Here is a 113719-nt window from a genome sequence, read left to right as displayed (position 1 = left end):
CTTTCTTGCCCCTTCTGCCTATAAAAAGGCATGACTAGTGACCTTAGGGAACAAGTTTGGAAGACCAGAAAATTCCCCAAAAGTGGAAACCTCCAAAAGTTACCCCCCCCCCCCAAAAATAGTCTATAGTTTCCATCAGCTGAATTTGAAATTCAAATTCAAAAACTCTTTTAGATCTTCAAAAAAAAAGTACAAACACAACAGAAAATCAAAAAACAAACTGTTACATTACTTTTTCCTTAGGTTGATTTCAAATTCCAGCATTGAATTCAACTTTCTAGCTTAGTTAGGATCAAAAACCACTTTAATTTTCCTAATTCTGTTCAAAATCTGAAGTTTGAAGGCAGTTCGAATCATCTGTGCATTGGATCTGATTAGTTCAAGTTGACTGTGGGTTATCTGTTGAGTGTATTGATGTGCTAGGCTCACTTCTGGTTTATTTGGTGCTATTTTGGGTAAATCTATTGGTTATGTTTGGTGATTTAAAACATTTCTGGCTGCTGAACTTCTCTGGGCTGCATTTGATCTCTGCTCGTTATTGCTGCTGACTTCTTATTCTTCGTCTTACATTTCGAACATCCAGGTTCATGTTCTGTAGCCCTCAAGCTTATGGAAATGAAGTAAAGTGCTGTTTGAAGTTGATCTCTGAATTCATTTCGTTTCTGTTTGGTTTTAATGTGTAAAACAGTCATGTTTACTTGAAATTTTGTGTCGTTTGTATAACTAGACTGATTCTGGACTGTATAATGGATTTTAGTGTTAGATTATGTAATAAAACTGGGCTGCATTGGACATGTATTAGATAGATGAGCTTCAGGCTTGTGTTTGCTCATTTGAACTATTAGTATTGTGTTTGTGTTTAGTATAATAATTTCGGGTGTTAGTTAACTCATAAGGTTAAAAAAATGACACGAACTAGGACTAGTTTTTGGAAATGTTGTTTGGATAATCGTTGTTATTTGTAGGTTTGTTTGATTTAATTTTGGAGGTGACATTACTTAGAGATTTCAGCTAGAACACTATCGACTATAATTGAAGTTCAAATCAGTATGTACAATCATAAAGGCATAAAGTCAAATTGATTCTTTGGTTTAGTTCACTTATGTTTGATTCACACTGCAATTTACAGAATTTCACTTAAGAGGAATGAATTGAAAATGGCATGATAGGTTGCAAAAACAGTTCGAAGTAGCAGCTTGTTTATTTCCAAATTTCAGAGCATCCTTGAGTTTGTTTAAGATAGATTATTTGAAATTGGTATGCCTCTATGTTGAATTAGTCGTGTACTTGGCCTAGTAGAGCATTAACAGGCTCTAAAGAAAGTGGCCTTGGATCCTTGGGCCTGTCACACGCCCAGGCAACCCAGTTTGTTTTTCAACAAAAATGTTATCTCCTCAGCCTGCTTTGCGCGTTCAGTCACCGGGCTTAATTGATTTGAAATTGAATCATAGGAGTTTGGGCCTCTCAAATATGCCGAATAATCAGGGCCCGAGACAATCCATAATAGGCAAATCGTAGTCCTTTAGGTTGGCTTTAAAATAAATGAGGTGCGTCGTGCCAAACAAAAATAGTACATTGTGTGGCCCTCTTAAGTATATTAAAAATATTTTAGACTTCGGGACGTGCCATTTAGCGAACTTCATGGCATCCCGCAAAGTTAATAATACGCTAGTTGCTTTAGGCCCGTCATTTAAATAATATTACCTTCCTAAACTCGGGTGCACATTTATGTGACCCAAATCCAAATCTCAACGTTAGATAAAATGTGTTATGGGCTACGGGTGCATTTATGTGACGTGGCCCGAAATATATTTCAAATAGCGTTGTAATCTTTCTTAAAAAATAATAATAAAGCGGTTCAAAGTTAAAAAGCACATAGATTAAAACATGTATTAAAATCAGATATTTAGCCATTTATAACAGTTTAAGCAACCGTGCTAGAACCACGGAATTCCGGAATGCCTAACACCTTCTCCCGGGTTAATAGAATTCCTTACTCGGACTTCTGGTTCGCAGACTGTTAAACAGAGTCAAGCCTTCCTCGATTCGGGATTCAACCGGTGACTTGGGACACCATAAATCTCCCAAGTGGCGACTCCGAATTTTTAATAAATAAATTCCGTTTGGATTGTCCTTTAATTGGAAAAACTCCTTTATACCCTTGCGGGTGCAGGAAAAAGGAGGTGTGACAACTGTGAGGGAATTAATTTCCTTAAGGATACACAAAAAACTTGTGGGCTCAGAATTTTTCTGTTTTGTTTTCTTAAACTAACGTTTTCTAATTTTCTGGTTTTGAATACAGTGAGATAACAAGCTTAAGGAATTTAACATTTGTTTCTGTGTTCATCTTACTCACTATTTTGGGAGACTCAAATCGTAGTGATTTTCTACTCCCGTTTTGGAGATTAAAATATTCGGATTTTCTACTCCAATTTGAGATTAAAGTCTTTGTGATTTCTACTCAATCTGAGATTAAAATCCTTGTGATTTTCTACTCAGTTGTTTGTATTCGGTTTGAAGATATAAAAACTTCACCGAGATACTAATTCTGTTTGTGTCAATTTTTTTTTGCAGAAAAATGACAACAAGTACGGAACAATAAAACGGTTCTATTGGAACAACTAATGCTGCAATGGCTACGGCGTTTTCAAGTCGCACAACGCCTGTACCGGCGATGGCACCGACAGAAAAGTCCGGAAAATTTTTCGGCGTGGACTTCAAACGCTGGCAGCAGAAAATGTTCTTTTACCTGACCACACTCAATGTGCAGCGCTTTATCAGCGAGGACATTCCGGTCTTGGGAGAAGAGACTCCGGCTAATGAACGATTTGTGGTTACGGAGGCATGGAAGCATTCTGACTTCTTGTGCAAAAATTATATATTGAGTTGTTTGGAAGATGGCTTGTACAACGTTTATAGTGTCATGGAAACTTCGAAAGAGTTGTGGAACACTCTTAAAAAGAAGTACAAGACAGAAGATGCTGGACTTAAGAAGTTTGTTGCCGCAAAATTCTTGGACTTTAAAATGGTTGACTGTAAGTCTATCATAACTCAAGTTCAAGAACTGCATGTCATCGTTCATGACCTTGTCGCCGAAGGTATAAATCGAATCAATATTTTTATTAAAGATATTGATTATATTATTAATTCTAAATTTATGATTGTAGTTATGGTCATAAATGAAGCGTTTCAAGTTGCGGCATTTATTAAAAAGTTGCTTCCAACATGGAAGGACTTTAAAAACTACTTAAAACATAAGCGCAAGGAGATGACGTTGGAAGACCTTATTGTTCGCTTAAGGAATAAAGAGGACAACAAGGCTGCAAAAAAGAAGTCTCGTGGAAATTCAACAATAATGGGTGCAAATATTGTTGAGAAAGTTTCGACGAGCAAAAAGAGAAGAAGCTGTCTGGACCAAAGAATTACCCAAGAAAAAAGAAGTTCAAAGGTAATTGCCACAACTATGAAAAGGTTGGACACAAGGCTGCTGAATGTCGTGCACCAAAGAAGGACAAGAAGAAAAGCCAAGCCTACATGATTGAGAAGAATGATGAAATAGACGATTTATGTGACATACTTTCGGAATGCAACCTAGTCATAAATCCTAGATAATGGTGGATTGATTCGGGGGCAACTCGTCATATTTGTGCTAACAAGGAGTTGTTTACTACTTATGCTCCCGCTGGACCCGATGAGACAATTTTTATGGCAAATTTCGCTACTGCAAAATTAAAGGAATGTGCAAGATAAATTTGAAGATGACTTCTGGAAAGATTGTGACTCTAAATGAGGTCCTTCATATTCCTGAAATGCGGAAGAATTTGGTCTCGACATCACTTCTAGTCAAGAACGGATTTAAGTGTATTTTTGTTTCCGACAAGGTTGTAGTTTGTAAGAATGAAATGTATGTAGGAAAAGGTTATCTTACTGAGGGCCTTTTCAAACTCAATGTAATTGCCATTGATATGAATAACATTTCAGCTTCTTCTTACTTGCTTGAGTCAAATAATTTATAGCGTGATTGTTTAGGCCACGTCAACTTTAAAACTTTGCGAAAAATGATTAATTTGGAAGTATTGCCTAAGTTTGAATGCAGTAGCTCGAAATATCAATATGTGTGGAATCAAAGTATGTTAAGCATCCTTATAAGTCAGTTGAAAGGAATTCAAATTCTTTAGACTTAATTCACACAGATATTTGCGACATGAAGCCAATACCATCTCGCGGTAGAAAAAAGTATTTCATAACTTTTATTGACGACAGTACTAGATATTGCTATATTTACTTACTTAATAGTAAAGATGAAATAATTGATGCATTCAAGCAATACAAAAATGAAGTTGAAACGCAACTAGACAAAAAGATCAAAATGATAAGAATTGATAGGGGTGGCGAATATGAATCTCCTTTTGAAAAAATATGTTTGGAATATGGCATTATTCACCAAACAACTGCCCCTCACTCATCAAAATCTAATAGAATTGCGAAAAGAATGAATAGAACGTTAAAGGAGATAATGAATGCCTTGTTAATAAGTTCTGGTTTACCTCAGAACTTGTGGGGGGGAAGCTATTCTTACAGCTAACTAAATACTCAATCAAGTTCCCCATAGCAAAATGCAATCCATTCCATATGAAAAATGGAAAGGAAGAAAACCCAACTTAAAATATTTTAAAGAGTGGGGGTGTTCGGCTAAAGTGCGAGTCCCTAAACCCAAAAGGGTAAAGATTGGACCAAAAACCGTTGATTGCATTTTGATAGGATATGCAACAAATAGTAAGGCATATCTTTTTCTGGTTCATAAATCAGAAAATTCTGAAATTCATATTAATATGGTAATTGAATCGGATAATGTTGAATTCTTTGAGAATATTCATCCGTATAAAATGGAATGTGAGTTGATTAGTGAAAAATCTAAGTGACCTTGGGAAAAAGCAAACGCAAGTACTGTTGATGAGGAAAATCCAAGACGTAGTAAACGTCAAATGAAAACTACTTCTTTTGGACCAGATGTTTTGGCATTCTTATTGGAAAATGAGCTTCAAACGTTCAAAGAAGCAATGTCTTTCTCGGAAGCAATATATTGGAAAAGGCAGTCAATAGTGAGATAGAATCCGTATTAAGTAATCATACTTGGGAATTGGTTGATCTTCCTCCAAGAAATAAACCTTTAGGTTCTAAGTGGACTTTCAAAAGGAAAATGAAAGTTGATGGTACTATTGACAAATATAAGGCAAGATTAGTTGTTAAAGGGTTTAGACAACGAGAAGGTCTTGATTACTTTGACACAAACTCATCTGCAACAAGGATTACATCTATCAGGGTGTTAATAGCATTAGCCGCCGTGTATGGCCTTCAAATCCATCATATGGATGTGAAGACAGTCTTCTTAAATAGAGATTTGAAGAAGAATTTTATATGGAACAACCTGAAGGGTTTGTAGTTCCCGGAAAAGAACAAAAGGTGTGCCGACTTGTTAAGTCACTATACGAACTAAAACAAGCACCAAAACAATGGCATACGAAATTTGACCAAACAAGTTTTCAAATGGTTTCAAGATTAATGAGTGTGACAAATGTGTTTACATTAAGAAATACTCCAAACAAAGTAGTCATTGTTTATTTATATGTAGATGATATGTTGATAAAGAGTAACGACATTGCTAACATAAATGCTACTAAGCGCATGCTTACTAGTAAGTTTGATATAAAAGACTTAGGAGTTGCCAATTTAATTTTGGGAATTAAGATCCTTCTGACTCCTCAAGGTCTAGCTTTGTCTCAATCTCATTATATTAAAATGGTACTTGAAAAGTTCAAATATTTGACTTTAAAGTTGCAAAAATGCCAATTGAATTAAACCATACTCTTGTAAAGAATAGAGGTCAAAGCAAGTCTCAATTGGAATATGCTCGAGTGTTCGGAAGTTTGGTGTACATTATGAATTGTACACGACATGATATAGCTTGTGCGATAAGTAAGTTTAGTCGATACACAAGTAATCCCGACCAATCTCATTGGATAGCAATGAAACGAGTTTTGGGATATTTAAAATATACCCAAGACTATGCATTGCATTACAATAATTATCCCGCTGTTATTGAGGGATATAGTGATGCAAATTGGATCACCGAATCAACAGAATCAAAATCCACAAGTTGATACGTTTTTACCATTGGTGGAGGAGCAGTGTCTTGAAAGTTGTCCAAACAGACATGCATCACCGGCTCTACAATGGAGTCTGATTTTATAGCTTTAGACAAGGCCAGTGAAGAAGTTGAATGGCTCCGGAATTTCTTAGAAGATATTCCATTTTGACCCAAATCTTTGGCACCTATATGCATACATCGCGACAGTCAAACGGCAATAAGAAGGGCTGGGAAATCTCGTCACATACAAGGAAGGCATAATACCGTTAGAAAACTACTCTCTAGTGGAATTATCACAATTGATTATGTAAAGTCAAAAGATAATGTATCATATCCACTTACAAAAGGCCTACCTAGAGAGGCGGTAGAGAAGTCATCAAAGGGAATAGGACTATAGCCGAGGACAAGTCACTGTGGCGGTAATTCTAGCTAGAAGATTGGAGATCTCAAGATCTAGGTTCAAGGAGATCAAAAAAAGTCATTAATGACGGTTCAACATTGTCAAATAAAATTTTGGTTCATTCTCATGATGAAGACAATGTTCAGTACCAAGGATAAAATGTTAAGACTTTTTAATGGTTTCTAAGTTTGATACAGGGTATATCAAATAGTGTATCTACGGGATAACATGTTTAGGAATCACATATGTAAGTGTGAAGTGTAAGCCGCTTCAAGGAGATTATTGTAAGGCCAATTCTCTACGCACTTATGAAATTAGGCGGTGTTCATGGCTGAAACGAACACAACAATGAGAATCAAAGGCAGTTAAGGGTTGATTGTGTGATGTATGGCTATCTAGGTATACATCAAAGTTCGACGGTTCAAAGATATCAAATCTACCGATTGATCGATTATATCCGACATATGTTCACTACGGATAGTTCAAAGGGAAACCTACTTATCCAGATGAGATTAATCCTTACTTGCGAATCACACAATTTTTTCATGCATATTTGTTTCCGATAGCCATTCCACATTCATGTGGGGGGTTGTTTGGTTTTGTTAATAAAAACAAAATAGGTGTGAATGGAAAATGGTGGGAAAAGAAATGGAGGAAAATAAAATTTTGAAATAGTTCATTTTACAAAGGAACTTTGTCCCTCATTGGATAGGAAGAGGAAAATTCTTGTGCCTATATATGGAAGCACTTTTTCTAGCTCTTAAAGAGTTGAGAAGAGACCGAGCATCGCGCCGTCGTCGCTCGCTCGGCTCGGCTTCGGCTTCGGCTTGGGTCAATAGATATGATTAATTGATATTTTGTTGGACCAAATTTATTTTCCTTTTTCATCATTTAATATTTTTTTTCTAATATTTTTTCGCAAAAAAAATATGAATTTGGAAAATTGCGGAATTATTTTCCAACGGTCGAGTTCGCGACCACACGTTCCATTCAATAGAAATTTAAATAATTTTTGTGGAATCGACACCTTATCAACGAACAACACCTTTGCACCTGTTGGGACTCAACTTCGTTGGCTATAAATAGAGAAGCTTAACCTCATTTTCCACCACCGAAATCTGAATATCTCTCCCCTCTATCTTGTGCATTCTGCATTGTTTTTCAAAGGCAAAAATATAAGCATTTTGTGTGATTTGATTCGCCATTTGAGTTCGCCGAAGTTCTGTGATTTGAAGTGCCGCTATCACAAAGTAGTTCTTCCGTTCTATCCTGGGAGGAATTAATCCAAAACCTTGGGCAATACTGAGGGGATTAAATTCCTTAAGGACACACAAAAAACTTGTGGGCTCGGAATTTTTCTGTTTTGTTTTCTTAAAATAATATTTTCTGATTTTCTGATTTTGGATACAGTGAGATAACAGTAAATAAAGCCACTTGCACTATATTTTACTATTATAGAAGGTAATTTCCATCTTTGTAATAATAATTTTAATTCACAAACGGGTCGAAATTAGATACTCCACTAGGATTATTTTCACAGAGAGTAATAGCTTGTTTTGTCGAGCTTCTTCCAAGGCCAAACATAATTTTTTTTATTTCAAAAAGTATTTTTTTCCCCTTAACTTGAGGTATTTGGCCAAGTTTCTTTGGGGAAAAAAGTGCTTTTAGGAGGAAGAAGCAAAAGTAGTTTTGGAGTTGCAGAAAAAAGTAGATTCTCCCCAGAAGCGGAAGTTGAAGTAGCTTTGACTTTTTTTTCTAACCAAAAATACCCTTAACAAAATATAGTATATACCAAAATAACCTTACTTATTTTAAATCATCTTAAAGAATTAAAATTCTTTTCAATTATATTTTCATATTTTACTAAAACAAAATGAATAAACTTAATTATTGTTTTTTTAATAATAAATATTTGAGATATTTATTTACTTATGTTAACTATTAAGTAAATCTCTTCATGTCTTTATTCATATTTGATACTTAAAATCATTTTTGAAAAGCTTAGCCGAACACAAATTATTATTCTTTCAGATTGATTAGTCAAACATAAACTGTTTTTTCTCGTAAGTACTTTTTCAAAAGTACTTATACTTGTAGAAAAAGTATTTCTCAAAATAAATTAATATTTTCATCTCGGACAAACAAGCTATAGGGCCTAAAGAAAGAAACAGAGTGAATATGCGTGAGGACTTCTTCAGCTTCACGTATTGTGAGACTGAAATAATGCAAAATTTGACGTAAGAAACAAAGTAGAGGAGGCATATTCTGTGGTTAGCTGGTTTTGCTTCGATATCTGGAAAATTAATTTATTTTTAGAGACTCAGGAAATTTGGCATCACCAAAGGATGTGGTGCAGTGGATGGGGCTGCTCCTCTCTTAACCAGAGGTCTCGAGTTCGAGTCAATCCTTGGTAGGGAGAGCTACCCCCGAATGGGACCTACCCGACGCGAATCCGAAATAGTCGGGCTCCAATGCGGGTACCGAAGGTGAGAAATCCAAAAAAACTTTCTCAACTTCAACTTGACATCACTATCTTGAATTTGTCTTTTAATTATTTTTGACCTTATTTGGATGACGGCTTTTGTTCTTCACAAAAAGTAATGTCTCTAGTCCTAAAGTATTAATTGGCATATGAGACTTATCATAAAAGCAAAATCTTATTGAAAATATTAGTACATGTTGCAACTTTGATGTTGTTTCCATTATTGTCCCTTCCAATAAAGAACAATTATTTGACTATTTTAAGAAAGTTTTGCAGCGATAATTTAGGTAAATAGGCATTTTTATTTGGTGCTTAGTTCCTACTTTGGATCCCGATTAATTTGGACTTGCACAAGGAAATCCGAATTAATAAGTAATCCCTATTATCAAAGACAATTCAATTTTCAGGATGAGAATCCGAAACTCCGGTTAAAGACAGAAGAGTAGTTATCGTTCTACCGCAACCTTTTGGTGGTAGATAAATAGAATGGGTTTTCTACTTCCGTCCTCTCTAATGCTATACTTTTTCTTGAGGATGTTTTCAAATGTTGAGCATCCACAGCCCTTTGGTTCATGGATAGTCAGCAGAAGAATCATATTCTCTTCCTATATTTATTTTATCTTATTTCATTGTCAAATTAAAATACTGCACTAGATTAATTTGGAATAATTTAATATATGTACATGAACGAATTCTTAACATATGATATGGTTTTAAATTTAATATCTCCAACGAGAAGTTCCCCTTTTGCTTTTGGTCTATTCTTCTGCCTCAAAATAATGGTCACTGTTTGGAAAATAAACTAAGAGAATAGTTTAATTTATGTTGGAATCTCGTTGCCAAAATTCAAGAGGCTTGACTTTGGAAAGCGTTTAACAAGGGACTTAAACAGCTACAAAGAGTAGAACTCAAGGACCAAAAGTTAATACAGTAAGATTTGCAGCTCATACCTTAATCTTGTGATTATACAAACATAGACTTAGGGGTGTACATAGGTCGGGTTGGTTCGGATTTTTCAATTACCAAATCAAATCAATTGTGGCGGATTATTAAATCTAAAAACCAAACCAAATCAATAAAAGTTAAATTTTTAATCTCGGATTTTCGAGTTTTTTTTTTTCATAAAGTCTTCATAACACAAAATATAGAATTTGTGCTCCAGATATATTTCTTAAAAATCCAAGTAAGACAAAATTATATAAGGTGTTTTTCAAGAAAATAACATAAAATATGAGATGAGTCAAGACATTGTACTAAATATTTAATACGTAATAAAGATAATAAAATCGCATAAAATTATTATTAATAAGCCATGTAAACATGAACATAATCTAAAATTACTAAATTGCTAAAATAAGTACGACTAACAAGTACTATTATTTACATGACTAAACACTAAAAAAAGTTATGTATTTTATCTAAACCATGGGGGAAAAAAATAGATATCCAACACTATGGTCATTTCTAGTACAATTGAATTGAATGTCTTTTGTTAGCGTTATATTGATTTGATTTTGGTTTGGACTTTATTTGAGTTATTACCATTTATAGCATATAAAATTTATTATAGCATTCAAAACTATAAGTCCGAACTTAAAATAATACATTAAAAGATAAAACTATGAAAATTTAAGAAATATTTGTAAAGTACACTGAAATAAGTACTTTTATGTATTAAATATATTTAAAACTTCTATACATATAATGTCGGGTTGGTTTGGTTTCGGTTTTACTTTTTTCAGTTAAAATCAAACCAAACCAATTATGATCGGACTTTTTTTTTTCAACACCAAACCAAATCAAACCGAATCATAGTCGGATTTTTTTTGCGACTTAACTCAAATTATCGATTTGATATGGTTTGCCTGTTTTATTTGTACACCCCTACGTAGACTCTTCCAATATTTGCTAGGTACTTCAATAATTAAGTAAAGAATGCCATTTCTTTTGGCAGAACAACATTTCGTAATAAAAGTTCCATTCAAAAAGAATAAATAATTCATTCTACATGGAATTAAGACCACCGCAAGGTTCAACCAAAAAAAAAAAAAAAAAAAAAAAAAAAAAAAAAAAGAACCACCGCAAGGGACGGGATCTTTTGTTTTTCCTCTTATTTTCCACTATCAAATGTACAGATATTTCTAAAATAGAAGGTTCTTCTTAGGGCGATTTATTCTTCTACATCTACACAATATAGGCGTCTTTTCAATGTGACAAGTCTTTAAAGAGTGGGAATATTTTCATTTAAGTTCCCAAAGAAAAAGCTTTGCCTACGCCAAACCACCAGTTTCAGGTACACCTTAGCACATGTTGTTACCTTTTTCGTGGAAGAATATTCATGGCTTGTAACCCGAGGCTGATCCAGTATTTTAAGTTTATGAATTCTTATAATGCTTTTAGATAAATATACAATAAGCAATTGAGTTCACAATCAAATATTTATAAACATTTAATAAAAATTTTAATACATATATAGAATATGTGTAAAAGTTACTACTGGGTTCACGGGAACCTACACCTACTAAGTTGGATCCGCCCCTCTGCTTGTCACCCTTTGGTTTAAGATGTAGTACTGCTAGGATGATATTAAAAGGATTGTTTATGCAATGAATTATCATACAAGGATTATATATAGATTGCCTAATCTAAAGGCATTTTTATCTCAAATATTTTTTATCACATATTTCTATTATATGTGTATTCTGATCACATATTTATCCCTGGTATAATAATAGGAGTACATGTAAGATCATATAAATTACTGCACCAAAATTAGTAATGGAACATTTGATTTTCAGTATAAAACTCCGTATAACTTATGCGGAATTCAAGGGCACAAGCTGATCACGCCCAATTATACCCTCGAAAAAAGGATTCTGCGGACGTTGCAAATATAACCCGAGTATTACGCCCAGGGCCGAATCCACAGAGAGTTAACCTATCAATCACTATCTTTAGACCCACTAAACTCTTCAGAACCAGTTTTCCAGATGTTTGAATCACAGTTGAAGGTTGCTTTACTACTACGATTGCAAGTAAATCAAACAGCTGTAAATTAAAATGCTAAGGTTGTAAACAATGATGAGAAGAAGCAAAGGCAATGATTTCCCCTATTGAAAGAATCCCTTCTGTTTATGCTCATACAAATTTACCAATACATCTCTATTAATCATGAACGCTCATCTTACCGTAAATCTCTCCCGAGTAATCACAGTAATATACTAATTACACTCTCCCGAGATACACTAGCTTACTTTATTTAGCACAATTCACTTTAGATTACACCCAAGGCTTCGTTATCCCTAATCCCGCCTTTAAACCCGCAATTATAGATTCCTCTTATACTTTGGGAGTGGTGTTGTTCAACAATAACCTAAATATGCACTCTTTTCCAAGTTATGCACACTAAATATGCACAGCTAATTGAGGATCCTGTCAATTAACTACAACAAGCACAAAGTGAACAAATAGAGATTGAAACTAGCAATTTGTATTTACATAAACAAGATGTTCATCCCCCAATAGGTTCCATCAAAGCCTTAGACAAAGGATTTAGCTACTCATGGCTATGGGAAAACAAACTAAGATAGAATTCATCATAACTAGCAATAAAAATCAAAGAAAAGAAGAAAGATGTTTTGGGTTATCTCTCACAATTATTTTCCTTGCCAAGATACTCTAAAATTCAATACATGCCTCTCTTGGGCGAAGGCTTGTATTTAAAATAGGGTTTAGGTCTAAAAATCCCGTGTTTTACACTTTAGTCCCTGAAGTTTTCTGCTTCCGCCGCGGTTCTGCCGCGGTCGCGGTCAAACCGCGGCCAAATGTCTTCTCTGAATCTGAAGTTATCCGCAGCTATCTTCCACCGCGGTTCTACCGCGGTCGCGGTGGAACCGCGGTCAACCCAGTCCTCTGAATCTTCAAGCCTGTTTTGCGTGGTTTCCTTGGGGAATTTCACAGTTGGCCTCTTTTTCTTCATTTTTGACTCCAAAAATACTCCCTAGCCTTCCCTGATCATATATCACCTGCAAATCATGAAAAGCACTAATAGGAACATTTTGTTATCACTTTTACCATCAAAACTATACAAGAAGGTGATTATTTAAGGCGTGATTATAGTTAAATTCACCTATTATCAGAAGCCAAACGTTGTACTAGTTATATATGGAGAATACATAAGTTATGTGAAATTTTACATTGGAAACCAAACATTAAGCTATAAGTAAAACGAAATCAGATAAGGAGATTACTTCAGACCAAGTGACTCTCCTAGCAATTATATATGACTCCAGCTCTTGTCACTGGCAGCACATTTTCTCGTAAGTAGAATATAATATAAGGCTTACAATTTACATGTCAATCAAAACTTATTTCACGCTATTAGTTGTAGATGGAAGTAATACAATAAGCTAGTATGATACCAAACCAAACTAACATCTTCAATATACGAGAGTATACAAGATAAACCCGAGTTTGTACTAGATGAACTGTTAAAAAGTATTGCATGTATTATTATTAGCTCTTTTTCCTAACCCGGGCGGGCACAGAAATGTAATACATTCCAAGACAGTTGTAGCGACAAATAAAACATAACATGGCTGATCACATTTCTATTTACTAATAAAATGTGGAATGAACTGCTCCACGATCTGGTGGAGATGCTCCAACTCCCCTTGAAGAAGACGCAAGACCTGCATTCGTGTTTGCAACCAGCCACTTCATCACTTAAGAGTAAAATCACAAAACAATATATTCCATCCATATTTAGCAAGCAAGATTTGTGTCGTATACATTAGGTTACTGCATTACCAAAGTTAAGTTATTATGGTTACGGGAGAGTAGAGTTCATGTATAATCAATTAGTTCTTTCTCTTCTATATATGAAACATAAAACAAAATGAATAATATCTTTGACATGGATTGATAGGCTGATGATATGTTCAGTGTTCTATTACTAAGCAGTTCATCAACAAATTAACATCATAAATTAACAAAATTTACCTCTCCCATTGATGGGCGCAGTTCAGGGTCATTCTGCACACACATGAATGCTGTTCTAGCCATGTGGTACACTTCATATGTGTCGTAAGAGTCACCTATGCGAGGATCGATGAGCTCGTGCAATGCAAGCCTTTTAATGAGTGGAATTGCCTGAAAATGCGAAAGATCAACTTCCCGTTAAATTCCACTCAAATTTAGAAATGAAAGTTCCCTAATCTAGCTAGATCTTTGAAGGAATCGAATCTGACTGTGGTCCCAAGAAACGAAAGCCCAGAGAACATACCCATTGTCTAAGGGAGTGATGGCCCTCTCTCATTGAATCTACGGCTTTGCGTCCTGAAATTAGTTGTATAAGAACAATGCCAAATGAATAGACATCAGTTCTTACAGACACAATGCCGTTTTCAGCATATTCAGGAGCCAAATATCTGCATGAAGCAAGAAAAGATTTTGGTGGATATCTGACTCAAAGTTGTCATCTATGTATGCAATGAAGTATAGGAATTGTTCACACCCCAATGAGCCAAGTATCCTCGTGTAAATCTTATCCTCGTCTGTCTTCCACTTAGCCAGGCCAAAGTCACCTATCTATGACAAATGAAAACAAATGGAATTATCCATATTAAGAATGGAATTAGTATTAGCTTCTCAAGTGTTTTTATTCAGGTCTCAGTCCAGCTTGGAGGAACAGAAGCAGAGGGGCGAGGGGGGGACGGGTGTGGTAACTACAAATTATCTGTTCATTCTGTTAGTCTAACAATACTAATAGTGTTTCTGTGTGAGAATCAAAATGTTTAGATTTACCATGGGAACAAAGTCATGAGTGAGCAGTATATTGCTAGGCCTCAGGTCACGATGAATAATTGGACCTCCACGACATTCTTCATGCAGAAAACGCAAGCCCTTTGCAGTGCCGATGGCAATAGCATATCTGCGATGCCACTCAAGGACATTTTCTGTATTCTCTGCCAAGATATTACCCCAAATAACTATTTATCTTGCGCTTTATCTTGCTGGACTAATATTTGACTATCATAATTATACGTACCAAATAAGTGCCACTCAAGAGAATTATTGCAGATGTATTCATAGACCAAGATGTTAACATTTTCCTTGCAGCAATAACCCAAAAGCATAACAATGTTTCTGTGACGTGCAAAGCTCAAAACATAAACTTCAGAATGGAACTCGGAAAACCCTTGTGTACTTGCTTCCTTCCGCACCTTTGCAGCAATGACCTGACCGTCTTTTAACCGACCTTTATATACACGACCATATCCACCTTCTCCAAGCAAATTATCCTTCGAAAAATCATCTGTTGCCAGCTGTATCTCTGAGAAACTGAATCTCATTGAATCCTTGATATATAGTTCTGTCTTTGCTCCACAAGCAATACAAAGAAATGGTGTATTAGAGGATTTCGTTGATGTAGGTGGTTTTCGTTCTTTCTGAATAACAGGAGGAATTGAATGCTTCATGTCCTCTCTGGCAGACCTACCTGTCAAAAATTTTAAACAATTAAAGCACGAAGGACAGGAGACGACTCCCTACTCTGTGTCAAATGCCTTACAGTGTTACACTAGAGATTGTTACATCTTTCATCAACATCAAGGAGGCCAATACTATAACAGATTTATATAATTCAACTAGTTTAAAAAACACCGAAAACAGAAAAAGCCTGTTTTAAACTCATGAGAACTGGAAGGAAAGATATTTCTTAGTATTCCTCTTCTTACCTCTTCCCTACAATGTTGAGTAGGAATCCAAACTACAATAGGACTACAAACATTTCAGGAAACAGAAGGTCTTTTAAAACCATGAAAACTGAAAGGGAAGATATCGTTGAGAATTCCTCTTATGATGTCACTGCACATCCGCAACTTAAAGTTATCAGCACAAGAACCACTACCAAAAGCCGATGATTTACCAAATTCTTAATGAGTAGTTCATATGCAAGAACAATAATCCATTTTCCCAAAAAATGAAGAACCGGCTAATTTTACAACCAGAATTAGTATCCATGAACAATAATATAGAATCAAACAAGGCTTGGAGATACCTTTCAACCCACACAACAAGGAATAACTTCACTATGGTAATATTTGTTTCATGTGAGCATGAGTGTCATAATGAAGTTTTGTAACAACAGCAGCAAGATTTTATGCTAGAAATTTAAAAATATCAGGCTTTTTTTTTGTTCATTCAGGGGTACGGCGTATAGGCCTACATGTTAACATTAGAATAAATGAGTTGTTTTACATGTCCCTTAAAGGATATTGAAGAAAAGGAAGGAAAAATCTAACTAAACAAGGTTAATGATATACACATGCCACTGATATCAAAAGTCATGGGTAATAGTACCCAAATGGCTGCATTTCTTTTAAAATTATTGTTAGAATAGCTATATGAATATATATGTAATTAGCCCTAGTCGTATATGTGATAGTTAGTTTATATATTATGTTTACTTATAAATAGGGTTCATTGTATTACAATTAACATCACTAATAGATTTTTCTTCTGTGCATTCTCACCTGGTATCAGAGCATTAGTAAGAAAAGATCGTTGTATGTCATTCCAGCGACATCCGGGAAAAAAGAACTCAGTCAAAGCAATTTTCCGGTGACCTAAGTGACTGTTTGCGTCAAATTCACTATTTATCAGTGTTGTGCACAAACCAACACCACCACAAGGTCCGCCGTAGTCCCGCGACCAAACCCTAGGAAACCCCACCGGAAAATTCTTACCCACGCGCCGGCCAGATTGAAAATTTTCCGGCGAGATCTATGCACGTGCCGGGCGCGTGAGACCCCTCCCAGCCAGATTCCGACAAACTTCCTTCACGACAGCTTACTCGCACGGCAATTCCGAGTCCACCAGTACTATTTCCGACAGATTCCGACAACTTTGGAATTTTCAGCCGAGCTACAGTGTTTTTCGGTGTAAAATAGTGTCCTTTTTCTGTGCTGTGAACAAAGTTTTCCCCAGATATTTCTTCAGTTTTTCCCCAGAAGTTACTGATTTCCACTATTTCAAGTTAACCCTACAATGTTTAGTCAAGAATTTGAGAAATTAATTGTAGCGAAATGGGATCCAATACTATGAATAGTTGGATGGTTTCTCTACCAGATTATATTGAGTTACTTCAATACAAAGCATGTAAACAGACATCTTCAGAGACAACTTCAGTTGCTCAAACATGTAATAGCGTGACTTGTGTCTCCCAATCTCCATCCTCCGATTCTTGGGTCATTGATTCAAGTGTGTCTGATCATATTTCTGGTAATAAATCTCTTTTCACTACTATTTTATATTTTCAATCTCTTCCAACAGTCACAATGGCGAACGGGTCTCAAACCATTGCAACTAAAATAGGTTAAGCAAGTCGAGTTCCTTACCTTTAGATTAAGTTCTTTATGTTCCCGATAGTCCTTTTAATCACATAGCCGTTAGTCGTTTAACCAAATCACTTAAATGTTTTGTTTTATTTCTTGATGACATTGTTTTTATACAGGAACGCAATACGGGGTGAATCATTGGTACCAGGCATGAATCAAATGGACTTTATTACGTTATTCTTGTTAAATCACACGAACCCACATCAACAGCTTGTTCTGTTACTGATTCACCAGATTTATTACATAAACGGCTGGGACATCCCAGTTTGTCAAAACTTCAGAAAATGGTACCTGGTTTGTTGCATTTGTCTATTCTAGAGTGTGAGTATACTCGGTAAGCATACTCGCTCCCATTTCCCTCGACGTCCTGATATAATCGAGCAGGGTCACCTTTCACTTTAGTCCATTCAGTTGTTTGGGGTCCTAGTTAGGTCAGTTCTACCTTGGGATTCTGCTACTTTATTAGTTTCATTGACGATTATTCCAGATGCACTTGGATATTCTTGATGAAAAATCGATCTGAGTTGTTTTCTATTTTTCATACTTTCCATACTAAAATCAAAAATCAATTTGGGGTTTCTATCCTCACATTTTGTAGTGATAATGTCCTAGAGTATTTATCTTCTCAATTTCAGTAGTTTATGAACTCTCATGGGATCATTTATCAAATATCTTGTCCATACACATCTCAACAAAATGGGGTAACGGAAAGAAAAAATAGGTATCTCATTGAGACTGCTCGTACCCTACTCATACAATCTCATGTTCTGTTGCGTTTTTGGGGGATGCAGTTCTCACATCTTGTTATCTTATTAATCGTATGTCATCCTCAGCTATCCAAAATCAAGTTCCATTCTCTGTGTTGTTTCCTCACTCACCCTTCCACCTCGTGTCTTTGGGAACGCATGGTTTGTTCATAACCTTACTCCAGGAAAAGATAAGTTAGCTTATCGTGCTCTTAAGTGGGTATTTCTAGGTTACTCGAGAACGTAAAAGGGATATCGATGCTACTTACCTGACCTCCAGCGGTGCCTTATGTCTGCTGATGTTACTTTCTTTGAAACTCAGCCATACTTTACAGGCCTAGCAGATCACTTAGACATTTCTGAGGTGCTACCAGTTTCATCTTTTGGAGATTCAGTCACTATTTCCCCTTCACCTTCCTCCACGGCTCCATCACCTACAGCCCCAACTCTAGCTCCAGCCCCACCACCTATAACTCCTATATTCTAAACCATAGAAGTCTTACAGTTACCAACCGTTGAGGAATCTAGTGTTACTCCTCCTAGATCCCCAGCCACAGGAACACCACTCTTGACTTATCATCGTAGTCCGCGCCCAGCATCAGGCCCAGCTAATTCACATCATGCACCTGACCCTGCTCCTACTGCAGACTTGTTTCTTCCTAGTCAGTTGATTGTACTTCACAAAAGTATATGAACCATACTTAATCCTAATCCCCATTATGTCGGTTTAAGTTATCATCGTCTGTCATCAGCCCATAATGTTTTTGTATCTTTTTTTTTCTCTGTTTCCATCCCCAAGTCTATAGGTGAAGCATTGTCTCATGCAGGATGGCGACAGGCTATGGTTGACGAGATGTCTGCTTTACATACAAGTGGTACGTGAGAGCTTGTTCCTCTGCCTTCGGGTAAATCTACTATTGGTTGTCGTTGGGTGTATGCAGTCAAAGTTGGTCCAGATGGCCAAGTTGATCGAGTTTAGGCTCGTCTTGTTGCCAAAGGGTATACTCAGATATTTGGGCTCGATTACCGTGATACTTTCTCTCCTATGGCTAAAATAGCATCAGTCCGCCTTTTTCTATCCATGGTTGTTGTTCGCCATTGGCCTCTCTATCGGTTGGACAATAAGAATGCTTTTCTTCATGGTGACCTTGAGGATGAAGTTTATATAGAGTAACCACCTGGTTCTGTTGCTCACATGGAGTCTAGTGGCTTTGTATGCCGGTTGCGCCGGTCACTCTATTCTCTAAAGAAGTCTCCTCAATCCTGGTTTGATAAGTTCAGCACAGTTATTCAGGAGTTTGGCATGATGCGTAGTAAAGCTAATCACTCTGTATTTTATCGGCACTCTGCTTCAAATCTCTGTATTTATCTAGTGGTTTATATTGACGATAATGTTATTACCGGCAATGATCAAGATGGTATTACTAAGTTGAAGCAATATCTCTTTCAGCACTTTCAGACTAAGGATCTGGGCAGATTAAAGTATTTTCTAGGTATTGAGGTCGCTTAGTCTAGCTCAGGTATTATGATCACACAACAGAGGTATGCCTCAGACATTCTTGAGGAGACAGGAATGATAGGCTGTAGACCTGTTGACACTCCTATGGATCCAAATTCTAAACTTCTACCAGGATAGAGGGAGCCACTTAGCGATTTTGCAAGATATAGGCAGCTGGTTGGTATATTGAATTATCTTCCAGTGACTAGACCTCACATTTCCTTTCCTATGAGTGTTGTGAGCCAGTTTATGGATTCTCCATGTGAGTGTTGTGAGCCAGTTTATGGATTCTCCCTGTAATAGTCACTGGAATACAGTTGTCCGCATTCTTCGGTATATAAATCAGCTCCAGGCAAATGACTATTGTTTGAGGATCGAGGCCATGAGCAGATTGTTGGATACTCAAATGCTGATTGGGCAGGATCACCTTCTGATAGACGTTCTACATCTGGATATTGTGTTTTAGTAAGAGGTAACTTGGTGTCTTGGAAGAGCAAGAAATAGAATATCGTTACTCGGTCTAGTGCAGAAGCAGAATATCGAGCAATGGCTATGGCAACATGTGAGCTAGTTTGGATCAAACAGTTGCTCAAGGAGTTTGAAATTCGATGAAATCAGCCAAATGGAACTTGTGTGTGATAATCAAGCTGCCCTTCATATTGCATCGAATCCGGTGTTCCATGAGAGAACTAAACACATTGAGATTGACTGTCACTTCGTCAAAGAAAAGATACTCTCAGGAGATATTACTACAAAATTTGTCAAGTCGAATGATCAGCTTGTGGATATTTTCACCAAGTCCCTCACTGGTCCTCATATTAGTTATATATGTACCAAATATGTCAGAATAGCTATGTGAATATATATGTAATTAGTCCTAGTCTTGTATGTAATCGGAGTAGGTTATATATTATGTGTACTTATAAATAGGGTTCATTGTATTACAATTAACATCAATAATAGATTTTTCTCATGTGTATTCTCACAATAATCATCATGCTAGCTCACCTGATCTTTCTTGCATAGGATTGGCACTAAAATCTTCGAGTGAAGTGCTATTCTCCGGTTGTTTGTATGTCACCATTTCATTGTTTGCAATTTCGGAGCTTTCCACGGAACCAGAGTAGTTCATTGAAATAACAGACTGCTCTGTGTTCTCTTCAGACGGAGGAGGTGCCAAGGGTACTTGCTTGGACAAAGAAAAGTATAACTTATTCTCAATGCTGTCCGCATCAATTATGGAATAAGGTCTCATAACCTTCACAAACAAGTTATCACTGATTAATGCAACTTTGCAAGGTATGTGTTTAAGGTAATACGTCAAATCCCGCCTGAGGTACCTGTAAGGGTTTAACCTTGTCATAATTAGAGAATAGAAAACAATGTCATAGAGTAAAACAAACATGAGATCCTATCAGCAATATAGAGGCAATAAACATATAAACCATAGGTCCAACATAGGAAGCATATGATGACATAAAAATTAATCCAAGAGGCTTACTTTTGAAAGATAAGTACTGACTTCCTAGTAACAACTACAAAAATGCGGACATGGTTTTTCAAAGATCCAAAGTTGGAAGCACATCAGTACAGATTTAACCAGGGAGGCTGAATTCTCAAGGATTAGTGCTGACTTTCTGGTAACAAATAGAAAATACATGGTTTTTCTCAAGTCAAATAAGAGAAGAAGTTTGCAAGACATTGTTCCACCTTTGATAAAATCATAGAGCTTTAGATTTATGCGCTTCTGTTTGTATCAGACAGTAGTTACGAAGCTCAGAAATCAACATCAGAAGCACCAGATATGGAACAAACAAAGACCTATCTTGGACTGAGGGAACGTGCATCGACCCAGCTCTACTTAATAGCGGCAGGACCTTTTCGTACATGCATGCATATTGTGGATGTCACGTAGTTTTTTAATTCAATAACTTAAATTTGCTGTTATCTTCATGAAACCAAATATTCATGATCCCATCAGCGTGTCGAGGGACTAGTTTCATGGACTTAAGTTACATTTCCTCTTCATGTTCTTTTAGCGAGTACCACTAAGCATCATGCTTAGTGGCTAATTTTATCTCTTCATGTTGAGAAAGTCTGTTGTGTTCCTTTCCTTTCAATAAAACCAAGCTTTAAGAAAGTTTTTGAATTATCAACTTCCCTTTTCTCTTCTTCTAACTAAGGAGCAAAATCATTGCAAACAGAAGCCTGATTTTCCAACCACAATAAGCAACAAAATATATTGCAATCACACGATATTAATAATCCATCCGCAAACATTAAACATAATAATCTATACAGAGTAAAATCCCAATTCTACAAATCAGCCTTATGACTAACAGGGATAGACTTATTTGTGCATTTTTAATCAGAAAAAAAGTAGAGAGACAGGGTAAACAAAGATGGAACATCTTGTGACAAAAGCAATGCAGAAGAATAGAAAAACTCCAAACAAGGGTCCATGCCAATTCCCTGAAGATCCATTTGTATCCCTTAAATACTGGTGGACCAAAATCAAAGCTACTCAACGAACAATAGAACAAAATGCCATTCAAATAGTTCCTTAAATGAAAATTATCAATAAGTCCTTAAAGGAAGAGTTAAAAACCTAATCTGAGCAAAGATGCTCAGTTTTGCGATACTTAAGGTTCCAACTGATCATAATGGTTTGGAGGATGGGAAGAGATATATTTATTTACTCATTCAGATTACGAAACGGTCTCATGATGCCGGGATGGATTCCTTTTCTATGGAACAACCACATTGCAATGTTGTCATAACAGATGATCCATGTTAATTTCTCCATCTTATTAAAAAGATATTTTAGCTCCCAATGAAAGAGACGGCATGCAAACTGCAGGAACTGGAATTACCATGGTAACATCAGAGAACATACCTATCTAGTACAACACATGCCGCATCGATAGTTATAACCTCTTGTACAACCACCTTCCTTACTGGAGTCCCAGCAGTAATTTTGACTTCAATGTCAACCTAAGCAAAATTTATCGTAATTAGTAGTAAGAACAAAACTAAAAGGGATATAAATATATATAAAAAATAAAATGCATTGCAGTGGACAGAAATATAATGAGATGAGATAGCTAGAAAGACAAGTATAAGAATAGATTGGGCGTTCAATTAAAATTCTACTCCATCCAGCTGCTTACAGCTGCATGCTAATAAGAAGACCATTCCAAGAAGATCATGGAATTCAAAGATATTCCGCCTGGCTGGATAAAGGAAGAACCCATGGATATCCTAAGAATATTTTTTTGGAGAAACCTCAAAATATATAGAATGCGGGCAGCTCATATCATCTACCTTGTAAGATAATAGCTCTCAAATTATAAACGATTAAGCAGGGGATGATACAAACTATATAAACTGCTTTTTAATATTGTCTTATCAAATCAGGATGGGACGATCATCTTTCTATTTCTGCTACTATGCCACTCTTTATTTCAGTTACTTTACTTCAAGATTCATAAATCCTACAGGCTGAATCAGTGTTAGAGTGTGATTTTTATTAAGATGGACTCCAGTTTATATGTTGATGAACCGGTGATTAACATTCTTTTGCACTTTCATTTAATCGCCGTTTCCTTATGTAACTGGGCTCTATGTGGGCGTTGTTCCCCCTATATAATTGAGGTTAAGACAATATAAAAAAGGCAGTTTCTAAACCAAGTTCAAATACTTTGGAAGCTGTAATATCTACTCCTACTGTGAATATCTGAAATAATATCTCAAAAGCTAATCTGTCCTGCATCAGATTACTTTTGAGATTTTATTGATATGCTAACATATTGATATGAACAAACTCCAAAATACTGTAATGTAGTAGATCAGACTCAACCACATGCCTCCAGAGTGAAGCAAACTTGCTAGGCCAGTGGGAAGTAAAAGTTTCCAGGATTTTCAAAAAGGGTGGCTTCTATGGATACTTCTAGCCACATTCTAAGATATATCAATTAGCAGTTGCTTGCAGTACAGAGCTATTATTAGGATTAAGTTGTATATATTACCCCTTCACCTTCACAGTCTTGGGCACTTTGCATGAGCATGTTCACATATGTATCAACCTTCTTTGTTACCTCTTTTTCAATTTCACGTTTGTGAGTTCCAAAAATGGACAGTGGCTCTGCTTCCATTTGATAACCCACTGCGCACAAAAATGAGTGAGCAACCCATACTGTAAGGATGTATAACATACAAGATAAGAAGTCAGCTAAAGACATGAGCAATGATATAGTTGTCAATCGCACAGAGGGGCGTGTGTATTGTACTAATACCGGGTTCAATTGAACCCATGCGCAGAGTAAAAATTTATATATAAAAATTCATTAAAATTTCAAAAATAGTAGATATAAACCCATAACTTTAAAAATATAATGTCTTGAATGCTAATTATTCAGCTAATACTGGTCTACCACAGTTCCCCCTTGACCATAAAAATGGCATAATATGTAGAAACTATGTATTCCTTATATGCACTTCAACAGTCACAGGAAAGAGGAATCATGCATAGTACTACTGGAGTTCTAAGCTTTCGTGAACCAAAAAATATGGCTCCCCACTAAAGTGACTGGTCATAACTTAGCAGCGATAAACAAGAACCAATTCTTGATGACAAAAACCATTCTAGTTGAACCCATTAGCTATCAAAACGGAGAGTTCATTTTGGTGAACGGGAAATGGTGAAAATTGAAAGCTTCTATAAGGCATTAGCAAGCAATAAAAAGAGGAAAATGCTAGAAGATATATCCTTGCTTACTTGTCATGGAACTAATGGACAAGTGAAGAAAGTAGAAATTTGTTGTTCATTCTTAAGAAACTAGTTTATAAGGTGTACAACACAGAAAATGCAAGATTAAACATAATAATACACCAACATCATACTCCATCAAGTTCATGAACAATTTCTACATGTACAACTGCAGAATTTTATGTTCACGTACCATCTTTTAAGGCCCTACAGATCTTTTCTCCAGACACTTTTAGAGGAGAGAAATTTTAAGAACCACACTACAAAGTGTTAGACATATTCTAAAGGGAGAAAATAGCATCTCATAGGTCAAATTGCAACTTCACAGAAATCAGAATGCATCTCCGTATAAAACTTTAGGCCGATATAATGACTTCAAAAGTTTGAGTTGAGTCTGAAATTAGATCATATTGCTCAGAGGACTCATCATCGTCTGTAGAGTTATGAAAATCCATGGGAATAGAAAACTACTAATGACCTTATTATTTGAGTAAAATTTGTCAAGCACAACCCTCAAAATGTGGATGCCATGTTGATTCAAAGGTAGCTACAATTTGTAATATTTTTCTCTTCTCATTCATGCCCTCTTCCAAATGATACAAATGGCAATTAATGATGTCAATATTAGAAATTTTACTGTCGCAAAATCTAGTCAAAGATGTGCGATCACCCTTCAAGTCAAGCACCAAAAAGTAGTAGCAATCTTCAAATAGAAACTGCGATAGTAATTGCAAAAGGTGAGGCAGGCACTCACTAGGATGTAGATATTTATGCAAAATCCCAAGCACAATAATGGTATCGCCCGCGTGAAGAATGTTACCCTGTGCTCTGATCTCATTGATAGTTTGCTTGATTTCCTGCTCAAAGTGATCCTTTGTCGCATCTAAAGCTATAACAATACGACCTGTTATTAGACTCTCACCGTCTGTATGGCTATTATTGTTACTCATAGATGATGCCATTTCTTGCAATTCAAGTTTCCAACACACACAAAAATATATGGAGTAGCAGTTTTATTCTCTCTTTTGTTATTCAAAACAACTGAAAGTTATAATTAATAGAGTTAGTGAGAAATATCAAGCACATATAAAGGTGTAAAAAAGAAAAAGTGAATGAAACAATCAAACAAACGTGAGAATGAGAGATGGACAAATCAAATTTGGGGCCAAGAAAAATTGTGTCTCAAAAATTTTTCTGGGGGGCATTGAGAAAGAGTAGAGGGGAATATTTACAGTATAATTGGGATATTCTGAATGGATATTCTGAATAATTTTATGGCGGGAACTGGGAGCCGGCCATGAAGGAGCAAAGAAGAAATGGTGCCAAAGTGCAAAAAGACAACAATATTCAATTTCGCTGGGCAATTTTTCTTGTGAGAGACAGTTCACCAACATTTCTCCTCTGAAACTCCGACAAAATTTTCTGGAATTCTGACAAGTTTAGAAAGGAATATGTCTAAAATTTCAAATTTGATGAGTAAAAGGGTAATACAGCTTAATTAAAGTAGTAGTTTATATTTATTGGTAGAATTGCTACATTGAATCCTTGCTATAGCTGCAACCTTTCTCTGTTGAGGAAAGAGGAGTGACTTAAAGCTTGAAGGGTATTTTAGTCTATTTACACTTAGCTAGATTAGTTAAGTAGGTAGGTGATAAACTCACGTGTAAATATATACACATATCATTGTACATCATTTTTAGAATTAATGAGAAGCAGTTACTATTTTTCATTCCTTCTCTGCTTTTTCTCTCTACTCTCATTTCTTCTCTTCTTCTCTTCATTAACCTAAGCTCAGGCACGGCTCCTCTCCCATAAAGTTTAGCATGGTATTAGAGCCTTGAGCTCAGAATCGAAGCTCAAATCGATCCAAAAATTTCTCTTCCTCATTCATTTAAGTTTCTGTCAATTTGAATCAATTGCAATCACAATTGTTTCAAGATCTGAGAAAATAAAACCCTAGAATAAGTTGACAATGGCGATTGATGATGAGAATGCTACTGTCACAGCTGAGACTACTTTGCATGCATCATCGGACGATGAGTTCGAGGAAGGAGTTACAGTTGCAGTAACTCATCCTCTGTATTTGGCACCTGGTGATACCAGCGGAATCTCCTTGATCTCATTTCAGTTAACTGGAACTGATAACTACTCTCTATGGTATAGATCGATGCGAATTGCCTTGTTAGGTCGTAATAAGCTGGGAATTGTTGATGGTCAATGGCCAAAGGAGAGGTTTCGCGAGAAATACTGGTACCAATGGGAAAGGTGTAATGTATCGTACTATCGTGGCTGATGAACTCAGTTGCTCCATCACTAATCAGTGGCATAGCCTATGCTACTAATGCACAAAAGGTGTGGCTAGATCTGCAGGAGAGATTTGACAAGGTAAATGACACTCGATGTTACAATTTACACAAGGAAACTGCCACTTTGTGTCAAGGTACATCCTCTATCTCTGGTTATTACTCAAAACTTAAAGATCTCTGGGATGAATCTGAATCTATAATACCTACACCTGGTTGTGATTGTGTGAAGACAAGGGAGTTTATTGTGCATCTACGAAAACAAAAGGTGTATCAATTTTTAATGGGCTTGAATGACTCCTACTCACAAGCTCGGAGCCAAATTCTCATGATGAAGCCTTTGCCTACAGTAAATCAGGCTTATGCTATGCTTATGAGTGATGAAAGTCAACGAACTGTAGCTGCATCTGCTAGTATATTAGGTCCCCCTCCTATTATGAACCCTAATAGCTATGATTCCACAGCACTTTATAGTGCTAAGTCTAATTCTAGTTCAAGACCTAAAAGGAACTACAATGTTCAGTGTGACTTCTGCAAAATGAAAGGTCATAGTAAGGAGAATTGCTACAAAATCATAGGCTATCCAACTGATTTTAAGTCTAAGAGGAAAGGGGGAGCTAGTGCACACAATGTCATGGTAGAACCTGGTTACTCTATGCCTTTTTATGCTGAAAATACTTCTCAGGGTACTCCTTTGCAATCATTGCCTACAAATTACAGTCATTATCAGCCTATGAGTCAAGGTGGTGGAAACTATCGGGGACAAGGAAGTGCTAGTGCTCAAGTTCAGAGTAGTTCTTCTATTCCACAAGCCAGCAATGTTACAAACTCCCAATCCACAGCTCAGGGAGGTGCTTTTCCATTCACCAAGGAACAATATGAGCAAATTATGCAGATCCTCAACAACAATCACAATCACACTTCTGCTTCCACTTCTCAGGCAAATGTAGCAGGTACTCACATTGCTCTCTTGGCTTCATCACCTAGTCTGCAGGAATGGATCATTGATACTGGTGCCACAAACCATATGGTTTCAGACATTAACATGCTCACTAAAACATCCTTAACTGCTCCTAGTGAGCCAAGACAGGTGCTACTACCTAATGGAGATTTTACTCAAGTCACACATATTGGAGACAGTAATATTTCTGACAACAATGTTATTAAAGAAGTTTTCTATGTGCCTCAGTTCAAATTCAACCTGTTGTCTGTTTCAAAGGTGACAAGAGACCTAAAATGCTTTGCCTCCTTTTATCCTGATTTCTGTGTATTCCAGGATCTCTTCAGTGGCAGGGTGAGGGAGATTGGTAGAGAGAGAGATGGCCTATATTTTCTGCAGAAACATGGTGCAAAGAGACTCACTGCCATCTCACTGGCTGCAGCTGGAGTTAAAACACACAGGAGGAACTCTACTATAGATGTTAGCTTGTGGCACAAAAGATTAGGTCATGTGTCTAGTTCAGTCCTTAATAAATTGTTCCCTGCAAAATTAGCAACTATTACTGATATCCTCAATAAATGCACTGTGTGTCCATGTGCTAAGCAGACCAGACTGCCCTTTCCTAATAGTTGCATTAAAAGTACTGCTGCTTTTGATCTTATTCATGTTGATGTGTGGGGTCCTTACAAACAGGCAACAGTTGATGGTCATAGGTATTTTCTAACTGTAGTGGATGATTTCACTAGAATGACCTGGTTATTTCTGCTAAGGCTAAAGTCTGATGTGTGTGTGGTATTGACTCAGTTTATTGTGTTTATTCAAACTCAATTCAACAAAGTTCTCAAGACAGTCAGATCTGATAATGGTTCTGAGTTTGTAAACTCTACCTGTCTTGCTCTATTTCAAAAATATGGCATTGTTCATCAGAAGACTTGTGCATACACTCCTCAGCAAAATGGAGTTGCTGAAAGGAAGCACAGACATATCCTGGAGGTAACTAGAGCCTTGAGATTTCAAGCACAGATTCCTATCAAGTATTGGGGTCACTGTGTTATTGCAGCTACCTATATTATCAACAGAATGCCAAGTTCTGTCCTAAATGGCTTATCCCCTTTTGAGTTGCTATATGGACAGGAACCTAACTTGGAGCATTTGAGAGTCCTTGGTTGTTTGTGTTATGCCAAACAAGTGCAAGAGACAGACAAGCTGCTTCCCAGGGCCAACCCTTCAGTCCTCATGGGTTTCTCTGACACTCAAAAGGGCTATCTGCTGCTGGATCTTTCTACCAATTGCTTCTTCATCAACAGGGATGTTTCCTTTAGAGAGGATACTTTTCCTTTTAAGGAGCTTCATCCTTCTCCACCTGTATTTCTGCCTTCTGAATCTCCTACTTATGATGCAGACTACTTCTCCACATCACATGAACCCCATAGCTTACACGAGGGTCCTTCTTCTTCACTCAATCAGAGTCCTGCAAGTGATACCTCAAGCCAGGAGACATCTGAAGGAGTATCATCTTTGCCACCTTCAGTTGATCACCACTCTACTGGGCTGAGAAGATCTTTGAGGACTAAGCAGGCTCCACTCTGGCTGAAAGATTTTGTGACATGTCCTAGTCACAAGACTGTCCCTTATTCTATTGCTAACAACATTTCATATGATGGTTTGTCGCCCAAGTACCAGTGCTACCTCACTGCTTTTTCTTCCATAGTAGAGCCTACCACATTTGAGGATGCTGTCAAGGACCCTAGGTGGGTTGAAGCAATGCAAGCTGAGATCACTGCATTGGAGTCCAACCACACTTGGGATGTGGTTCCCTTACCTCCTGACAAAGTCCCCATTGGTTGCAAATGGATATATAAGGTGAAGTATAAAGCCACAGGAGAGGTGGAAAGATTCAAGGCTAGGCTTGTAGCAAAGGGGTATAGCCAACTAGAGGGTATTGACTACCAGGAAACCTTCAGTCCTGTGGTCAAAATGGTTACTGTTAGGACAGTCTTAGCTGTGGCTGCCTCTGAGCATTGGCATATCCATCAAATGGATGTGTACAATGCATTTCTTCAAGGAGATCTACATGATGAAATTTATATGACTCTTCCTCAAGGCTTTCAGAGTCAGGGGGAGAACAGACCAGCATGCAGACTTCTGAAATCCTTGTATGGGCTTAAACAGGCACCAAGACAGTGGAATGCCAAACTCTCAGAAGCACTACTAAAGTTTGGATTCTCACAGAGTCAACATGACCACTCCTTGTTCACCAAAGGAACAGGTGAACACACTATAGTCATTTTGGTGTATGTAGATGATATGCTACTTGCTGGACCTAATCTGATGAAACTAGAAGAAGTCAAGACCAGTCTGCAGCAAGCTTTTAAAATGAAAGACCTAGGTGAACTGAAGTATTTCCTTGGCATTGAGTTTGCTAGGTCACAACAAGGCATTCTAATGCACCAAAGGAAATATAGCTTGGAACTAATCTCTGAGCTTGGGCTGGGGGCTGCCAAACCAGTTGCTACTCCTATTGAAATCAACACTAGGTTGACAACCAAAGACTATGATGATCATACAGACTTGCACAGCACAACAACTGATGATTTGTTATCTGATCCCACCAGGTATCAAAGATTATTAGGAAAGCTTCTTTATTTGACTGTCACAAGACCAGACATAGCCTTCAGTGTTCAGACACTGAGCCAGTTCATGCAGAAGCCCAAAAGATCTTATATGGAGGCAGCACAGAGAGTAGTCAGATATGTGAAGAATCAGCCTGGACAAGGCATATTATTGTCTACCAAGAAGAAGAATGTAGTTACAGCCTATTGTGATGCTGACTGGGCAGCATGTCCTCTCACTAGAAAGTCTGTAACTAGTTTTTTCATTGTGTATGGTGACTCACTAATATCCTGGAAGTCTAAGAAGCAGAGCACTATCTCTAGGAGCTCTGCAGAATCAGAATACAGGAGTATTGCATCAACTGTGGCAGAGATAGTTTGGATACTAGGGCTATTCAAAGATGTTGGAATTCCTGTGGCTCTCCCTGTAACCATTCACACTGATAGCAAAGCTGCAATTCAGATAGCTGCAAATCCAGTGTTCTATGAACGTACCAAACATATCGAGATTGATTGCCATTTTATAAGAGAGAAAATACAAAGTGGGCTGGTGAAGACTGAGTATGTGGCCACAAAGGAGCAACTTGCAGATGTTTTAACAAAAGGGCTGACTAGAGTGCAACATGAATACTTAATGTCCAAGCTAGGTGTTCTTGACATTTTTGTATCACCTAGCTTGAGGGGGAGTGTTGAGGAAAGAGGAGTGACTTAAAGCTTGAAGGGTATTTTAGTCTATTTACACTTAGCTAGATTAGTTAAGTAGGTAGGTGATAAACTCACGTGTAAATATATACACATATCATTGTACATCATTTTTAGAATTAATGAGAAGCAGTTACTATTTTTCATTCCTTCTCTGCTTTTTCTCTCTACTCTCATTTCTTCTCTTCATTAACCTAAGCTTAGGCATGGCTGCTCTCCCATAAAGTTTAGCATTCTCTATTGTTAGAAACCCCTACCCACTCGTTATTGGATCATATAGGTAATTAACCATTTTTTACCATTGCTATTAGCATTTAGCCATGATTAAAAACAACTATTAGACTTTAGCCACTCCATTTAAATGCAGGTATATTTTGGAAAAAAGTACCCTAACACACTAACAACTCCAGCAATCGCTATTGGATTTCAAATATTTTACAAGTGAAACTCGCATAATATAATGGTGTTTAAAAGACTCTACAGGTGAACACGATACTGGACTTCAAAGCTCTTTAAGATAAAATTTCAGCACGCTATACTGGAATTCAAATATTTATAGGTTTAAACCTTAGCAATGGTACCTTATTTTAAACTCCACGACACAATCATAGAGTTTTAACTTCTACAAGTTGAAACTCCACATATTATCCTTGAGTTCAAAAGAAGTACCATGGGTAAAATATTTCTTTTAGGTTGGCTATCAAACCTCTATAAGTTCAACCTTCAACAACGATTACTAGGGTTTGTTCAACCTTTATATGTTCTAATACTAATAATGATTACTGGGGTTCAATCCTTTTTAGGTCCAAACCCCACTAATTATCAGTAGGATTTGAATCCTTTCACATTATTTCAAAAAATTTATTTTAAACTCCAAGAATCGTTCATGAATTTTACACTAGCAAAAGCTTAAAAATAGGAATCGTTCCCGGGGATTCGAACTGCACTATCGGTTGCTGGAGTTATGGTCCATGATAAATGTCAAGTTAGTTGGACCAGTGGTTATTTTATCAATGCACTTGAAAAGCGATCAAACTTTAATAGCAGGGTCGAAAAGTGGCTACACCAACTAATTTTTACCTCGTTTTTATAACATAGACTCCTGACTAACTTGTCACACCTCGGTTATTATATCATGTATATTATCTCCTATTAATGTAAGAATTGGATAACTTTACCTATTAAAGTTTAGACAAATAAGAAAAAATTGCATAATCTATCTGTTGTAATTTGTGTGAATTTTACTATTTTGTGAGCCAAACAAGGTTTTCTTTGATCATATTTTTTGCAAATACGTTTTAAATATTTTGAATTGTTAGCTACTGTAATTTAAAGTACTTTTTATTTAGTTTCTAAACATCTATAAACGTTATTTCAACAAATCTAAAAATTCTATGTACGAATTCATACCGAAAATTAACCAGTTTGATATTCGTACTTCAAAAAAGGTTCACATAGACTGAAAAAGAGGGAGTAACTTTGTCGTTAAAGTTTCAAAAAAATTTCCCTTGTCATAACTTATTTATTTTAAAAGGTTTAAAATGTTATACAAAGTCTTAAATTGCGACCACTGTCACATCTCTCCATAAAATCATCTCTATATAACAGTCATTCACTACAAAAACTAAGTTCTTCGGATCTGTTTTTTAAATTATATTTTACCTCTATAACAACTTTTTATCTATAACAGCAACAACTATATTTATAGAAGAACGTTCTTTGTTAAATTACCTCTCCATAACAGCTATATAGAATCCTTAAAATTATTAATAATAATTCTAATAATCTGCACGCAAACTTTTCTATTGAACAAAGTTTTCATCTTGCATGATACACATGATTTGAAGATTTGCATATGATATCTTATCCATTCAACAAAATGCGAAAAAAAATATTTAGATAGAAAATTCAACTTATAAACTCTTAGATTACGTTCAAGAGAACGCTATCGGATTGTTGAAGGTTTTGACGCAAATTCAAGCGTTATAGCGCTAGTAATAAGATAATGGAATCTACGAAACAAGCTACAATTATAAAGTCGTTATTTCAATCATAAAAGAATATATTTTTCTAGTAGCTTTAATTTAAAATGTGTGCCTTTGAGTTTAGATCTTTGTACGTGTAGTTATGGATTTATTAATAATGTATTAGTTTTATCTAATACTTGATTATAAAATATGCATATGTTTTATGATTTTAAATTTGATTATAGTTTTCTTATCTTTTATATGTAATATTAAAAAAGATGTATTAATTGTTGGATAATTTTGTTAATTATCTGTATTGTTGTAAATTAAATAATAATCTTTCTAAAAACAGAAACAGAAAGTTAGTAGAAATTAAATTCCTAAAACAGTAAACTTCTTCAAAATAAATTCTGGAAAAACGTTATAGGAACAAATCGAGCCCACTGAATACACAGTGTGTTCTTAAGAAAATTATTCCCCTCAAGTACCCGGGGTTTTGGAATATATCCTCCCAGGATAGAACGATTTAACTCACCAGTGTATCGGTACCTAAAACTCTGGTTATCGGCGAACCACTCGATGGTCGTAAAACACACTAGAATATTTTGTGCAGAAGAAGAAGAAGAAGAAGAAGAAGATTCAGAAAATTTTGTAAGTAAATATTCTGGGATTTGAAGGTCTATTTATAGCCAACTTGGTGATGTTTCTGAAGAGGTTTGCAACCTTTCTGAATAGTCATGACTGTTGGAACAGGTGTGACCCTCTGAAGAGGTTTGCAACCTTTCAGAACAGTCATGGTTGTTGGAACAGGTGTGACCCTCTGAAGAGGTTTGCAACTTTTCAGAATAGTCATGGCTGTTGGAACATGTGTGACACTGTTTCAGAACAGTCATGGCTGTTGGAAATTTTTGCGGGAAATTTAAAACGAATTTAAATTAATTCGGGAAAGAAAAACGGGCTAGACCGAACCGGGTAGCGGGTCATCCCTCCATTTCTTTTCCCACCATTTTTCATTCACACCTCTTTTGTTATTATTTATTAAATAACAAACCCAACAATCCCCCACATGAATGGGGAATGGCTATAAACTTAAAGGAATGCACGGACGTGTGTGTGTTTTACAAGCAAGAATTAATTGCATCTGGATAAGTAGGTTTCCCTTTGAACTTTCCGTAGTGAACTTATATCGAATATACTCGGTCAACCGGTAGATTTGATATCTTTGAACCGTCGAGCTTTGTTGTATACCTAGACAACATAAGTCACACAATCAATCCTTAACCATCTATGGTTCTCACGGTTGTGTTCGTTTCAGCCATGAACACCACCTGGTTTCATGAGTGCTTAGAGAATGGGCCTTTACTTTCATTCTCCTTGAAGCGGCTTACACTTCACACTCACATAGGTGATTCCTAAACGTGTAATCCTAAAGACACACTATCTGGTCATATCCTGCCAGACTTAGCAAATCATTAAAAAGCTTTAAGCTTTATTGACTCATCAAAAAAGCCTTAATGCTTTACCTCGTTTTTGAACATTGTCTTTATCACGAGAATGGGTTGAGTTAGTTGACAATGTTGAACCGTCATTCATAACTTTGTTTGATCTCTTTGAACCTAGCTCTTGGGATCTCCAGTCTGCTAGGTAGAGTTACCGCCATGATGACTTGTCCTAGGCCTTTAACCCCATTCCCTTCGATGATCTTTCAACTACCTCTCTAGATAGGCCTTTTGTAAGTGGATCCGACACGTTATCTCTTGACTTTACGTAGTCAATCGTGATAACACCACTAGAGAGTAGTTGTCTAACGGTATTGTATCTCCGTCAAATGTGACGAGATTTTCCGTTATACATAACGCTCCTTACCCTACCTATTACCGCTTGACTATCACAATGTATACACATAGGTGCCAAAGGTTTGGGCCAAAATGGAATATCTTCCGAGAAATTCCGGAGTCATTCAGCTTCTTCACCGGCCTTGTCTAAGGCTATAAACTCAGCCTCCACTGTAGAGTGGGCAATACACATTTGTTTGGACGATTTCCAAGACATCGCTCATCCACCGACTGTTTAGAATCGGTTGAACCGGTGATCTAATTTGCATCACTATACCCCTCTATTATCGTGGGATACTTATTGTAGTGCAAAGCATAATTTGGAGTATATTTCAAATACTTCAAAACTCGTTTCATTGTCATGAACGTTCAATGCAAACTTCCTTATGTTGTAGACTAATACGTCTCGATTTTCGATTGCATATCAGATTATTGACTACACTTAATGTAGTAATTATAACAACAGCTGGAATGATTGGCATCAGTTGTGGCCACAGCCTTTTAATATATAACACATTTCGTAATCATTCTACCATTTTCAAGCATTTGTACGCTATTCATTCATATGTCTATATGATATGCAAATTATAGTACCTCCATTCATGAAACAAATCCAACTTGCAATGGATTTTTTTCATGTTCATCGGTTAGTTCACCTCATTATAGACCAACGTATTAATATATTCGTTCATGAACGGTCATGTCTATACAGACGTATCTTTCTATGAAAATTCACAACCTTCAAAGTGACATCATTTCATAAAAGAACTAAACAATATAAATTTTCATTAAAGAAAATGACCTTACGAGAAAGGCATGTGACCAACTTCCGAATTAGTAGTTTCATTAACTAGTCTTTATTAAGACTAAACAACTGATGATTTTACCAACTACTATATCAATGGAGTTCAAAATTTATATAATTTAGACATTACGTCTAACATTGGCTTTTGTCATGCATAAGCTAAAAGCCCCCACATTTTAAATATTTCATCAAAATATCATATATAATCAAATAATGACTATATGATTTGAAGTATTCTTAACGTAAACACATTTGTTTACACTCATTAATTTTGAAACCATTTGACAGTATTATTTGGTCAAATCTCGCATGTCATTATTTACTAAACAATTGTATCCAAATGTTACGACTTTCCCGGTTTCTCGGCCGGAGGAACAGCAGTTCGTTTGCACCAACAGTCGCAGAAGGAATTCCATTCTCATTTGCCATTTCTTACAATGAACAACAGAAGAGATCAATTAATGCAAAACCAAAACAGTAAATAATGCTGTAATTAATAAACAGTACGTAATAAAAACAACTAAAGTTTTTATATACTGTTTTACGGAAAAAACGATGAAGTTTTTATGTTCTTCAAATCGTTTTCTGAATTTCAATGCCCTGATGAAGTTTTTATATCTTCAAATCAGAATAGTAAAATTCAGACAGAATACAGAATATAATAAATATAATTTCCTTAAGATTGTTAATTATCTGTATTGCTGTAAATTAAATAATAATCTTTCTGAAAACAGAAACAGAAAGTTAGTAGAAATTAAATTCCGAAAACAGTAAACTTCTTCAAAATAAATTCTGAAAAAACATTATAGGAACAAATCGAGCCCACTGAATACACAGTGTGTCCTTAAGGAAATTATTCCCCTCAAGTACCCGAGGTTTTGGAATATATCCTCCCGGGATAGAAGATTTAACTCACCAGTGTATCGGTACCTAAAACTCTGGTGATCGGCGAACCACTCGATGGTCGTAAAACACACTGGAATATTTTGTGCAGAAGAAGAAGAAGAAGATTCAGAAAATTTCGTAAGTAAATATTCTGGGATTTGAAGGTCTATTTATAGCCAACTTGGTGATGTTTCTGAAGAGGTTTGCAACCTTTCAGAATAGTCATGACTGTTGGAACGGGTGTGACCCTCTGAAGAGGTTTGCAACCTTTCAGAACAGTCATGGCTGTTGGAACAGGTGTGACCCTCTGAAGAGGTTTGCAACTTTTCAGAATAGTCATGGCTGTTGGAACAGGTGTGACACTGTTTCAGAACAGCCATGCCTGTTGGAAATTTTTGCGGGAAATTTAAAACGAATTTAAATTAATCCGGGAAAGAAAAACGGGCTAGACCGGACCGGGTCGCGGGTCATCCCTCCATTTCTTTTCCCACCATTTTTCATTCACACCTCTTTTGTTATTATTTATTAAATAACAAACCCAACAAATTTTGTGTATGATAGCCAAAAGAATATTTAAACGGCTGATGCTATTATAGGTATATAATAGTCATTTATTATAAAAATAAAAAAATATTAGAATAAACGGTATTTGTTATAGAAAAGTGTTATTGTACTTAAAAAAATTCATGTAAAATTAATTATTTAATCACTATTTTATCCACTACTACTGTACACATTTACCCCCCGTCTTTATACACTTTCCGCAATGACCACTAGACACTTTTGCCACCAATCACCTACATAATCAATTTTTACCATATAATTACCACGATCAACTACCTTCACATCGCCTATCACCACCAACCATCTCCACCTTCAGCTTTCACCGCACAACCATTATTGTGTCAATCGCAAAAGCATCATATGATTATATGTAATATTGTAAATTATTATTGCATCCAGTCTCTAGATGTGTCCGTTTGGACTAATTTATTTTCTATTGTTATGTTTAGCCTAAAAGATTGGCCAGGATGAGAAACTGACTACTGCATGTCTCTTTCATTTTTGTTCACAATGTTTCTCAGAAATTCGTCTTCCATTCTTGATGTATTTGTCTCCATTGACTCATTTCATATTGCGAATGAACTATTATCTCATTTGACTTTTACGTTACGTTTGCCAGGAATTGCGATCATGTGTTTAACTCAGAAAATAATAAGTGATATGACAGTTGTCCATGATTTTAAGACCGTCAAAGAATCCTTGAGAAACTCGTGGATCTTCTACCAAATTGAAGAAAAAAACTAAAATAAACACAGCTTAAAAGCAAATATATAGTTGTTGGATTCTGTCAAAAGTAAGCCTTAGGTCAGCCATTGTTGAGCTCTTCATAAGCATCAAACTTCAGAGAAGAAGAAAGAAGAAGGAAGAGAGAAAACTGATCTCATTTCTTAACTAACTGAAAAAAAGAAGCGTACTGTACACATATATACAACCACCGACTTACTAACTAACTGTTAGAAATATGCTAGAAGCTGCTCTCAGTAAAATTATTTTACTGTTTCAGCTATTTACTGCAGTAATTTAGTTTGAATTTGAAATAATTTTGAACTAGTCTTTAGGAGCGAACTAGTCTCTAGGAGTTAGTTATTTTCAGCATATTTTGTGCTGATTTTTAGGTCTTTTAAGTTAGTATTTCTCTTATAAATTGTAGTCCAAATGCAGTAAAACAATAGTATTTTCAGCTTCAGTTCCTTTTACATCTATTCCAGTATATTTTTTTATTTTCTTGTCATCTTCCCAGTTATTTTTCTTAATTTCTTTTATCAAGAACCAACAATTGGTATCAGAGCCATCTTCTTAAGGGACCTAAGTAAAATCTTTTCTTGAGTGAGATGAAGACTGAAATGAGTTTTTCTCAATTGGCTCCTCCAGTCTTTGATGGTGAAAATTACCAACCGTGGGCAGTGAGAATGGAGACTTACTTGGAGGCTTTAGATCTTTGGGAGGCCGTGGAAGAGGATTATGATGTTCTTCCGCTGCCTAACAATCCCACGGTGGCCCAGATCAAGAGTCACAAGGAAAAGAAAACCAGGAAATCAAAGGCGAAAGCAACTCTGTTTGTTGGTGTGTCTGCAACAATTTTCACGAGAGTTATGGCTCTCAAATCAGCAAAAGAAATCTGGGATTATCTGAAGGGAGAATATATAGGAGATGAAAGAATACGAGGCATGAAGGTGTTGAATTTAATAAGGGAATTGAGTTGCAGAAAATGAAGGAATCTGAGACTGTCAAAGAATACTCAAATCGGTTGCTTGGCATTGTTAACAAGATAAGATTGCTTGGTACTAAATTTAAAGATTCAAGAATTGTTGAAAAAATTCTTGTTACGGTGCCTGAAAAATATGAAGTATCCATAACTACCTTGGAAAATACAAAGGAGCTATCCAAGATTACCTTGGCAGAATTGTTAAATACATTGCAGGCACAAGAGCAAAGGAGGCTTATGAGGAAAGATGGTATGGTTGAATGAGCCCTGGAAGCCAACCACAAAACTCAAAGCAAGGGTAATAATGATAAAAAAAATTACCCGCCTTGTCAGCACTGTGGCAAAAAAGGTCGTCCACCATTCAAATGTTGGAAGAGGCCAGATGCAAAGTGCAAAATTTGCAACCAACTTGGTCATGAAGCTGTAATTTGCAAAGGCAAATATCAAAAGCATGAAGCATGCCCAAGTCGCCAATGAAGAAGAAGAAGAATGCTCAAGTCGCCAATGAAGAAGAAGAAGATCACTTGTTTGTGGCAACTATTCTTTCAACCAAAAAATCTGATTTTTGGTTGATTGACAGTGGTTGTACAAATCACATGACATATGACAGAAATCTTTTCAAAGAGTTCACGTCTATAGGAAATAAGAAAGTCAGAATTGGAAATGGTGATTATATTCTTGCTAAAGGAAAAGGAACTGTTGCAATCCCAACAAATTCAATTACTAAGAAAATTTCAGATGTTCTTTATGTTCCTAATATTGATCAAAATTTATTAAGTGTTGGAAAACTAATGGAAAAAGGATTTAAAAGATAAATATTGTTTCATTTATGATGCAACTGGACTTGAGATTTTAAGGGTTAAAATGAGAGGTAAAAATTTCTCATTTGATCCAACTGAAGATGAAGAATGGAGCCAAAAGAATCTACTAAGTGCAGGTAATTCTCCAACTGAGGACATAGTGAAAATAAGGTAAGGAAGAAGTTGTCAATATTTCAGAAAATGCAATTCTGGAAGAAAGTTGACAAGTCTCAAGGCAAGATGCAAATGAAGCTGAAAAAAGAGCCAACTTATTTCATTAACAATCATGAGATGCAGCAAAATACAGAAGTGAACTCGATTCACTGCAAGTCCAAAGATCAGTTGGCAGATTTACGTACAAAGTCGCTTCCAGCTAAAGGTTTACAAGGCACAAATTCAGAATTTGCAGCTTCAAAAGCAAGGAGGAGTGTTAGAAATATGCTTTAGAAGCTGCTCTCAGTAAAATTATTTTACTGTTTCAGCTATTTACTGCAGTAATTTAGTTTGAATTTGAAATAATTTTAAACTAGTCTTTAGGAGTGAACTAGTCTCTAGGAGTTAGTTATTTTCAGCATATTTTGTGCTGATTTTTAGGTCTTTTAAGTTAGTATTTCTCTTATAAATTGTAGTCCAAATGCAATAAAATAATAGTATTTTCAGCTTCAGTTCCTTTTACATCTATTCAAGTATATTTTTTTTATTTTCTTGTCATCTTCCCAGTTATTTCTCTTAATTTCTTTTATCAAGAACCAATACTAACTAACTCTAACTTCACTAATACACCTTCTAGAACAGTATAACATAAATAGCCTTAGGTACAAATGCATTAAGCTACTAATTTCTACACTCCCCCTCAAGTTGAGAATGAAAAATATTTTTCATTCCCAACTTGGATACCAAAACTGCATGTTGTTGGTGTCCCAACGCCTTTGTCAAAGATGTCAGCTGGTTGCTCATTACTCCCTATGTGTCCAGTCTTGATCAATCCTTCTTGTATCTTCTCCCTTATGAAATGACAATCAATTTCTATGTGTTTAGTTCTTTCGTGGTAGATGGGATTCGCAGCAATCTGTGAGGCAGCTTTGTTGTCCCAAAACAACTCCATAGGCTCTTTAATGTCAACTGTTAGTTCCTTTAGTAGGCCACTTAACCATGTCAACTCTGCCACTGTATGTGCCATGCTCCTGTACTCAACTTCAACTGAGCTTCTCGATATGGTGGTCTGCTTCTTTGCTTTCCATGAAATGAGAGAATTTCCCAGTTTGATATAGAATCCTGTGATTGACTTCCTGGACATGGGACATGATCCCCAATCTGAGTCACAGAACCCCTGAATTCTTTCTGCACTATTGCTGGACATGAGAAGTCCAAGTCCAGGTTGATCCTTAATATATCTCAGAACATGTAATGCAGCCTCATAATGAGACTTATTTGGAGCATGCATAAACTGGCTTAGGCTTTGCACAGCATATGCAATATCAGGTCTTGTGATTGTCAAATACAAAAGCTTTCCAACTAATCTTTGAAAAAGACTTTTGTCTTCCAGGATGCTGTCATCAGTGTTCTCTTTCACAATCTCATCAAATTCTATGCTTCTAAGCTTCAAATTCTGTTCCATTGAGGTCTTCTTGGGCTTTGACCCTGAGAGTCCTGCTTCTGAAATCATCTCCAAGGCATATTTCCTTTGAGACATAAAGACATCTTCTGATGATCTAGCAATTTCAATTCCCAGAAAATATCTCAATTCTCTAAGGTCTTTCAGCTTGAAGTTCTGATGCAAAGATGCGTTTGATGCATCAATCTCCTCTTGATCATTACCTGTAATAAGTAAGTCATCTACATAGACAAGTACGAGAACAAATTTTCCATTAGTTGTTTTAGTAAATAGAGAGTAATCATGTCTGCTTTGATGGAAAATAGATTTGAGAAGAGCTTGTGTTAGCTTCAAATTCCATTGTCTAGAGGCTTGTTTTAAGCCATAGAGGGATTTGAGTAGTCTACATACCCTATGCTCCCCCTGGCTACCAAATCTCTGAGGCATAGTCATGTAGACTTCTTCATGTAATTCACCATTCAGAAATGCATTATGGACATCCATTTGATAGATTAGCCAATGTCTAAGTGCAACAACTGCAATAACAGTTCTGACTGTAGTCATCTTAGCTACAGGAGAGAAGGTATCATGAAAGTCAATCCCTTCCTGTTGAGTATACCACTTTGCCACTAGTCTTGCCTTAAACCTCTCCACAGTGCCATCAACATTATATTTAATTTTGTATATCCATTTACATCCTATAGGGACTTTGCCAGGAGGCAGAGGCACTACCTCCCAGCTGTTGTTTTGTTCTAATGCCTCAATCTCAAGTTTCATAGCCTTGATCCACCTGTCACCTTTGACAGCTTGTGAGAAAGATGTTGGTTCAAGAAAAGAAGAAAAAGAGGCTAGGAAGGACTGAAAGGTGGGTGAAAGATGAGAATAGGAAATGAGCTGATGTATAGGATAGAGTGATGAAGTGGAAGTAGGTGTAGAAGGTAAGGAAGGATGAACATAGTCAGTCAGCCAAATAGGAGGTTTAGAGACCCTACCTGACTTCCTAACTTGTGCGGGGTAGGTGATTGGGATAGTATTTGAGTGTGAGTTTGATGCATCATGAATGTCAGATGATCATTCTGTAGGCAAAAGGGTAATAGAGAAGGAGGATTGGGTAGGAATAACAGGAGAATCAGCAGGGGAATCAGAAGAAGGAATAGGTGAGTCTGTGAAATCATTTGAAAGATCAGGAGTAGGAACTTCTGGTTCATTAGTGGCAGAAGGTGCTGGTGATATGTTATGAGGTGGAAATATATCTAAAGCAAGGTGACAAGGAGTGGGATCAGGAATCATTAGGAACCTGTGTTTAGGATATTTGAAAGGAAATATTCCTTCCTTAAAGACAACATCCCTGCTAACCATAAATTTGTTGGCAGCAATATCATACACTTTATATCCCTTTTGTGTTGGTGCATATCCCATGAAGACTCCAGGTGTAGACTTAATTGAATTTATCATGGAAATCAGTCTTTGTGGCATAACAAAGACATCCCAGGGTTCTCATGTGATCAAAAGAAGGAGGTTTACCATGGAACATCTCATAAGGATAACTGATAACTGATAACTGAACTGAAAACTGAAAAGATAACTGATAACTGATAACTGAACTGATAACTGAAAAGATAACTGATAACTGATAACTGAACTGAAAACTGAAAAGATAACTGATAACTGATAACTGAACTAAATAAAGAAAGTAAGGATATGAATACTCCCTCTTCTGAATGATGAACAACATGTTTATCTGAATATTAAATTGCGGCCTCAGGCCCAATATATCTANTATATATATATATATATATATATATATATATATATATATATATATATATATATATATATATATATATATATATATATATGTGTGTGTGTGTGTGCGCACAAGTTGCGGCCTCAGGCCCAAGTATACGTATACATAACTGCGACCTCAGGTCCAAAATGCATAAAGCATAAACTACGGCCTCAGGCCCAAATACAGGAGTTCAACATTCAGGAACTGAGAATCAAACTGCAATACATGATAGTGAAATACTGAACAGGACTAGACTGAGACATGTATTCTTGAACTGATTATGAACACTGAAACTTCAACTATTTGTGGCATACTGAGTAATCTATACTAAGACTCAAGGGCATCAAACCCAAGTTTATATTGAATACGAACTAAGCTCACAACGTTCAGAATGAAAGTCATGAACGAGTTATGAAGCTAGAGAATAGAAGTTCTGCAACTATTCAAGGGGCTAGGCTTAACTATATTTCTGAGGCAATTAGTAACGTTGTAAAAGAAACGTAGTGTAGAGAGAATCATTAAAATTCCCAAACATAGAGAGTTAGCCTCACATACCTTAACTTCCTGCTCTTGAGCATAATACAACATTTGCCAACCCTTTCAACTTCAATCTTTTTGACGTTCAATCTTCTTGAATTCGAGTTCTAGGGTTTCTTCTCTCAACAATGGTGTCCCAATCGAATATCTTGGATGGTGGAGGGACCTTTAAGGAGTTAGGTTTTTGAGAGTTTTCCTTTGTAGAGAAAGTTTTTATGTTTTGGGGCTGTGGGGGACGAAATATGGCTTAAAAAATGACTTCCCAAGTCATCCACCGCGTCCCAGTTGGCGCGACCGCGGTCCCGACCGCGGTAAATTGCTGGAATAGTGCCTCGCCACCGCGATCACGGTAAAACGCGGCGGACCGCGATGGTTGCGTACCTTTCTGTAAAACGGGCATAACTTTTTGTACAAAGCTCCATTTGGGCTCCACAAATATCGTTGGAAAGCTCTTTCAAATTCCTACAACTTTAATGCTTTGTGTTTTCCCAAATTCCTTACACATTTTCACTAAAACCTGCTGGAAGACGGACCTTCTGCAAACTTAGTCGATTTTGTCAAATCTTATGCACCTCACTCTCCGTCTTGATTCCAAAACAACTATTTTCACCCATAATCATCTCGATGAGACTTCACATGTATAAATATCAAATTAATACCTATTTAATATGTCCACACCTAGTCCGAATGTACGGGATGTTATATTTGTAGCAAGTATCTCTTGTATGTCCTTTCATCTTGCAGTAATCACATAACAATACACTGTTCCTCCTAGGTCTCATGTTAGAAGCATTTGCAGTCACCAGTGCACTGCTCTCCTTTCCTACAAGTGCACCTCCTAAAATTCCATTCTGTGTAGTAGAACCAGCACTTATCCTCTGACTTTCCACTTGAACAATCATGGAATATGCTTGGTCAAGTGTTGGTGTAGGATGCATCATCAGAATTTGACTTCTTTGTGGTGCATAAGTCTCATTCAATCCCATTAAGAACTTCATAAATTTCTATTGGTGCAAGAACACAACAAATTATCTGGACTTCTCACAATCACAACCAGGAAATGGGATAATTGATTCAAATTCATCCTATAGATCATTCAGCCTAGAAAAATATACTGACACACTAGAGATTCCTTGTGTCAAGGAACTTATTTCTTTGTTCATGTGATAGATTTTTGTAGCATTTACTTTATCAAACATATCCTTCATAGATTTCCATACCTTTTGTGCATCTGAAGAGTACACAATTCTTCTCTTAAGTTCTGGTGCTACTGAACTTCTGATCCATGACTGGACTATTGCATTGCACCGTTCCCATTGTCTTTGCCTAAAGTTATCTTTCTCATATTTAGCTCTAGTACAGGTTCCATCTATAAAACCTAGTTTTTTCTTTACCAGTAGCGACATTGTCATAGACCTACTCCATTCCGAAAAGTTTTCTGTTTCAATTAGCAATTCAGGCACAAGTAAAATACCAGGTGTGTCCGAAGGATGTACATACAGCGGATCGTTGCAATCGATTTTTTGAGTGTTTTCATGTGATGATTCAGCATCGCATCAGGAGTATCGATAGCCATTTCAGCAGAAAATCGAAGAATTTTGAGAATTTTTCAATCAGAAGACAACTTTAGAAGAGCAGCTAAAATAATTGGAGAAAACAGAGATCTAGAAGAAATGATTAGATGCTGGAGCTCGAGAATCAGAATCGCGTGGAGCCGGGCTCTGATACCATGTCAAAAGTAAGCCCTAGGTCAGCCATTGTTGAGCTCTTCATAAGCATCGAACTTCAGAGAAGAAGAAAGAAAAAGGAGAGAGAAGGAAGAGAGAAAACTGATCTCATTTCTTAACTAACTGGAAAAAAAGAAGCATATTGTACACATATATATAACCACCGACTTTACTAACTAACTAACTCTAACTTCACTAATACACCTTCTAGAACAGTATAACATAAATAGCCTTAGGCACAACTGCATTAAGCTACTAATTTCTACAGATTCAGATGATGAATTCCTTGCGTTTTGAGTAGTGTACGGGAATTGCTTGTTATATATGGTAGATTTTCTGTTGGCTTCACACTTTGACAATAATAGGAGAGAGCCGGTACGCTTGCTTGCAAACTAGGATTGTCATGGATTCATATGTACTAATTTAGAATTTAATTATTTGTCATATATAGTTGAAATTTGTTTCAGGTGCAACTTGAGTGCTTCAATCAAAACGTGCATGAGAGGGTCAATAGTGCTAGTTAATTACGTACATCTTTATTACATATGATGAGACAGTGATGTTGGTTGAAGTAGATTTGTCTCCAAACTCTATTTTCAGGTAGGAAATATTAATTTCTTTGTTCATAAGCTCATGAGCTTGGTCTTACTTCACCGTCGAGAAAGAAAAGAAGACTTTCATCTCCAAGTTTAACTCAGATGTAGCTCCCTTCTTTTTTTTTGGGGGTGTGAAGCAGTGTCAAACCAAAATACCCAACAAGCATTAGCTCTCCCTGAAAAGGAGGTGATCCAGCCGCACCTTCCAGTACGGCTACCTTGTTACGACTTCACTCCAGTCACTAGTCCTGCCTTCGGCATCCCCCTCCTTGCGGTTAATGTAACGACTTCGGGCATGGCCAGCTCCCATAGTGTGACGGGCGGTGTGTACAAAGCCCGGGAACGAATTCACCGCCGTTGTGTATTATTTCTTAGGTTGTTAAATCTTATTGTAATTTGACTAATTGAATTTCTTGTTTCATGGGGTATTTAGTTTCATGCACATGTAGGAATGAATCTGGTCTCTTGCTTATTTTAATGAGACCCTACAGTACTGTCATAGTGTTTTATAACCTAGAATTGGAACATCTATCTGCTTTTAATGGGGCATTCGCATCTATACCCGCTTTTTGGATCACGTTTTAACATGTACCTGCTTTGCAAAAAAAATTGCAAGCGTACCCACTTTTTCGCGTAACTTCAGCATACGGGCCTGAAGTAGCGAAGGCAATCACGCAAACCTCAGCATTCTAGTAGACGGGCCTGAAGTAGCAAAAATTGCTGAACCAAGTGTGCTGAAGTTTTTGTTTGTAATTGCTGAACTTAAGCATTCTAGTGCTGAAGTTTTGTTCACTATTTGCTGAAGTTTTTATTTGTAATTGCTGAACTTAAGCATTCTAGTAGCTGAAGTTTTGTGATGCTGAAGTTATTTAGTTCATTTGTAAAACTTCACCACTAAATAAGCTGAAGTTTTTTTTGTCCTGGATTCATTGGTTTGTCATAAAGCTTTTTCAAAAACTTCAGCAGAAGATGCTGAAGTTATTTAGTTCATTTGTAAAAACTTCAGCACTAAATAAGCTGAAGTTCTTTTGTCTTGGATTCATTAGTTTTGTCATAAAGCTTTTTCAAAAACTTCAGCAGAAGATGCTGAAGTTATTTAGTTCATTTGTAAAAACTTCTGCACTAAATAAGCTGAAGTTTTTTTGTCCTGGATTCATTAGTTTTGTCATAAAGCTTTTTCAAAAATTTCAGCAGAAGATGCTGAAGTTATTTTGTTCATTTGTAAAATTTTCAGCACTATATAAGCTGAAGTTTTTGAAAAAGCTTTCTAACATACTAGATAAATAATCACCTTATTCTTTCATAGTGTATTACTACTATAAAATAATCAGATTGCCAACAGTATCTAAATCATAAATTTTGGAAATAATAAACGTGAAAAGAACAGAATTATCATGAAAAGAATCACTAAGTGTGACCTTAAACTTCTCGTACGTGGAAATATTCACAAATTATTGTCTACTAACTTACGTAATTATTTATAATTTACTTTTAAATAATTTGATAAACATACTTATGGCAATCATCCCTGAACTGAAGTTTCATAGCAGCACCAACAGTAGCAGAAGAAAGAAGAAGAAGAAAACAAAGGAGGAGAAGGAGGAGAAAGGGGGCTGAAGTTGTTTAAAAAGTGGGTACAAGTTAAAACTTTTAAAAAAAATAGGTATAGGTTAAATGGGGGCGACCAAATAGGACGCCCCGTGCAATTTTTACACTTTTAATTACCAATATATATTAATTATCTCAATTCTGGATGATGATCTGTTGTTCGACGACGATGCATGGAACTGTTTTAAATTTTCAAAAGTCTGATCTATCATCATCTTCGTCTCGGATCTAGGAAAATTTTACCTCCTATATCAAACTTTTACACCCTATTTATTATAAATCAAAACAATTTCAAAATATCATTACTTATAGTTACCTTTTCTATTTTATAGAAAAATAGATATTTATTTTATACCTATCATTGAGGCATAAAATACGCCCATTATGTTCTTTCTCTCTCTCTCTGCAAGATTCTCAATCCTCTCTCTTTTTCCTCAAATCAGCAAACCGTCGGCGTCATCATCGTGGTCATCGTCAGAATCGTCAGCATCATCACCCACTATTGGCTCATCCTCTTAGGCGAACAGATCTAGCCATGGCTACGCCGGAGAAGATTTGAGGGCCGGATTTTTGTTTGTCTCCATATTTAGTTTTAATACAATGATTTTGCTTGGCCAAAATCACCTATCTCCGGTGAACTTTCTTGTCTTCTTTGCTATTTAGTCACATATAATGATAGAAATACATTATATTCTGCACAAATACACTGTATTTCTGTATAAATGCATTATTATTTCGCATGTATTTATGTACTCTGAAGGTCTGTATTTTTTAATACATCCGAATATCACTGAGTTTTGATTTTTTGTTGATAGAATACAGTGAATATAATACGGTGAATTGAATACAGTGTATAATAGTGAATAACGAATATCTGTGAATTGAATACAACGTATACAGTCGAATTGAGTAGAACGGTATACACCCTATTCCTTGATTTTTTTTTTTTGTTGCTTGAATACAACTGAACTCAATGAAATTGAGTACAATTCAATATTGCGCTTTCCGTTATTAAACACCCGTAATCACTATTTTTTAGGCGGATTACCTCACTGTATTTATAAATACATTCGCGCGAATACATGGAATACAGAATTAAACACTTGTAATCCCTATTTTTAGGCAGATTACCTCACTATATTTATATAAATGCAGTCGCGTGGATACACAGAATACATCACAGTAGCAGCGAAATGGACTCTCCTATTTTTCAGGCGAATTTCGCTTACTGTATTCATGAATACAGTAGCGCGAATACAGTCACGTATCAACGAAATAGTAGCTATAGGAAGTAACTACATATATGATAGCTATAGAAAGGTAATTTTCACTAAATAATAATGGTTTCTGAAAAGTTGTTGGTGGAGGTCCAAATGGATCTGCTAATTGGGATAAAACCATTGACAAGGTATATACGTATAAATAAGGAAATCTACCTTGTATAGCTGCCCACCAAAATGCTAGCTGGTAAATGTATATTTTTGTATATTAATGTATAATATAGATATAATGTACAAATTTTATACATAAATAGTATATATTTTTGTATATTTGGCTAGTGGATATAATTATTTTTAGCCGATTTGCAAAATGTGTTCAGCGCCCGCATAAAAATATGACTGACATTGCTTGATTAAGAGTAGAGCATGCTGATCTTTAAAAAACGAAATAAAGTTCAGTGGGAGTATGTATATGTGTACGTTATAATTAGAATATAATTTCAACGTGGAGGTACTGAAGTTGTGATCTTTGCATTTACAGTGATCCAAAGGGTTAAGATTTGAGATTACTTAACCGGGTGGATGAGATTTATTTTTTTTAATCCATTTGCTTCAGAAATCAGAACAGCTACTCCACGCGGTGCTTGAGTATGTCTAGGACTAAAAAAAGGCGTCCGGTGCACTAAGCTCCCGCGGTGCGCGGGATCTGGGAAGGGCCAAACCACAAGGGTCTATTGTACGCAGCCTTACCCTGAGTATGTCTAGGACTCTTTTTTAAAATGGCATTGGCTTAGCATGATTATAAAAAGAGGCCAACTTCGGAGAAAAAAGCTCAAGAATATAATCAAGATAGCTGAGAGGGAAAGCAATGAATTTGAGCTCAGAATAAAGCAAAACTAACACTGCACTAACTGATCTAAAATTAATTATGACAATGGTATCACCACTATAACCTCTGCAACACTATTTTGAAGCAGAGGAAGTTGAATCTCCAGTTATTACAAAATTTTCGATGGGACTTTTACGGGACAGGGAAGAGGGTTGGAGTTGGTGTAGGAATAATTACAAATAACTAAAAGGTACCTTCCCAACCCGGCTGAGTTGATTGACTGATTGGACTAAAAGGGCCACCTTGTATCCCATCATCTAGAATATAAGTTTCTTCGCCCCTCTTGAGTTTCTCTTCCTTGTGCTACTGGGGATGCTAATTTTCAGCTTGGCATTCCTCCAAAACACTCCACAAGCGGCTAGCTTTTAAGCTGGCCTCGTCGGAACAATTTATTATCTCACATGATGATATGCATATAGCATAGCCGCGGACCAGATCTAATCTCAAAAAACACAAATATGCTACAGATGTCAAGACACTTCTTCGAACAGTGCGAGTGGTTGGCTCCTTATATCTAAAACAAACAACAATTGAAGAGTACAGCAGCCTGCCTGCAACCAATTACGCAAATCAAGAGGAACATTGATTAATACCCCCTCCGTCCAGTTTGCTTGCCACACTTTGACTTTGCATAATAATTAAGAGAAGCTGGATATTTTAAGTTACCTGTTGAGAGACATGTTGTATCATATTTTTACTTTCTGTATTGCAGAATGATATAATATGGATAAATTTGTATTGACAATAATAAAAGTTGGACCCACAAAACATTTTGCAGTATTTTAAGATGTACTAAAATTTCCACTTAAGGAAAGGGAACAACATTGTGGACAACTCAAAAAGAAACGTAGTATGAGCATTTCTGGACAGAGGCAGGTAAAAAATTGCCCAAACTAATTTGTTTGTGCTATAATAATGACGAGTATGTTTCTAGCTTGCATCTCCAGGCACTAAGCCATTAATGGCAAGTTACTCCTGCTTCAAGTGAAGGTTGAGTAGTCACATGCTTCAACTCAGTTTAGCAAAAGTTCACAAGCTTTATGTTGATTATTAAGCTCACTGGGTTACTGAGCCAAAGAAGGATTTTTTATTTCCCCATGGTTTCAATTTGGGCTGCAGACTGGGAACTCTGGAAGGGAACAAAAATTGACACTTTCTTCGAAGCATGCAAGACAGAACCGAGTCGATCAAGAAAAACTTAATTCTGTAGAATGTTACACTACATTTGTGAACTATATAGGGCTTCATGATGAAAATGGGGGTAAGTCCTCTGAAGCCATTACAAGTTCAATATTAGGCATGCACTTAATATGCTTTGCTAAATTTTACGAACTGTAAAGGAGTGGGGATATCCTATATGCTTTGCTCAAATTTACGAACTGTAAAGGAGTGGGGATGTCCTTTCTTCGTTTATGAGAAGGTAAGGCGACAAACTCAACTTAGCTTTTAGAGAACATGTCAGGATCTACACTACCCCCCCACCCCCACCCCCACCTCACCCACCCAAAACATAAACCTTTCCTGGTCCAATAATATGCTTTTAATTTTAAAAAAAATATGGGCCAAGCAATAATCTAACTCAGGCAATCAGGAAATAACGTCAAATCTCACGGAATTAAAGCAAACAAAATAAAGTCATAGCTGCACAACATATGCCACCCAGAACTAGTGTCAAAACCTGTATTTGGTATTTGGATGCTATAGGAAATGACTGGGCATCAGAAGCTGTGGTTTCTCCTTGTCTTCTTCAATTTCAACTGATGCTGCAGCTTTTATTTCCTCGACCCTTTTATCCCATATACCATCTATTAGCTTCCACGTTTCATCACTAATTATCTGGGTCTGTGTAAAAAAAAGAAATGCCATCAATACATAGAGTATTCATCATAAAGATCACTAAATACAGCATCCATTGTGCTTACCTCCATGGGTCGTGGTGCCCCAAACGTTGAAAATCCAACATTTCCAGGTGCAAACGTCACCCTCCCTGGAAGTGAAACTCCATGGACTCCCCACCTTCCAGCATATATAAGGGCTCCATATTCATCAATAGGACTCACAGTAGGCTGAAAAATGAAAGAAACTTTAGAACTACAAATGATATTTTGCTACAATTCAAGTAGAAGAGTAATATTAAGCAAGCAGAGTGGCCAAGCACGAGAGGGGAAAAAAGCAAGAGGCAATTGCTCGTATGCCGCTGACAGCAAGCACAATGGCATTTTCCGAGTGAATAGGTGTTGACGATCTCTAAATTATGCAACATGTAACCCAAGAGCTTGGACACAAGCCCAGTTTGCCTGTATGCCAAATCTACTCCAAAGAACACCGAACCAGTACAACCTCCTCGAAAATGTTTTATCAATGACATAAGTGTACTCTGGAAGGCTCCTTCTTAGTTGTTTTTATTTCTTTTTCTTTTTTTTTTTTTTGGGAGGAAAGAAAAGGAATAGAAAAGAAGAAAACTGCATAAGCCTTCCTCAATCATATCAGTAAAACTGCTGGCAAGAGAAGTACGAATCACCTGAGGACTTTTAGGCGAGCTTTTGTATATGCTCCAAATTTCATCAGCTTTGATCTCTCCTTCCTCAAGCAACACATCTGATCAACAGTCAACACACAAGCATGAGCCAATCAACAGTAAGTATCCAAAGCCAGTTGCACAATTTTACAAATCTTAGATGGAGACAAACCTTAAAGTGGCTAAATAATCAAGGTTAAATAACTTTACCTGTAATTGTCTCTACAGCAGCGTGGTTTTCCTTTAGAATAGACAAACATTTCTCCACGGCATATCTCATGTACTCATCTCTAAGTGCTTCAATTTTAGAAGGGAGCTGCAAAACACAATAACAAGAATGGAAATTAGACATCTAACAAACCTATAGCTTATATAGAATCCAGTATATACTCACGTTTGGTACGAGATCTCTCTGGTATCTGTAATAAGCTTTTCCCAAGGCAGTCAACCCTGTCTGCAGTATCAAAAATTCTGCAAGCCTGGAAGCTTCTAAAGTTGCTTTTGCGGAGATCCAGCATAGATTGTCAACTCCAAACATTTCTTCCTCAATTACTCTGGCTACAGAGTCAATCTATCAGTGGTCCACATGAAGGAATCAAACCAAGCAAACAGAAAATAACAAAGAAACAAAAAAAAGGCCTTTTAAGCAGGTTGATACTGTAACACGTGATGTCTATTTATCTTTGATATTAGGGGTATTTCCATGGGTTTGCCATGTTATTGTGTTCATACAGTTGTATTGAATCTATCATGTTCTAAATTGTGCAACCTCTCTCAAACCAATGCCTTACAAACTTTGAAACTTTGAAAAAGATGTAATAAAGCACAAACTTAGAGACATTACGAGACCAACAGATTACCAGTTTGAATTATGATAGATCTACGAGACTACGATAAAGGCTATACTTTTGCTAAGAATATTGATGGAAATTTATAAAAGAGGAAGAAGAATTTTGCAAATGACATTCATTGACCTAGAAAAAGCAGAGTGTAAAAGAAGTGCTGAGACAAAAGGAGTTTATATCAAGTATATAACGCTATAAAAGATATATAGATGACAGTCATAAGTATGAAAAATAGCGGAAGAAGATACGCAGAAGTGTCCCATAATCGTGAGTTTATACCAAGGATTTGCATTGAGTCCTTCTTTGCCCCTGTTATGGATAATCTAACCAACAGTATTGAGAATAACGTTCCATGGTGCATGTCATTTTTAGATGATATTACGTTAATCAACGAAACTAAGCAACGAAATTAACCAAAAGCTCGAACTATGAAAAAGCACTATATAGCATTCCTTTAGGATAACTAAAATTAAGACAGAGTACATGCATGATAGATTATGATGATGATGATGGTCATGATGATGTAACACACAGTACAAAAAATTGGATTGTTGAGAGTGCTATGGGACAGGAATCTAACAAACAAAATGGAAAGCAAGCTTTATCAAAATGGTCGTGAGAATGAAGGGCCTTAGATAAGGGAGCGCGATAGTTTTGGGAGAGAAATAGGAGAGCTTTTGAGGGGATTGAATCTCCTTTTCCACATCTTAAGAATAGTCTTTTATCTTTGATCGCTTTTTGGTGCACTCATATAGCCCCTACTTGTATAGAAGATTGGGGATCTTTTGTAGAGAATCATGTTCTGATGTAAATTCTCTACTTTTTGGTATCTTCCTGTATACGGGAGTTCTCTCCCTTTTGATTAATACAATTTACCTTATCAAAAAAAAAAGGGAGAGCTATGCGACAGGAAGACCGAAATCATTGAAGAAAGAATGTTGGGTATTAGATGAGTACCGTTGAAACGCAGATGTGCAGTCATATAATGTTACATACATTCGAAATAATCACGTTCTAGTAGCAAAATATCCACATAGACAATAACAATTACTCCCTCCGTTCCAATTTATGTGAACCTGTTTGACTGGACACGGAGTTTAAGAAAAAATGAAGACTTTTGGAATTTGTGGTCCTAAACAAATCAAAAAGGGACCCAGAGTGTTTTTGTGGTTATAAAAGCTTCTCATTAAGGGTATAATTGTAAGTTTAAGCTAAAATGTTACCAAATTTAGAAAGGGTTCATTCTTTTTGGAACGGACCAAAAAGGAAATAGGTTCACATAAATTCGAACAGAGGGAGTAGTTGGGATTAAGGCTTTATTATTGTGGTCGCACATAAATTAAGCTGGTGTTTGCCATGAACCACTTTTTTGCTCTTTTTTAGCTTGGTCAGACACTTGTATGCCAGTGCAGGAAGTAATGTTGAACTTTAGAGGACCCTTAGTCCAAAAAACTTTAATTAGACTTAAAACAAATTAATAACCTGTATTAAAGTGATTTACGCTCTAATTAAGCCAAACGCACATAGAGAATTCATATATCTGACCCTAACTAGTCGGAAATAGAAGCACAGAATATTGATTGATTGATTAATATGAGTAGACTTCATTGGCTCACTTACTCTAAGTTAGCCCCTTTCTACTTTTGATTCTTTTTGTTAGCTCCTGGGCAGGTTTTTGTTATATTGTAATGGAGCTAACATTGATCCTTCTTGTAACTTTTGCATCTTCTTGATGCTTGCAATGAAGCAACTTATCTCATCAAAAAAAAAATGAGTAAGTATAGGCTTAAAGTCTCAATATTTTTACCTAATGATTGTATCAACTATTAATATATCTGAAATTATCTCATTTTTGGTTTATTTTAATTCCTTTTTCCTTTTTTGATAGAAATGCAGGGTAAGGCTGCGTACAATAGACCCTTGTGGTCAGGCCCGGTCCTCGCGCATAGCGGGAGCTTAGTGCACCGGGCTGCCCTTTATAATTGATAGTAAGGTTTAATTTGAATTCTTACAGCAGCAGTGACATAACCAAAAGGTTATGAATGTCAAAGCTTCCAATTTTAAAACTTTCCATATGAAATTACAGTCAAATATTTCAGTCACTGAGCTCCTGGAGTCAACATAGAAGGTTAAGGTCATTGTACTCCTATCTAGCATACTCCTTGGCTCTGATGGGTAGCTTGTTCCGCAACTTAACTCTCGACAACCTCACAGCTGATATGCTTGAAACTCACTGGTGGGGGGAGATCACCATTTGGAGGGTATCAGGGGTAGACATTATTCTTACGCTGTAAAATGAACAGGAGTTGAAACATAGATTCAGGAAAGCATCACCCAAGTAGAGATATACAGAAAGGTTCCTGAATTTTTTTTTTATATTTTTTGGGTAAGGTAGAAAGGTTCCTGCACATCAAGTTTACTTCCAACAAAAGCTCTAATATTTTCCCCTAACTTTACTTAAGCTACTACAACAATTTAAGTATATCCCATACTCATTATATGGATCCAGCATTGTTTTACTTTAACGAACTTTCCCATTCTCAAGGACTTGCTTAGCAAATTCCTCAGTTAATATTCTCCTTATCTAAATAATAAAGTAGCACGAAGCTGCAGAGAACCTAAGAAAGTCACATAACGTGTTATAGCACAATACCATTGTTGGAGATGGGAACACTGAGAAACCGATTTCAAACAAAAGATCCATAAAGAAGATTTACACAAGTGTTTATAGAACGACAATATTGAACACAGAAATATTATTTCATTTTCCAACTTACGAGCACATGCACGGACTATTGAGTTCACATAATCTGCTTTCCTTTTAAACACTCTGCCTCCAATTTCCATGAATTGCATATTGGGCTGACTACGGATGGATTTGATATCCGTCTGACATTATACCAAAGACCAAATATACAGGAATATGAGCACATTGCAAATCTAAGAAATACTAAGAATGAGTAACATGATATCTGTATGAGTTAAACCTCAGTGAATGGTCGGTAGGGATCTGGAAGGTAACATGCAAGAACTGCAACAGCAGCTTCTCTGTAAGCTAGTCTTAGCGTTAGCTCCTCGGGGACCTCAGTACTATCCTCTTGACCCGTTTCAAATGTGCCTTTTTGCTGTAATATTAAATAATATAACATGAACATAATGAACTGATTCAAACATATAAAAGATGCTGCATATCTCAATTTTTAGCACCTACCCTCTTCAAGGCCTCAAGAAGTTCATCTCGTCCAATATAATCTAAGTCTTTCCTCGCAGTCAATATTCCAGCTTCGTTCCTGCCCAGAAGAAGGTGTGAGCTAGTCCCTCCAAATGCTGAATTAAAAGGAATTACAGTTGAGGATTATGTACAATATATTTTGAAGTTCAGCTCCAGTAAAATCTTCTGTGAGCTCTGCAATTTCCTGTAACAAAGTGTCCTTTTCCTCTTCTGACCGGAAAAATTTATTTCGAGCATGTACCTGAGATGTTTGAAATGAGGATCAAACATACTGACACAAGAAATCCAGACAATCTTCTAAAGATTAATAGATGTCAATCATTAGTGAGCAAGCAGCGACATACCATCAATATGGCCAGTCTACCGTCTTTTGAGGGCAAACCGACCCTAATAATCTTGTCAAAACGGCCCTTTCTTAACAGCGCAGGATCAAGAATGTCCAATCTATTGGTTGCACCAATAACTAATACCTGACAAACCAGCATTTAACAGCAAACCTTAGAAGCTCTTATTACTTCTTTACGGGAAGCCATCATCTTAACTATACTGTACCTGTGATGTTGACACTTTAAATCCATCCATTTCCGTCAATATCTGAAGAAGCCCCTGTTCCCTCTCTGCACCACCCTAAGAAAGCAAACACATGTCGTTTACTACATAAAATCATTTCAACGCAGTGCAGATGAATGTTAATTAACGAAATTAATGAGCGAACCAACTGAACGTACTATGGAGAAGCAAGACGTTTAGTATTAGAAGTAATACAGAATATATGTATTGTAGATTTAGCTCCCCACAACAAGAATGAAGTTGAAGTGATATTAGACGGGGCGGCAGTTCCTAGGGTAGACAACCCAGATATTTAAACTCAGTGTTCTAGACGAATGGTATGACAGATTAAGAGATAACAGATAAACTAGAATAGCTTAAATAGAAGGGTGCAGCAGGACAGCTCTGCAGTAGGAAGATATTTACCCCCCTGAAAGGCAAATTCTATAGGAGAATTGTGAGACCAAAAATATTATACGGGGTGATGTTGAGCCTATAAGGCCTAAGATATTCACAAGATGAGTGTCATAGAAATGTAGATGTTAGAATAGATATACGATTATACAAGATTAGACATGATCATAAAATGATTACAGTCACTAAAAGGTGCAAGTAGCACATATAGAGGCTGGAACAAGAGAAGGTAGTCCGGGATGGTTCAGCTATGTTCTCTGTGGACTTCCAACTGCACCGGTCCATAACTATGACACTACGATAATCAGAAGTGTTAAGATTGAGAGGAGGCAGAACTAAAATCACATGAAAAGAAGTTATTTGCCAACAGTCTCTCGATATCTGTGAAAACTTAGAAAAACATAACATAATATAAGCAAAAGATCCTTATAGGTGACACCACCTAGTTTGAATTAAGGTTTAGTCATGTCGATACACTTACATACCTTTGGTGTTCGCCAGGAGTCTTTTTAGATTGTTCAGAGTATTTTATGTCGGTAATGCAGAGAACCTCTAGTGTTAGAGAACTCCTAATTTATTTGTAAAGACAAATTATTGAAAGGAAACGGTCCACTGGAGCTGACCTATTTCCTATCCCATCTAGTTCAGGATTGAGGCGCAGTTATTCTGTTTCTGGTAGTGACAAGTCTTCAATATATTATTTAATATTGCAATTGTGGATAGAGGGGGCAAAATTATTTAAATTAAACAGTTATCCACACATATTATCCATCAAAAAATGGGTTGGATAATGAACCATTAAAAAACAGGTCGAATATGGATAAAGAACCATATTACTCACTTAGAAAATGGTTAACCAATGGATAACTAATGTGTTTAACTTTTACATTTGTAAAGCCTCAAATTGGAGTTCCTCAAGTTTGGAAGACTAGGAATTCTCTCATAAGTGATCATATTTAAAAAGTCATGGATAATATGGATATCCATATTATCCGCCGGATAAACCCGTTTTTTGTCCATCTCAAATACGGGTCGGGTCGGATAATTTATCTGTTTTTTAAATTACCCGTTTTGACCCGCTCATATCCGACCCGACCCCACCCGCCCATTTGTCACCCCTACTTGTGGATACCAAAAGGCTAAGCAATAGTCAAAGTAAAGATGACCACCAAATTGACAAAGGAGCACCTGAAAACAAACTATCCACTAGATGCGCTTTAGTTAATCTAAGTCCCTCTATTTAACTCCCTTCCCAAAAGAAAACCCACCCTTTATTGCTTTTTTTTTCGAGCAAGCATCCTTTTTCTTGCTTTTTTGTACATTTGTTGTATAGGTTTAGAAGTGAAAGACACAATAGCGTGTAGGCACAGCTCTTAGAGAACAAGGATATGGAAATATCTGCAACTGGGTCAAGATCCATGTTTCATATGAACTTAAACGTCATTTCATAATTACCAGCAAAGACTGATATCTCAAAACCAAAAATTACTAACGGGAGAATATAAGTTATTTATTATGCAAAGATATTGTATCATACCCCACCAATATCTGGTCCACCACGTTTGCTGCCAATTGCATCTATCTCGTCAATGAAAATAATAGAAGGAGCAAATGATCTGGCACTGGAAAAAAGGTCCTTCACACGTGAAGCAGCCACACCGGCAAACATCTGCATAGATGTGAAAGGTTAGACGCTACAAGTTCTGCCAAAACAAAAGGAGAAATTTCTGAATCAAATATTGGAGTGCTAGTATAGATAGTACACACATATGGAAGTAAAGAAGCTTAGGCTAAGGGCCTTAGGGAACATGCTTCTGGTTTTGTCTACTTCCTCCTACTTATTTTTCCATATCATGGTTACATTCTACTGAAGGTTTAAAGAATATTGCTGAAGTCACCAACTCGTTTGATAGGCAGGAAAAAAGATATCTGCTGTCCCTCTATTACAGCAAGACAAAGAAGGAACACTGACTAATAGAGCTAACTCAAACTCCATAGCATGAAGGAGAAACAACAAGGTATACATAGTGGCAAGGGATAAAAGGAACGTGGAAAATTCTATCACCATCTTCCGACCCACATGCACTTTGAAATAGGCAATTTAGTGCTCTGAAATAATTTTACCCTTTTCCTTGGACTCGATTTGTGGGATAAAGCCGTTCCTACAATAATTAGCATTTTTGTTTGGAAACTCTTATTTGACTTTGTAAGCGGGGATTTCAGAATCAGTTAAGGAAATAAATTCAGTGGTTGTAGTTTCAGATGAAAAAGAAATTTGAACGGTCTATTTCCATAACCATTATAGTAGTGAGAGCTTTTACTTCTCAGATCGGCAAGTACTTCCTCCGGACGGTGATGAAGCAGCATAAAATGTAACATCAAAGCCTGACTTCCGCATGAATGAGACAAAGTGCATTACAAAATAGAACGCAACACTCTCCTGGAGATAGAAAGGAACTTGTAACACAATATTCTAGTAAATAAGTTCTTCATAAATAGAAGACGATGCATCCACTTTTGGATGGATTAACTGTAGGTGCACTCAATCCCTCCACTTAACTACCTTTGCTCTTCTTTATACCAAATAAGTGAAATGATCCTTCCCCTTCCACATTTACTTCCACTCTTCCAACCTTACCGTTTACACCCCAACGAAGTAATGAACTGTGAGACCATCTCATTTTAAGACTTAAGCTATCAGAGAGAGCACAAATCTAAATACTTAAGTATATTACGTGCCAACACAATTCCTTACATGTGCGACTGTTTTTTTTTTTTTTTGAGTCGCAATGATGTTTGCATCAGGGTAGGCTGCCTACAAGGGGTGCGGCTCTTTCACAGACACGCATGAACGCGGGATGCTTTGTGCACCGGGCTGCCCTTTTAGTGAGATTTGAACCCAGGACTACTTGTCAGCTCTGATACCATGTTGAATTCTATGTTCATCTTATCTAAAAGCTTAAACTATTAGAATAAGCACACGTTTAAGCAGTCTACTTATATTATGTAATTAAAAGAAAATGAATGACTTAAATTTTATAAAAGAACTCAGAAAGTAATTTAGAGGAAATTTTCTCCTCCAAATCACGTGCTAAGTTTTAAGTCTTATTCACAGTGTCAGATCGAGGATTAAAACAGGTTCAAAGCGGGTTTAATTCTAACTATTGCAGCCAATTTAACAATAATGAAGTTTTTTTCAGAGAAATTTGTCCAGAGTGCTACCCCTACCCCTGGCGAAGGCAGAGACTTGCCGGGTGTGATTTGGATGTTCAACCCTTTGTGGTTATTGTGAAGGAAGATTCAACTTATTGAAGATTATATGAAGAAGACTGGGCAAATTTATTTTGTCAAAAAATCAGGTCAAAGAGGAGATTTGTTAGCCGTTTGCCCTCATTTTCTTATCATGCATGGGTTTAGGCAACACATTTACTATAATTGGTTTTTTCATAAATTTGTCATAAATGGCTTTTCCTTTCTTTTTTTTCTTTTTTTAGAAGGTAAGTTCCTAACTATAAGTTGTGCATAGAGTTCCTTTTTTATTTTTATATATTTATTTTGTTCTTTTTTCTTTTTATTATTTTTATTTTTATTCTTTGAATAGGAGAGCTCAACCTAACTAGCTTATTTTACCGCTCGGGCTTTTCTCTCGACACTCGGCCCATGGAGCTACTTTTGACTTCTTTATCTATCTCTGAATTCAGGCCATCGAGCCAACCGCTTTCTCTCTTCATATTGCTCTTGGCTTCTCTCTCTCAATTCAGCCCATTGGCTACTCTGGGCTTCTACATATCTCTCTCTAATTCATCCTATTGCGCTCGTGACATAGATCCAACTCCACTCATTAGCTTGTTGAATTAAATTTGTCCCCCTCTACTACATGCTCACTCCTGTGAAGTCTCTTCTCTTCATCAAAAAATAATAGTATCTAAAAACAATTCTTTAGTGTAAGCCCTAGAACTGGGTTACAAGTGCGGGAGGAAGTTAGGGAATACACTTGTCCCTTATTGGTTGTGTAGGCTTTCCAAAAGAGTCAATATTGCCCTGGGTCACTCCACCCATTATCTTAAGGTTTTGGGTTGGAGGCACAATTCTTTCGCACCAAACATAGTCAGCTGTTAGATAAATTTTCCTAGAGACTGATGTAAAAAGTTAGATAGTGCTCAGACATGAGATATCTTGCTTTTGCTAACGATCATACCAAGGATGATGTACTTCGGGCTATTAGTTTCTGAGGAGTTTCTGGACATTAACAATAGAAACATGCCCGTGGAGACCACAACATAGGACAGGCCATCAAAGAATCATCTATAAGCTTTACCAGCATCCAAATTAAAGTTTATCCTGCTTCTGCGGGGAACTAAGACTGTCAGTTGATGATCCACGATCCAGCTTTGTAGCATAGCGAATATAGCACAAAAAGTAGGTAAGTGATTACAAAAGGTTTACTAGAAGGGAGGAATGACCGAAGACGTTCAGTTCAGTCGTGCTAATTTATAGCATCCAATAAGATATCCCACAATGTTTTTGTTCAGATATAAAGAACTGAAAATAAGCTAAAGGAAAATTGGAAAGAGAAAGTTAAAAAACAAAAAGAAAGAAACGGTTGAACAAACATGCAAGTGCTTACCAGAAACAAACAAAACAGGTTCAAGAAACAGAAGCTAATGAAAATTTGTTATCTTTAACAAGCAATTGTTGGAATACGGCAGGAAAATCAGGAATATGCTTCATCGATAAGTTAGCGACTTAAAACTATGGATTTGCCAACATGAATGCAGCTTTTATTTTTGGGTCCATTATAGATGATTGTCTTAGATGCCGTGTTTAACCCTGTAAGTGCATGTTGTTACCCAAAACACCAAATCAATTAAAAAAGCTTTCACAATCTTGCAACTGTCAGAATTTACTCATCCATTTTAGTGTATCTGAAAGTTGCAATCGTGAGTACTTCTCACCTCAACAAAATCAGTACCATTAGCAGCAAAAAAAGGTAATCCTGCTTCTCCAGCTATAGCTTTTGCCAGAAGTGTTTTACCAGTTCCAGGAGGACCATGGAGAAGCACACCTTTTGGACAATATATCCCTTTGTTTTGAAACTCTTCTTCATTCTTCAGTATTCGAACAATCTCTTGAAGCTCTCTCTTAATATATTCTTGCCCAGCGAAATCATCAAAAGTTATACCAGTTTTTTCTTCTGCTGATATGAATTTCGCTCTGATGGCAGATGGTAAAAAGAAAATTACAATCTAGTGTTGCATCAAGGGGTTAAACTGTAGTCCAGTTAAGAATACAGATATGTCGATAGCAAAAATTGATGCCTATAAAGAAGAATTTGCACATTGTTCTTTGTTCTGTTTTTTGTTTCTTTTTTTTTTTGGGGGGGGGGGGGGGGGTTTGGGGGGGAGGGGGGGGTGGGGCAGATGTTACTAAATCATCTCCTTTTTTTCCATATTTGCATTTATCACTTTTTTTTAATTTGTAATTAGCATTTATCATTGTTACTCAAGAAACTCAAAATGTTCATCTCTTTTTTATTCCCTTCACCCCTTACACACTTAACGTATATGCAAGTTGACAAGTGTGCATAAACATGACAAATACAGCAAGCAATGACCAATATAACACTTCTATTGGCTGAAAAGCAAGTAGTAAAAAGAAACAAAAAGAACAGAACAATAACACCAAATAAGAAGGAATTCTTAGGAAATAAGCAAACATATTCATTATGACCAGTGGCGAAGCCAAGAATCTCCCCTATGGTGTTCAAACTTGAAAGAAGTGAAAAAAATTCTCGACAAAGAGTGTCCAATATATGTTATATACCTCTAAAACCTAATATTTTACCTATATACATAATGTAATTTTTTGACAAAGGGTGGTCTATTTTACCTATATACTAAGGGTGGTCTATTGACCATCCTTAGTACTATGTAGCTTGGCACATGATTGTGACAGCTATTTTCCAAGTAAAGTAAGAAGAATTTAGACCACAGGGTTCTAGAATAAAATCCACAAAAAGGAAGGAAAAAAAGAAGTCGGAAAGATTTTGATGCTTGATCGCAAGACTAACATTTTCAACAGTGACTCAGAAAAGCACAATTCACAAACCAAGTGAAGACCTATTGGAGTTCTAAGACTTTAAGCTTTGCTCCAATGACTACATTTCCAGGCACTAGGCATACATGTGAGCTTTGAAATTATGCCGCATTTTGGGCTTTTTCACTTCCAGAGTCAAGTCAAAAGTTTAGGGAAATTGGTCCTAAAGGAGAGCTATTACCTATCAACAGCTCACAGTAAAACCATTCTAATTCACAACATATACAATTTCAAGCCTGGTTACAAACAAAGGCAATACTTTGACAAAGTGAGCAGAAAGATATAAAGTCAACTTCTCTACAACATATATAACTGAAAAGGAAGTTCACAGCTAATAAACAGATAAACAAACAGCTAATGTTTTCAATTACCGGCTCTTTCCTAATGAACCAAGGGCACGCTGCTTTTGTGGCTCACTTATCTTTTTGGGGGCGCTTCCCAAATCGCAAGGTATTAGTTTTGAATAAATTGGTCTCATTTTATTATCAATCCAAATGTACAAGACAACTGAAAGGGCCAGCCGCATAGACCACACAACTGCTGTTGCAACAGTAGAGTAGACTTCAGCAGGAATGTTATTCACATTATACACATCCACATTCACAAGCTGTTGATGCAACTTCCTCCAAACATCATTCCAGCAATCTATCGGCATCCGGTCAACAACATGACGCTTGAAAACAATATCCTTTCTATTTTCCCCTCCTGAGCCTTTTGTTTTTCCATCCTTGTAATATGGCAGAATCACTACAAAGAAACCAGAAATACCAAATAAACAAACTACGGAATAAACAAAGAAAATTTAGACATCTAGACAGGAAGGATAGTGAAGATTAACTGCCCCAGTCATGATTCATGCATTGCCCATTTATCTGAAATATAACCAATAGAAAGCTGAAATGCTGTAAGATATAAGCTAGTATTAGATGTTGCATAAATGATTCAAAGTGGAAAACCATCTTGATAACTCATAACTAAGTTACAAGGTTAGATATTGACACATATCAGCAATAAAATAGTTAACAATGACTCTGAACCTTTTAATACCTAGAATCATATTCTTTTAATTTGTGCACCTGCTGCCCAAACGCACGCATAATAGCTAAGCTGGGGAACTTGACGTTTGTGCCTGCTACGTTGAATCATATTCTTTTAATTTGTTATGATGCTCGATCGAAAAAAGGCCTTCTATTGCTTAGGGTGGTGTATGTGCAAAGCATTATCATAACAAAATGAAAAAAGTAACCACGTATATAATAATTAACCTGAAACGGTCTGGCCGTAGTTGGAATACTCCATAAACTGCACATTATTTGCATTGAGAAGGTTCTGGAATTGACTGTAGTCTATCTTATGAGAATTTTCGGGGTCCCACTCAGTACCCTTCAATTTTCCCTGCATAGCCAGCAATTTCCTACTCCATTCTGAAGCCAGCAGAAGCTGCCTCTCTAATTGAACATTTGCCTTTCTTTCAAATTCCTCTAACTTATTTATCCGTTCACGCTCTGCCTCCTTCAGTTTCTGATACACCATTTAGCCAAAATCACATAGCATTAAAAAACTAATTTTACTGTACATAAGTATATATTCATAATTAACAACATTTTACCACATTCACTACAAAATTTACCTCAAAGAGCTGCTGAGCTGACTCGGTTTCGTCATTAACAGAGTTGGAATTGGAAGTGGGAGTGGAGGCGGAGTTACAGGCTTGGATATTGAGGGATTTGGAGCGAACACAGAGGCAATATCTCCTGCGACGTCGGAGCTGTAAATTGAAAGGGGTGAATGCAGATGGAGGGAATCTGGGTAGGGTTTTAGGAGGGAAGGAAGGTTTTAGTATATGGGTACTGCCGGATGTCATTCTTGGTTCTCTGTTGATTAGCTCAGTCGCACTCTTTTGCTGTTCTCTTATCCATGAGTGACAAGACCTCGTTTTCTACAAGGCAGCGTTGAGTTGTGAGTCTAGTTTTCAATGTTGTTCCTATTTTTATTTTTACAACAAGGAGAGGCAAGTGTCCAAATGAGAAGAGACAACATCATTTCTCATAATATATATATTTCAGTGTTTCTTTTGGCCTGAGTTATTATAAGTTACCATTTGAATGGAAGAAAATGAGTAGTATCTCACATGTGTTTTATTTATGTTATATTTTTCTGATTTTCTTGTTAAAAGGAATATCTCTAACGATCCATAAAACTGATCATTCCAATTTGGAATAACAAAAAAAGACTTCATTTCATAGTGCTTTTTATTCTTTCAAAATTTGTAATTTTTACTTAATGTACTGCTGAGCAACACTATAAAAGTTTGGGAGAAAGTGGTGGAAGCGAGGGTGAGGAAGTGTGTCTATTTCTGAAAATCAGCTCGGATTCATGCTTGGACGTTCGTCTACTGAAGCCATTTACCTTGTAAGGAGGTTGGTGGAGCAGTATAGGAAAAGGAAGAGGGACTTGCATATGGTGTTCACTGACCTAGAGAAAGCATACAATAAAGTCCAAGGGAGGTTCTATGGAGATGCTTAGAGGCTAGAGGTGTTCCTATTGCTTACGCTACTATGATTAAGGACATGTACGATGGAGCTAAAATCCAGGTGAGAGCATTGGGGGGGACTCGGACTATTTTCCACTTATGATAGCGTTGCACCAGGGGCCAGCTCTTAGCCCGTTTTTATTTTCCTTGGCGATGGACACACTAACGTGGCACATTCAAGGGGAGGTACCTTGATGTATGTTATTTGCGAATGGTATTGTATTGATTGACAAGACGCGAGTCAGTGTAAATGCCAAACTAGAGGTTTGGAGGCAGACCCTGGAGTCAAGTTGAGTAGGACCAAGACAAAATACTTAGAGTACAAGTTCACTCCCGATGAGAAGGACGTGAACGTGAGGCTTGATACACAAGTCATCCCTAAGAGAGATAGTTTCAAGTACCTTGAGTTTATTATCCAAGGTAACGGGGAGATTGGTGGGGATGTTACACATCATATCGGAGCAGGATGGGTGAAATGGAGACTCGCATCCGATGTGTTTTGTGATAAGAACGTGCCTTCTAAACTTAAAGGTATGTTCTACAGAATGGTTATCAGAACGACTATGTTGTATAGAGCATAGTATTGGCTATTCAAGAACTCCCATGTCTAGAAGATGAGAGTAGCAGAAATGAGGATGTTGAGATAAATGTACGGGCATACCCGGATGGATAAGATTAGGAATGAAGATCTTCGGACCTAAGTAGGAGTGGCTTCGGTGGAGGACAAGATGTGGGAAGCGAGGCTTAGATGGTTTGGACATGAGAAAAGGTGGAGCGCGGATGCCCCAGTGAGGAGGTACGAGAGGTTGGCCCTAGTGGGTTTGAGGAAAGGCAAAGTTAGGCTAAAGAAGTATTGTGGAGAGGTGATTAGGCAAGATATGGCGTTGTTTCAGCTTACCGAGGACATGACTCTTGATATGAAGGTGTGGAGATCGAGAATTAAGGTAGAAGGCTAGTAGGTAGCCGAGAGTGTTTCTTTTACATACTAGTAGTATTAGTGTTAGTCTCATGATATATTATTGTTAAATTTCTAGTTTTACGTGATGTCCCTTTGCTTTATTTTCCTGTTATCTTGTTGTTGTTAATGCCCAAGCCCTGCTTTATTTTCATCTTACCTTGGGCCGAGAGTCTAGAAATAACCTCCCTAAGTAGGGGTAAGGTCTACGTATGCACTATCCTCCCCAGACCCCACTTGTGGGATTATACTGAATTTATTGTTGTTGTTGTTGTACTTAATGTCACAACTCAAAATTGAAAAGAAAAAAAAGAATATTGCAAGTGGCATTTGTAGACATGTAAAAAAAATTATTTAGTCCGTACAAAATCTGGATTAAATTCTAAATTACTTTGGGTCGAATAATCAATTTGGACTTTACAAATTAAATAAGTCCATTTTTAATATTTTTAAGCCCAAGGTCCATTTCATCTAAAGGTCCAGACTATACCATGTGTCAAGTGACATGGCATATCCAGTCAAACTCCAGGCCAATAGGGTGAAGCCATGTGTTAAATGATGTGGCAATCCAAGTCAAAAAGCAAGAACCAACCACAAGTCGCCAAGTGGCTAAAATGACATGGGCCAATCAGAATCAAGCAAGAGAGTTCTTATGTAGCTTGACTGTCCATCCTCTACAACTATAAATAGAGGGGTTACATGACTCTCAAGGGACATTCCGAGTTGGAAAAGAACACTCCGCAATTGGTGAGGGCATCCACAAACATAGAGATCAATCATCAAGTGTTTAGTTCTTTAACAAAGGAGTGATCGACGGAGTTCTTCCCGGAGATCAACCTGTAACAACAAAGTGTTGCTCAACGTTCTTGGATTAAATACATCACAAGGAGGTCTACATCATCCTACATTCGAGAAAGAAGCTTCTCAAGCCCTCGAATCACGGAGAATTTTAGAGAGGAGAATCAAGGGATACATAGAATTGTACTCACAAATATTTATTAATAAAATCACTTTTTCTTCGTATTATTTTTGTTGCAATTTATTTTTTGTATTACGAAAATTTGTTGCGAACAAATATTGGCACGCCCAGTGGGACCAATTCTGCCCTTCATCTCTCCTTCTTGCAAGTTGAAAACTACAAACTTCAGATCTACTGCTACAATGGCCTTCCGCAAGTGTGATATTTCATGCAAAGATGCTACTGTTGCTGCATCCGCTGAGCTCAGTCATGTTGGCCCAATCACTCGAAGCAAGTTCAAGGATAATGGCTTGGATGGATCTGAATACTTCGCCTCCTTGGAGATGGCGAAGAAGAGCAGATCTCATATGACGTTCGCAACCGCAATCTCTGGGGGCAACACCCCATTCTCGCAGTTTGACGAACTTTCTCAAACAGCCTCAAACCTTGACGGATTTGAAGATTTGGTGGATTATTCAGTTTCAGCAAAAGTCAATGCCTTGATGACTGACGCAACTAACGTGGACGAAAAGTTTGCCATGATGGAACAGACTATAGAGGTCTTGAAGAAATCTGTTGAAGACAAGGACCTTCAAACTGCTCAACTCATGAACAAATTGGAGGCCTATACACCTGGAGAGTCGAGCCATGTCCCTCCTCGTTCACATGTCTTTACATCCCAGAAAATAGTTGTTGAGGAATCATTTGCAAAGTTAAACGTTCAAAAGGAAAAGCAGTCTACTTCAGTTGCGGCGTTATATGTCCAACAATTGCAAGACATGATAACAAACACCATTAGAGCTCAATATGGCGGACCATCGCAAAATTCGTTGTACTACTCTAAGCCTTATACTAAGAGGATTGATTGTTTAACCATGCCAACCAATTATCAACCACCAAAGGTGCATCAATTTGATGGCAAAGGGAACCCAAGGCAACATATTGCCCACTTTGTCGAGACTTGTAGCAATGCTAGAACGCATGGTGATCTTTTGGTAAAACAATTTGTCCGTTATCTGAAAGGGAACGCATTTGATTGGTATATTGACTTGGAGCCCGAGTCCATTGATAGCTGGGAGCAACTTGAGAAGGAATACCTCAATCGTTTTTACAGTACCCGAAGAATTGTAAGCATGATAGAGTTGACAGGCACCAAGCAAAGGAAGGACGAGCCCGTGGTGGATCACATTAATCGTTGGAGGGCGTTAAGTTTGGACTGCAAAGATCGCCTTTCATAAATATCTGCTGTGGAGATGTGCATTCAAGGAATGAACTGGGGCCTTTTGTACATTCTACAATGGATCAAACCGCGAACTTTTGAAGAACTTGCAACACGAGCGCACGACATGGAGTTAAGCATCGCAAGTCATGGAAAGGCATCTCCATTTGCTGATCAAAAGGAGTTCAAGAAAAATGTTGCATCAAAGAACCAAACCAAAGAATCAATGGCGGTGAAAGCAACTTCTGTGAAGGTCACTACTAAGCAAAAAGTAAAGGAGGATAAGACCCCGAGTCAATATCCCAAAGAGGAGAAGCGTCGTCCCACCTTGAAGGAATTAGAGGCGAAGGTTTATCCATTTCCAGATTCAGATGTACCCACAATCCTTGATGAATTGCTCGCTAAGAAAGTCATTGATCTCCCTGAATCAAAAAGGCCAGAGGAAATGGGTAAAGTTGGCGATCCGAAATACTGCAAGTTTCATCGCGTCATTAGCCACCCTACAGAGAAATGCTTCGTCTTAAAGGAGAAAATCATGACTCTTGTAAATGAAGGAAAAATCATCATAGACATGGATGAACAGCAGAAGCAAATCATGCAAGTATCGCGCTCAAAGAAAAGGAGTGTTCAAGGTTGCAGAACGCGTCAAGCACTGCCTTCTTACAATTTGGAAATTTCGATCCCGTTGAAGTTGATCTTCCAAGGAAAACACTTGAAGGTTCACTAGAGCTGGACACTCAGTCCAAAGACAAAGATGATGAGGGTTGGACTCTAGTCACTCACAAGAAACGAAGACATCAAGAAGTTTTAAGGCTACCACTTCCTAAGCCAAGAGCAAAAATAAACGATGTGGATAGGCTACAACCACCAAGAATTATCAAATCTTCCATTAGCAAGAAGATTAATGGNGTCAGAAGAGGAAAATGAGGCTCAATGGACTGCCACCAAGCTTCCTAAGAAGGGAGCGGAAGAAGTCTCCATTAAGCTATCATCATCTGATGGTGACATACAGACAGACTGAGGAACATCTGGTTTTTTGCTATGTTCCACGTGAGCGTCGAAAGAAAGGGCAACCTTTGCTACAGGAATGTACTCCAAAGAAGCAAATGAGTCATAAAGATATCCAACATTTGAAGGAGCATATGACTGTCCCAGTTGCACAAATCCCATCCGTGACTTGTGAGTCTGCTAAAGGCAATCTCCAAGTTGATTCAATAAAAGGGCACTATGATCCTAAGGCCTTCATACTGCTTGAAAAGTCTGGTTATGACTTCTCCAATCCATCACAACTAGGAGAACTCAAAGACGAAGTCAGTGGTGAAAAGATACATGGGCACAATGAGTCCCAAATGAAGTTGAGAAAACAAGGGCACTACGTCGCCACTCCAAAGTTTGGGTTGGGGTTCAGTTTGGCAGAGCCTCTTCGAATTTCATCAAAGAGAAGCAAAGAGATAGCTTCATCACAATACACCTCGGTAAAGGAGATGAAGGAAGTTAAGGGCAAGAAAATAAAACAACGAGCTTCAGTATTTGATCGCATTGGAGGCTCAACCCCTTCGGTCTCGGTGTATGAAAGGCTAAGTCACAAAGGTGAACGTGTATATTCCAAACATCAAAAAGAAGTTTCCACTACCTCAAAGACCTCTGTCTTTTGTCGCCTAGGGACCACAAGGAAGTCGCCATCTAGAAAGATACTGTCAAAACATGAGCAAGTCCATGAGGAGCGGGATCATTTTGAAGTTGTTGCTGACAAAGAAATATGTAGTGCTTTCCCATCACGTATGAAGAGGAAGTCTATTTTGTCAATATCCGCGTATGGTCCGCTGAAGGTGCAAAGGAGAACCATTGTTTACACTCGCCGGCCTCGTAAAGAAGAAGATAAAGAGAAAGAAGCCATGCAGACTATCCAAGGAAGTTAAACAGAAAATTCAAACTTTGTGGAAACATCCTATCACATAACTGTGGAAGATAGCCCATGCCTTGACGTTGATGATGAAGTACACGAGGCTCCCCCTCAACTAGAAGATGGCGGACAATCGACTGTGGATAAGCTTAAGGAACTCAATTTAGGCACTCCGAAAAATCCACGCCCCACCTTCATTAGTGCGCTTCTTACGCCTCAGGAGGAGGATGAATACTCCAAGTTATTGACTGAGTATAAAGATGTATTCGCTTGGTCGTATAAAGAAATGCCTGGTCTTAGTCCTAAGGTAGTCGTTCATCATTTGGGGATCAAAAGTGGAACACGCCTTGTGAAGCAGTCACAACGCATGTTCCGACCCGAGCTAGTACCACAAATTGAAGTCGAAGTCAACAAGCTTATCGAGGCGGGATTTATTCGAGAGGTGAAATACCCATCATGGATATTGAATATTGTACCTGTCAAGAAGAAGAATGGTCAAATACGTGTTTGTGTTGACTTTCGAGACCTGAACAAGGCATGTCCGAAAGATGACTTTCCGCTGCCAATTATTGAACTCATGGTCGACGCTACAGCAGGGCATGAAGCTATGTCATTTATAGATGGTTCCTCCGGATACAATCAGATCAGAATGTCCCCAAAAGAGGAAGAGTGTACTGCTTTTCGAACTCCAAAAGGGATATATTGCTACAAGGTGATGCCCTTCGGTCTGAAGAATGTTGGTGCCACCTACCAACATACGATGCAAAACATGTTTGATGACATGCTTCATAAGAGGGTTGAATGCTACGTCGATGACTTGGTGGTGAAGACGAAGAGTAGGCGTTACCACCTTGAAGACCTTCGAATTGTTTTCGAAAGGTTAAGAAAATTCGATCTGAAGATGAATCCACTCAAGTGTGCATTTGGAGTTACCTCAGGAAAGTTTCTTGGCTTCATTGTGCGTCACGTGGAATTGAAGTTGATCATGCAAAGATTGACGCCATCCAGAAAATGCCCAAGCCAAAGAACTTGAGGGAGCTTCGAAGTCTCTAAGGAAACTTAGCATTCATCCGGAGGTTCGTCTCTAATCTGACCGGACGGTGTCAATCCTTCAATCACCTATTGAGGAAGGATATCCCTTTTCATTGGGATCAGTCATGTCAAAATGGTTTTGAAAGCATAAAAAAATACTTGCTGAATCCACCTGTGTTAGGGCGCCAATGCTTGGGAAGACATTGATACTCTACATCGCGGCACAAGAACGTTCACTTGGAGCACTACTTTCTCAAGAGAATGAGGAAGGAAAGGGACAAGCCTTGTACTACCTTAGTCGAACTCTGATAGTAGCTGAGTTGAACTATACGCCTGTTGAGAAAATATGCTTACCGTTACTTTATGCAATAAAGAAGCTAAGGCATTATTTTGAAGCATACACCATCAAACTCATCTCTCGAGCAGATCCCGTGAAGTTCGTGATGACTCGACCTGTTCTTTCTGGACGCCTATTAAGATGGTCCATATTGTTTAACCAATACGAGATCACATACACACCTCAAAAGGCTGTGAAAGGACAAGCACTAGACAATTTTCTGGCTGATCACCCTCTTCCGGCAGAATGGGAGCTTTCGGATGAGTTTCCAGATGAAGACATTTTGTTCATTAAAGAACTACCACCATGGACAATGTTCTTTGCTAGATCTGCACGTCGTAGCGGTGCGTGGGTAGGTGTTGTGTTGGTCTCTCCAGAAAGACAAGTCTTGCCATTCTCCTTTGTTTTATGTGAAACATGCTCCAACAATGCCGTAGAGTACCAAGCTTTGATCGTCGGTCTCGAAATGGCATTAGACATGAAGATTCTACAGTTGGAGATCTACGGCGACTCTAAGCTGGTCATCAACCAACTTATGGGGATTTACGAGGTAAAGAAGGAAGATCTCTTGCCATACCATCAATATGCTTCTGGTTTACTTGAAAGATTCGACCGAGTGTTCTTAAACCATATCCCAAGAGAAGCGAATCGCAGGGTCGATGCTTTGGCTAACTTGGCCACGACCATGGCACTTGGAGAGAATGAGTCAACAAAGGTATATGTGTGTCATCGATGGGTTATTCCTAAACTTCTGGATCTTCAAATCAACGAAAGCCATCATACGTTTGTTCGAGTGATTGAAGAAGAAGATTGGAGGAAACCATTGATAGAATACCTTGAACATGGAAAGTTACCCGAAGATCCGCGAAAAGAACAGACATCAAGCGAAGGGCACCGCGATTCATCTTCTACAAGGGGACATTATTTCGCCGCTCCTTTGAACTATTCTTGCGATGTCTTGACAAAGAAGAAGCCCGCCAAGCGATGGAGGAAGCACATTCTGGCTCATGTGGAGCACACCAATAGGGTCCAAAGCTCCATTTCCGCATCAAGCGGATGGGCTACTACTTGACGACAATGGTGAAGGATTGCATGGATCATGCCAAAAGATGTCAAGCGTGTCAATTTCATGCTAACTACATCCACCAACCTCCAGAGTCTCTTCATCCAACTGTAGCTTCATGGCCTTTTGATGCATGGGGACTTGACGTTGTTGGACCGCTTCCAAAGTCATCAAAGGGACATATTTACATATTGGCCGCCACAGACTACTTCTCTAGATGGGCCAAAGCTGCTCCACTCAAGGAGGTAAAAAAGGAGACTGTTGTCGATTTTATCAAGTCATATAATTTTTAGGTACGGCATACCAAGATACATAATCACCGATAATGGAACGCCATTTGATAACAAGCTCAAGAAGAGTCTGTGCGAGAAGTTCGCCTTCAAGCAACATAAGTCTTCAATGTATAATGCGCCCTCCAATGGCCTTGCTGAAGCTTTTAACAAGACGCTTGGTAACCTTTTGAAGAAAGTTGTTGCAAAGAACAAGAGAGACTGGCATGAGAAAATTGGTGAAGCTTTGTGGGCATACCGGACAACCTTCAGAACTTCTACACAAGCAACTCCTTACTCTTTGGTGTATGGCGTAGAAGCAGTTCTTCCGTTGGAGCAACAAATTCCATCGTTGCGGATCGCAATCCAAGAAGGGCTCACATCCGAAGAGAATACTCAACTTTGCCTAGCAAAGTTAGAGGCCTTGGATGAGAAAAGATTAGAAGCGCAACAAAAATTGGAGTGCTATCAAGCTCGACTAGCTGGAGCCTTCAACAAGAAAGTGCGACCACAATCATTCCAAGTGGGAGACTTAGTCCTAGACGTTCGACGACCCATAATCCTCAACAAACGCATAGGCGACAAGTTTACCTCAAAATAGGATAGGCCATATGTTGTGAAGGAATCCTATTCAAGCGGCGCATACAAAATTGTCGATAAGGATGGTCTCAGAGTTGGTCCGATCAACGGAAAATTTCTGAAGCAGTACTTCCCATGAAAGTCACCTACGCCCCTCGACGTACGAGCCTAAACTTCAAGTCATGACGCTCTTCGATGTATGAGCCTAAACCGCAAGTCATGACGCTCCTTGATGCATGAGCCTAAACTGCACGTTGCACTCCTAGTCCGCATGAGTGTAAACTGTGTACGGCCAAAAAAAATTAAAAATAAATAAATAAATAAAACTCATCCCTCTGAACTACGTTATGACTTGATCCTTTTCACCGAGGTTCGTAGGCAGCTTAGAGTTTCATTCTAAGTTCAGTCCATGAGTTTTAAAAAAAAATAAAAGTTTGGCGTCATCATATCATTACATTAATTCTTCCAAGTGTAGAGGCACATATCTATGAGGAAAAGAGACGATTTGCTTTGAAGTATAAAAGATGTCTTATTGCTTCAATAGTACAAAAGTTGAGACATTTTCCTATACAAAAGTCTAAGTCATGAAAATGATCGTAAACTAGGCTTTGTGGCCGACTCGTCTTGAATGCTTCTTCCAAGTCCATATGACGTCTCCACATTTTAATACACTTTCCTCAATGCCTCGTACATAAGAAGTCATCTATCTTGAAAAACCTTCAATCACCACGGGAGCCGCCATTGATAAACTTCAAGACCGCCAACAAATCAAGTGCAACAGTTGGTGAAGGGGTGATTCCGCATCTTGTATGACATCTCAGACTGATATCTTGACTCGTTGAACTTCTTCGCAAGTCTGCAAAAGAAATAAACAAAGAGATAAGATTCGTGATGATAGCCGAATCCATTACAAGGCTGTAGAATCAACTTCAAAAATATTTGTTAGGCTAACTAAGAATGAATGGAGCTTCATCTTCAACAAGATTATAGTTCTCGACGTCCGAATTTCGTAGGATCAAACTGTTGGTGATTTCGACGCTCCTAGTTCAAGATACAGTTTTTCTGGCCGAAAGCACGCAAACCTGAAAGTTCCCTGCGGTCAGTTCGAGTTTCAATATTTTTCTGTTTCTATCCCGAGAAGAGTTCCGGGATGGAATTTTTATGTGTTGCAGCTCTAGGATTTTTCTTTCCAACGGCACAAACGGATTGTAATTCCGATACTCCTAGATCAAGATACAATTATTCTCGCTGAAGGTACGGAAATCTGAAAGTTCACTGCAGTTAAGTTGATGTCGCGAATTTTCTATTAATAGCCCGAAAGGAGTTCTGCCATGAAATTTATAGGTACTTCAGGTCTCTGAGTTTTCTTTCTAACGGTGCAAAGGGATTGTAATTCCGACACTTGTAGCTCGAGATATGAATTTTTCCACCATAGCGTGCAAAGCTGAAAAGCAATTACGCGGACAGATGGGTCAAGTTCAAAAAGTTGCTGCGGACAATCTGCTAGGAACTCTTCTATGATATCTTGAAGATTTCATTATCTCTGAGTCTTCTTTCCAATGTCACAGACGGCTCGCGATTTAGACATTCCTAGCTTGAGATATATACGTTTTGATGACAGCATAGAGTCCTGTAAAGTCAAAATGTCAGATAGGTATACCAGCTTCAAAAGTCGACTCCGGCTAATCCTCAAGGAATTTATTCGTGAATTCTTTAAAGGATGTAACTTTTCAAGTGTTGGTTCTTTGAAAGCAAGAAGCTCCAGATTTCATTGCTCCTACATCAAGGAATTAATAATTTTGCAAAGGTTCGCCAAGCACTCGCTCGCCAAGGATGAAATGTGGTCGCTCGAGCTCCAAGCCTCTTTCTCGCCAAGTCGCAAGGCTGAGATGCACCATGTTCTCGCTCGCATGTTGCAAAGTGGGGATATGGCTCGTCGATCAAGCTCGCTTAGGAATACTCTAAATGTCTCCCGTCAAGCTGCAAGAAGGGATGTACCAAGTTGTTGTTGTACTCTCTTGAAAACCTACAAAAATAAGAAAAGATTTTGGATCCCTCGGTGCCAACAACATGATGTGTTTGCGGATGCGGTGTGAGTAGCACGACGATTAGCTCGATTAATGGATATCGGTGCCATAGCACGACGTTTCTGCTTCTGCGAATACGATACCGGCAACACAATTCTTCGATTCGACATAATAGACATCGAGGCTGACAACGCGATCTTCCAAATAAACATGGGGAACATTGTGACATGCAGTTTAATTCATCATGGTGAATAACAGTGATGTACTCCTAGTCCTTCCAATTTGGATGTTGAAACTAAGTCTCTAATGGTACAAGCGGAAGAGCGTTGCGAGTAGTGATATGCGGCTCTTGTGTTGTTGTTCTGGCTCACTTCCAAATCTACCAAGTTAAACAACTTGCAATGCTGCAAAAGAGAAAATTTGCAAGATAAGGAAAAGAAAAACAGATTCTCACAAGAAAGAAAAATAAACGAAGCTTGACCAATATATTTTTTTTCTTTTGGAAGTCCCTTGTTGATGTTCTTTTGAAATTAAAAGGACTCTCCACCGTTCTGTCGCGCAGCAATGTCTACTTAGGGAAGATTGCAAATCAAAAGGACTGGTGCAAGCCTACGGCACCACAACTACTTCAGCCTTGGAAAATCCTTCCCTTCACCGAACTTTTGTTGCGCCTCCTAAATGCTCGTTGGCCGTAGTTTCAAGCTCGTACAGACTTGGCGGCCCAAATTGATCACTAAAATTGGTAGCATGGTACTAATAGCAATAAGTAAATCACATGGAATAACTTTTAGCAAAGTGTTGTTTATATAGATGTTCGAAGGCGGTGGAGCTTTTCTTGGTATACAAGAATTTTCCTTCTAAGTAGGAAGTCAAATATGGAAAAAAAATATTTACTAGTTCCTGAGAGGCTCTTGAATTGGAATTAGTGCCATATTATGTGTGGAGTTCAAATAAAGAAAGACCAATTCATGCCAATATATGTCATTCTTCGGATACTCCTAATTCACTAAGGACATGGAACCTAACATTCCTTCATATGTAGTTGAAGTCAAAGACATGCTCAAAAATTGATAACGTTATGTTATGAGGGAATGGTATCTACTTGACAAAATGGTTCAATTAAAATTGAAATTACTTTGAGAGCTCTGAACCATCTCAAGTGCAGACTTGGAGTTAATTTTTCAAGGCACGCGCAAAGGACTTCAAGTTTATCGGGGATTCATGACAACTATATTGTCTTCATTGGTACTTCAAGTCTCGTCTTTATGGCTCGACAAGTCTATATTGCGACAAGGCTTGAAGTAGGGGGCATCTGTAGACATGTAAAAAAAATATTTAGTCCGTACAAAATCTGGATTAAATTCTAAATTACTTTGGGTCGAATAATTAATTTGGACTTTACAAATTAAATAAGTCCATTTTTAATATTTTTAAGCCCAAGGTCCATTTCATCTTAAGGCCCAGACTATGCCATGTGTCAAGTGACATGGCATATCCAGTCAAACTCCAGGCCAATAGGGTGACGCCATGTGTTAAATGATGTGGAAATCCAAGTCAAAAAGCAAGAACCAACCACAAGTCGCCAAGTGGCTAAAATGACATGGGCTAATCAGAATCAAGCAAGAGAGTTCTATGTAGCTTGACTGTCCATCCTCTACAACTATAAATAGAGGGGTTACATAACTCTCAAGGGACATTCAGAGTTGGAGAAGAACACTCCGCAATTAGTGAGAGCATCCACAAACATAGAGATCAATCATCAAGTGCTTAGTTCTTCAACAAAGGAGTGATCAACGGAGTTCTTCCCGGAGATCAACCCGTAACAACAAAGTGTTGCTCGACGTTCTTGGATTAAATGCATCACAAGGAGGTCTACATCATCCTACATTCAAAAAAGACGCTTCTCAAGCCCTCGATCACGGAGAATTTTAGAGAGGAGAATCAAGGGATACATAGAATTGTACTCACAAATATTTATCAATAAAATCACTTTTTTCTTCGTATTATTTTTGTTGCAGTTTATTTTTCGTATTACGAAGATTTGTTGCGAACAACATCAAACGAGCACAATGCCTCAAACCTATTAGTTTAGTACTCCATTAATATACTAGAGGAGGAGGGGTGAATAGTGTATCAACCAATAAAAAATTTCTAACATAAAGTTTATGTTATACCCGAAACTATGTTGTCGAACTGGTTCTTTTAACTCCTGTAACTAAAATGCAAAAGATAATGAAAACAAAAATTTTTACTTGGAAAATTTCCTTACTCAAAGGAGTAAAATCCACGACCTAAGGTCTAGAATCTTTCTCATAACTTCACAAAAAATAACGAGCAGTTTTCAGGTTACCATATACTTTTATAACCTAATAGACTAAATATAGTCATTCAATAAGCCTACAACTCAAATGATTGTAGTTACACACTCTAAACTAATATCTTAATCTACAATAGATAATCCGTCACAAAATAACCCTTACAAAATGATTCTAGAATAAGCAAATTAAGATTGCAACTCAAAACACCTATTAAAATATCAAGATAAACTAAACTAGACTTGATTCTAGGACTTGGTTCTTCAATTTCTCTTTCTCTTGTTCTTTCGATTTTGCTGCTCACACGAATATTTTCTCAATATTATTAGTGTAGGTGTTCAAAAAAAACTGCAAAACAAACTCATTGTCACGACCCAAAATGTCATCCAAGGGGTTGTGATGGCGCTTAATCCACTTGCTAGGCAAGCCAAAATACCTTAAAACAATAAAAGAATCAAAACTAAGTATTTACCAATATAATATCATAAATAAAATTGTAAAGCTCCGAAATTTACATAACAAGTCTAAAACGAATACAACCGCCTAAGCAACTCATCAAGACTGGTATCACTGATTACATAAACTATAAAGAGTACTAAATACAAAGTCTGAAATAAAATATAATACTGTTTAATACAATAAACAGTAGCAAAGATATAAAGGTGACTCCACAATCTGAGATCGGATATGCAATACTACTTCGAGTCTCCCAGATATCCAAGTTAATCATCCCTCGGGACTCCGCTAGGACCAATGTCTGAATCTGCACAATAAGTGCATAAGTCTTGTATGAGTATATCTGAACGAATGTACTCAGTAAGTGTCAAGTCTAACCTCGACAAGGTAGTGACGAGGCTAAGACAAGACACCTGTGTAGTTAGTAAGCAAGAGAAGTAACAAGAATAAATACGAGGAATGGTAAAATGATCAATTAAAAGAAATAACCAACATGTTTTCTCAAATGTGACAAGTAAACCTTTCTCAACAACTTAAATCCAAAAGAATAAAACGATAACCACGAAATAACATAACCAAGTACGCAAATGTGCAAGATAAAAGGAATGAGAAAAAGATATCATATCAAATAACATGGCAACACCCTTTGTACATTTACCTCTCGTCCTCATCGGTACGGTAACACCCTTCATGCACTATATACATATTATTTTTCCTCACAAGCTCGAAAACACCCTTCGCGCAATTGTAATAATATCAAGAAGCACGGAAATACCCTTAATGCATAATAACTCTTCTTCACAACCACAGAATCACCCTTCTTACCATTCACTCACCAAGCATATATAAAACAATATCAAGCAAGGTAGGAAGCATAAATAACATCATGAAGAGTGAATAAGCATAATACAACACGTGAAGGATAATCGTAACCTTTGCACCAATAGGTGAACCAACATTTCAAGACCATAATATCCAATATCTCAATAAAGCTCAAAAATAGATATTAACATATGTGAATAATCAATAAATTTTACAAACTATTTAATGCATAGAGGAAAAAATACATAAAGCAAATAGACATGAAAAGACGCGAACTCTACCCGCATGCTTAAACCGTGGCAAACGCATATACACTCGTCATCATACATATACGACGCCCCCAACATATTTAGCACGCAAATAGACCCAAGTATAACCTAATTTCCCAAATCAAGGTTAACCAAGACACTTACCTCTTTATTGAACAAATCAACTTTCTACTATCTCTTTCATTTAGAACAAGCCTCCAAACAACTCGAATCTAGACAAATTATACTTAAATAAGTCAAAATAGTTTTAGAAACCCTCCTAGTATCAAAAGTTTTGATCTTTACCTAATTTAGAAAGTCAACGAAAATTCAACTCGGGCCCACGTGGTGAAAATGTGAAATTACGACTAAGAGCCCGTTTGGACATAAAAAAAATTCCTTTTTTTCAGAAAAAAATACTTTTTTCGAAATCAGCGTTTGTTCATAAATTTTCCAATTTTCACTTGAAGATGCATTTTGGAAATTCTCGAAAATTTAAAAATTTCCAAAAAGCTATTTTTCAAGATTTTCGCTCAAAATCACTCACAAAACTTTAAAAACAACCCAAACTGAAATTTATGTCCAAACACAACTCTAAATTTCAAATACCATTTTCATTTGAAAAAAAATTTCACCATTTTTTGGAATTTTACAATTCTCATGTCCAAACGCCTACTAAATCTCAATTGCCTATTTTCCCCCGAATCCAAATATGTAATTTTTATTAAAATTGGACCTCAAATCGAGGTCCAAATCCCCAAAATTAGCTCTCTTAAGTTTTAACCCAAAATCCAAATTTTTACTCTTTAAAACTCTATATTTAAGGGTGAAAATCTATGAACATAAATCACATCTAAGTTAATATTACTAACCTTTGAAGTTGGGGTGAAAATCCTCTAAAAAATCACCTCGATTCGTGTTCTAGATCTCAAAAATAGTGAAATGTCATTGAATCTCGATTTCTGTCCTATTTTAAATTGATGGACAAAAACCTTTATCGCGTTCGCGGAAGGTCCCTAGTGTTCGAGAAGGTCAATGGTCAACAGACCATCGTGCTCGTGAAGGCAGTATCGCATTCGCGGAAGGCCAGCTCCCCCCCCCCCCCACCCAAGCCTTCGCGTTCGCGGCCCAAGCATTGCATTTGTGATGTACAAATGTCTCGACCCCAACCTTCTTCTATGCGATTGCAACACCCACCATGCGATCGCGAAAAGCAATTTTCACAGCGCCAAAAGACACTACCGATCGCAAGACAAGCTATGTGATCGTGAAGAATAACTTCCTCATTCCCCAAAGCTCTTATACAATCGCGAGACAAGCTCCACGATCGTGAAGCACTAGAAAATACCAGAGCATCAGCTATTCCAACAAGGTTCAAAATGGTCCGAAACCATCTTGAAACCCACCGGCCCCCGGTTCCCAGTACAAACATCCTTACAACTCTATAAACCTAACATGAACTTGCTCAAAAGCTCAAAACATAAGAAATAATATCAAAACTAAGAATCATGCATCACTCAAAGATTTCAAATGTTCAGAAACTCAAATTTCCAACTTTCAACTATTAGTGCCGAAATAGTCTCGGGTCACCAGGATCCAAACCAAACATATTTACAAGTCCAAAATCATCATACGAACCTATCGGAATCGTTAGAATACCGATCCGGGGGCGTTTACCAAGATTGTTAACCGTGGTCAACTCCAATCATGTTACGGCTCTATTATTAGAATTTTTTTTCCAAAGCACATCTAAACTTTTCGAAAATCGAAACGAACTATGCACACAACTCATAAAAACATCAAATGGAGTTGTTTAAGGTCACAAATCATGAAATAAAAAGCTATAACTCAAAATAACCTATCGGGTCATTACATTCTTCACCTCTAAAAGAAACGTTCGTCCTCGAATGGACATAAAAATATACCTGAACTAGAAAAAAGGTGTGATATCTACTTCTAATATCAGACTTGGACTCCCAAGTATCCTCCTCAACCGGCTTCCCTTTCCAAAGCACTTTCATGGAAGAAATATCCTTATATCTCACCTTTCGAACCTGCCTATTTACAATAGCCACCGTCTCTTCTTCATAAGTCAAATTCTCATCAAGTTGCACCGTGCTGAAGTTTAGAACATGCGATTTATCTTCATGATACTTTCTACGCATTGAAATGTGAAGTAATGAATTTACCCCTGCTAGGCTAGGAGGCAATGAAAGTCTATAAGAAACCTCTCTAACTCTCTTTAGCAGCTCAAACATGCTAATGAACCCCGGGCTCAACTTTTCCTTCTCCCAAATCTCATCACACCCTTTATAGGTGAAACTTTCAAAAGTACCTTCTCGCCCTCCATGAAAGACACATTACGGACCTTCTTGTCCGCATAACTCTTTTGCTACTGTCCAAAGATGATCTTGAATCAACTTCACCTTATCTAAGGCATCACGAACCAAACACGTGCCTAATATCCTAGCCTAACCCGGCTCGAACCTCAAGGATCTGAATAATCCCAATGTCCTCCAAAATTAATAACACAGTCCCTTACATATCCTCAAGAATTTGAATAGTCTGCTCGGACGAGCATCTATTTGTGGGTGAAATGTCGTGCTAAGCCCCACCTGCGTGCTCAACTCTTGCTGAACAGCTCTCCAAAAGTTCAATGTGAAATGAGTGCCATGATCTGAAATAACAGAAATGGGCACACAGTGCAAACGAACAATCTCTTGGAGTAGATATGAGCTAACTTCTTTGATGTGTAAGAAGTCATCACCGAAATGAAATGCGCATATTTGGTTAATTTGTCCGCAGACCCAAATAGCATCAAACTTCCCCAAAGTCTGTAGTAATCCTACCACGAAGCCCATAGTAATGCACTCTCACTTCCACTCCAGTATAACCAACCTCTGAGTCAAACTACTTGGTTTTGACGTTCATACTTCACCTGCTGGTAATTCAAACACCATGAAACATGCCCAATAATATCCCCTTTCATCTTCTGCCACCAGTAATATTGCTTCAAGTCACGATGCATCTTCACTGATACTTTGATGAATAGAATACCTCGAGCCATGAGCCTCCTCAAGAATCAACTCTCTCAAACTATCAATATTAGGAACACAAATCCGACCATGAAGTCTCAATATACAATTATCTCCAATACCGTCTTCTTGGCACCGCCATGTTGCACCGTGTCCTTAAGCACCAACAAATGTGGATTATCATACTGGTGAGTCTTAATATGCTCAAACAAGAACACTCTGAGATATCCAATCTCACAATTCTATTGGCCAAGGCCTGAACATCGATAGCCAAATGCCTCTTCTTAGCTGGAATAAATGTCAAAGTACCCTTACCCCCCCCCCCCTGCCTTTCTACTTAAGGCATCGACTACTATATTTGCCTTCTTCGGATGGTACAAGATAGTGATATCATAGTATTTCAACAACTCCAACCACCTTCGCTACCTCAAATTCAAATCCTTTTGCTAGAAAAAAAGTGTTAGACTCCGATGATCAGTGTAAACCTCACATGACACGTCGTACAAGTAGTGCCTCCAGATCTTGAGCGCGTGCGCAATAACTGCAACTCCAAATCATGAACTGGATAATTTTTCTCATGGATCTTCAACTGACGAGATGCAAAGGCAATCACCCTACCATCCTGCGTTAAAATCACATGAAGCCCAATGCACGAAGCATTACAATACACGATATAAGGCCTCGAACGTGTGGGCAACACCAATACTGGGGTTGTAGTCGGAGAAACCTTGAGCTTCCGATAGCTCCCCTCACACTCATCAGACTATCTAAAAAGAACACCTTTTTGTGTCAACTTGGTCAACGGAGTTGCAATATAACCCCTCAACAAAGAGACAATAGTAGCATGCCAAACCCAAGAAACTCCGAATCTCTGTAGCTGAAATAGGTCTAGGCTAATTATAAAGCGCCTCAGTCTTCTTAGGAGCAACATTGATACTATCACTAGACATAACATGACCCAAGAATGCTACCGAGTCCAACCAGAACTCAAAATCTACAGTATAACCACACTTCAAAAACTTGGCATAAAGCTGACGATCCTTCAAAATTTGAAGTACAATCTGCAGGTGTTGCTTATGCTTCTCTTTAATACGAGAGTAAACCAAATATCATCAATGGAAACAATTATAAAGGAATAAAAATACGACTTGAAAACTTGGTTCATCAAATCCATAAAAGTCGCTGGAGCATTGGTCTAACCAAATAACATCACCAAGAACTTATATTGACCATAACGATTCCTAATGACTTAGGGACGTCCAAAGCCATCATCTTCCCCTGATGATAGCTAGTGATGATAGTCATATCTCAAATCAATCTTGCGAAATACCTTGTCACCCTAAAGTTGGTCAAACAAATCATCAATACGAGACAATGGATACTTGTTATTGACAGTAATCTTGTTCAAACAGGTAGGTCGGGTCGGATTTGGTTCGGATCGAAAACGGGTAATGAAAAAATGAATAAATTATCCGACTAACCCATATTTAAAACGGATAAAAAACAGGTTAACCGACGGATAATATGGGTAACCATATTATCCATGACTTCTTGCATATAATCAGTTTTGGGAGAATTCTTAGTCTCTCTAACTTGAGGAACCCCAAGTTGAGACTTTACAAATGTAAAAGTTAGACCCATTAGTTATCCATTGGTTACCCATTGATTATCTATTTTCAAAATGGATAATATGGTTCTTATCCATATTTGACCCGTTTATAAAAAGTTCATTATCCAACCCATTTTTTAGTGGATAATATGGGTGGTTAACTATTTTCTTTTATCCATTTTGCCACACCTAATCCTAACACAGATCAAAATATGTGATTTTTGGTGTTGGGTGGTCTAGGGATAAACTAAAAAGGTTGAACGAGCTTCCATTAACCGTTGATAACACAGTTTAGATTGAACCTCATAGAAGCACCGTTGAAAGCGTAGCTTCAATTACATCAGCTTGAATAGAGTTGAGTGGATACCTAACTTCTAAACTGAGATTCTGATAAGTGTTTTCACATGATCACATCTTATGTGGTTGATGAATTGCATGATGAAGTGGGGTTATATATCTGTGGGAACGAACATATACATGTCTTGCCGGGGCGAATTTAGGGAGCAGAAGAAGGTTCACTCGAATCCCTTTCGCCAAAAAGTTATACTGTACATATTAGGCAAAATCTATTTTATACCTTTATATATTTATATTTTGAGTCCCCTTGACACAACCCAAAATCGTAGCTCAGTATCCCCTTGGCACAACCCAAAAGCGTAGCTCAGTGGTCAAGGGAGTTCAATGTGAGGTTATTGGTTCAACTCCCACTAGCCATAATCTCTTTTATTTTTTAACTTTTTTCTTTTTTGAACTCCTTAGCGAAAATCCTGCTTCTGCCATTATGTCTCGCATGTTTTACAAATGTATACCTGAACTATTATTGATGTGTAAAGACCTTTAATGTGTTGCATAGCAGGGGCGACTCTAATGTTGATCCAAGTAAGGCTTTTGCCTTAGGCTCCCAAATTTTACGGGCCCGTTTTTTAGAAATAATAGATTTATAGGTATTTAAAAAAAAAAATATTTAGTACTTTTCGTATAAAAGTAGAGTTTTTCTATAACAGTTGTCTCAGCGAAAAGAAGTTTTCAAAGTCATAATTGATAAAATCTTACCTAAGATTAACAACGTCTCAAGATAAATTAAATTTTTTGGCTATATTATCAATTGAAAAGGAATTGTTAGAGGAAATCGATTATAAAAAATTATTAATAATTTTTTTTTAAAAAAATTTAGGCCTCACATTTAACTTTGACGTTAGGCCACAACGTACGTTTGAGCCGCCCCGTTGCATAGAAACCTTTAAGTGTTTGAATGGCCTGATAAAAAATTTTAAAAAATTATATGTGTTTCAAATGACTCATAAGAACATGTTTACACTTTGAAAGTTAAGATTATGATATATTTAGCTAGAAAAGTATGTGGTTATAAAATGTATGACTTATGGAAGTGTTATCCAAGAGCGCACATACCGCATACGTATGCAAATTATTATGTTTCGTCACATGCACATCACGTGTGGCCATTTTTAGGGCTTACTAATGATTCATCACTATCGTACATAGAGAGTTTTTAGTCAAAATTGTCCCTGATCTTTTGGGGTAAGTCTAGCTTTGTCCTTTATCTATTACCCTGAGCACCTATAATCCTTTAAATTTGTTAAAGTTGAGCAGGTTTAGTCCATTTAACAAAAGACCCAAAGGGTGACCTAAAAACTAATAGTGGTTTTACTGAGTCAACTGGGTAAAGAAAATTTCAGTACTCAAATAGGTGTTCAGGGTAATAGATAAAGGACAAAGTTAGACTTACCCCAAAAGATAAAGGACAATTTTGGCTAAAAACTCTACATACGATGACCCATCTAATTACTGGGTGGCTGGTAACCGCCATATCGTATACATCAGTTTTCACTTTTCAGTGTCTATTGGATAGTTTTCAATATGTTCTCGAAGATATATAATATTTTTTAGGCTCAATACATGTGTAGCCCCTTAAAAGTTGTCACAAAATTTTACGACAGTTATACTGAAAGTGTTACGATTAGACACTTATATAAAAGATGTTCCTATTGAATACCTCATGTATATGAGGCACAAGCAGTGATTCTCACTTTGAGCTAGGTGCGTAAATCAGTGAATCTTTTTCTCTCTTCACCTAGTTATTCTTCATTTAACGCAGCCATCATCTTCTTCCTTTCATGACCACCTTACTGCTTGGTTTGATTTGCCTTGTCAAAAGAGTCTCCATAAAGTGAGATGCACGTACTTGTATTGGCTTGAAAATGTCAAATTTCTTGTGAATATTTTTGACATACTTTACGTGTCTAATTTGTAACAGTTTAAGTTGAATTGTGCAAGTAAAATGTCATAATAAGTTTAAGGGGCGACGTATGTATTTGGCCTAATATTTTTATGGATGTGTTGAAGCTCTAGCATCAATACATTGGAGAATTTGAGACGCTGTATAATAAGTGCAAAAAATACCAATGAAGATCCAAATCGAAAAGTGAAAAATATTTATAGTTGGAGGAATCGTGACAATTCTAGTTGCAGTAATGTTGATTATTTATTCGGCGTTAAAGACATTCGGAATTTCATCTCTGATGACACTTTTTTAGTTAGTGATAGGAATGGAGACAGTTATTCCATCTATTTTGATATTGAAAATCAGATTTTTGAGATTGACAACGATCATTCTTTTCTGAGTGAACTAGAAAGTTCTTTTTATAGTTATCGAAACTCGAATTATCTCAATAATAGATTTAGGGGCGAAGATCCCTACTATAATTCTTACATGTATGATACTCAATATAGTTGGAATAATCACATTAATAGTTGCATTGATAGTTATCTTCAGTCTCAAGCTGAGTCAAAAATAGATACGAATATTACACAGATAGTCCACCAAGATTACAAGCGATACTGCAACAAGATAGGAATAAATTTTCAGATGTTGGGTTCCTTAATCCAAGATATTAGCTTGTGCACTATTTTCTTATGTACACTGCAATATTTCTTTTATTGATTAAAAAAAAAAAATTCTTGCCTGATGCATTAAGTTTGAACCTAGGTGATTTTGAAAAAAAGAAATTATTGCTAGGTGAGGATTCCATTGCAAATCAAAACCCGATATAAGAAGTAATAAAAAGAACTTTTATTTGTAATGTAGCTTACATGTAACTGGCAATTTCAGAATGAATTCTAGCTATTTCATATTACCATCGTAACACATTATATTAGCCTTATATAGGAACATCAGAAGGATATTCTTTTGGAGATTTCTTTACAGCATCCCTAATAAACTTGTGTTGCTCTTGAAGATTTAATGGCACTTTGTCATAAACATCTGTAAACAAATCTGTCAATGGAGGTTTCTCCACCTTCTCTGCTCCTTGCATTGCTTGCAATACCTAATTCAAAAATAACCATTTTAAACTGTTACTTGCATAGTACTATATCAGAAGAAAATCGATCACGTTCTACTGAGTATATATAGTTCTTGAATTTTGGACCTGTTTTCTGACGTCTCCGCGAAGTTCAGATTCATTTTCATCATTCCACCAACCATTTCTCTGAATCCATTTTCTGAATCTGGATATTGGACTTTTTTCTGTTTTCCAGTGCTCTATTTCTTCGACGGGTCGATACTTGGTTGAATCATCAGATGTTGAATGGTGGGCTACTCTATAAGTCATGGCCTAAAAGTTACACAAAAGTTGGAAGTTTTTAGTTTGAAAGTTTCTACATTAACAATTTCAAGATTCACTACAGATATCATAACTGAACAGATATTGGTCTTTATTAAGGAGCAACACTTCACCTCTACTAATATTGGCTTTTGTTCCTTAATTGCCATTTCGCGAGCTGCACGAATAGCACTATAAGTTGCCAAGACATCGTTGCCATCTACACGAATGCTTCTAATTCCATAGGCTTGCCCCTTTGAGGCAACTCCATCACCTGCCATTATGACACATAGGAGAAAAGCCGATGGAGAAAATTACAAGCCAAGGGTGCATTTTGTATCAAATGAGTTTCGAAAATTACTTCGAAATTGTTCGTTTACAGGAGTGCTAATGGCCCATCCATTGTTGCGGCATATAAAGACAACAGGAGCGTCCAAAACCGCTGCAAAGTTTAAAGCAGCATGAAAATCACCCTGTAAATATATCAAGAGAAAGTCAGTTAATAATTCCATTAGATTATAAGACTCCTAAAAACTGTGTTAATTTAATCACCTCACTGGTGCTACCATCTCCAAAATAAGTAACGGCGCAAGCCTCCTTTTTATCCATTTTCAGAGAGTAAGCAACGCCCGCGGCCTGAGGTATCTGTGTCCTGAGGTAAATGGAATTTGGAGCAGAAAATTGTTTTAGATCGAATATCCTGAATCTTTAGAGAAAGGGGAGAATGGAAATGATAAAAAAATCTTTGAAATCTTACGCTATTGGCGAAGAAATAGTTAAGTGATTGAGCTCATTAGAACCATGGTGGCATGGCATTTGCCTTCCTTTTCCATAATCAAACTTGTTTCCGAACAATTGATTGGCAATCTCTTTCAGGGAGAAGCCCCGCCATAAGATAACCCCTACTTCCCTGTACTGTGATGGATAATAACATGTTAAATTACATCGTTTCCAGGTTATTTATAGGATCATAAAACTATTGTTAAAATCTAATAACACAGACATCAATAAAAAGACATTGGATTCAATGGGTCAATCATTGTGCTAATGCTAAATGTGTTTGATAATTACTGACAAACTAACTATTGAAGGTTAACACCCCCCACCCCTAAGTTGCTCGGGCACTGGTGCGGGTGTCCGACACGGGTGCAGATCTAGAGGTCGGATCTTTCAAGATGTAAATTCTAAGATATATGAATCCTAGTACGGATACGGGTGCGGGGATCCGGCTAAAAATAATTCAAAAAAGGACAGCCCGGTGCACTAATTAAGCTCCCGCTATGCGCGGGGTCCGGGGAAGGGCATGACCACGAGGGTCTATTGTACGCAGCCTAACCTTACATTTCTGCAAGAGGCTGTTTCCACGGCCTGAACCCTTGACCTCCTGGTCACATGACAGCAACTTTACTAGTTACGCCAAAGCTCCCCTTCAACGACTAAAAATAATTAAAAAAAATAAAAATATAAAAATACCTCTAAATTATGAGAAATTTTGAGGATACTTACGTATAACTTGTAAAGTGTGATTTTTTTTTTTATTCTTAAGTTGTAGATAAGTAAATGATTGATATCCTATATAAGGTATGCTATTTTCTTCCGTAGTTTTGGTTCTGAATTCGGCAATCAAATTGTAGCTTGTCTTGAATTTTTCCATCCATTATGGTCAAAGTATCGAAAATTGTTTGATCAGATCCGGTACGGATCCCATACCCACACCCATACTAGTGTTGTGTCGACACGGGTGCGGCACCTAAACTGCCGCGTCAGAGCATCTTAGGCCCCCCCCCCCCCCCCCCCCAAAAAAAAGAAAAAGAAAAAAGGAATGAACAAGAATCCAGTATATTTGAAAGAAAAAAAAGATAAGAGAAAGTTGGTATCGGCTATATGAACAGGAACATAGGCGTGAACATAGGCGTATCTAATGCCAGTTATGTGGGTTTAACTAAACTCATTACTTTCGACTCGTACAATGCATGCATTTGCAGAAAAATTTAAAACATATACCTACAAAAAGATTGCACTTATTTTGAACATAGATCTCGAACTCGCCTATGAAGATGCATTAAATAAATCGAAGAATAAAAGCGAGCACCTGAGGCAAGATGAAGTCATCGATGGTGAGAGCAGCAGCAGATGCTATGTTGATACCTTCTTCTCCAGCAGTTGTGAGATAGAAAGATAACCTCCCCTGCCTTTGTGCTTCATAAAATATGGTATCCATAACTTGAAGTGCCACCATTGAACTATACATTTTTACAGCCAATTCTTTGCTCACCTACCACATTTTACACCAAGTAAATACATCAAAAATTCATAGAAATGGATATTCTAACTACACTTGAAAGAATTGCAAATACCTCCTCAAAAATGCTGCCTGGAATTGGATAGCCATCATCATCAAGGACTCTATAACAAGGTAACCTCTTTTCAGATGACTCTGCAATAAATTTCATTTGAGGAGTAATTGGAAGCTGTCCTCCTGGGAAATCCATCACCTACATGGTTTTTACCGGTATAAAAATTTCTGACAGGACTAAAAACATATTTATATGACTAAAACTAAACCCCAACTACATAATATAGAACATTTTCTTCCATTGTGCCCCGAGAAATAAAGCAAGAATTTTGATGTTTTTCCATGCAGAGCAGCATGCTTCTCTCACAAAATAAACTTTCCCAGCTCAAAATTGTCTTAACAATTATCAAGAAAAAGGAAAATGAGTGAATAGAAGTTGGTGAAGTGAAAATAACCTGAAAATAATCATCATCATCAGCAATTTCAGTGAAGAGAGAATATTGCCCTAATTTGAGTGTGTTGGTTGACTCAAACCGGTGAAATGATAAATGACTTGTTGAAGAACCAACAAGTGCACCATGGAATTGGCCAAGTGGTTGTTTACTACCAATTCTATGGATTAGCCTAGAATTAGAGAGGATGATTCTGAGGAATCCCATTATATCATGTCAAGTAAATTCTACTAAGTTTTTCTTGAAGCTCCATTTATCAAGAATATATTTGATGAGTTAAGACAGTAGAAGAAGGAACTTGTTTTGTCATTTTTTGATGATAGCCAACTACAAAATGAGACAGGACCAAGCAGTGTGGCACGAAATTAGAAATCTTAGTTTTATATATTGAGAAATGCTCCTCTTTAAATGCAAAGCAAATCAAATTAATCATTTTACGTTTAATTAGGGTTTGATATTTTAAGAAGCGCTCCTCTTTAAACGCAACACGAAATATTCGATGTTTTTTTTTTTGAGAAGCGCTCCTCTTCAAACACAAAGCAAAACAAATTAATCAAATCAATGCAAGTTTTAATAATGGGATCAATTAAAAAAAGTTATCAACTGACAAGAGTACTAAATAAAGGAGACATTTACAAGAAATTTTTGTCTTGTAATGTTAAGTTCATCAAGTGTAACATCATCTGTTTTATCTAGAAACTAGAGGTACACGTGGCTGGCTAGACATGAATCTTGGACCCCCCACTCCCATTATCCCCCAAAATTTCTATACAACTCAATCAAGTAGTTCCAATTAATAATGGGAATCTGAATGAGTCTTAAGATAGGTTTAACCATGTTTCTGCTTACAGCTTGTTTGGATGGTTATTATCCGTTATATCGTATTGTATTGTTATCCCAAAATAATATTTGTTTTAATTATTCATTAAAATTGATTTTATTGTATTGTTAAATCTATTATTTCGGAACAATAAAAAGTTCCCTTTTTTGAAACAATCGATTTGGTGTGATGAGACTGTTTCCTATTTTTCTTTCCAATTATGTCCTAACTTATTACTCCACAATTTTATTTTATCCGTTACCTTTTTTTTCTTCTACTATTTTAACTCCAAATCTCCAACCTGTAACCTACTTTTTTTTTCCAGAACTTCTGCTGCTAACGTTAAAGGTGTTTTGCCGTCTTCTGTTTTATTTTTTCTCCTAATTTGCTTTTAACTCAATTCTAACCAGATGTGCTCCTTTATTTTATCTTCTTCTGTCTCGCTCATTTGTTCTGCTTTCTTAAGGTGTTTTGCCTTCTTGTGTTTTCAATTATTTTTATACATAATTTTTGATAAATTTAATATTTAAATAATTAATGGTATTTTAGTAAACTTATCAATTACGGTACAGTACGAAACCCAATATCAAAATATTATTTAACAATAACAAACAATACAATATATCCAAATATTGTATTCATAAAACGATACGATACAATACGATACAATACATTATAAAACGATAGGGAACAATGATCCAACAAAGTGTTAGTGGTGGCAAAATGGTAAAAAGAAAACAGTTAACCACCCATATTATTCACAAAAAACTGAGGTGGATAATGAACTTTTTAAAATCGGGTCAAATATGGATAAGAACCATATTATCCATTTAGAAAAATAGATAACCAATAGGTAATCAATGGATAGGTCTAACTTTTAAATTTGTAAAGCCTCAAATTGGAGGTTCCTCAAGTTAAGGAGACTAGGAATTCTCCCAAAAGTGATCATATGAAATAAGTCATGGATAATATGGTTATCCATATTATCCGCCGGTTAATCCGTTTTTATACGTATTAAATATGGGTCAGATCGAATAATTTATTCATTTTTTCATTAACCGTTTTCAACCTGAACCATATCTGACCCGACCCCCTCGTTTGTCACTCCTATTTCTGCTCATAGGTGGTCTAATTAAAATCTTTTATCTTATTAATGCTTATGTTAACGATTATTACTGGAGTTCAAAAAGGCATAAGATTTAATACCACATTGATCCCGATTAGGAAAAGAGGAAGAGCTGCTACCTACTACCTATTTCTTAAAGATTGAGAAATGAATAAATTATGTACCTATAAACCAATTCATAATATCTTACCTAACAAACTGACAACTGAATAAATTGTACAGATAAAATTAAACTGAGCTCGTCCTCTTTTTTTTTTTTTTCGCTAATAACTGAGCACGTTGATTTAAGGCTTGTGGCTATCCATTTATCACTCACGTCAAAAAGTGATATCATTTTAGAAAATTAGTAATTATTTTTCCAGTCAAAATTGACATCCATCCATGTCATGTCATTCTGAATGGTGGCCCACCCAACCAATTTTTATAGTATTGTATTAATCCAATTGATTGCGTGGTTCATTTGGCCCCTTCTTTTTTACTGTAGTAGTTTTTACGGGTTACACAAATAGTCGATCAAATTTACTATTATTAATTTTTTCTAATCAGGATATATAGATTATACATTAATTATATATAGTTATACATATATTATACATGAGTTTTACATATATTATATATCTGCCAGTTATTTATAATTTAAAAAAATTAGGTGATGGCTATTTGGGTTTTACTGATTTAATTAATTTAAATTTAAACCCACAAGGTTAATTAGAAGAAATAATATGCTCTATCAAAAGTTCGAACCCTAGACCTCTCTCCTTGGCTTGATTCTTCAACCCCATGACATATCCATAGTACTCAATCTCAATAAAATTGGAATAGCACTACACCACTCTAAATTTAAGGTTGTTTTTGAAATAAATGCTTAACCTTCATTTACTTAGAATAACAAAATAATCTAATAACGGAATGCTCCTAGATTTTAATTAATATTCTTTTAAACATCATCACCACGCTTAATGTTTAAAGAAGGCAGAAAGGAGACAATATATTTGTAATACTTCTTTACGTGTAGAACCAAACAATAGATTATGTTATATAAGTAACGCAAGAAGAATATGATCTCCTCCTCCTCCTCATTGTGCTTCATGACCCCCTAATTTAATGGTTGCACTATTTACAACATTAAAATAAAATTTTATTAAGACATCATGATTGTTGGAGTTTGTACTATTATTATTACTTTAACTTTTTTTTTTTTGGGGGGGGGTTGGGGGGGGGGGTTGGGGGAGGGTTTTATAATTTACAAATACAAGCATCTTATGATTCTAACATTTCAATGAGAGGCTCGGACAGAGAGAAAAAGTACTAGCTTGATTTGTATAAAATCTTGTACTTGTAAGTGTATTAGTAATTTATTATAGTACTTAATTATCACGCTCAAACATTAGCAAATATACTTATTTTGTTTTTATTTTTATTTTTATTGGATAAATGCCAGTTTTTTGTCCTCCTTCTGTTCTATTTTAGCGTGCTTCTTTGACAGATTTAACAGAAGAATTGAAAAATGAGATGATTTAAGATGTTTCAAAGTGGAACACGTTATGGTGAGTCATCACTTATGTCAAAAGCGTCTGGAAGCATATTTGAGGAAATCCTATAGTTATCCTCCAAAAAAAGAAAACTAAGTATCATGTGATCAATAATATATTTATGATAATAGCTCAATTAAAGAACGTGCTTAACTGATGGTTTTATATTCTGAATTTAAGCTTATTTATTTTGAACACTGCAAAAATTAGCCGAGCCAACTAATGTAAAATAGGACAAAAGAGCAACTAAAACATATGCTTTTATTTACTCCTATTGAATTTTGAAGGAAAAATATTTTATTTATAAATCTGTGAATGACCTCTACACTTCTTTATTTCTCCCACACATAAAATAAGCTATCAATACACCTATTTATAATAGTATGAAATCTATTTCAACTAGAAACAGGAAAGCCTATTCCTATATTTATTCTAACTACAAATCCTATTTAGACATGAATTAAATAAACCAAATCCTAAATAATTAAGGTTTCCTACTACAACTTTGAATTAGTTTTCCAATAAATTTGATTAAGTAAGAATATTAGGATATTTTTTATATATCTATATACTATGCTATTTGTTCTCTTAGGCGCGCGATCGGCTGAAATTAATGATGAAGTTCAGCATGCGAGGTTAAATTTAAAAATTTTGATTTGATTTTGACACGTGTATGTCATTTGCTTCGAAAATGAAATTTACATATTTAATATTATATGTAAAGTATGTAGTATGAATAATTTTTAAGTTATAAACACGAATAGAATATATGTTCATGGTATGAAACCAACAATAAATGAAGAAGATAATCCAAAATATAATCAATAATTAGTCACTTAATTGCTGAGGTTAGCTATCCACACTCAACAAAACCAACGTGCATAAACAACGACCTAAAAACTTCATAATCGAACACATAATATATTATGTAATTAACCAACATAGGACGTGATTTCATTGAACCCTGTCATAGATCAAAGACATAAAAAAGATGAAAATATTCCTAGTAAATAGATTAGATTTTGCAAAAATTCTACGAAAACTGTAATTCTGTGTCATATAGTTATCAGGTGATGGGAGTATATTAAATGAATATAAAGGAAATCAACTAATGTTGTTGTGGGTTCAGCGTACAGACAGGCTGTAGTCCAATTATTGTTTGTTTTGGTATTTATCCCTTTTCATGCACGTGTCCTTTTTTTTTTTTTTTTTATTTTGCTTGAAGGCGCAGAAATTATTATTATTATATTATACAATAAATTAAAGTGAGTTATTACGGTTTCTAAATAATCTTTACCAAAAAGTCCCTAGTAAGTCTTTTCACGCACGTTGCTTTCAGGTCAATCCTTAGAAAACTTTATGTCCAATTTCTTAATTTCGTCTATAGAGTGATATTGGAGTATAACTTATTCATCCACCATATTTTTTATATATATTATAATTTATACTCCCTTAATTTCAAATAGTTTGATTTGATACAGATTTTAAACATGATAAGAAGAAGACGAAAAGTTACAAGGAAAAAACAAAAAACAAATTAAAGTACTAGCTGAAGGAATGTGCTGAAAACATTTACCTGATTTTCATCAATAATTTGGTGATGGTCATCTTCTTCATAGTAGAGCGTATTTAGTTGCTCTCCACCTTTATTGGACTGGAAACGTTCTGCCCGGAAAATGGCGGCAGACTCGCCGGAAAATGCCGCCGTCGGCTTTGTAAAACCACCGCCGGCTGCAGTTGTAAGTGGTGAAGTTTTGGCATGGCGGAAAAATGTTTCTGAACTTGTTTGGTTTAGGAGTGATAAGAAATGAAATCTTGTGCTTAGAAGAAAATGGTTAAAGTTTCTTGATCTTGATATCAAAATCGCCATATATTTGATGTTTTCTTGTAGAAAAAAATGGAGAGATTGATTATAGTGTTAAATGGATTGTGATGTTGAGCTCAACGTGGAAATCGATACTATAGAAAGATGGTTTGTTGGTTTATCTTTTGGGTATTTATAAATAACAGAAAGATGATAGTCATAAATTTGGATTAAAAGGTTTAATATAAATACGTAATTAAAATGACAATCTAATTAAGACATTTTATACTCTACTTTTTTGGATACATTGGGAAACTGACACTAAGTAAAATTCTTAAAAGTTTTCTACTTTACTGTTAATTATGCAGAAATATATATTTTTAAATGACCTTGTGATATTCATAATTTAATTTCAAAATCTTCGACAAGCAATAATAATAAAATTACAAAAGCTAAGTATATGAATTCACGTGGGTTTGGACGGGCTTGTACGCATTTTGTTGAAGTTATTAACCTTTAAAATAATGCTGAAAGTTAAAAAGGCAAAATAATGTTTCAATTTCAGGCACATATTGTCACTGTCAAAAATATATCGAGATCGAGTTTTTGGTGGGATGCAAGCGTACCGTGATAGAGTCGGATTCAGTATTTGAAGTTTATGAGTTATTGATATACAATAATAAGTAGAGTTCACATTAAATATTTGCAAATTTAATAAATTTTTAATATAAATATAAGGATTGATCAAGTGTCGTTGGATTTTACTGAATCTGTAACTTATAAGCTAGATCTTCCTCTAAAATTAATCTATCTCTTCTGTATTATCAATAATTTCGTCGAATATGGGGTCTCTTTTTCCACTGATGTTCATAAAATACAAAATGCATATAGCTTTCCAAGGTAAATATAACATTTTATTTAAAAGTTGCAGTTGATCAGTGGTAAAATTGTTATCTTGTCACATCGTCAGAGGTATAAATCTTTCTCTTCTTCTTCTCTTTTAATTACTTATCTTATTGCAGGCTTTTCCAAAAAACCAAAAACCAAAAACAACAACAACTTTTCTAAGGAAATATGAATTCAATTTAATATTAGGGCCACTTTCAACCGTTCCTAGCTTTTAGGTTTGGTTGTAAAATAATAAATGCGCCCATAGAACATCCTCTCAGGTGCACATCATTTTTGGTGGCTTGTTTTATCAAGAGGGTGCTCCTCTTTTTCTTTTGGTTTATTTATTACTAGTATATTTTAGTTATGCAGAATAGCCTAGGAAACACTTGTACTTGTTCCAGTTTGACATCCCATTCCCTGTACTCCACAAAATTTCATCCAGACACCTCTGCTCGATCAAAACTAATATTTTGAACGCTTCTGACCATTGACCAAGCTTATATGGCATTGAATCTGCTGAGTTGGACGAAATGTGTAAAATGCACGCGTATAAAGTGAGTGTAAACAACGAAATTGATTTTTAAAAAAAAGATTAAATAAATGAAAATTAAAAAAAAAAGGAAAAAAAGTTAAGAAATTGTTACTTTATTATTAAAAAGTTCCCCCCCCCCCCCCCTTCATGTTTCTTCTTCCCCCAATCCAGCAACCCGTGTTTGCTAACCCCTCACCCCTTCGTATACTCTTCTTCCCCCTTCATACTTGCCTTCATATACTGTTCAGTCCCAAGATTCAGCTCTTTAATATTGCAAACAAATTATCTTTCACCTATGATTTTTGCTTCCATTTTGTTTGTAAAAGAAGAAAACCAAATCTACACTACAAGAAAGTATGAAATGTGCAACGACATTTTTTGTTGCAATATGTTGGTTGTCGTTGCGAAAAATACTTTTCGCAACAAAAAATAAGTTGTTGCACGTTGTTGCAGCAAACTCCGATGCGAAAAATCTATGCAACAAGAACAGATGTTGTTGCCAAAAAACTAAATTAACGCAACAAATCTTGTTGTTGCAATAAATTTTATTTTGTTGTTATTAAGTCATATAATTGTGGCTTATAAAATTATTCAGCAACAACAATAATTGTTGCGACAAACCAATCTTTTTCCAACAATATAAGTTGTTGCAAAAAAAATGGCAGGAATACTAGTTAATTTGTTTTTAAGAATTTTAGCAACAAGCATTATTGTGGCAATACGTTACTTTCTGTCAACAACATTAGTTGTTGCATATGAGCTTCGTCAAATCTTTTTAGCAACAACTTATGAATTGTTGGTACAAACATAATTTCTATATGCTTTTAGATTTTTAAAGAATGTATATGAATTACTGGATTTTATATATGTGTAAAAGGTCAATACATAAAGTTGTTGCCCTAAATATTTACATCCTTCTAAAAGGGAACTACTTCAAAAAGTCTTTACACATCATATGTTCAAGATCATTAAATTCTAATATAACAGAACTAAAAGACATCTTCTAGCTTGTGCATACATGAACCAGATTGCAAGCATCGTTGATTTACGCTTCATCATCCTACAAAAAAAAAAGCAAATATACTTAGACTTTGATTTAAAATAGAAGGAACGACAAAGGCCTATTTAAATTAAACAGTATGGTAGGGGTAGAAATATTAAGCTAGAAAAATATTATTACATAAGCTCCAAGTTATCAAACCAAGTATCCACTCCAAACAAACTGAATAAAAAGTGACTAGAAAATATTCCAGAAACCCCTTAGCCTCATTCAACTAAAATGACTACAAGAACAGAGGTGCAACAACCTAATCATATGCTAATATGTAAATTGCTAGCATTTGAAAGGTAACACTATTCAAAATATAAAAATGAAGTGCCATAAAATCAATTCTACCTCTAAGTATATGCCCTCATATCTGTGTGCAAGCCATATACAGCTTGCTAGAATTAAATCAGAATACATCCTAACAGATACAAAGTCTTAAACATGTAAATAAAAGCTAGGACAAAGAAGTCAAACAACACAATTTTTTGAACTCCAAAAGTAATTTTTATTGGTCTGCTTCCTTATGGGGGCCTTCAATTCCATTCCCACTACACACTCCCAAATATCATGAAAGGGTAACAACTATAAGCACCATTTATATATACCTTCTGTCCAGAAGAACGAACAAATAACAATTAAATGAATTAGTGAGGAAATCATAACAATTAGCTTTCAAAGATAGAGGAATAAATTGGACAGTTAGTTATTCACCTCAATATTCCATCCAATCATATAATTTCTTGCCAATAAGAGGAAAATCAATTTAAAACCAATACATGTAATTCATTTTTTTTCTTTAGGTTGTTGTTCCCCTTGTTGAGTAATTACTATTAGTCACAAGATCATATCACATAAATCTAGTTGTACATAAATGAAGATGTAGAGTTTTAGAAGTAAAAAAAGTTTTTTGTAACGATAGGTCACAAGTACTTTGGTTAAAATGAAAGAATTCAGACAACTTCAACATCAATTCATCACTGAGAAAAATAACTACTGCAAGGAAATAGATTTATCGACCTTAGGCATGATATTTATAAGGGTCATGATGAAAAGATGTGTCATTTGATGAATGGACTAAACAATGAGCAGTAGGAAAATGCTCTGCCTGCTAAGTTTTATGCTTTGATTTATGAGATGAGCAACGTGGAGAAACTACTAGGGGATGATAGGGATTATTTAAATACTAAGTTATAGCAGAAAACTAATACATCAAGTCGTGAAGATATTCTAGTTGATCGATCTCTAGCTAGAGTTTCCAATGCAGTGAATTTGGATAGGGATACAGTGATGATGAAGGGGACTCAGGTCGTTAAAGGTGGGAATATTGATGAAGTAGCTGTTGAGAATCGAGTGGAGTTTGGGGTTTCTCAGAATGTCGCAGCTGATCGAGTTGCTGCTACAAATGAAGTAATTGAAAAACCAGCAAGTGTTATACCTACTGCTGTGCACGATGAAGGAAAAGGTCTTGAAAGAAAGGAGGAAAGAGCTGGACTTAGTCTTGATACTTCAGGCACATATGGTACAGCTCACAAGGACATAACATCTGCACAAAAATCAGATGTTCAAGCTTGGAAAAAGTCATCTGGCAGTGACGGGGCAGTGGTGAGTCGATCACCAACTAAGAAGAATACATAGGGCGTGGCTCATGACCAAACTGGAAATTTGATGCAATTCTATGGAGTTGCAACTGGTGAAGTCAATGATGCTACTTTGGATGAGGACCTGAGGTTACAAATATGAAGCACCAGAAAAGGAACAAATCTGGACTAGCAGCTACATCGCACAAGGTTGTGGGTTCAGCTGATGGTACTAGGAATGCTAATGTCTCAGCTTTTGCTACTGGAGATAGGCAGGCTTATAAGGACTATGATGCTGGTCCACAAATAACTGTTACTGCTAATGTTGGTGCACAAACTATTACTACTGATACTGGTGCACAAACAACTTCTACTGATGATGTTGGCGCACAAACAGCTTGACTGGAATTTGCACCTACGCAAACTGGGCAGCCTAAAGGAGTATCCCCTAACTCATTGACTAAGGTTGATGGGATAACAAAGAACAAAACTAAGGGTGGCTGGAATGAAGCGGTGCAATCTTCACGTAGGCAAGATAACTCTCCGTTGGTGGAGAATACGCAGCAGCAGTCAACTTTTCCAGCTGAACGACAGAATGTCTTAAAAGCTATCATAACTCAAAATGCTTTTGATGCACTTACACTTGAGGAGGATGTTGGATTAACTTTTTTTGAAATGGAGGAGGATGTTGGATTAACTTACCAGCCTTAGGAGATGATAATGTGCAGCAAATAATTCTGCCTCATCCTAGCAGTGAGAACAAAGTGGGGTTGTGTGATGGAACTAATGATGCATTTGAAGTAGTTGAAAAAGCTGAAGCTACTGATGCATTGAATGGAGGTGCAAAGAGTGATAACACTTCTGTGAAGAAGACTGAAAATTGGACAATAGTATCCAGTAAAAAAGGAACTCCAAACAATTTTAAGATGCAGCAGACTGAAAAGATCAGTACAGACGCACCAGCAACTGTCCAGATCGCAGTAGTAGACTTGAAGAGTTTTAAACAGTCAGATGAGATTTCAAACAAGACTTTGATTTTAGACCATGACCAGGCACTTTTGGATGCTTTGGATAGTCCAAAACCTCATAAATGTGCATATTCAGCTGGCTCAAAAATGACTTCACAGATGCATTTCAGTGGCAAAGAGACATGAACCAGGTAGTGTACAGTCGGGTAAGAACCGCACCAATAAAGTTGAATTTAAAGCTTCCGCAACGAAGCATAATGACATGAAGAGGCATGAACCATTACGGATGGTTATATAAGAACTAGCTAATCAAAAACTAGCTAATAAATGTTCATACTATAAATAGCAACTAACAACCTATTGTATCTTCTGAGGAGATTTAAAATATTAGTGATTTGAATATTTAAAGTATATATTAGTATCATACTTCACTCAAAGTGACTACAAACAAATGAATACGTCAAATAATCAAATCCTACTCTTTATGATAATTTATTACCAAATGTGAAGGCATAAAAAGTTTGTTTATATTAACTTATACAAGCATGAGATTTCACAAAGCTACTCTTTACTGAATGAATCAACTCACGTGGTTGTGGGTTCGAAATTACTCCAGCAAGTCCAACACTATCAGAAACATGCGCATCTGCCATCATAATAGTCTGCAAGACATATTAAAAAGAATTATACTGGAGACTGATTGAAAGTAGAAGTAAAGGCAGCACATTGCACATATTGTCATTCAAAAAATAATCTGTCAAACAACATAAATATAGATTAAGGTGTATGTCCAAACAAACTATTTAAGTAGAAATAATCAAATATAGTGACTAAACAAAGATAATTAGATATAAAATCGAGGACATTTTCCGCAGATGTTCTACCAGCACCAGTTTTTTCCCTGAGTTTACTACTCAAATAAAATTCAATTCATCAGTCAATCATCCTTGTTTCCTGTTTAGATGAATTTTCGGCAATGAATAAGGCCACAAAAAAACAATGTTAATCAATTCCCAGGCCAACCCTTTTCAGAAAATAAATGACCACATCAACAGAGAGGTTTCCAATTCTTTGAGGATAATGATATTGGATGACGATTACTAGATTACCGAGGTTTGGGATCAATATGATACACATTACACATTATATTCAACATCTTTAGACCTTTATTTGCCAAGCCCGCATAACTACAAGCAGTAAACATTGAAACAAATGTAACATCATCCGGCCTAATCCCGACACTTTGCATCTCATTGAATAACTGTAGGGCCTTTAAACCATTGCCATTCATAGCAAATCCTAATATCATAGCATTCAACAAATAAGGTCTCTTTGAGTTATTTCATCGAACAGTTCCTCTGCTATATCCAAAACCACATTTCGCACACATATCAATAAGAGCAGTGCCTAATTTAACACTCATTGACATTCTCAACTTCTTCACATATCTATAAATCGAAATTCCAATATCAAGGGAACCTAAATGAGCACAAGTAGAAAGTACACTAACAAAAATGGCTTCATCAGGATCAATCCCCGTCACTTGCATTTGCCTAAATAATTTTAGCCCTTAATAAAAATAAATATTTTGTACATAACAGATATCATAGAGCCCTACACTCCTCTATCTTTCACTGGACATTAATCAAAAGTTGATCTTGCTTCATAAACATCACCTCTTTTAGCATACCCAGAAATCAAAACAGTCCAAGACACAACACAACTTTTATTCATTATATAATTACCTACAAAAATATAAAATAGTAGTTGTCCCTCAATTATTTGCTGTCAATTTACCAAAAAAATAAATAAGGAGAAAGGTCAGAGAAAGACTCTATATCAAAATATAATTAAAATAACAGTATATAACTTGCACAAACAGTGATACTATCGAAGAAACACATTAGAGATGAATAGTAATCAATAAGACTCACCAGACTTTGTTGACGAGAAATAATGAAGCAAGAATATTAGAACTAGTTGCTCAGAGTTGTAGAACAATAAAGGAAAAACCTAGCTAGAATGGCAACTGAAATAGGCTAAGGATTAAGGAAAAGTTAATTGAAAAGAAAAAACTGGTTTGCGTTGAAAATAGGTTTGCCGCGTTTCTTTTGGTGGAAACTTGAAAATACTTAGCTAAATCCGAAAGATTTTGGCGCCTTCGATTTTGGCGGAAAAGCTGAAAAATAATTAGCTAAGTTTTAGGCCACAACCCACCCATATTGTTGGCAAAAATAAATTGTATTGCCAACAATACCAATTTATTGTTGCCAATTCTATTTATATTTTAAATTTATTATATTGCCCATAAAATATGACAATAAGAATATAAAATATTGGTAACAAGGAAAAATTTATGGCTAAAATTTCTATGATATAGCAACGGTTTTATCAAGTTGTTGTCATTCGTTACAATAAGCCAACAACATTGTGATTGTTGCAAAAAAATTATTGCTAATTTTATTAATTAAAAACTTATTATCTAAATGATAGGATATGGCAACGATATTATTATTTTTGCTAACAAGAAAAATTTTGTGTTTAAAAGTTCTATGATATAGCAACAATTTTATCAAGTTGTTACTATTTGTCAATTTTTGCCAACAAAACTATAGTTGTTGCTAAAAATTTGTTGTAAATTCCATACTTTCTTGTAGTGCTAAAAGTAAGTCAATAAACAACACTTAGTTCGCTAACAATATAAGCTAGCAGGTGAGATTTCATTGAGATAATAGAAGCTGGAGACCCAAATGAACATGGGTTTTATTTTTTCTTTTTTCAAACAATTTCTGTTCATAAAAATGATTAAGATTTTATGGGTCTTCTTGTTGAAACAATATCTTGAAATCATCATAACTTCATAAGTAGGATTGAGATCTCCACATAAGAGTGGGAATTGCATGATTCCAGTGTCTTATTTTGGATTGGATTGCTGCGATTTATAACGATTTAAGAAGTGTTAATTCTATTAACTATTTGATTTTCTTCTTTTTCTTTCTTTGTTTTTGTTTTCATTTGTTAATGAACTGATTGCTGGGTGTATTTGGGGTAATAGAGCTAGAGAATTTTTGGGGTTGTGAAGGTGAATTAATGGAGGGGGAACTGTTTGGGGTGGTGAAGGCGGCGGTATAAAGGTGGACATAACAGGAGATAGAGAGTAGAGGGGAGGAGTGAAGTGAAGTGAAAATAAAATAAAAAATAGAGTAGAAAATTTTAAAATAAAGTGACAAAATAATGATGTGGCATAAAAAATCTGAGGTGGACATGGATGTGTCATCCACATTGGATCGTAGAAGAGCACGCGAGGTCGAAAGCGTTTAAAAGAGTTGTTTTGAACGAGTAAAGGTGTCTGGATGAAACTTTGTAAAGTATAGGAATCGGAATGTCAAACCGAAATAAGTACAGGTATCTCCTAGGCTATTCTGCCTTTAACTTACATAAACTTTTTTGTTTACATTATAAAAAAGAAAAAGGAAATGGTATTTGCCTGCATTGATTGATGATTGAGTATCACTGGACATAAACTATTGTTATATAATTTTCATTTATCGAAACTTATATCACTATATAAATACTTTTTTCTCTATAACCAGTTTTAGTACGTGTGTACAACGTTTATCTATAAAATTATGTACATTGACATTAGGTAAAATACAATATTTGTTTAAATGACGAACGTAAATATTATCACATTGATACAGTAGTTGAATTCAATATCTTCTGAATATAGATGATGAATTTAGTAATATTAATTGAACATTATTTTGTAATTATACATATCTTATAATATGAGATACAAATATGTTAAATTGCGTTTCACCCTACATCTCTTTATAAATATACTTCGTGTTTTACTATTCACCCACATTTCATCAAGTTTGCATTTTATCCAATTTAACTCTTAATATTATACTAACTGATTTTATTTTATTTTTTGATTTCTTTTATCGCTGATATCTTTTTCATGAAAAATAATTTATGTATTCTAAGATTGTGTAAGCTTGAAAAATAATTTTACTTATACGATGAATTTGGAAAAGAATGATATGGAATTATTTTGCTAATTAGTTAATTTAAAGATTTAATTATTTTTCTAAAATATTAGAAGAAATAATTTATTTTTTTGAGGATTCAAATTTTTAATATTAGCTCATACCATATTTTAAATATTAATCATAACTATATTTTTATCCACAAAATAATCTATTTTTAAGCGGTAAATATTCGAACTTTTGCACTTTATGTTTGTCGAAGCATTAGTACGAATGACTTTTATCAATCATTTTTCTCATTCTCTTTGCTATTATTAAATATTTTCCTAATTATTTATTTTAATTATATTTAAAATCTATAGTAATATGTATATCTAAGCAAATTATTGAGTAACAATAAAATTAATAGTTAGTAGACTAATCTCACATAGACTACTCATATCATAGCATTTACAGCTAAATGACCGAATTAGGATAAAGGACCAAGCAAAATGATTCATATTTCTTTACTTTATTTCGTTTACATCACAATTCTTCACCTAAAATTTGGTACAATTAAACAGTCTCTTTTGAGCTTAAAAACATTCAATTAAAGATAATTCAGAGGCATAAAGATTCCAGTTTTATTTTATCATACTTTAATCGTAAGATTTATATAAAGTAAAATTTTAGTGGTTTTAAGGTCCTAAACATAAGGTCTTCTTACTTAATTCAAATAAAAAAAGATTAAAAAAGTAAAATTTAATTTAGGGTCAAACTCCTAAATATTAGATAGGAAAATAATCAAATAATATTTATCTAGTTTGACCTCTATTTTAAAATGATAAAAAAAAGATGAACAATACTTCGTTGATAATTTCGTGCATTTAATATAATATAAATATCAGTTGATTACTTGAATGCAGTCGTTCTAATGTCCAAGGAAGGTAAATTTAGTACGTATTTGTACCCGATGCTTACACTGACGTATATAATTTAATTTTTTTATTTAAAAATTAAACTAAAATAAATAACATTTACTACTATTACTAAACTAGAAAGATGTATATCAAAGATATATATGTATTTAATGATTTAATGGCAAGTTTTAACTTAGGAAATGTGAGGATGGAGATGGATGAAATGAGAGAACCATATTCCATGTATATAATCAAGCCTTGCGAATAAGTAGGCAGAGTCTAAATTTTCAAAAAATGATAAAACCAAAACTCAACTCATAAAAAGACAATGAAGATTTGAATTGAAGAAATATAATCAATGGCTATCGCCAGCTTTGTGGGAGTTTGGTATGGAATTAAGAGGAAGACATTTTAAACTTACTCTTTGGTTAGGTTTCAAGTCATGTCGGTGAAGAGATGAGAGCGACACGTTAAGTGTTGTTGTTTTTTTTTTTAGCAAGGTTACTTTTGTCCATCTGTCAATATTCAATTCTTTTGGTTTTCCTTGATGTCTGGTACCATGTAGGAGTCCAAATAAATTTGAATTTGTACAAAAAAGTCTTACACCGGAGTAAAAGATTTTCCTAACAAAAGTAATTTTATATTTAGAGCTCGAACTTAAAATTTCTGGTTAGATTATAAATATATTATTACTTATTATTTTATCACAACCCTTACGTACTTGAAGAAAAACCGAAAATGAGCTAAATAAAAGAAACCGAACAATGAAACTAATGTTTTTTTAGGTTGATAATAAAGAAGTATATTTATTTTCACATAATTTTAAAATAATATAAATATAATAACTGTTTTAAAATATTTGTCTAGGCATAAATGCATAATTGTGATCCTTACTCATATGCCTGGACAAATACTATTTTGTTTGGGCACTTTCTCATTGTTAATATAATTAAGAGCCGGTTTGGACATAAAATTTTTTACTTTTTTTATATATATATTTTTTTACTTTTCGAAATTAATGTTTAGCCATGAAATTTTCAGTTTTCACTTGAAGATAAATTTCGAAATTTTTCGAAAAATTGAAAAACTCTAAAAAGTTGTTTTTCAAAATTTTCACTCAGATCACTCACAAAAATTCAAAAATAACGCAAAATTATATTCATGTCCAAACACAACTCTAATTTTCAAATACTATTTTCACATAAAAAAAATGTCACTTCTTTTTGAAATTTTACAATTCTTATGTCCAAACGCCCACTTAGTTTTTTCTTTCTTTCATGTTTACAAGCTCACATATCTTTTCCGGTTATGAGATATATCCTGCTCCCTTTGTCTAATTTATGTGCATGTTTTTATTTATGCTATTTGCTGGAATGATATAGGATGAATCTTCAGATTTGTCTATCCAAAAATAAGTATTTTTATATTTAAAATAATTTATTTTTAATGAGATAATTTATAGTCATATAATTTTTTAATATTAGACCATAAAACTTTAAATTTCTTCTTTTTTTAAAAGCTTTGTGCCTAATAAAATTATATGCATAAATTGAAAAAGTGGAAGTAATATTTTATAAATAATTATTACTTACTCAATATGATGAGGACGAGTACCCTACTCCTACTGACCAAAAATAAAAAAAGGACGAGTACCCAATTGGAAATACGAAAAAAGGGGTACCCAACTGAAAATGGCTTAAAGCTTAAAAAGAGAATTTAAATTTGAGGCGAAGAGACCAAGAATAAGGATTACGTAGAGAACACATAGATAGACCTAAAATGTGGTAAATAGCCAAATCCTATGCCTCAACGCTACTAGATTATATCTTTAATATTCCTGCCAATTAACGCTACTTCAAATTCTTGCCAAATAATTGAAGTAGCTCATCACACCCTAACAACTTGACATTAGTATAAAAGTTTAATAGCCTATTTGACCGTATATTTTTTGTTTGCTAAAAATGTTGAGACAAAAATAGTTTTAATATCTCAAAAAGAATTGTTTAAAATTATATCTAGGTTCATTCTCTTAAAATAATATTAATTGGTCTTATTACAAAATGCAACTGATGGCATAATTTTCAAATTACAAATTTAATATTTTAAAACTGATGATTGGAGGCCATAACTATATTTTAATGCTAATAAGTTTAACGTTATGGACTTAAGTCTTAACGGTTTGGTATCCTTTATTGATTTTACCGTTTCTTAACAATATAAATCTATAGCCTTAATGGTTTTTGTTAGTGTTTGTGATACTGGCCATCTTATTCTTTTCTTATACGTTACTTTTGGTTTTTAATGTATTGTAATTGAAAAGCTTTTATGGCTTGGAGGTTTCTTCATTTTCAGATTGTTTTTTGGACTATATATATATAGAGAGAGAGAGCTATCAACTTGTTAATAGTAGTAGTGTGAAAATAATAACAACTTTTCTTCTTCTTTCTTTGGTGCTGGGTTTTCTTCTTATAAATCTTTGTTGTTTCTGCTCCTAGTTATACTAGAAGAGCTTGTTGAATCCTGGGGGATACGCCTAATATTATTTATCTCGGTGTGGGCGAAATATCCTTAAGGACAGTGTCCTTGACACGCCTCAAGCTAAACCTTTTATTCTCCGTAATCATCCAATTTTTCCAACAATCTTAAGGATATTTTACGTTGTCATTATGGAGAATAACGCTGCTAATGTTGTTGTTGATGCTACTACTCTTGCTGCACCAACTGTTTATGTTGCTGTTTTTGGTGGAGATAATTTTAACCGCAAGCACGTTGTTGTTGACAAAGGAAAAGAAATTGCTACTAGAAGCAGCCTTGTGGAGGACAACAACCGTCAGAGAAAATCAAGTAACAGGTATGATAAAAGAAATGGTTATAAGCCCAAAACCAACAATCAACCTGGCCACTATGTTGCTCAATGCCGAAAAAGAGTTGGGAATGACAATCCCACTAAGGCTAAAGTAAATTTGACTGAAGCCAAAGTGGATGATATAATTGTTGCGGTTGTTTCCCAAGTGAACCTTGTGGCCAATGTGAAAGATTGGGTGTTAGATTCTGGTGCCACTAGGCACATATGTGCTAACAAAAAAGACTTTGTGTCTTACACCCAAGTTGAGGAGGGAGAAGAAGTTGTCTATCTTGGTGATTCAAGAACTATTCAAGTTCTTGGAAAAGGCAAAGTTCTTCTCAAACTCACATCTGACAAAATTTTGGCATTGAATGACGTGTTGCATGTTCCTAGTATCCGAGCCAATTTGGTCTCTGTGGGATTATTAGGAAAAGTGGGGGTGAAGGTTTCTTTTGAATCTGATAAGGTCGTGTTGACCAAGAATAATAATTTTGTTGGCAAGGGTTATTATAACTACGGCTTGTTTGTACTCAATGTTATCAATGAAAATGCTAGTACTTCTGCTTACTTGATTGATTCTTTTATTTTATGGCATGCAAGATTAGGACATGTTAGTTTATCTTATATTAAAAAAATGCATTCTGAAGGTCTTATTTCAAATATTGATAAGTGTGAAGTTTGTGCAGAAGCTAAACAAACTAAGAAATCATGTGCTTCAGTATTTAGAGAATCTGAATTGTTAAGTTTAATACATACTGATTTAGGAGACTTGAAACAAACTATGACTAGAGGAGGAAAAAAATATTATGTGACTTTTATAGACGATTTTTCTAGATATACAAAAGTCTATTTGTTGAGAAATAAAGATGAAGCTTTTGATAAGTTTTTAATTTATAAAGCTGAAGTAGAAAATCAATTGAATAAGAAAATCAAAAGAGTTAGATCCGATAGAGGTGGTGAATTTATTTTGTTGAATGATTATTGTGAGAAAGAAGGCATAATTCACGAGATAACTCCGGCATATTCTCCACAATCAAATGGTATAGCGGAAAGAAAAAACAGGACCTTAAAGGAAATGATGAATAGTATGCTTGTTAGTTCTGGTGCTCCGGATAATCTTTGGGGTGAAGCCATTTTATCTGCTTGTCATTTACAAAATAGAATTCCTTATAAGAAAACGGGTAAAACTCCTTATGAGTTGTGGAAAGGGTATCCACCTAATTTGAAATATTTGAAAGTGTGGGGGTGCCTTGCTAAAGTTATGTTGCCTGATCCTAAGAAAAGAAAAATAGGATCTAAAACATCTGATTGTATGTTTATTGGGTATGCTGAAAACAATGCAGCATACAGATTTTTAGTAGTCAAAAGTGATGTACTTGAAAACAATACTATTGTTGAAACAAAAAATGCTGAATTTTTTGAAAGTATTTTTCCTTTAAAATTTGAGAAAATTTCTGATGCTCCGATTGAAAGTGAGGATTTAAGAAGAAGCAAATGACCAAGGAAAGAAAATTCTTTTGGTAATGATTTTCATACATATCTTGTGGATAATGATCCTTTAACATATTCTGAAGCTATTTCTTCGTCTGATGACTCATTTTGGAAAGAAGCTATTGATGTAGAATTAAACTCAATTTTACAAAATAAAACTTGGACTTTAGTTGATTTACCTCTGGGAGCTAAACCCATTGGTTGTAAATGGATTTTTAAGAAGAAACTCAATCCGGATGGTACCATTGATAAATACAAAGCTAGACTTGTTGCAAAAGGTTTTACCCAAAAGCAAAATATTGATTATTTTGACACTTATGCTCCTGTAACTAGAATTTCCTCGATTCGTGTTTTACTTGCCTTGGCTTCTATTTATAAACTTTTTATTCACCAAATGGATGTTAAAACTGCATTTTTAAATGGTGATTTGGAAGAGAAAATTTACATGGAGCAACCTGAGGGTTGTATAGTGCCTGGACAAGAAAATAAAGTATGTAAATTGTTAAAATCTTTATATGGTCTAAAACAAGCGCCTAAACAGTGGCATGAAAAATTTGATCAAGTATTGATTAATGATGGTTTTTCATCAATTGAAGTAGATAAATGTGTTTATACAAAATGTGTGGATGGTACATGTGTTATTATTTGTCTTTATGTGGATGACATGCTTATTTTTAGTTCTAACCTTGATTTGGTACATAAAACCAAATTTTTCTTGTCTTCTAATTTTGACATGAAAGACATGGGAGAAGCTAATGTTATTTTAGGCATGAAAATTATAAGAGATGGCAATAGTTTGATGTTGACCCAAGAACATTATGTTGAAAGAATTCTTAAAAAATTTGATAATTTTGATGTGGTACCTGTAAGCACTCCTTATGGCAATAGTTTGATGTTGACCCAAGAACATTATATTGAAAGAATTTTTAAAAAATTTGATAATTTTGATGTGGTACCTGTAAGCACTCCTTATGATGGCTGTAGATCAAAATAAATATGCTCAAGTTATTGGTAGTCTAATGCATTTGATGAATTTTACTAGACCTGATATTGCATATGCTGTGTGTAGATTGAGTAGATATACTCAAAACCCAAGTCATGATCATTGGAATGCATTAGTAAGAGTAATGAAATATTTGAGAGGTACCATGAACTATGGTATTAAATATAGTGGATTTCCCACTGTACTAGAAGGATACAGTGATGCTAACTGGATCTCTGATTCAGATGAGACAAAATCCACTAGTGGTTATGTGTTCACCCTCGGTAGGGGTGCTGTGGCATGGAAATTAGCTAAACAAACTATAATAGCTAGATCTACCATGGAATCTGAGTTTGTGGCATTGGAATTAGCTGGCAATGAGGCCGAGTGGTTAAAGAACCTTTTGGCGAGTATTCCACTAGGAATAAAACCGACACCTTCTATGTCGATGCATTGTGATTGCCAAGCTGCAATAGCCATTGCTAAAAATAAATCCTTTAATGGAAAGAGTAGACATATCCGATTGAGACATAATGTGATAAAGCAGCTGCTGAAAGATGGAATTATTTCCATAGATTATGTGAAGTCAGAAGTGAATTTGGCCGATCCTCTGACTAAACCTTTGGGAAGAAAATTAATATCTGAAACATCGAGGGGAATGAGACTTTTGCCAATTTGAGTTATATCAACTATGATTGTAACCCAACCTATGTGATTGGAGATCCCATGAAGTAGGTTCATATAGGTAATAACAAGTCATTAGTTGATCAAATATGCACTATTAAATTATGTCCCTTCCTATGGTGTGTGTGTATATATATAGTGCAAAACTGCAAGGAATGGGAGGTTGAGTTATTAAACTCTTAATCTAATAATCCATAGCCTTTATAGGTGGTGTATTGTGCTGCAGAATACACTTGATGGATGGACCTATATGAGTGTGGAGTGGGGCCGCTCCTATGAAATTTGTGGCGAAATTTCTAGAGCACTCATGAAAACCAGGCGCGCGCATGGCCTATTAGCGCAAAACCGCGATAAACAACAAAGTGTGTGTGGGTATAATGTGATAGATAAGACACTAAATTTACAAAAGAATTCTTGGTTCATAGAAGTTCTAAACTTCACCAATTATTCTATGAGTTTAATCTTATTTTATCTAGGTCTGGTTCATAGTCCAAGAGACACCAGATGCGACGCATTATGCTCATTTGTGAAAACCCAGCAAATTTAGTTTTATCTTATTTTATTATAATATTCTTTTTGAGCTATGTGGGGGATTGTTGAGACAAAAATAGTTTTAATATCTCAAAAAGAATTGTTTAAAATTATATCTAGGTTCATTCTCTTAAAATAATATTAATTGGTCTTATTACAAAATGCAACTGATGGCATAATTTTCAAATTACAAATTTAATATTTTAAAACTGATGATTGGAGGCCATAACTATATTTTAATGCTAATAAGTTTAACGTTATGGACTTAAGTCTTAACGGTTTTGGTATCCTTTATTGATTTTACCTTTTCTTAACAATATAAATCTATAGCCTTAATGGTTTTTATTAGTGTTTGTGATACTGGCCATCTTATTTCTTTCTTACACGTTACTTTTGGTTTTTAATGTATTGTAATTGAAAAGCTTTTATCTTCATTTTCAGATTATTTTTTGGACTATATATATATATAGAGCTATCAACTTGTGTTAATGGTAGTAGTGTGAAAATAGTAAAAACTTTTCTTCCATATTCTTTGTGCTGGGTTTCTTTTCGTTAAACTTTGTTGTTTCTGCTCCTAGTGATACTAGAAGTGTTTGTTAAATCCTGGGGGATACGCCTAATATTATTTATCTCGGTGTGGGCGAAATATCCGTAAGGACAGTGTCTTTGACACGCCTCAAGCTAAACCTTTTATTCTCCATAATCATCTAATGTTTTCCAACAAGGTTAACCCCGAAATGAGTTGATCGACCGGTTTACCCCCTTAACTGACTCCTAAGGTCGGGGGAATCGAAAACTATTGTAGCTTTTCTAAAACGGCATTCCCCCTTGATTTCCACAATAATATTTGCGTTGAGGGTAGTTAGTAACTTAGTATGCAACCTTACCCATGTCTTAATTAGGGGTTGTTTCCGAAGACCATTCGCTCAAGACCCTCTGTGAATTACACATTAGAATAAAAAAAAATTGTGTCTAATATTCTCTTTGATAATTCATATGTAGTACTGTTTCAAATGAATTCATATAAATATGCTATCTTTAGCTATCTTAAAATTAAAGGTACTGCTATATAGTACTCTTGAAAACACCTTAC

The 113719-nt window shown here is 36.1% G+C and overlaps 4 protein-coding genes across 6 annotated transcripts; 1 reads left to right on the top strand and 3 right to left on the bottom strand.

Annotated features, from left to right (window-relative positions):
* The first annotated feature begins 2632 nt into the window (after positions 1–2632).
* LOC109207567 lies at positions 2633–3612 on the top strand. The gene is made up of 4 exons (XM_019370505.1): positions 2633–2865; positions 2920–3098; positions 3168–3379; positions 3472–3612. The coding sequence occupies exons 1-4, from the start codon at positions 2633–2635 to the stop codon at positions 3610–3612; spliced, it is 765 nt and encodes a 254-aa protein (XP_019226050.1).
* A 9725-nt stretch (positions 3613–13337) lies between these two features.
* On the bottom strand, positions 13338–25969 carry LOC109207573 (probable receptor-like protein kinase At5g18500). The gene is made up of 10 exons (XM_019370512.1): positions 25196–25969; positions 23702–23838; positions 22570–22667; positions 20682–21013; positions 15080–15529; positions 14836–14996; positions 14546–14619; positions 14315–14459; positions 14032–14181; positions 13338–13721 (listed from the first exon to the last, which is right to left on the bottom strand). Exons 1-10 carry the CDS (start codon positions 25401–25403, stop codon positions 13641–13643), a joined length of 1836 nt encoding a protein of 611 aa, XP_019226057.1. The 5' UTR covers positions 25404–25969; the 3' UTR covers positions 13338–13640.
* Positions 25970–49516: 23547 nt separating this feature from the next.
* On the bottom strand, positions 49517–65178 carry LOC109207572 (probable inactive ATP-dependent zinc metalloprotease FTSHI 4, chloroplastic). 2 transcript variants are annotated; one of them, XM_019370510.1, is made up of 17 exons: positions 64804–65178; positions 64439–64694; positions 63545–63920; positions 62033–62291; positions 58615–58746; positions 56667–56741; positions 56459–56584; positions 56246–56355; positions 56094–56172; positions 55870–56007; positions 55660–55771; positions 52432–52595; positions 52248–52353; positions 52041–52117; positions 51442–51585; positions 51198–51361; positions 49517–50070 (listed from the first exon to the last, which is right to left on the bottom strand). In XM_019370510.1, exons 1-16 carry the CDS (start codon positions 65035–65037, stop codon positions 51218–51220), a joined length of 2532 nt encoding a protein of 843 aa, XP_019226055.1. In that variant the 5' UTR covers positions 65038–65178; the 3' UTR covers positions 49517–50070; positions 51198–51217. The 2 variants fall into 2 exon arrangements, with proteins under 2 accessions (XP_019226055.1, XP_019226056.1); XM_019370511.1 differs by lacking the exon at positions 49517–50070 and adding an exon at positions 50078–50185.
* Positions 65179–87602: 22424 nt separating this feature from the next.
* LOC109207571 (2-oxoisovalerate dehydrogenase subunit alpha 1, mitochondrial-like) lies at positions 87603–96362 on the bottom strand. 2 transcript variants are annotated; one of them, XM_019370507.1, is made up of 9 exons: positions 95959–96362; positions 90514–90651; positions 90249–90431; positions 88914–89071; positions 88709–88808; positions 88518–88629; positions 88291–88430; positions 87983–88168; positions 87603–87880 (listed from the first exon to the last, which is right to left on the bottom strand). In XM_019370507.1, the coding sequence occupies exons 1-9, from the start codon at positions 96250–96252 to the stop codon at positions 87713–87715; spliced, it is 1479 nt and encodes a 492-aa protein (XP_019226052.1). In that variant the 5' UTR covers positions 96253–96362; the 3' UTR covers positions 87603–87712. The 2 variants fall into 2 exon arrangements, with proteins under 2 accessions (XP_019226052.1, XP_019226054.1); XM_019370509.1 differs by lacking the exon at positions 95959–96362 and adding an exon at positions 90908–91280.
* Positions 96363–113719: the final 17357 nt, after the last annotated feature.

The sequence above is a fragment of the Nicotiana attenuata genome, unplaced genomic scaffold (genome assembly GCF_001879085.1).
Source record: "Nicotiana attenuata strain UT unplaced genomic scaffold, NIATTr2, whole genome shotgun sequence".
NCBI lineage: Eukaryota > Viridiplantae > Streptophyta > Magnoliopsida > Solanales > Solanaceae > Nicotiana > Nicotiana attenuata.
The sequence above is the reverse complement of the archived record's forward strand: the minus strand, read 5'-3'. Positions and strand labels throughout refer to the sequence as shown.

Coding starts and splice junctions, on each gene's coding strand:
- LOC109207567 (XM_019370505.1), top strand. CDS start 2,633: ATGGCTACGGCGTTTTCAAGTCGCACAACGCCTGTACCGGCGATGGCA. Junction 2,866..2,919: donor TGGAAGCATTCTGACTTCTT/GTGCAAAAATTA, acceptor CAACGTTTATAG/TGTCATGGAAACTTCGAAAG. Junction 3,380..3,471: donor GTGCAAATATTGTTGAGAAA/GTTTCGACGAGC, acceptor AACTATGAAAAG/GTTGGACACAAGGCTGCTGA.
- LOC109207573 (XM_019370512.1), bottom strand. CDS start 25,403: ATGGCATCATCTATGAGTAACAATAATAGCCATACAGACGGTGAGAGT. Junction 14,620..14,835: donor CTCATGACTTTGTTCCCATG/GTAAATCTAAAC, acceptor CATTTGTCATAG/ATAGGTGACTTTGGCCTGGC. Junction 13,722..14,031: donor TGCGCCCATCAATGGGAGAG/GTAAATTTTGTT, acceptor ACACGAATGCAG/GTCTTGCGTCTTCTTCAAGG.
- LOC109207572 (XM_019370510.1), bottom strand. CDS start 65,037: ATGACATCCGGCAGTACCCATATACTAAAACCTTCCTTCCCTCCTAAA. Junction 52,354..52,431: donor AGAGAGATCTCGTACCAAAC/GTGAGTATATAC, acceptor TGTGTTTTGCAG/CTCCCTTCTAAAATTGAAGC. Junction 51,362..51,441: donor GGGCACCACGACCCATGGAG/GTAAGCACAATG, acceptor TTTTTTACACAG/ACCCAGATAATTAGTGATGA.
- LOC109207571 (XM_019370507.1), bottom strand. CDS start 96,252: ATGGCGATTTTGATATCAAGATCAAGAAACTTTAACCATTTTCTTCTA. Junction 89,072..90,248: donor ATGACTTCATCTTGCCTCAG/GTGCTCGCTTTT, acceptor TATCCATCACAG/TACAGGGAAGTAGGGGTTAT. Junction 88,169..88,290: donor AAAAGCCAATATTAGTAGAG/GTGAAGTGTTGC, acceptor TGTAACTTTTAG/GCCATGACTTATAGAGTAGC.